At 46.8% G+C, this 127,703-nt stretch overlaps 2 protein-coding genes, 1 long non-coding RNA gene and 2 pseudogenes across 3 annotated transcripts; all 5 read right to left on the minus strand.

The window, feature by feature from the left end:
- Nucleotides 1-4,994: 4,994 nt before the first annotated feature.
- LOC149329289 (uncharacterized) lies at nt 4,995-23,955 on the minus strand. Its single transcript, XM_089559221.1, has 5 exons — nt 20,450-23,955; nt 19,007-19,781; nt 14,999-15,075; nt 6,576-6,683; nt 4,995-5,886 (listed from the first exon to the last, which is right to left on the minus strand). Exons 1-5 carry the CDS (start codon nt 20,529-20,531, stop codon nt 5,330-5,332), a joined length of 1,599 nt encoding a protein of 532 aa, XP_089415347.1. The 5' UTR covers nt 20,532-23,955; the 3' UTR covers nt 4,995-5,329.
- A 6,756-nt stretch (nt 23,956-30,711) lies between these two features.
- On the minus strand, nt 30,712-33,706 carry LOC149329290 (uncharacterized). The gene is made up of 3 exons (XM_089561959.1): nt 32,608-33,706; nt 32,314-32,367; nt 30,712-31,645 (listed from the first exon to the last, which is right to left on the minus strand). The coding sequence occupies exon 3, from the start codon at nt 31,563-31,565 to the stop codon at nt 31,005-31,007; it is 561 nt and encodes a 186-aa protein (XP_089418085.1). The 5' UTR covers nt 31,566-31,645; nt 32,314-32,367; nt 32,608-33,706; the 3' UTR covers nt 30,712-31,004.
- An 8,198-nt stretch (nt 33,707-41,904) lies between these two features.
- Nucleotides 41,905-50,255, minus strand: LOC149329291 (uncharacterized; annotated as a pseudogene).
- On the minus strand, nt 45,659-46,270 carry LOC149329292 (uncharacterized). Its single transcript, XR_016285854.1, has 2 exons — nt 46,186-46,270; nt 45,659-45,788 (listed from the first exon to the last, which is right to left on the minus strand). It is a non-coding gene; the product is annotated as an uncharacterized LOC149329292 (long non-coding RNA).
- Nucleotides 50,256-97,544: 47,289 nt separating the features above from the next.
- LOC149329293 (uncharacterized) lies at nt 97,545-103,345 on the minus strand (annotated as a pseudogene).
- Nucleotides 103,346-127,703: the final 24,358 nt, after the last annotated feature.

Here is a 127,703-nt window from a genome sequence, read left to right on the forward strand (position 1 = left end):
TATCAATGAGGTATCACTAAATAATTTTAAAGCTTTAATTCAACAAGCGGATTGGTCACCCGTGTACCAAGAGCATGAAGCAAACATAGCGTATGAAACATTTTTACACATATTCAAAAACTGCTATGATTCTGCATTTCCCCTTCAGAAATCAAAGAAACGTAGCAGGAAAATAAGGAAACCGTGGATTAATAATGCACTATACAAAAGAATAATTACTAAAAACAAAATGTTTCACAGATATCTTGCCAGTAAAGACAGAAACCTTTTTGCTGAATTCAAAAAATTTCGAAACCAATTAAATGCTGATATAAAGAAGTCCAAGTTACAGTATTATGAAACCATGTTTTCAAAAATAAGAAGCAATCCTGCGAAAATATGGAAACAAGTCAACACACTAACGGGAAAAAGCCTAAAATCCACTTCAGTAGAACAGATAACAGTAAACGACCATATTCTCAGTGGAAGAGAGTTAGCTGATAAAATCAACAAGTATTTTATTAGTACAGCAATGTACCTTCAAACCCCAGCCGAACCCAGAACCCAGGCAGCATCACAAACAAACTCTATAGTGCTAAGTGCCGTTACACCGTCGGAAATCGACAAACTGATAAAGCAATTAAAGCCAAACGCGGCCTGTGGTTACGATGACATCCAGGCCTCAACTGTTATGTAGCTCCTGAAATAAGTCATCTATTATCACATTTAATTAACATATCTCTGTTGAGTGGAACCTTTCCCAACCTGCTTAAAATAGCTAAAGTGATACCTGTACACAAGGGAGGTACGCGAAATGATTTTGGTAATTATAGACCAATTTCATTCTTACCAGTTTTTTTGAAGGTGTATGAAAAGGCTATAAATAATCGCTTGACCATGTTCATGCTAAAGTACAATATAATCTCACCATCTCAATTCGGGTTTCAAAAAAACAAGACACCCGAAAAGGCCTTGCTCAAAGTAAAAACATTAATTATAAAAAATTTTGAAGCAAAACTATATACGCTTGGAATTCTTCTTGATCTACAAAAGGCCTTTGATTCTGTTAACCATGAAATATTGCTCTACAAGCTTCATGTATGTGGAATTAGAGGCGTTGCTTCAGACCTCATTAAAAGCTATTTATCATTAAGATACCAGTTTATAAACTTGAAAGGAGAGCACTCTCAAAACCTAGAAATAAAGCTACGGGTACCCCAAGGTTCCATATTAGGTCCCACACTTTTCTTGTTATAGATAAATGATATTACGGAAGTTAAGTATACACCTGACATAACTCTCTTTGCTGACGACACTAGTTTATTTTTCACAGGTAAATGTACAAAGGATGTAGAAAAAGCGGCTAATCTTTATCTCTCAGCTGTATACTTGGCTACAGGACAACTGGCTGCAACTGAATACGCACAAAACGAAGTTTATACTTTTCAAGCCCGTTAACAAACCTACTAACGAAAGCATTACTCTTAATTTCAGACTGGAACGCATTGATCAGGTACCAACACGGGAATTTTTAGGTGTCTGGTTTAGTGAGGATTTATCTTGGACCCCACATATTAATCACCTATTAACAGATCTCTCTCGCGCTGTGGGCTGTATGAGCCGTATAGCTTCACTTATTCCTCTTTGGCTGAAAAAAACTCTATACTACACTTTATTTTACTCACGTCTACTCTATGCAATATTAGTGTGGGGCACTACGACGAAAGGGAATTATGATAGGTTGCTCGTGCTGCAAAAACGCGTTCTAAGTCTCTTTGAAAATTATAAAGGCAGAATAAGTGACTTACCAACCCAGCCACTATTCTTAAGACACGACATGCTACCGGCCAATAAAGTATATTACTCTAAACTGATGCAATTAATCCACAAAGAAAAGCTTTACACTACACTTTCAGGTAGGTCGCCACACTACAGCTTCCGAACTCATACACATAAAACTAAAAGAATTAGAACTAATTATGGTAAATAGGATTTTGATTATCAAGTAATAAAGATACTTAACCGCCATGGACGCTACATTGATTTTACTCTAGCATTTAAGTCATTCAAATCAACTTATAAAGAATTTTTACAGATCACTGAAGATAATTTATACATATAGGTACCCGTAAGCCATATGCAAAACTTTCGTTTTTGTAAATTTTTCCCGGTTTTCTGTCAGTGTCATCCATCACTAACGCTAATTCATGTCTTCACTAAAATGTGTTGTCGCGAAACCTAAGTTTTTGTGTTGCTTTACCGCGGAAGTTTGTTTAATCTATAGCCATCATTCTGTGTTTATATGTATTTTATATTTCTTCTGTCATTATGCATATCGTTTCAACAGGAGGAAAACCTGTATATGTGTTGAAGCTGCCCACTGCTAATTTCAGACGGGAGATGAGGCCTTGTCAGGCTCCATGCCTTTTGCCTTGTCTTCCACTTTCACTTGAAAGAAAATAAAATGTTTCTCTCTCTCTCTCTCTCCTGGCACAGCCACCCAAGTTGCTCTTCCCGAGCAACCCTGCGACCAACCGTTAATGAAAGTGCCAACTGCAACGTCTGGCAGATTGTGATGAAGTCACAAGGACAAGTGACCTACGTGGCTCACCTAGGTTGCTTTCCTACAGGTTTTCTGCGAATTTTTTCGCTCACGGCCAATGACACCCGACTTTTCTGCAACACCGGAGAATGAACGCTATAGCGTTGAAAATGCACGCAGTGTATCTCTTGGCAATCTATCATAGCTCTAAGCAATAATAGCATAAGTGTCCACCCCTAATTAGTCGCACAGCGTTGACAAGACTGATAATAATGAAGTTATCAGCAGAGCACATCCCCATGCACACTGCATCAAGTACGATACTTTTAGGCTGAACAGTTGACTATGGCCGTAAGTGATTGCATCAACAAAGCAAGCGGCCTTACAACAGCCTCAGAAATACCTTGAAGAAGCTAGTTACTCAACACACCTCGGTCTCAAAACGGTCAAGACTACCTAAGTTGACATTGTTGAAAGTTAGTATTACCATGTTGAGTTGCAATCAATATATCATTCATGACACGTACACATGTAATTTTGCCATCAAAAAAAGGCAAGGATGGCATTTATCTGCATTAAACTTAAAAATGTGGCTCATGCAGCTGGGAACATGCAATGAAAACATAACGGTAGAAACCTAATCCAAAGAGTATCATGGCAAGAACATGCATTCGTGACCCCTAATTTGGATCACTGCAGCCACACACACACACACACACACACACACACACACACACACACACACACACACATATATATATATATATATATATATATATATATATATATATATATATATATGTGGCAGAAAAGTATGGGCAGATTACCAACCATGGAGGAGATACGAAGCTGTGAAATAAACTTTGAATACTGATACATTGTCGCTGCTGGCATGGCAGAAATATTAAATGCTATCTCACAGTTTCACTTATCATGAGTGATCAGAAGCTGGCCCTGCTTTCTGGCCACGTATGCTGCTACAGGGATTTCAGGGGATAACTGGGGCTTCCAACATTAAGGTTTTGAAACCATGCCACTGGAAGACTGGCAACCTACAATGCGACCCTGTGCTTTTCCAGAGAAAAATTTTGACTTCTGACGCCACATGACATCTCTCGCTGTGGCCTATAGTCGCCATCGTGACATATGCCAACACAGTATGTCGGTCAGGAAGAGATGTTCTCCATTGTCACTTTTGAAGGTATAACTAAACATAAAATATGGCAATACGGACTGACAGCCACCAACCAATCAAACCAAATTCAGTAGAGTATTTTGGTTTGGTTTTAAGGGGCTTAACGTCCCAGCATGATTCAGGTTATGAGAGGCACCACAATGGAGGGCTCTGGATAATTTTGGCCACCTGGAGTTCTTTAACATGCACTGACATTGCACACTACGCAGGCCTCTTGCATTTTGCCTCCATCGAAATGCGACTGCCGCAGCCAGAATTGAACCCCATTTTTCAGATCAGCAGCTGAGTATCATAACCAATGCACCACTGTGATGGCTAATACAGTATTTTCAATCTAGAAAGAAACGTGCATGAAAAACTATAAGATTTGCTCAACCAAGATAACAATGCTATAGTTGTGATTTCAAGCTGAATATCTATAGTTGTGAATATAAGTTGTGAATATAATATCTATAGTTGTGAATATAAGTTGTGAATATATAGTTGTGAATATAAAATGACCCAAGATAACAATGTTTGTCTTAACCACTAATCACCGTAATTTTTGTTTCAGCAGCCATGACCCCTGCAGCTTATCAAGAACACCTCATGTAAAAAAATAAGGCTTCTTCAAGTAACACCAACACAACAAAGAAGCTAGCACAATGTGAAATGATCACAAACAGCTGATATTCTGACAACCACCACAGGTTAAAAAAGGTCTGGGCATAATGCTCCACAAATATAACGCCATTTATATCCAGCAAAGTTAGTGCTCTGAGAAATGGTGATGTAGATATTTGTGAACTCTTTTTGTTGGCTTTCATACCGAAGTACAGAGAACTGTTATAAAACCGGCAGACTAACAAAAGACACATCAATACGAGGTTGGACACCTGAATTTCCCCACTCTTTCCTGCCACTAGCACTGCTGGATTAAACACAAAAAGATTAACACAACAGCAAAAATTGTGTTGTCATACAAACAGAAATAGGTTCAATGATATTAATGAGTGAATTTATAATGACCACAAAAATACGCCCACTCCGACTGCACGAATAAAAAGAATAGTTGTGCATGTTTTACCCCCTTGAATCTTTTCACTGAAGCAGGCAGACAAATGGCCTTAGCAACAGAAATTTAGCGCAGTGGAGAAGTAGTAGCGTAGATGTAGACTAGTTTACTGAACGCCGGCTCCGAATGCGCAGTGACCCTGCCACTACGCGTGCGTAGTCAATTTGCGGTAAACTGGCATACGTCTATGCTATTACGTCTCTGGTATGCTACATCTCTTTGTAATATTGGGACCAATGTTTTTAAAATCTCCCTCCAACGAGAAGTGATGCCATCCACGTATGACCATGATTTTATTATCATTCATGCGAGTTGCCAAGCATAGCAGGCTCACTCTCCGTGTTCAGGAAATACTTCGAGCGAGTGTGTGTGTAGCCTAAGGGAACAACAAATTTATTTTCCTGAAAACTCTGTAAAAGTGAACAAAACTGACAAATGTAAACAAAGATGAAGGTTAGCTACCACCACCTTTCATAAGGAATTCAGCTAGAATCTCGTTAGATCACATATATAAAGGTAGCTAGAAAAACATATTGACTAAGGGCATCAGAAACTGCTGCTATTCTTTGTGGATCGCCTTTTTGTGGAATTTTAAGTTTTTTCCCCGAGTGAAAGTCTTATGGCACAAATAACACTGGAAGGGCTTTTCGCCCTTATGGGATCTCACATGCCTCGCAAGACTTGAACGTACCGCAAAGGCCATGGGGCACAGCTCGCACTGAAACGGCTTTTCACCCGTGTGGGTACGGATGTGTGTCACAAGGCTGCTCTTCATTGTAAAGCTGCTGCCACAGTGGTCACAACGGTAAGGACGTTCACCAGTGTGAGTGCGCTGGTGTGACTCCAGGTGGGCCTTTTGTGCAAAACTGTTTCCACAGTCATCACAGTGGTATGGGCGGTCACCAGTATGGACTCGGAGATGTACATTGAGATTGCATCTCCATTCGAATTTCTTGCTGCAGTGGCAGCATTTGTACAGCTTCTTTTCTGCAGGTTTATTCCTATGGTTACCACTGCCAGAAGGAGTGGATTCCATGCAGTGGCTCACTAGGTGCCTTTGACCAGTTGAATTTTGCACAGTAGGTGCACCATGGTCGCTCTCTGGGACGACTGAACCTGTGTTATAAAGGAAGAATACTTTCAATGAAATGCAGGAACCAACATTGTACAGCTCACCTGGAGCTACAGAAAAAAAAAATGAATGTGGAGGAGATAACTGTCAACAGCTGTGGATGATTATAAAAAGTTTTATTCAATAGGTCGGCCTTAAGGAGAATTCAGGCCTGAAGAAAGATATCCCTAGAATGAATTCTCCAAGCAGCTGAAAAGATTTCAGCTGGAAAAAATGTCATCCTCGCCAAAAAATTAAGGTAGCCTTTGAAATCTATTTAAAGCACTTGCATTACTGCCATCATGACCGGCACTGTCCTAAGCCCACCAAAGTGGGCCTAATAACTAAACAAATGGCAGTTAGCTAACTTTAGCACACACCACACTGCCACTTTTGTTTTCTTTATTTGCTCCTCAGACAGGGTATAAGAGGAAGCAAAAGGCCTTGAGGCCTTGAACCCTGATGAGGCCTTGAACCCCTGCACAAGTCCTTGCATCAATGCCTAGAACTCACAGGGTCATGAGAGCCTGGTCATAGTTCATATATTATGGAAAGCAGCGTTCCAGAATATCAAAGGAAAATATCATCGTAATTCAGTACAGTTCTATGAACTGAAGCTTCTGTATCCTTCATACTGTTCTTTGAAAGACAACCTTCAGGAACGCATTAATGGAGAAAAAGTGAAGATGCTAACCTGATGAGTTTTGTCCAGAAAATACACCGTATTTGCGGCCTCTGGTGGTCAAACCTGCATGTGAAAGACAGGTTGCATCCATAAGACACAGGATTACATGTGCAACCACTCACATGGTGTCATGTGGATGAGACGGTGAAAATGGCATACCATCACATGCAAGCGATGTTTTAGGTTGGGTAAATTCAGTAGGACAAGCTTAAAAACAATCAAGTTCCAATGCAGACATTCCAAACTTTCAATTCTACATGCAGACGAGAACTATAATTATGCTCATAAAAGAATCACAGTTACCTAAAAAATCAGAAAGCTGTTGCAAGCAAACCAACAGCCACTTCATAGACCTGTTCGCTTGCACAGTAACTGGCTTCACGGGAAGGACTGTACATGTCTGCCTACGCAGGCTTAAAAACTAACGAGTGTGAGTTATGCTTAGAGACAAAAAACATTGGGACAGGATTCCTCCCCTTTTTTTTAAGACCTCTTACACCCTTTGTACAGCACATAGGAAAAAAAACTTTCAGATCATGACAATTGGTACAAAATTGTCAGGAGGCTTGCTTGCAGCCAAGATTACAGCCGCCCACGAGTGTGGCCAACATGTCCAACACGGTGTTTCCCCTGCCGCAGCTCCAAGAGTGCCATCAACCAAATGAGTAGAAGCACATTTGAAACTGCACACAACTGTGTGTCGAGTGCAGTTAGAGCATAACATATTTACTCATGCAAGGCCCACAACTAAAATGTGGGATGAAAAATTGTAATGAGAGTGTAAGCTGATGACGACAATAAGTGAGATGGTGAAAGGGCAGCTTTGGCTAAAGAAGGCCACGGCTCAAGGCACTTTCTTTGACACAGGTTGGTGTTAAAGACCCATTTCCAAGCACTGCACCCAGCACAAGCTATGGGGAAAACTTGCTTATTGCATCACTGCTGGGCACCCAGTGCTAGTACAGAGATTCCAACCCTGTACATCCTACATACGTGGTGCATGCTCCAATGACTATGCCACTGATGCAGGGAGAGTGAATGCAGCAAGAAAAAAAGAATAAAAGTACAACTTGTCATCACTTATCAGAATCGCAGAATCGCAGCAACAGTAAATTAGTTTTACAGGCATTTTGTGAGGCATCAAGGACCTGACACGTATCAGGAGATCACTCCGGTAAGATCAAAAAAGAAAAGAAACAGTGTGGTTCTTAGACGAGTAATTCTGGTAAAGCTTGCATTGCCTTGGGCAACACGGTAAAGAGCACTGCGTCAATAGGTCAGCACAGCACAAGGTAAACAGGGTCAACAGAGCACAGAGCTATACAGAAACACTGGGCAGGCGAATTTTTTCCAATGGCTTCACATCATAGTAAAAGAATTTCCTCCTCAAAGATAATTCAAGGCACATGCAATCGTCATGAATTGAAGTCCCCACTTGATGAATTACAAATGTGCACAAAAGCAGTAAGCATTAGAAAACTAAAAAGAACATTGTCCTCCCATACAGCCAAATGTTGCCTGCTCTTGAAAGAGCCTCAGAACAGAACGGAAGACGTCAGAATGCAGGCTAAATGCACACAGCAACAAACATAGCTTGGACAGAGTCGGGAATGCTTCACACATGACAAAGTAAGGTCAGTCACGTGCGACCAACCACCAGGAATCATAGCATACTCATCAGCAACGCCATAAAAATGCCTATAAGCCAGTGAACAGCGGCAAATACGATACCATGTAGAATTCGTCACACAATACTGACAGCAGGGGTTTTACAGAGCCCCAATGTTCATAAAGCCCCACCTAGCGGACAGAGCAAGACTACAACATCGAGGAGTCACACTGAATGACTACAGCAAGCATTTGAAAATGTGTGGCTATACAGCAGAAGAATCAATATAAAGATTGATGTGTCAGACACACGCATCAAAAGGCAAATTATTTCAATGCATGCAATATTCACCCCTGATGTTTCTCCTTTAAGAAAAAAAACAAAAGAATTTCGCATAAATAAAATAATCAATTTGCACACTTATCAGAGCAACCACACAATGTCCAGCATAAGTACATTTTGTTCTCTTTCGTGTGATCTCGCACAGCCTCTTTCGCGATGACCATCTCTTCAGTTCCAGAGATCCTGCTTTGATCTCTGAATAATAGAATGGAGTCAGATTCACCCCACTTTGCACCAAAAATAAAGGCGTCATTTTCTGCCGTTTGTATTTTTAACCGAGCATAATGGTTTGGAACCAATGCCTTTCTTTTATTTAAGATGAGCACCAGCTGCTAATTTTTTTACTATTCTCCATGTCACAAAAGTCAATTAAGAAATTGACATGCAACACCCTACAGACACCGGCACAGGCCACCTTCCAAAAATATGCGAAATCTCCTGAATGTAATAACTGCCCTGAAACATATGCCAGTTTCATTCACTGTGTTGTGGAATGCAGAACGACCACTCAGTATCCTCCCATCCTCTGTGCAACCCTTTTTATGTGGAGTGCCTGGCTTGTTAAGATAGCTGCAAGACTACTGGCCCTTGCATGACAGGCATAATCCTCTCTTGGTGCTTGGTTCTGAGTGACCAAATACCGTGATTCTAATACATCTACTACTTAGTGCACACCGCAAGAGAACATAGGTCATAGGCTCCGTTCGACTGCTGTAAAAAGATAGGCATTCAGTTAATACCGTGACAGATATGAGAATCTCACCGAGAGCTTAATTTAAACTGGTCAACCATTGCGCACCAATGGTTTCTGCTCAACCACTATCGAATCAAAACGAACAAAAAGAACCGAGTGCCTCCTCAACAAAGCAACAACTGTTAGCGACAACTATGCTGCCACCTGTTATTCCCTCCTTGCTTCTCCTTTAAGCGAGCCTGTTGTCATTTCAGGGGAAAGAACTATATTGCTTACGAAACAAGCTCACCTAACAAAATTTTTGTTTTCACGGTAATGACCACTTTCCTCGTTATCAAGATCCCTGTAATTGAAGCAATTGCATCAAAACTATTTTTATCCCACTTTGTGAATAGACACAATGCACTGAGCTGACTGCACATGCAATTTTCCAAGTTATGAGCATGAAGCGATGGAGTCATCAAAGGTTTGCTGGCATGGGATTGAAGGTTTCTTCCTATCGAACCTTGTACGCATTGGCTTATCAAAGATGGCCTGCAAAAAAACAGAGAGCAAAGGAGTGTCACTTTGGAATGAACACAAATGCCAGAAGCACTGGCACTTGGGTAGACGGCAATGCACAAATCAGTAGCGAGAATGCACAAAAACCACATCCGAGAGCACCTTCTGCAGTCTTTCTACTCTAGGCACAAAATGCGAAAGGATACGGATAGGAAAAAAGGGCAACTGGCATTGTATAAAAATTTGAAACTGATCTTTTCCATCAGCTAAAATGCAATGTCAGCTGCTGTATCTTTAACAATGCTTGTCACTTTGGCCCAGCTGGTCGAACTAGTTCTCTTGGCAGAGCCAGGTGGATTCTCATGAACCTAAGTTTGCAGATGCAAATTAGTGAAAGTAAGGTTCTGCCCGTGTTCGCAGCAGTACATTGCTTCCGAAAGTTGTTCCTCACGCACGTTTTACCTCGTCCTCGTAACACTGGTCTTCATGTCTGAAAATCGAAACAGAGCACAGTAGACTAAGCAGGAGTCTCCAAAGCCACAACAGCATTGTTGATATGCTTTGTATATAGAGCACGTATCATGCAGCAGGCCCCAGCCTGTTTTAAAAGCATCTGCTTGTGTCTGTGGCTTTATGCACGTGCAATACAGTAGAGCTCACTTATAACTGCCACAGATACAACATACACCTGCTTAGAATGAACAAGTGCGGTGCCATTGTCAAAGTATGCCTTGGGCAATGGCAAAATGTTTCAGATACAACAAACACGTTTGTTCGCATCACTCGGTTATAGCAAACAAGGAGGTGCCGTTAATCCTCCTGAATATGAAAGGGTTGCGCTTCCACTTAGCGCGGAGATCGAAGAGCATCTCAGCCCTCGCGAGACCGCCCAGGAAAGAGCAAGTCGACCTTACAGAGAAATAAAAAGGCAGCTTTGAAACCATAAGTAGACGGCCTACAAGGGCCTAGGCGCTCGCCAAATGCGCAGCATCCAAAGTTGAAAAAGAAGCGAGAGAAAAAGAAATTGTTGAAGGCGAACCGTCTCCCCATGGCTAAAGCCTCTGTGAGCCGATGCTTCCTAAGGAAGGTAGGCCTGCGTTGGGACTTTGCAGGCGACTATCGCAAGTGGACACACGATAATCACTTTATCGAGAACTTTTGCCACCTCTTAAGTGAGGCTTGTTTACACTCTTAACTTTCTCCCCCTTTCTCATTGTGCCTAATGGCAAACATCATGAAACAAAACAAAAAAAAAGAGCAGTGATTTGAGAAGTTTGAATGCCTTGCTGTTCATGTTGGTCACGTGAAACGCTTTGCCTGCCCAGTCCACCGGTCCATTTTTTGTGCTGCTACCACACACAGGCAGCGTCACAGAGCGGACAGTGCAGATGATACATTCTGTGACACGTGTGCTGCGCTACTTTAGTCGTTGCATGGGCACACGGACAACAGATGAAGTTCTTGGAAACACACGCGATGAGACGCATGGAGATTTGTGGCAACGCGTCATTGATGCATTGCTGGCCAGATGTTTCCTCGGAGGACTACATTCAGGCGGACCGCAACATAGCCTAGCTGTGTGCACTGACGAAACTGTTGAACGCCAAGTAAAAGAATTGCCCTACCGCTAGCAATCTGATTAATGTGGTCAGTCCATCACCACATGGTGTGGATGCTTGAACTGTGATTTGTTAATGCGATCCTGTTAAGGAGCCAGTGTCGCAGAAAAACCAGCACTGTTGGTGGCCATGAGTGAAAAATCCACGAATAATCCCCAGAGAAGCAACGCAGGTGGCAGATGAGCCAGCTGAGTCACGTGACCTTGCGATGTTATCACAACCTGCCCACCAGATTGTGATCAAACTGCCCACTGTGGCAGCAGGCATTTCAGTAAATGCTTGCTCATGAGAGGTTACTGGTCATGGGAGGTTACGCACACACATATATATGGGAGAAAAGTATGAGCAGATTACCAACCATGGAGGAGATATGAGGCTGTGAAGTAAACTTTGAATACTGATACATTGTTGCTGCTGGCTTTGCAGAAATATTAAATGCTATTTCACAGTTCCACTTATCATGAGCAATCAGAAGGTGATCATGCTTTCTGGCCACGTATGCGGCTGCAGGGATTTCAGGGGATAACTGGGGCTTACAACATTAAGGTTTTGAACCATGTCACTGCCAGCCTGGTAGCTTATAATGCGACCCTGTATTTAACGACAAAAACATTTTGACTTTTTATGCCACAAAGAAGTCTCGCTGTGGCCTATAGTCAGCATCATGACATATGACAACAAATTACATATAGGTCAGGAAGAGAAGTTCTCCATAGTTACTTATGGCAATATGGCAATACAGACTAACGACCACCAACCAACCAAACCAAATTCAAAAAAGTACTTTGGTTTGGTTTTAAAGGGTTTAACGTCCCTAAAACGACTCAGGCTATGAGGGACATCGCAGAGGAGGGCTCTGGATAATTCTGACCACCTGGAGTTCTCTAATGTGCACTGACATTGCACAGTGCACAGGCCTCTAGCATTTCTCCGCCATAGAAATGCGATAGCCGCGGCTGGGATTGAACCCGTGTTTTTCGGGTCAGCAGCTGAGCGCCATAACCACTGCGCCACTGTGGTGGCTAATAGATTATTTTCAATCTAGGAGGTAAGAAACGTGCACAAAAAACCATAAGATTTGTTCAACAAGAAAAAGATTGCTTCAGTTGCAATATCAAGCTGAATATCCAACTGCACTGCAAAGACAACTTACTTTTATACAATCTTTTCATTTGAGACTTCCAAGCACAAATATTATGCCAAAAAACTGACAAAAAAGCAGATATGAAATAAATAAAATGATGGTTAGAATTAGAACAGGCATAATGACTAACAAGGAAGGCAGGACATTTTGAGAACCTGGAGGAGCCAGTGCGTAACTTGCAAGGAACTCTTACAAAACACACAATGGCTAATGAGCCATGAGACTCCACCAAAGATAAGATTAAAAAAACTGCACAGCACATCACAGAAATAGGAGGAATATAGGGCAGAATACAAAAATAGTCTTGAATGGGGGAAAAAAAAAACAGATGCGGATTCAAAGCTTACAAATAACAGGATTCAAAACTTATAAATAGGAAGGGGCAGGTGAAAAATAAAACAATGAACCACTTTAACTTACTAGGCTTAATGGCACACCCCACAGGCCTGATACAAAGGGGATACCAACAGTTATCTATTTATCAAGGGGAGATATCTCAGTGCATGGTACAATGACATTTCCCACAATACAACAGAAATAAAACCATTCACCACTACTATCTACTAGGCAACGTGGACCTTGACACTGCCCAGACAGAAATAGGGAATTTCTTAGTGCATTGTACGAAGATATGTCCCGCAATACATTGTTTTACAGGACAGGAGCGTCGACATATGTGCCGGAGTAAGTTGGCAGCAGTTCAGCTAGGATCTTCATCCCCTGGCTACTGGTGTTCCTCCAATGCCTGCAAAACGAGAACACACAAAAAGGGCCAGCACAAAAAAAAAAAAAAAACGACACACAATACCAGCACTGTTCAATAATACAGGCAGTCCTGTATTTTAAAGCAGGCCATTTAGTGCAATGCTAGGGTAGCATGAACTTTTCATTCCTAGGTGGCAGCTATTAGGAACTGGAAAAAGGATTGAATACTTGCATGCCATGACAGCATGCAGAGAGGGACGACTTGTATATACAAAATAAAAGCCTAGTGCGATGAGTAACCAGTGGTTGTTTACCAGTTGTCAGCGTAAACTGCCGGCTACAGGTACTGCCATTGGGATAAGGTCTGCAGGCTTGCACAAGTCACCACAGTGCACCGTGAACGCTAATCATACATACCACAGAAAGAAATGACCGCAGCATTTTCCACGTGATTATGGAGAAAGAAGAACGCATACATCTCCACGAACGTACTGTCTCTGCTAAAGCCCGCTACAAGAGAAATTAAGCGTGGAAAGCTCACTGGCGACCGAGTGAGGACACGGTCACGGAAGAAGGCACACACGTAATGAATTTAGATGGGAGTTACAACCCTGCAGCCTGTTGCGTTTACTTGCCCACAGATGCAAGTGTTGAAATAGCAGGTTTATAGGAATAACTCAGGCACGTTTCACTGAAGCAAATTTGTCTGGTATTGCAGTTATACACTCCTGAGCCTTTCATGTTACGTAACGCGTTAACAAGCAATCCCGAATCTTTCGTGACTGCGCGGTGACATCTAGGATCGCGCACACAAAGACGGGCCATGTCTACACTAGCGCACGCTGCAAAAGTGACGTTCACCGGGTTGCACCAAGTTATCCTTGTTCTGTAGGCACATAGATTTCCTTCTACAAAGCTTCTTCTGATCACAGACTGACAACACACGAACACGAATATGTAAAGCAACAGATTACGGAACGGCCACAACTGGCAACACACGAAAAGTGTGCGATTGTTGATGCCGGCCGCGATGCAGCTTTCGCCATCATATATTTTACACTGCATCTTACCTGCATTGTTGGCAAGGGCGCATTTCAGATACAAATAAACATTATGAGGACCATGAACACAACCTAAATTAACTGCATCTTATCACGCTGCAAAGTTGTGACTTCCCAGCGCAAGCGAAAAAAAAAAACGAAACTGGACTGTGCTGTTCGCTCTTGGTTTCGATATCGCACTCGGTGGATTGCAATCCTTGCAGGATTTAAACTTTATATCCGGCTGAACTTGTATGTACGGCGGTTTATTAGTGCTATTAATGCGTAAGGCCTTATCCCATGGGTACCAACACCGAGCAAAATCGTCCCTTGTCAGCCTTCATGGAGGAAAAAAAAACTTCCTTTTTCCTTCCTCCATGTCAGCTCTCAGTCCTGTGGCACTGCCCACTCCTCGTCGTCTTTCCCTCTTGACAGTGCAACGCCGAAAAAAGCGTTCTAACTCAACAAGCCTATTTTTAAAAACTATGCAAAGTCTTAGGTGGCAGACCTTGTATATTTCATTTACTTGAACCTGAATGAATAGCTTAATTGACGGCTTATGAGGGTTTAACATCCCAAACCAGCAAGTCTATGAGGGACGCCGTAGTGAAGGGCTCCGGAAATATCGACCACATGGGGTTCTTTAACGTGCACTGACATCGCGCAGTACACGGGACTCTAGAATTTAACCTCTATCGAAATTCGACCTTAGCTTTTGACATAGCAGTCAGGCAGAACGCTACTCCTCAGGCAATTAAAAATAGTAGCATGAGCATACGTTTTATAGTCTTTGAATGAAATGAATCAGACTGGCACCTGAGTCTATGCCTAGTGGTGCTCCCCACAAAGAAGTAGCTGCAAAGAGCAGGCAGCACACGAAGTGTAACTGCGCTTGAATTTCACACAATAAGTGCAAGGCATGGGGAGGACTGCACAATGTCCAACTTAGAAAACCGGAGCTGATTTAATTTGAATTCACCAAGTAAGTTCTTCAACGTTCTTTTTTAGAACGGATGTATGCAATGGCATGTAAATGCAAGGTGGTTGAGAAACTGATAGGCTCAAACTTTGCTCCAAAGTAGCCATTAAATCCTACCACAAATTGTGCCACTGGTAATGCTGCCATCAGAAAATAGGCTTGTTCTTGGGAACAGCACTAAGTGCTAAAGAGTGTGAGGATAAAAATTCTTTGCTGGATGCAAGACATAACGATGTCTATGGATGCTCGAAGAAAAATTACAGTAAAAAAAATTACCGACGATTACGTTACTTCCTAATGCGAAATTTGAGCGCAGCAAATAAGCTGTTTCACCTTTTCGATAGATTGAGGCAAAGAAATCGAGCAACACATGTATGCGCAATCACAGAATTTTTTTTTATTTTTCGCAGGAAGAGGGGGGAGGGGGCGGCGTGTACACCCAGCGGCAAACGATGGGGGCAGAGTTTTTAGAGGGTGTTGGCAGAAGCGCGCGCAGCAAGCGGACAACACGATAAAGGGAGGAGGGAAGAGATAGCAGCGACTGAATGATGCCGCTGACGCCGATAGTGAGTCAACCCCAGCTGCGGAGTTGGTTTCAGGGACAACGCCGCCGATGCCGACACAAACAATATGATACCCTCGCTTCCGCAGCGCTAAGAACCAGGTCTAGCCGTGGGAAGGTGGTCACGTATTCGTCGACGTGCCGGGGCCTACGTGAAATAACCGGCGCGTCGGCAACTGAAGAGCACCCCATCCGCCACACAAGAACAGGGGGGGGGGGACCCTTTCCTCCTCTTTCTGCATGGCGGCGACGGTGTTCTATGCAGTCACGTTATCTTGACTCTCTAGCGGCGTCAGCGGCATCCAGCGGTATCAGTCGGTCGCTGCTAGCGCTGGGGGGATGAAAGGGGGGCGGAGCTGGTTACGAGGCCGACGACAACGCCGCCGACGACGCAAAACCCAGGAACGGACGCCAAAGAGCTGCGCTCTAAAAGGAACAGCAGCTTTTTGAAGAACTGCACTGCTTTTCAGTTTCAATGCACAACATGTCAAGGAAGTGAGTCTTACAACCGCTCGGGAAGTCCACTATACAGAGCAATGCCAGATGCAACCGAGCAATGGCGATGCACCAACGCACGTTGTCACGCTGCTGTGTCTTCAACATACCAGAATGCACATCCACTCCAAAACTGTGCCCGTACTTATGTCTCATCTACTAGTTGACTTCACACCAATGATAAATAAAACCTGCCCCGTAACTGGTGTCGGGCACAAGTTGATGGCCCTAGACAGCAAGATTTGTGCACTTTTACACTGCAGTATACCACAGCACGCAACTACCATGGTGGTCCGAGGCCATTAGTGAGATCCCTCTCCTTTGCCTCTGTAGTACAAGAAATGTGCTTGTATGTGTGCGAGCACTCACTTAACACCAACGGTGATCACAAAACATTTCAAGGTTGTGGAGTGTACACTGAAAATACTCAGTCCAGCATTGCGCAGAGTCTTAAGTGATTCTTCCTTTGTCCATTCAATTTTAAAACAGCTGCTGGAATCCCCGTGAGAAGTATGACCCGGCTTACTAGCCCTTTTTTTTAATCTATAAATCATGAGCCAGAACTAAAAAACATGCGAATTGCTTTTTTTGCAGTCACACAGAGGGCATGCTTTGTATCAACAAAGTTGGGCTTGCAGCCGTTATATGCTCTGTAATCATTCCTCGAGTACACAAGATACAGTCTTTGTCAAACACATACAGCCCAAAGGGTTTGCTTCCAAGCCACCTAGCGGGGCTTTTTAGCATATCTGACAGTCCTAAGCTTGGGAGGGTTAAGGACATAAATTCCACCTGCCTTCGTAACATTACAGTCCCTGAGTATGCAAGACGAGCTGCACTGTAGTGCTCAGAAGCAGACCCCTTGGGCTGTATACTTTTGACAAAGACTATACACATTCTCCGAATACACAGCTTAACCCCAATGTACCGAAATTTCAGAAATATGAAAAAAGTTGAAATAATTTCATTTTCGATATAAAATGTTTATTACACTTTACAATTCAGAACCGTTTTTTTATTGGCGGCAATATTTTTTAAAGTTTAAAGGTTTAAAGTTTTCTCCAAAGCAACTGAAAAAAACTAGATCAAATTATTGTGCCACAGAAAATGCAATCCCATCAGACTGGATAGCCTTGCTGTGGGGACCAGAACCAAGTGCTGAAACAAGTGACAATAAAAATTCGTTCCTGCATGCAAGGCACAATGATGTCTGTGGATACTTGAGGCAGAACACCAAAAAAGGAAACATCAGCTATTTCAAGAAGCAGGCTAACAAAAGAACTGCACTGCTTTTGAATTTAATGCACAATATGTCAAGTAAGTTTTTACAAACAGCCAGAAGGTATTCAACATTTTGTAATGGCAACTGTAATAAAATACTCATGTGCAGTTTCACACAACAAACCCAAATTACGAACTTTACCGTACACTACAAAATAACAATGCTTTTCATAGGCACCGATCAAAGCACTTTTTGTTTAAGCAGCTATGACCCTTGCAACTAGTTATCATGAACACCTTACAAACAGCCAGAATGTATTCAACAATGTGTAATTGAAACTGGAATAAAATACTTATGTGCACTAAGCAATTTAACAAAAAAGACCCAAATTACGAGCGTAACAATATGTTACAAGATTACAATGTTTCTCGTAGGCACTAACCACAGTATTTTTTTGTTTCAACAGCCAAGACACTTGCAGCTTATCATGAACACCTTTTGTAAAAAAATAAGGCTTTTTCATGTAACACCAACACAACAAAGAAGCTAGCACAATATGAAATGGTCACACACAGCAGATATTCCTACCATAAAAACAGAATAAAAATGGGACGGACATAATGCTCCACAAATATTACGTCATTTATATCCAGCTGAGAGAGCGCTCTGAGAAATGTTGATGTCAATGTTTCTGAACTCTCTTTGTTGGCTTTCATACCGAAGAACAGGGAACTGTTATAAAACCTGCAGACTAACACAAGACACAACAATATGAGGTCAGACACCTGAATTTCCCCACTCTTTCCTGCCACTAGCACTGCTGGAATAAACACGCAAATATTAACACAAGAGCAGGTTTTCCTGTGTTGTCATACAAACAGAAATAGGTTGTGATAGTAATGAGTGAATTTATAATGAATGTCACACAAATACGCCCAATCAGACTGCATGAAATAAAAAAAAATAGTTGTGCAGGTTTTACTCCCCGAACCACTTCACTGAGGCAGGCTCACAAATGTCACCAGCAATAGTGAGATTTAGCGTAGACGTAGACTGGTTAACTGAACGCCGGCTCCGAATGCGCAGTGACCCCGCCTGGCTGCACCCATGCCACTGCGCGTGCGTAGTCAATTTGTGGTAAGCCGGTATACGTCTATGCTATTTCATCTCTGGAATGTTAAGTCTCTCCCTAATATTGGGTACAAAGTATTTGAAAGTCGCTCTCCAACGAGAAGTGATGTCATCCCCGTATGACTGTGATTTTATTTCTACTCATGAAAGTTTACGAACATAGCAGGCTCAGTCTTCATGCTCAGGAGACTTAAAGGAGAAAGACTGTGTAGTCTAACGGAGCAACAAAGGATGTTTTCTGAAAACGCTGAGAAAATGAACAAAACTTACAAATGTAATTATTGATGCAGGTTAGCTACCAACACCCTTCATAGGGCATTCAGCTACAATGTCGTTAGCGTGCATATAAACAGGTATCTAGGAAAACTTGTTGACTAAGGGCATCAGAAATCACTGCTATTCTTTGTGAATCGCGTTTTTATGAAGTTTTAACTTTTGCATCTCAGGGAATCTCTTTGGGCACAAGTCACATTGGTAGGGCTTTTCACCCTTATGCGATCTAACATGCCTCGCAAGACTCGAATGTACCGCAAAAGCCATGGGGCACAGCTGGCACTGATACGGCTTTTCACCCGTGTGGGTACGGATGTGTTTCACCAGGCTGCTCTTCATTGTAAAGCTGCTACCACAGTAGTCGCAATGGTAAGGACGTTCCCCAGTGTGAGTGCGCTGGTGTGCCTCTAGATTGCTCTTTTGTGTAAAGCTGCTACCACATTGGTCACAACGGTAAGGTTGCTCGTTTGTGTGAGTGCGCTGGTGTCTCTTTAGGGTGACAGCTTGTGCAAAGCTGTCACCACAATAACCACAACGGTAAGGACGCTCGCCTGTGTGGGTGCGACGGTGTGCCTCTAGACTGCTCTTGTGTGCAAAGCTGCTACTACAATGGTCACAATGATAAGGACGCTCGCCCGTGTGTATGCGCTGGTGTACGTTTAGGTGGTCCTTTTGTGAAAAGCTCTTTCTACAGTCGTTACAATGGTATGGACGCTCGCCGGTATGGACTCGGAGATGTGCCACTAGCTGAGATCTTATTTTGAATCCCTTGCTGCAGTGGGTGCATTTGTGGAGCTTCTTTACTGCAGGTTTACCCCGGTGGTTGTGGCTCATAAGGCGACTTTGACCAGTTGAATCTTGCACAAGAGGCGCACCATGGTCGCTCTGTGTGACTGAACCTGTGTTATAAAGGCAGAATACTTTCAATCAAATGCAGGAATTAACATTGCACAGCTCACCTGGAGCTATAGAAATAAAGATCAATGTGGAGGACATATTCGTCGAAAGCTGTGGATGTTTATGAAAAGTTTTATTCAACAGGTCAGCTTTAAGGAGAATTTCAGGCCTGCAGAAAGATATCCCCAGAATGAATTCTCCACGCAGCTGAAAAAATTTCAGCTGCAAAAAATGTCATCCTTGCCAATAAAATAGGGTAGCCTTTGAAATCCATTCAAAGCACTTGCATTACTGCCATCATGATAGACGCTGTCCTAAGCCCACCCAAGTGGACCTAATACCTAACAAATGGCAATTAGCTATGTTTAGCACACTGCCACTTTTGTTTTCTTTATTTGCCCCTTAAACAGGATTTAAGAAGCAAAAGGCTAAAAATCTGACGAGGCCTTGGACCCCTGTATAAGTCCTAACATCAATCCGCAGAACCCACAGGGGTGATAGTTTGGTCAACAGTTCACATATTATGGAAAACAACTTTCCAGAATATTAAAGGCAAATATCATCATAATTCACCAGAGCTCTATGTACTGAAGATCCTGTATCCTTCATACTGTTCTTTGAAAGACAACCTTCAGGAACGCATTAATGGAGAAAAAGTGAAGATTCTAACCTGATGAGTTTTGTCCAGAAACTACACCGTATCTGCAGCCTCTGGTGGTCAAGCCTGCAAGTGAAAGATAGTTTACATCCATAAGACACAGGATTACATGTGCAACAACTCACATGGTGTTATGTGGATGAGACGGTGAAAATGGAATACCATCTCATACAAGCGTTGTGCTAGGTCGGGTAAATTCAGTAGGACAAGCTTAAAAACAATCAAGTTCCAAAGCAAATATTCCAAATTTTCAATTCTGCATGCAGACGAGAACTATAATTATGCTCATGAAAGAATCACAGTTACCTAAAAAATCAGAAAGCTGTTGCAAGCAAACCAACAGCCACTTTATAGACCTGTTCGCTTGCACAGTAACTGGTTTCATGGGAAGGACTGTACATGTCTGCCTATGCAGGCTTAAAAAAAAACGAGTGTGAGTTATGCTTAGAGACAAAACACATTGGGACAGGATTCCTTCCCCTTTTTTAAGACCTCTTACGCCCTTTGTACCGCACATAGGAAAAAAATTTTCAGAGCATGACAACTGGTAAAAAATTGCCAGGAGGCTTGCTTGCAGCCAAGATTACAGCTGCCCACGAGTGTGGCCAACATGTCCAACACGGTGTTTCCCCTGCCGCAGCTCCAAGAGTGACATTAACCAAATCTGTAGAATCACATCTGAAACTGCACACTACTGTGGGTCGAGTGAAGTTAGAGCATACCATATTTACTCGTGCAAGGCCCACAACTAAAATGTGGGATGAAAAATTGTAATGAGAGTGAAAGCTGATGACAACAATAAGTGAGATGGTGAAGGGCAGCTTTGGCTAAAGAGGGCCATGTCTCAAGGCACTTTGTTCGACACAGGTTGGGGTTAAAGGCCCATTTCCAAGCAGTGCACCCAGCAAAAGCCAGGGGGACAAACCTGCTTATTGCATCACTGGTGGGTACCCAGTGCTAGTACAGAGATTCCAACACTGCACACCCTACATGCGTGGTGCATGCTCCAATGACTATGCCACTGATGCAGGAAAAGTGAATGCAGCAAGAAATAAAGAATAAAAGTATAACTTGTCATCACTTATCAGAATCGCAGAATCACAGCAACAGTAAATCAGTTTTACAGACATGTGAGGCATGAAGACCTGCCACATTTCAGGACCTCACTCCGGTAAAACCAAAAAAGAAAAGAAAAGAAACAGTGTGGTTCTTAGACGAGTAATTCTGGTAAAGCTTGCATTGCCTTGGGCAACACGGTAAAGAGCATTGCGTCAATAGGTCAGCACAGCACAAGGTAAACAGGGTCAACAGAGCACAGAGCTATACAGAAACACTGGGCAGGCAAATTTTTTGAAATGGATTCACATCATAGTAAAAGAATTTCTTCCCCAAAGATAATTCAAGGCACATGCAATCATCATGAATTGAAGTCCACACTTGATGAATTACAAATGTGCACAAGAGCAGTAAGCATTATAAAACTAAAAAGAACATTGTCCTCCCATACAGCCAAATGTTGCCTGCTCTTGAAAGAGTTTGGTTTGGTTTATGGGGTTTAACGTCCCAAAGCGACTAAGGCTATTATGAGAGACGCCGTAGTGGAGGGCTCCAGAAATTTCGACCACCTGGGGTTCTTTAACGTGCACTTACATCGCACAGTACACGGGCCTCTAGAATTTCTCCTCCAAAGAAATTCCAGCCGCCGCGGCCGGGATCGAACCCACGTCTTTTGGGTCAGCAGCCGAGCACCATAGCCACTGAGCCACCGCGGCGGCTGCTCTTGAAAGAGCCTCAGAACAGAACGGAAGACGTCAGAATGCAGGCTAAATGCACACAGCAACAAACATAGCTTGGACAGTCAGGAATGCTTCACACATGACAAAGTAAGGTCAGTCACGTGCGACCAACCACCAGGAATCATAGCATACTCATCCGCAAAGCCATAAAAATGCCTATAAGCCAGTGAACGGCGGCAAATACAATACCATGTAGAATTCGTCACACAATACCGACAGAACAGGTTTTGCAGAGCCCCAATGTTCATAAAGTCCCTCCTAGCGGACAGAGCAAGAGTACAACCTCGTGGAGTCACACTGAATGACTACAGCAAGCATTTGAAAATATGTGTGGCTATACAGCACAAGAATCAATATAAAGATTGATGTGTCAGTCACACACGCATCAAAAGGCAAATTATTTCAATGCATGCAATAATCCCCCTTGATGTTTCTCTTTTAAGAGAAAAACAAAAGAATATCGTATAAATAAAATAATCAATTTGCACACTTTATCAGAGCAACCACACAATGTCCAGCATAAGTACATTTTGTTCCCTTTCATGTGATCTCGCACAGCAGCTTTCACAATGACCATCTCTTCAGTTCCAGAGATCCTGCTTTGATCTCTGAATAATAGAATGGAGTCAGATTCACCCCACTTTGCACCAAAAATAAAGGCGTCATTTTCTTCCGTTTGTATTTTTAACTGAGCATAATGGTTTGGAACCAATGCCTCTCTTTTATTTAAGATGAGCACCAGCTGCAAATTTTTTTTCTATTCTCCACGCCACAAAGTCAATTAAGAAATTGACATGCAACAGCCTACAGACACCGGCACAGGCTATCTTTGAAAAATATGCGAAATCACCTGAAAGTAATAACTGCCCTGAAACATACGCCAGTTTCATTCACTGTGTTGTGGAATGCAGGACGACCACTCAGTATCCTCCCATCCCCTGGACAACCCTTTTTATGTGGAGTGCCTGGCTTGTCTAAGATAGCTGCAAGACTACTGGCCCTTGCATGACAGGCATAATCCTCTCTTGGTGCTTGGTTCTGAGTGACCAAATACCGTGATTCTAATACGTCTACTACTGAGAGCACACCGCAAGAGAACACAAGTCATAGGCTCCGTTCGACTGCTGTATGAAGTCAGGTGTTCTGTTAATACCACGACTGAAATGGGAATCTCACCGAGAGGTTAATTTAAAGTGGTCAACCATTGCGCACCAATGGTTTCTGCTCAACCACTATCGAGTCAAAACGAACAAAAAGAACCCAGTGCCTCCTCAACAACAGCGACAACTGCTAGAGACAACTATGCTGCCACCTGTTATTTCCTCCTTGGTTCTCCTTTAAGCGAGCCTGTTGTCATTTCAGGGGAAAGAACTATATTGCTTACGAAACAAGCTCACCTAACAAAATTTTTGTTTTCACGGTAATGCCCACTTTCCTCATTATTAAGAACCCTGTAATTGAAGCAATTACATCAAAACTATTTCCATCTCACTTTGTGAATAGACACAATGCACTGAGATCACTGCACATGGAATTTTCCAGGTTATGAACATGAAGCAATGGAGTCACGAAAGGGTGGCAGGCGTGGTATTGAAGGTTTCTTCCTCTGGAAACTTGCACACATCGGGTTATCAGTAATGACCTGCAAAATAACAGAGAACAAATGATCGTCACTGCGAGTGAAAAAATTTGAAACTGATGTTTCTACCAGCTAAAATGCAACGTCAGTTGTGGTATCTTTAACAATGCCTGACATGTCAGCCCGGCTCGTCGGGCTAGTTCTCTTGGCAGATCCAGGTGGATTCTCATAAACCTAACTTTGCAGATGCAAATAAGTGAAAGTAAGGTTCTGCCCGTGTTCGCAGGAGTACATTGCTTTCGAAGGTTGTTCCTCAGGCACGTTTTACCTTGTCCTCGTAATACTGGTCTTCATGTCTGAAAATCGAAACAGAGCACAGTAGACTAAGCAGGAGTCTCCAAAGGCACAACAGCATTGTTGATATGCTTTGTATATAGAGCACATATCATGCAGCAACAACCTGCCTGTTTTAAAAGCATCTGGTTGTGTTTGTGGCTAGATGCACGTGCAATACAGTAGAGCTCACTTATAACTGCCAAAGATACAACACTTTCCTAGTATGAACAAGTGCGGTGCCATCGTCAAAGTATGCCTTGGGCAATGGCAATATGTTTCAGATACAACTTTGGCCGCATCACTCGGTTGTAGCAAACAAGGAGGTGCCGTTAATCCCCGCGAATATGAAGAGGTAACGCTTCCAGTTAGCGCGGATATCGAAGAGCGTCTCAGCCCTCGCGAGATCGCCCCAGGAAGAGCATGTGGCCCTTACAAAGAAATAAAAAGGCAGCTTTGAAACCATAAGTGAACGGCCTACAAGGGCCTGTGAGCTCATTGAGTGGGCAGCATCCAAAGTCGAAAATGAAGCGCGAGAAAGCGAAACTGTTGAAAGCGAATCTACTCCCGATGGCTACACCCTCCGTGAGGCGACGCTTCCTAAGGCAGGTAGGCCTGCGATGGGACGTTGCAGGCAACTATCACAAGTAGACACATGATCATTGCTTTATTGAGAACTTATGCAACTTCTTAAACGAGGCTTGTTTACACTCTTTCTTCTAACTTTCTCTACCTTTCTCATTATTCCTAATGGCAAACAACTAGAAATAAAATTAAAACAAAAAGCAAAGAGCAGTGATTTGAGAAGTTTGAACACCTCGTTGGCCACGTTGGTCACGTGATACGGTTCGCCTGCCCAGTCCGCCGTCCCATTTTTTGTGCTCCTACCATACGCAGGCCGCGTCGAGAGCGGACAGTGCAGCTGATACATTCTGTGCCACGTGTGCTGCGCTACTTTAGTCGCTGCATGGGCACACAGAATACAGCTGAAGCTTTCGAAAACACAAGTGATCGGACGCATGGAGATTTGTGGCAGCGTGTCATTGATGCATTGCTGGACAGATGTTTTCTTGGAGGACTACATTCCGGCGGACAACAGCATCACACAGCTATGTGCACTAACGAAGCTGTTGAACACCAAGTAAAAGCATTTATCTACTGTTAGGAATCTGATTAATGTGGCCAATCCATCACGACATGGTGTGGATGATTGAACTTTGATTTGTTAATGCGATATCATTAAATAGCCAGTGTCGCAGTAAAACCAGCATTGTTGTTGGCCATGAGTGAAAAATCCATGAATAATCTCCAGAGAAGCAACGTAGGTGGCAGATGAGCCAGCTGAGTCACGTGACCTTGCAGTGTTATCCCAACCAGCCCACCAGATTGTGATTACACTGCCCGCCGTGGCAGGAGGCACTTATGTAAGTGCTTGCTCGTGAGAGGTTACTGGTCATGGGAGGTTACGCACGCATATATATAGAAAAGTGTGAGCAGATTACCAACCATGGAGGAGATATGAAGCTGTGAAATAAACTTTGAATACTGATACATTGTCGCTGCCGGCTTTCCAGAAATATTTAATGCTATCTCACAGTTTCACTTATCATGAGTGATCAGAAGCTGATCATGCTTTCTGGCCATGTATGCGGCTGCAAGGACTACAGAGGAGAACTGGGGCTTGAAACATTAAGATTTTGAACCATGTCACTGGAAGACTGGCAGCTTACATGCGACCCTGTGCTTTTTCACAGAAAAATTTTGACTTCTGACGCCACATGACGCCTTTCATGTTGGCATAAAGTCGCCATTGTGACATATGACAACACAGTACGTAGGTCAGGAAGATGTACTCCATTGCCACTTTGGAGGTATGACACAACATAAAAGTGTGGAAGTACTGATGGATGACAACCAACCAACCAAACCAAATTCAAAACAGTACTTTGGTTTGGTTTTAAAGGGTTTAACGTCCCTAAAACGACTCAGGCTACGAGGGACACCGCAGAGGAGGGCTCTGGATAATTCTGACCACCTGGAGTTCTCTAACATGCACTGACATTGCACAGTACACAGGCCTCTAGCACTTCACCGCCATAGAAATGCGATAGCCGCGGCTGGGATTTAATCCGTGTTTTTCGGGTCACCAGCTGAGCGCCATAACCACTGCGCCACTGTGGTGACTAATAGATTATTTTCAATCTGGGAAGTAAGAAATGTGCATGACAAACCATAAGATTTGCTCAACCATAAGAAGATTGCCTCAGCTGCAATTTCGAGCTGAATATCCAACTGCACTGCAAAGACAACTACTGTCTTACATTTATACAATCTTTTCATCTGAGACTTCCAAGCACAACTATTATGCCAAATAACTGACAAAAAAACAGATATGGAATAAATAAAATGATGGTTAGAATTAGAACAGGCATAATGACAAACAAGGAAGGCAGGACATTTTGAGAACCTGGAGGAGCCAGTGCGTAACTTGAAAGGAACTCTTACAAAATACACAATGGCTAAGACTCCACCAAACCTAAGAATAAAAAAAACTGCACAGCACATCACAGAAATAGGAGGAATATAGGGCAGAATACAAAAATAGTCTTGAATGGGGGGGAAAAAAAAACAGACACCTATTCAAAGCTTACAAATAAAAGGATTCAAAACATAAATAGGAAGGGGAAGGTGAAAAATAAAACAATGAACCACTTTAACTTACTAGGCTTAATGGCATACCCCACAGGCCTGATACAAAGGGGATACCAACAGTTATCTATTTAACAAGGGGAGATACCTCGGTGCATGGTACAATGACAAGTCCCACAATACAACAGAAATAAAACCATTAACCACTACAATCTACTAGGCAACGTGGACCTTGACACAGCCCAGACAGAAATCGGGAATTTCTTAGTGCACTGTACAAAGACACGTCCCTCAATACATTGTTTTACAGGACGGGCGCATCAACCCATGGGTTGACATCAGTTGGCAGGTTCGCCTGGAATCTTCTTTCCCTGGCTACTGGTGTTCCTCCAATGCCTGAAAAACGAGAACACACAAAAAGGGCCAGCACAGAAAAAAAAAACGACACCAGCACTGTTCAATAATACAGGCAGTCCTGTATTTTAAAGCCGACCATTTATTGCATTGCTAGGGTAGCATGCACTTTACATTCCTGGGTGGCAGCTATTAGGAACTGGAAAAAGGATTCAATACTTGCATGCCATGACAGCATGCAGAGGGGGACCACCTGTATATACAAAATAAAAGCCTAGTGAGATGCAGTAACTAGTGGTTGTTTAGCAGTTTTCAGCGTAAACTGCCGGCTACAGGTACTGCCATTGGGATAAGGTCTGCAGGCTTGCACAAGTCACCATAGTGCACCGTGAACGCTATTCATAGATACCACAGAAAGAACTAACCGCAGCATTTTCCACGTGATTATGGAGAAGGAAGAACGCATACATCGATCTCCACGAACGTACTGTCTTTGCTAAGGCCCGCTACAAGAAAAATTGCGCGTGGAAAGCTCACTGGCGACCGAGTGAGGACACGGTCACGGAAGAAGGCACACACGTAATGAATTTAGATAGGAGTTACAACCCTGCAGCCTGTTGCGTTTACTTGCCCACAGATGCAAGTGTTGAAATAGCAGGTTTATAGGAATAACTCAGGCACGTTTCACTGAAGCAAATTTGTCTGGTATTGCAGTTATACACTTCTGAGGCTTTCATTTTACGTAACGCGTTAACAAGCAATCCCGAATCTTTCGTGACTGCGCGGTGACATCTAGGATCGCGCGCACAAAGACGGGCCATGTCTTCACAAGCGCACGCTGCAAAAGTGACGCTCACCGGGTTGCACCAAGTTATCCTTGTTCTGTAGGCACATAGATTTCCTTCTACAAAGTTTCTTCTTCTTACAGACTGACAACACACGAATATGTAAAGCAACAGAGTACGGAACGGGCACAACTGGCAACACACAAAAAGTGTGTGATTGTTGATGCCTGCCGCGATGCAGCTTTCGCCATCATATATTTTACACTACATCTTACCCAACGATTTTAGATCTTACCTGCATTGTTGGCAAGGGCGCATTTCAAATACAAATAAACATTATGGGGACCATGTAGACAACCTAAATTAACTGCAGCTTATCACGCAGCAAAGTTGTGACTTTCCAGCGCAAGCGAAAAAAAGAAACCGAAACTGGACACTGTCCACTCTTGGTTTCGATATCGCACTCGGCCGATTGCAACCCTTGCAGGCTTTAAACTTTATATCCGGCTGGACTTGTACGTATGACGGTTTATTAGTGCTATTAGTGGGTAAGGCCTTATCCGATGGGTACAAACTCCGAGCAATATGGTCCCTTGTCAGCCTTCATGGAGGAAAAAAAACTTCCTTTTTCCTTCCTCCATGTCAGCCTTCGCAACTGGCCTGGCGCGAGCGCTCCGTCCTCCTGCGGCACTGTCCGCTCCTCGTCGTCTTTCCCTCTTGACAGTGCAACGCCGAAAAAAAGCGTTATAACTCAAAAGGCCTATTTTTAAAAACTGTGCAATGTCTTAGGTGGAACACCCTGCATATGCCATTTACTTGAACCTGAATGAATAGCTTGGCGCGGCTTATGGGGGTTTAACATCCCAAAGCAGCAAGTCTATGAGGGACGCCGTAGTGAAGGGCTCCGGAAATATCGACCACATGGGGTTCTTTAACGTGCTCTGACATCGCGCAGTGCATGGGCCTCAAGAATTTAACCTCCATCGTAATTCGACCTTAGCTTTTGACATGCAGAACGCTACTCCTCAGGCAAATAAGAATAGTAGCATGAGCATACATTTTATAATCTTTGAATGAAATGAATCAGACTGGCACCTGAGTCTATGCCTCGCGGTGCTCCCCACAAAGAAGTAGCTGCAAAGGAGCAGGCAGCACATGCAGTGTAACTGCGCTTGAGTTTCACACAATAAGTGCAAGGCGTGGGGAGGACTGCACAATGTCCAACATAGAAAAGCGGAGGTTATTTAATTTGGATTCACCAAGTAAGTTCTTCAACGTTATTTTTTAGAACGGATGTATGCAATGACATGTAAATGCAAGGTGGTTGAGAAAATGATAGGCTCAAACTTTGCTCCAAAGTAGACATTAAAACTACCACAAATTGTGCCACTGGTAATGCTGCCATCAGAAAATAGGCTTGTTCTTGGGAACAGCACTAAGTGCTAAAGAGTGTGAGGATAAAAATTCTTTGCTGGATGCAAGGCATAACGATGTCTATGGATGCTCGAAGAAAAATTACGGTAAAAAAAGGAACAGCAGCTTTTTGAAGAACTGCACTGCTTTTCAATTTTAATGCACAACATGTCAAGGAAGTGAGTCTTACAAACAGCCAGAATGCATTCAACATTTTGCAAGGGCAACTGTAATAAAACACTCATGTGCAGGAATTTCACACAGTTAACCAAATAGCATTACAAAAGTACACCACAAGATTACAATGTTTTTGCAGGCACCAATCACAGTATTTCTTGTTTCAGTATTCATGAACCTCGCAACTTATGAGCACTCTTAAAGCCTGCAAACGAATACAAGACATATCATTTAGATGCTGAACACCTTTTTATCCACACTCACTCCTGCCACTAACACTCATGGAATAAACACACAAAGGTAATCACAGGAGCACATTTTTTCCATCATGTTATCAATTATAGGGGCAGTGATATGAATTTGTTAATTTATAATGAACGTGGCAGTAGATATATTTCAGAGCAACTGGCGCTCTTATTATTTGTTTCTTTTTGTATTTTCCTGTGTGTCCCCTTTTTTGTGCTGTTAAAAATATGCTAGCACAATGTGAAATGATCACAAACAGCTGATATTAATCAGAACAGGTTAGAAATGGTCTGGGTATAATGCTCCACAAATATTACGCCATTTATATCCAGCAAAGGTAGTGCTCTGAGAAATGGTGATGTAGATATTTGTGAACTCTTTTTGTTGGCTTTCATACCAAAGAACAGAGAACTGTTATTAAGCCTGCAGACTAACACAAGACACATCAATACGAGGTCGGACGCCTCCCTTTCCCCACTCATTCCTGCCACTAGCACTGCTGGAATAAACACAAAAAGATTAACACAAGAGCAGGTTTTCCTGTGTTGTCATACAAACAGAAATTGGTTCAATGATATTAATCAGTGAATTTATAATGACCGTCACAAAAGTACGCCCACTCAGACTACATGAATAAAAAGAATAGTTGTGCATGTTTAACCCCCCCGAGTCTCTTCACTGAGACAGGCTGACAAATGGCACCAGCAATAGAAATTTAGTGCAGTGGAGATGTAGTAGCGTAGACTGGTTTATTGAAGCATTCAGACTGGTTTACTGAATGCTGGCTCTGAATGCGCAGTGACCCTGCCTGATTGTAACCATGCCACTACGCGTGCGTAGTCAATTTGCGGTAAACTGGCATACGTCTATGCTATTACGTCACTGGTATGCTACATCTCTTTCTAATATTGGGAACAATGCTTTTAAAGTCTCTCTCCAACAAGAAGCAATGCCATCCACGTATGAACATGATTTTATTGTCATTCATGCGAGTTGACAAGCATAGCAGGCTTACTCTCCGTGTTCAGGAAATACTTAGAGCGAGTGTGTCAGTAGCCTAAGGGAACAAATGTATTTTCCTGAAAACTGTAAAAGTGAACAAAACTTACAAATGGAAAGAAAGATGAGGGTTAGCTACCACCACCCTTCATAGGACATTCAGCTAGAATCTCGTTAGATCGCATATAAAAAGGTAGCTAGGAAAACATATTGACAAAGGGCATCAGAAACTGCTGCTATTCTTTGTGAATCGCCTTTTTGTGGAGTTCTAAGTTTTTTCCCCTAGTGAATGTCTTATGGCACAAATCACACTGGAAGGGCTTTTCGCCCTTATGGGATCTCACATGCCTCGCAAGACTTGAACGTACTGCAAAGGCCATGGGGCACAGCTCGCACTGATACGGCTTTTCACCCGTGTGGGTACGGATGTGTTTCACCAGGTTGTTCTTCTGTGCAAAGCTGCTGCCACAGTGGTCACAATGGTAAGGACGCTCGCCTGTGTGAATGCGCAGGTGTTTCACTAAGGTGCTCTGGTGTGCAAAGCTACTATCACAATAGTCACAACGGTAAGGACGCTCGCCTGTGTGGGTGCGAAGGTGTGTCTCTAATTGGTTCTTTAGTGCAAAGCTGCTACCACAGTCATCACAATGGTATGGGCGGTCACCAGTATGGACTCGGAGATGCACCACTAGCTGAGATCTGTTTTGGAATCCCTTGCTGCAGTAGGTGCATTTGTGCAGCTTCTTTCCTGTGTGTTTACCCCGGTGGTTACCACTGCCAGAAGGAGCAGACTTCATGCAGTGGCTCACTATGTCGTTTTGACTGGTTGAATTTTGCACAGGCGTTGCGCCATGTCCGGTCTCTCTGAAGATTGAACCTGTGTTATAAAGGCAGAATAGTTCCAATCAAATGCAGGAACCAACATAGCACAGCTCACTTGGAGCTAGGGAAAAAAAAAGTGAAGGTGGAGGACATATTCGTCAACAGCTGTGGATGTTTATGAAAAGTTTTATTCATTAAGGAGAATTCAGGCCTGAAGAATGATATCCCTAGAATGAATTTTGCAAGCAGCTGAAAACATTTCAGCTGCAAAAAATGTCATCCTTGCAAACAAAATAGGGTAGCCTTTGAAATACATCCAAAGCACTTGCATTACTGGCATCATGACAGACACTGTCCAAAGGCCACCCAAGTGAGCCTAATACCTAACAAATGGCAATTAGCTATGTTTAGCACACACCACACTGCCACTTTTGTTTTCTTTATTTGCTCCTTAGACAGGGTATAAGAGGAAGCCTAAGGCTAAAAACCTGATGAGGCCTTGGAGCCCTGTACAAGTCCTTGCATTAATGCATAGAACTCACAGGGGTGACAGCTTTGGTCAATAGTTCACAAATTACAGAAAACAACTTTCCAGAATATTAAAGGCAAATATCATCATAATTCACCACAGCTCTATGAACAGAAGCTTCAGTATCCTTCATACTGGTCTTTGAAAGAGAACCTTCAGGAATGCATTTATGGAGAAAAACTGCAGATTCTAACCTGATGAGTTTTGTCCAGAAAATGCACTGTATCTGCGGCTTCTGGTGGTCAAGCCTGCATGTGAAAGACAGGTTACATCCATAAGACACAGGATTACATGTGCAACAACTCACATGGTGTTATGTGGATGAGACGGTGAAAATAGCATACCATCTCATACAAGCATTATGCTAGGTCGGGTAAATTCAGTAGGACAGGCTTAAAAACAATCAAGTTCCAAAGCAAACATTCCAAACTTTCAATTCTGCATGCAAACGAGAACTATAATTATGCTCATGAAAGAATCACAGTTACCTAAAAAAATCAGAAAGCTGTCGCAAGCAAACCAACAGCCACTTCATAGACCTGTTCACTTGCACAGTAACTGGCTTCATGGGAAGGACTGCACATGTCCGCCTGCGTAGGCTCAAAAACTAACGAGTGCCAGTTAAGCTTACAGATGCAACACACTCTTATAACCTTATGACCTCTTATAACCTTTGTACTCCCCGCATGAAAAAAGCTTTTAGAGCAGAACTGGTAAAAAATTGTCAGGAGGCTTGCTTGCAGCCAAGATTACAGCAGTCCACGAATGTGGCCAACATGTCCAACACGATGTTTCCCTTGCAGCACCTCCAAGAGTGCCATTAACCAAATCAGTAGAAGCACATCTGAAACTGCACACTACTGTGTGTCGAGTGCAGTTAGAGCATAACATATTTACTCGTGCAAGGCCCACAACTAAATTGTGGGATGAAAAATTGTAATGAGAGTGAAAGCTGATGACAACTATAAGTGAGATGGTGAAGGGCAGCTTTGGCTGAAGAGGGCCATGGCTCAAGGCACTTTTTTCGACACAGGTTGGGGTTAAAGGCCCATTTCCAAGCACTGCACCCAGCACAAGCTAGGGGGAAAACTTGCGTATTGCATCACTGGTGGGTACCCAGTGCTAGTACAGAGATTCCAACCCTGTACATCCTACATACGTGGTGCATGCTCCAATGACTATGCCACTGATGCGGGGAGAGTGAATGCAGCAAGAAATAAAGAATAAAAGTATAACTGGTCATCACTTATCGGAATCGCAGAATCACAGCAACAGTAAATTAGTTTTACAGGCATTTTGTGAGGCATGAAGACCTGCCACGTGTCAGGAACTCACTCCGGCAAAGCCAGAAAAGAAAAGAAAGAAACAGTGTGGTTCTTAGACGCGTAAGTCTGGTAAAGCTTGCATTGCCTTGGGCAACACGGTAAAGAGCACTGCGTCAATAGGTCAGCACAGCACAAGGTAAACAGGGTCAACAGAGCACAGAGCTATACAGAAACACTGGGCAGGCAAATTTTTTCAGATGGCTTCACATCATAATAAAAGAATTTCTTCCTCAAAGATAATTCAAGGTACATACAATCATCACAAATTGAAGTCCACACTTGATGAAGTATAAATGTGCACAAAAGCATTAGAAAACTAAAAAAAACATTGTCACCCCATACAGCGAAATGTTGCCTGCTCTTAAAAGATCCTCAGAACAGAACGGAAGATGTCAGAATGCAGGCTAAATGCACACAGCAACAAACATAGCTTGGACAGAGTCAGGAATGCTTCACACATGACAAAGTGAGGTCAGTTAGGTGTGACCAACCACAAGGAATCATAGCGTACTCTTTAGCAAAGCCATAAAAATGCCCATATACCAGTGAACAGCGGCAAATACGATACCGTGTAGAATTCGTCACACAATACTGACAGCAGGTGTTTTGCAGAGCCCCGATGTTCATAAAACCCCAACTAGCAGACAAAGCAAGAGTGCAATGTGGTGGAATCACACTGAATGACGTAAGCAAGCATTTGAAAATATGAGTGGCTGTATAGCAAAAGAATCAATATAAAGATTCATGTGTCAAACACACATGCGTAAAAAGGCAAATTATTTCAATGCATGCAATATTCACCCATGATGTTCCTGTTTTAAATGAAAAGCACAAAAGGATATCGTGTAAATGAAATAATTTGCACACATATCAGACCAGCCATACAATGGCCAGCATAATACATTTTGTTCTCTTTCGTATGATTTCGTTTATCTCTCACATCAATCATCTTTCACAATGATAGTCTCTTCAGTTCCAGAGATCCTGCTTTGATCTCTGAATAATAGAATGGAGTCAGATTCACCCCACTTTGCATCAAAAATAAATGCGTCATTTTCTGCTGTCTGTATATTGAACCGAGCATGATTGGGAGCCAATGCATCTCCTTTATTTAAGATGAGCACCAGCTGCTTATTTTTTTTCAATTCTCCAAATCACAAAGTTAATTGACAAACTGACATGCAACGTCCTACAGATACCGGCACAGGCTCTCTTCCAAAAATATGCAAAATCACCTGAATGTAATAACTGCCCTGAAACATATGCCAGTTTCATTCACTGCCTTGTGGAATGCAGGATGACCACTCAGTATCCTCCCATCCCCTATCCAACCCTTTTTACGTGGAGTGCCTGGCTTGTCTAAGATAGCTGCAAGACTACTGGCCCTTGCACGACAGGCATAATCCTCTCTTGGTGCTTGGTTCTGAGTGACCAAATATCGTGATTCTAATACGTCTACTCCTGAGTGCACACCGCAAGAGTGCATAGGTAATAGGCTGCGTTCGACTTCAGGTGTTCTCCTGATACCACGACAGAAATGGGAATCTCACCGAGAGGTTAACTTAAACTGGTCAACCATTGCACACCAATGGTTTCTGCTCAACCACTATCGAGTCAAAACGAACAAAAAGAAACCCAGTGCCTCCTCAACATGAGTAACAAATGGACAGATTAGTATGCAGCCACCTGTTATTCCCTCTTTACTTCTCCTTTAAGTGAGCCTGTTGTCATTTCAGGAGAAATAACTATATTGCTTACAAAACAAGTTCACTAAAAATTTTTGTTTTCACGGTAATGCCCACTTTCCTCATTATTAAGATCTCTGTAATTGAAGCAACTGCATCAAAACCATGTCCAATCCACTTTGTGAACAGACACAATGCACTGAGATCACTGCACATGGAATTTTCCAGGTTATGAACATGAAGCAATGGAGTCCTGAAAGGCTGGCAGGCGTGGTATTGAAGGTTTCTTCCTCTCGAACCTTGCACGCATTGGCTTTTTGGAAATGGCCTGCAAAATAACAGAGAACAAAGGAGTGTCACTTTGGAATGAACACAAATGCCACAGGCATCGGAATATGTGCGCTTTTGTGTAGACGGCAATGCACAAAAAGCACATTTAACAACACTTTCTGTAGCCTCTCTTCTCTAGACACAAAATGTGAAACGATATGGATAGGAAAAAAGAAGAGCAACTTGCAATGTGCTGTGAACTGCGAGTAAAAAAAGTTGAAACTGATGTTTTCCACCAGCTAAAATGCAATCACAGTTGTGGTATCTTTTACAATGCTTGTCATTTCGGCCCAGCTGGTCGGGCTAGTTCTCTTTGCAGAGCCAGATGGATTCTTGTGAACTCAACTTTGCAGATTTAAATAAGTGAAAGTAAGGTTCTGCCCGTGCTCGCAGCAGTACATTGCTTTCGAAGGTTGTTCCTCAGGCACGTTTTACCTTGACCTCGTAATACTGGCCTTCATGTCTGATGATCGAAACAGAGCACAGTAAACTAAGCAAGAATCTCCAAAGCCACAAAGGATTGTTGATATGCTTTGTATATAGAGCACATATTATGCAGCAACAATTTGCCTGTTTTATAAGCACCTGCTTGTGTCTGTGGCTTGATGCACGTGCAATACAGTAGAGCTCACTTATAACTGCCACAGATACAACAAACACTAGCTTGGTATGAACAAGTGCAGTACAACCGTCAAAGTATGCCATGGGCAATGGCAATATGTTTCAGATACAACAAACACCGTTGGGCGCATCACTCAGTAATAGCAAACAAGGAGGTGCTATCATTCCCCCCGGATATTAAGGGGTTGCGCTTCCAGTAAGCACGGAGATCGAAGAGCATCTCAGCCCTCGTGACACTGCCCCGGAAACATTATGTCGACCTTAGAAAGAAATAAAAAGGCAGCTTTGAAACCGTAAGTGGACGGCCTACAAGGGCCTGTGCGCTCGCCGAGTGGGCAGCATCCAGTCAAAAAAGAAGCACGAGAAAGGGAAATTGTTGAAAGTGAACCTAATCCCCATGGCTACAGCCTCCGTGAGGCGACGCTTCCTAAGGAAGGTAGGCCTGCGATGGGACATTGCAGGCGACTATCGCAAGTGGACACACGATAATCACTTTATCGAGAACTTTTGCCACTTCTTAAGTGAGGCTTGTTTACACTCTTTCTTCTAACTTTCTTGTCCTGTCTCATTATGCCTAATGGCAACATCATGAAACAAAATAATAAAAAAGAGCAGTGATTTGAGAAGTTTGAACGCCTTGCTGTTCATGTTGGTCACGTGATACGCTTCGCATTCCCAGTCCACCGCTCCATTTTTTGTTCTGCTACCACACGCAGGCAGCGTCAGAGAGCGGACAGTGCAGCTGGTACATTCTGTGCCACGTGTGATCCGCTACTTTAGTCGTTGCATGGGCACACGGACAACAGATGAAGTTCTTGGAAACACACGCGATGAGACGCATGGAGATATGTGGCAACGCCTCATTGATGCATTGCTGGCCAGATGTTTCCTCGGAGGACTACATTCCGGCGAACTACAACATAGCGCAGCTGTGTGCACTGACGGAACTGTTGAACGCCAAGTAAAAGAATTCCCTTACTGCTAGCGATCTGATTAATGTGGTCAGTCCGCCACCACATGCCGTGGTTGCTTGAACTATGATTTTTTAATGTGATCCCGTTAAGGAGCCAGTGCCGCAGAAAAACCAGCACTGTTATTGGCGTCATTGGCCATGAGTGAAAAATCTATGAATAACCCCCAGAGAAGCAACGCAGGTGGCAGATGAGCCAGCCGAGTCACGTGATCTTGCGATGTTATCACAACCTGCCCACCAGATTGTGAGCAAACTGGCCACCGTGGCAGGAGGCATTTAAGTAAATGCTTGCTCGTGAGAGGTTACTGGTCATGGGAGGTTACACACACATATATATATACATGGCAGAAAAGTGTGAGCAGATTACCAACCATGGAGGAGATATGAAGCTGTGAAATAAACTTTGAATACTGATACATTGGCGCTGCTGGCTTTGTAGAAATATTAAATGCTATCTCAGAATTTCATTTATGGTGAGTGATTAGAAGCTGATCATGCTCTCTGGCCATGTATGCAGCTGCAGGGACTACAGAGGAGAACTGGGGCTTGAAACATTAAGATTTTGAACCATGTCACTGCCATACTGGCAGCTTACAAGGTGACCCTGTGCTTTTCCACAGAAAAATTGACTTCTGACGCCACAAGACATCTCTCGCTATGGCTTAAAGTCGCCATCGTGACATATGCGAACACAGTATGTCGGTCAGGAAGAGATGTTCTAAACTGTCACTTTTGGAGGTATGATTAAACATAAAAATATGGCAACACTGATAGATGACAACCAACCAACCAAACCAAATTCAATAGAGTATTTTGGTTTGGTTTTACGGGGCTTAATGTCACAGCATGATTCAGGTTATGAGGGGCACCGCAGTGCAGGGCTCTGGATAATTTTGGCCGCCTGGAGTTTTTTAACATGCAATGACATTGCACAGTACACAGGCCTCTAGCATTTCGCCGCCATAGAAATGCGAGCCGCGGCCGGGATTGAACCCGTGTTTTTCGGGTCACCAGCTGAGCGCCATAACCACTGCGCCACTGTGGTGACTAATAGATTATTTTCAATCTGGGAAGTAAGAAATGTGCATGACAAACCATAAGATTTGCTCAACCAGAAAAAGATTGCCTCAGCTGCAATTTCGAGCTGAATATCCAACTGCACTGCAAAGACAGCTACTGTCTTACATTTATACAATCTTTTCATCTGAGACTTCCAAGCACAACTATTATGCCAAATAACTGACAAAAAAGCAGATATGGAATAAATAAAATGATGGTTAGAACAGGCATAATGACAAACAAGGAAGGCAGGACATTTTGAGAACCTGGAGGAGCCAGTGCGTAAGTTGCAAGGAACTCTTACAAAGCACACAATGGCTAATGAGCCAGCAGACTCCAACAAACATAAGAATCAAAAAACTGCACAGCACATTACAGAAATAGGAGGAATATAGGGCGGAATACAAAAATGGCCTTGAATGGGGAAAAAAAACACGCGGATTAAAAGCTTACAAATAGGAAGGGGCAGTTGAAAAATAAAACAATGAACCACTTTAACTTACTAGGCTTAATGGCACACCCCACAGGCCTGATACAAAGGGGATGCCAGCAGTTATCTATTTATCAAGGGGAGATACCTCGGTGCATGGTACAATGACAAGTCCCACAATACAACAGAAATAAAACCATTAACCACTGCAATCTACTAGGCAACGTGGACCTTGACACTGCCCAGAGAGAAATGGGGAATTTCTTAGTGCATTCAAAGCACGTCCCTCAATACATTGTTTTACAGGACAGGCGCATCAACCTATGGGTTGACATCAGTTGGCAGCAGTTCCCCTGGAATCTTCTTCCGCTGGCTACTGGTGTTCCTCCAACGCCTGAAAAACGGGAACACACAAAAAACGGCCAGAACACACATACACACACAAAAAAAAAATACAAACGACTTCAGCATAGTTCAATAATGCAGGCAGTGCAATTTTTTAAAGCAGACCATTTAGTGCAATGCTAGGGTAGCATGCACTTTCCATTCCTGTGTAGCGGCTATTGGGACACAGAAAAAGGGTTTTAAACTTGCATGCCATGCCAGCATGCAGAGGGGGACGACCTCCATACACAAAAACAAAAAAAAGCCTGGTGCGACGCAGTAACTAGCGGCTGTTCGTGCCAGTTTTCGGCGTAAACTGCTGGCTACAGGAACCGTCTTTGGAGTACGGTCCGCCAGCTTGCACAAACCACCACAGTGCACTGTGAACGCTTTTCATGCATACCACCGAAAGAACTAACCGTAGCATTTTCCATGTGATTACGGACACAGAGGAACGCATATATCGAACGCCACGAACGTGCTGTCCTACAAGAGAAATTAAGCGTGGAAAGCTCACTGGCGACCGAGTAAGTGACACGGTCAAGGCAGAAGACACACACGTAATGAATTTAGATAGGTTAACGTCAGTTACAACCCTGCCGCATGTTGGGTTTACAAGCCCGCAGATGCAAGTATTAACAGGTTTATAGGAATAACTCCGGCAGGTTTCACTGGAGCAAATTTGTCAAGTACTGCGGTTATACACTTATGCGGCTTTCATGTTACGTAAGGCGTTAACAAGTAATCCCGAATATTTTGTGACTGCGCGGTGACATTTCGGCATGCGCGCACAAAGACGGACCACGTTTTCACACGCGCACGCTGCAAAAGTGACGTTCAGAGAGTCGCAATGAAGTTATCCTTGCTCTGTATGCGCACAGATTTCCTTCTGCAAAGCTTTTTCTTCTCACAGACTGACAGCACGCAAACACGAATATGTAAAGCAAGAGATTAAGGAACTGGTTCAACTGGCAACACACGAAATTTGTGGAATTGTTGATGCCGGCCGCGATGCAGCTTACGCCTTCACACATCTTACCTGCATGGTTGGCGTGGGCACAAATAAATACGAATAAGCATTATGCAGACCATGTAGACAACCTAAACTAACTATATCTTATGACGCCGCAAAGTTTCATTCGCGCACAAGGAACAGTAGCTTGGGAACTGGCCGTCAGTTGTAACAGTTCTCACTTTCCAGCGCACAAGAAAGAAAAACCGAAACTGGGCACTGTCGGCTCTTGCGGCGGTTGCTAGGCAACGGCTCAAGGTTGGTCTCTGACCCCTCGGAGAACAGCTACAGCTAAATCGCAAGTTCGTGGCCAGTGTAGCTTTCGCTACGAAACTGCGACGTCTAGTAAGTACTGACGCTGTAAGCACGTTCTTGAGAGGCCCCAAAGGGAAGAAGGCACAGGAAACTAGCACGTACCATTCAGGAACCAGTGCGTCGAACCGTTACTTATGTTGTCATCGCGAAGGCTGAATCAGCGGAAGTGCGCGTTGCACCTCGCATAGATTTCTTCCGCCTGAACGGCGATTGACGCCTGGTGATGTTGAAGGAATCATGCAGAGACTTCCGTAAGGTGATTTGGGCTTGTGGCGCAAACACAAATACGAAGGTTGGGTGCCAAAAGCTGCTCTATTATGATGTCGACTGTGAACCTGTGTTGTCATCAGGAGAACAGTTTCAGTTAATTAAAATATAGCAGTGAATCTCAAGTGCAACCTGCGATCGTGAAGCGATACAGTATGTTGAGCAGTACCTGTGAGCAGTACCTGTGAAAAAAAGCCTTGAAATCCAGCCCGAGTAATAGTTATTGCTGGATTATGGGTGAGCTTCATCGAGATGCTCCGACGCGCGTTGGCCTCAGCATGCGGAAGATCACGAGTACCGACTGTTGCGCAAATCAGAGAAAATCGAAGAAAAATTCTCTCGGCTTAACCGCGCGTTTGTTCGGGCTCAAATTTCGCACAGAGGTTGCATTTAGTGGTCAGTTTTGTTTTATACTACATTTAGGTGGGGTACTTGCCTGATTCGGGCAGAATTATTTGGAAATCCCCATCGTCTGTGGCGACGGAGAACCAAAATCGAAAGACTTCGCAGCAATGGTACGCGTAGCGCCATCTCGCAGCCATCGGAGAAACGAGCTCTCCACTTAGCACAGCTGGGTTTCTCCGGTGGGTGCGAGATGGCGCTACGGGTACCATTGCTGCGAAGTCTTTCGATTTTGGTTCTCCGTCGCCACAGACGATGGGGATTTCCAAATAATTCTGACTGAATCAGGCAAGTACCCCACCTAAATGTAGTATAAAACAAAACTGACCACCAAATGCAACCTCTGTGCGAAATTTGAGCCCAAACAAACGCGCGGTTAAGCCGAGAGAATTTTTTTTCGATTTTCTCTGATTTACGCAACACGCAATAGAATAACAACACATGGAGATTCCAGGCATGGTAATTTTAATTTGACTTATTTAAATCCCCATAAGAAATCAGATCTCTAATGCTTGCTCCTCAGAACATTTGTAATGGTATAAAATTACATGTTTTAAGTTTCGATAAATGCGTTATTTTCACGCTCATAAATGGTCAAAATTGCATGGAGGGATATTTGATCACTTGATGGTTGGTGACGAAATCAGGTAAGTTTTTCAAACAATCTCAGGCGGCGGGAGAGCTCGTGACGTGAAATATATCTTTGTCTGAAGAAACCTTCGTAGATATAACAAATTAGAGATGTCTCGAAAGTGCAAAAAGCTAAATCAGCCTAAGATGCATACATGAACAGAAAAGAGCAATTAGATAATCACCCGATTTCAGAAATCTACAGTCCTGTGGCCGCACATCTGCAAAGTAACCTGGTGTAAGAGCCTCTGCGAAAAAAATAAAAAAACGATATACAAGGTGGGTACTGAAAAAGATCCAGCAATATAACCAGGCGGGTATGTCCTTCACAACATATTCAGATAATTCTATGTCAATCATTCGGCCTAGTAATGTTCACGCAGTCACCGTAATCAATCACGGGGCACTGAAACGCTGTGGCAAAGTCAGCGTTGCCCCTGACAAGTTCGTTCACTACGGCTCTAGCCTGCGAAGCGATGCTGCAGCGGTAGTAGGCGAAGCGGGCGTAGAAGAACTGGGCTTCGGACATCCGGTAGAGGCTCCAGACGTCCTGCACTGTGTACCAGCTAGCTCTTGCATCCGCTGGTGTGACGGCCTCACCACGGGCTGTGCCCGCAGCCCCGACAATGGCGGTGATTTGTAGCCCCATCTTCAGCTTTACCACACGTACGGTGCATACTGTCGAGGTACTTGGCGCGTGAGGCGCTCAGCACGCATTCCCTGCATGAAAAGTATTGCCAGAAATAACCTTAAAATAGGAATTACGAGATTTTTAATCGTTAGCCATCGTTAGATGGCTCACTTTCAAGGTCATGTCCTCAAGAAACGGTACCATGTGACGTCACGAGCTGAGGAGTCTGAAGATGACGTCACACCTAACTAAACAATACTAATTAGGTAACGCCGAGACTAATTATTATGGTTAGTGATGACATCACATAAGTGTGTCGTCATGACAGGTCATGTGACAACGGCGTAATGTGACGTCACACCAGATCACGGGACAGTGGCGTAATGTAACCACATACCTAGACACGTGACAACTCTGTAATGTGACTTCAAACCAGGTCCCCACTCACCCCCCTCGCCACCCCCTAATTCATGAAGGTCTAGATGAAATCCCAGCGATGATCCGCCACGGTGGCTCAGTTGTAAGGCGCTCACGTACCGAGCCGGAGTACCCGGGTTCGAACCCGACCACGGCGGCCGCGTTTCGATGGAGGAGGAACGCAAGAGGTGCCCGTGTGCTGTGCGATGTCAGTGCACGTTAAACATACCCAGGTGGTCGAAATCATTCAGAAGACCTCCACTACGGCATCTCTTTCTCTCTTCCTTCTTTCACTCTCACCACCCTCCCTTTCCTTACGGCGCGGTTCAGGTGTCCATCGAGATATGTGCAACAGATACTGCGCATTTTTAACTTCAAACAGCGCAGAAAGCAGTATTTCAAAAAACTACACAGAATGTTCACTGCACTCGCATCAGTGAGGAAGCATCGATTTGTGCTACGTAGAAGATGACGATGAACGGGCAGTGCCGCGGGATGGAGCGCTCACGCTAGGCAAGCTGCGAACGAACAAGGGAACAGACAACGAACTATTTTGCTCGGGGTTGGTACTAATCGGATAAGTGCTTACGCACTAAAAGTTTCTTTGGAAGAATTTCGCTTATTATGACGATAAAATTTTTTGCAATTATGCAAAAAGTCTGAAATTATCGTCCCCACAAAGCTGAGCGAAAGCTACAGCGCGGTAAAACAAATCTAAATTCTAGAAACTGAGATCTATCTTTGTTAAATGCTTTAAGTTCAGCGCTGCCAACACGTACTCGTTATGTGGTAATAAGAACGGGAGTGTCGCGTTTTCTTCCTGTGTTCTGGCAGAGGCTCTTTGACGAAACCAGAATTGCTTTAATATTGCGGTATGTACCACAGCCGTTGTGAGTGAACTGTTAGCACTATCTTTTGCAATCAGTGCGTCCCTGCGTGTAGTTACCCCTTCCTAAGCGCATGTCTCGTGTGTAGCTGTGTGCCACGCAATACAACGGACAGTTTTCTGTTGTACGCAGTGTCTGGTCCTTCGACCAAGGTGCAAAGCATTGCTGGCGGTTTAGCATTCCTAAGTATAAAAAAAAATTCAAGGGCACTTTGACTGTCTAAAGTACGTAGAGACGAAAGCGTTTCCCGCACCACTTTGCCTATGTGACACTGGTGACGTCACCACTGGATGACGTCACACATAATTGATGACGAAGTAATGACAAATTGCTAATCAATTACTAATTATTTATTTAATGACTAAGTACTTTTTGACCGCTAATTAATGACGCTTAAGCTTCGCCTTTAGGAGTGGAACGCGACAGCGTGTTTTAGTGCTGCCAAGGAGTCCATGGAATGCCACCACCCGTTCGGCGCCATGCCTTTACCTTTGAACGCAACGCTTTTTGAGGAAAGGAAATGGCGCAGTAACTCTCTGTCATCTCGGTGGACACCTTAACCGCACCGTACAGGAAGAGAGGAAGTGTTATTGAAAGAAGAAAGAGAAAGAAGGGCCGTAATGAAGAAATTGAAAATTGTATTTGAGGAAAGGAAATTACGCACTAACTGTCTCGCATATCTCGGTCGACACCCGTCAAAACGCTGACACATCTGTCGACACGGCTGCCGACACGGCTGCTAACGACCGTATGAGGCATTAAAGGTCTTTGCCTTAATATTTTGCGAAAGCAGGTTTTTTCTGGTGGAAACCAACGCCCGTATACCTGAGAGCATGATTGAATCCGCCTTTCTTTTCCTTTCGTGACGCGTACAGATGGAAGCTGGTGGGATAAAAAGAGCGCTGAGACGAGGGACAAAGAAAGAAGAAAACAGGACCGGCGCTGTTTTCTTGTTTTTTTGTCCGTCGCCTCGACACTTTTTTCTTCCCAGCAGTATGTACCAACTATCTCAACTCTCCGTTTTATGGAAGCTGATGATGACGACGGCGTGCAATCCACAACGCGAGAGTGTGTTGCAGTTTAACTCGAGGCGTGATCGGCTGCAGTGACAGCCTCGTGCTCTCGTGCACTGGCCAGCGAAGCTGATCTCTTCGCATGTCGGCTGTTTCGAAAACAACTCGCGGCAATATTTCATTTCTCCGGGTTGGCCCAGGTCACCCTCTTTCAAATTCGCGTTTATTTCCCGCAGTTTTCCGCATCACGTGGCTATAATTGCAGAGCCTACATCAGAAAACTGCATTTTCCTGTTTAGAAGGCCAGTATTGCTTTCGCACCAAATGAAACTTTGCACTATGGTCGACACTGACGAATTGCAGACGCGAGAAAAGAAAACACTGTAAAGATGAACGGGCTCGTTTTACTGTCACAATTTATGAGTTGAAGTGTTTTTTTTGGTTTCACGGCGCATAAGCAACGGAGGCTATCCTAAGCGATTAAGGCTTAGCTGTTACCAAAGAAATGATAATCACGGGCTTCATGTCAGGCATCTATAATCCACCAAAAGCAGTGCACGAGAGACGTCTGAAAATACGTTCGCAGCGAAGGCACCTGCCCCCGACGCTACTTACTCTGTAAGCATCTTCATGCAGGTAACGCGCAAGGAACCCAGTAAACCATAAAACGTACCATAGACATCAGCAAGATATTTACGCTGGACATTAGACACCTCCATTAGACATCCATATTAGTACCGTTTACGAAAAATCTACGTACCTACAACATGAAAATTGGGGTCCAGTTCACGTTGTAGGTACGTACTGCAGACATCACGCTCTACATTTATCAGATATTTGTGAACATGTAAGTACGCCCAGTCTACGTAGCCTAGACGTCTATATAAAGAGAATATGACTATACATAGATCAATATCCAGGTGAAAATTTCTAACTGGTTCCAGTCCTACTGTTTAAGAGACACATTTCCAGACTGGAACCAGCTGCAATACGAGATGCAGCTGACACCTGTTACAATTCCAGATGGAACGGAGACCTACTGCATCCCAGCCACAGACTTCCCTATGGAGTCGTCGGGACGTCCAAGCACTCCAGATAGCTCAAATACAGTTGAGTAAGCGAGTACATGGCCATCATGGGAGCCCAAAACACTGCAGATGACTTCCTAGTGCGTCAGTATTTTATTGCGCTCGGCGCTTTCACTGAATCTTCTCGTTGAGCATAATCGTCAGGTTAACAGCTGCGGTGGCATCAATACTCTTCTGCCGAGCCCAATAAGCCAGGGTTGCTGCAAAAGAAAGCATAATTGTTCACTTCTACAGGTGACAAGAGAATGGCACAGCAACCACAACAAACAAACCCAGTAATTTACGCCACTTTTACCCACGCAAGTCTATGAAGCGTGAGAGGTTGCCCTTGCAGCACTAAAAGGCAGTCGTGCTGAGCGGAGTGTGCTTGCACACGCACTTCGGCACACCATCCGAACGCATGCCCACATTTCGGTAGTAGAGGCCAGTTGCATACATCACCAGCCTTTGTTTCAATACACAGCGAGTTTGGCAAAACAGCCAAACGAGTGAGCGTAAAAATATAACGTGTCGATAAATGCGTTAGAATTTTTTCATTACGAACGCAAAAATAGCATAAAATACACTTCAATGAGTAAACTGAGACTGAGTACGCACCAAGAAAGGTCACGATCCCAGCCGGTGAAGATTTGTAGTCCTAATTCGTACTGACGGGTCCACTTCGCCGAGTAGTAAAAGCAAGCAAACTGTCTTCCTTCAGCTCCATCAAGGAAAGAACGGTTGAACAATCTCGCCAGCAATAATAAGGGAATAACTAATTCTGTGTCGAGGTTCTTCAAACACAATGTTGAACACGATAGAAATCGCACACGCCCTGCGCTCTACCACTGCCGCCATGGCTGAACCTAGTCTCGTGCGGATGTGCGAAACTGTCACATATTTTGTATCGTCTCTTTTTTTGTACTTAGTAGCAGGCTTGATGTGGCACGAAAAATAAGTTAATTATTTTTAAATTGTAGCATATTACTTTTTTCACAGCTGCAATCGCCATGCGCAGTTTGCGCTATTATTGATAAAATACGATACGAACTACAACGCGATGGCGGCTTAAACAATTCACCGCACTTTCCCCGCCGCCGCCTGTCCGCAGCATAGAACAGGCATATGGGCAGCGCATGTAGCATGAAGGCAAGATGACCAATTATCATTAGGGTAACGGGCTGGATTCAGAGAGAATGCAAGCACAGCAGAGAGGTTTGGTTTTGGTTTTGTGGGGTTTAACGTCCCAAAGCGACTAAGGCTATGAGAGACGCCGTAGTGAAGGGCTCCGGAAATTTCGACCACCTGGGGTTCTTTAACGTGCACTGACATCGCACAGCACACGGGCCTCTAGAATTTCTCCTCCAAAGAAATTCCAGCCGCCGCGGCCGGGATCGAACCCGCGTCTTTTGGGCCAGCAGCCGAGCACCATAGCCGCTGAGCCACCGCGGCGGCCACAGCAGAGAGGATCAGGGCAGGTGGGCAGATGAGGTTCGGAAGTTTGCTGGGATAAGGGGGCCGCCACTGGCACAGGGTTAACTGGAGAAATTTTTGGTCTGCACTGGACATGATTACAGTGTTGACATGATGATAAAAAGCGGGACTCAAGAAGTTTATTCTCAAGAAATATGAGGTCACACATTCAGCAACACAAATGCCTAAGCTTTCCTCAGCTCAACATTCCAATAGTTATCATTGCTAGCGCGATTAGCAGATTTAAGACATTTTTGAAAAAAAAAAATAAAAATAAAAAATAACTCCCAAAAATTGAACTGAACCAATTCTTGTATTTTAAATAGTTGGATAAGTTGAATAAAACATGCTTAATCAGAAAAAATGGTTATTATATAGTCCTGGCCGCTAAATAACAAACAAGTTTTTTAGTGTGTCCTCACTTTTCAGTGTGGTTGAGATAGCTTGCAGGCTGTAGCACAAGGTATAAATTGAATGTAAGAATAGTAATGAAATAACAATGCGAATCCTGACCAAAGTGACTGGCATTTCAAACCAACTGCGTACAGTTGAGTCAGAAACCTGATGCGTATGCATTCAGATTTGTCTTTACTACTTCCCGTATTTTTCTTCTTTCTAGGCAGGATAATGTTGCCGTGAAGCGAGCACGAAAAAACACAAAAACACAGGCAGCGCTCATGCCTCCAATTTGTAGTCAACAGCGATTTCAAACTTTAAATGCAGTAAGGCAACACGAAATATCGAACGATTGAAAAATATGGAATTCTTAAATTATATATCTCGCTTACATACCCAGGACGTGACAAGTAATATCTACGAGAAGTCTAGGTTAAGGCAGATATGATGTCGTGGGTACGTCTGCAGCTTTTCCACGAAAAAAGGTTGGTAGATAAGACGTCTGAGAGATTTTGGTTTGGTACATAGACGTTCAGACTTAATCTGGACATCTATGGGAGGTTTGTGGTTTGCTGGGAATAGAATAAATTTCATCTCGAACGTGAGGGGAGCCGCAACAAAAACAGTCTACTGCATGCAAGAACGCGTTCTTTCAGGAGCGATCGCTTCCTTTGCTTATTAGCGTCACCTGTGTGATTGTAGAGCTGTCTTCTTTTCTCGTGACCAGTCCTTCCAGCTGACCAGTTTGAGCGACATCAAGGCGGCCATGCGACTCGCAATGACCACAGCGTCGGCGAGCAGTGGGTCAGTGGTACCGGAACTCAGCCACCCGTAGCTCAGTGACGACACGTACAGACTAGTCTCATTCGCAAAGAACATGCGGTCCGCCGTTCTGCTGTCGGGGTTGTCTCGAAACAAGGGCATGCCTCGGCGAACTGTCTCCTTTTTAGCGTCGAACTCGAAGTTCAAAGCCAAGAACAAGTTCCGGAGGAAGCCCTGGGAGGTCAGGTGCGGCACGGCTGGCTCTCTGAAGACCAGGTCTCCAGGTAGCATGAGCGATACGTTGGCGACTACGGCCCGGAAGTGGTCAGTGTCGTTTCCGGCTGCCATCAGCCGCCGAAGTGGGTCATAGTCGACGAACCGTCGCCGTGTGGCTTCGAAAATTTTGTGCAGCTGGCGGTCTTTAGCGGGAGTCGCGAGTGCCGCGACGTACGTTACGCGCCATAGGTGGTAGCTCTGGCGTACGTGTCTTGAGCAGACGTCCTCGCTACGCATATTAGGTGAACTTAGCGCGCTTCCCTGTGTAATGTAGCGCATTGCTTGCAGAGTGACAAGAAGCAACAGGTAGAACGACGCCAATGGCTGATGGTCTGCGTCTATCAGAAGCCGAACGTCCGCAAAGAGGCCCGCTTTAGCTATGGCAGAAATTATTTTCGCACGGTCGACATTTATAAGGAACTCGAGCAATATGGTCTTGAATTGGGACGCTTCCAGATGTCCGAAAGCATCTCTAATCTCCTTCAAAGACACGGATGATTGTTTTGGCGAGGCAGCCGGAAATTTCTGTTCCCACTTCGAGACGTCCTCATTGGTATAATTAGTGCCAAAGTGGGAGTTAAGGATAGAGAGAGTGACAGCGTAGCAGGAAGCATCGCAATTATGTTTGTAGTCGCCGACTCGAGGTGTCCATCTAACGAACATGAGCCGTGGTGTTCGATACAAATACCCCCCACCACACAAAGAGCTAAGCAAGGAAGAAGCCGCAAAATGGCGGAAGCTACAGACAGGCTCCTTCCCCAACTTATATATACTAAGCAAGATGTTCCCGACACAATACCGCGCCACATGCCCTTGGTGCGAAGCGAGGCCAACACTATACCACATAACATGGGAATGCGACAGAAACATATCGTTCCACAAAAACGACACACCAAGTGCGGAGCAATGGGAGAGCCGGCTCACCAGCTGCGAGCTAGAGGCCCAAAGGGCACTCATAGCACACGCAAGCGAGGTGGCCAGACTCAGTGGAGCCCTGGACTAGGGGACCACCCAAGGCTAAGGAGGCAACCTCAAGACTTGAAGAGAAGACTTGAAGAAGACCTCCACCGCAGGCTAAATCTTAGAAATCAATAAAGTTTCTACTCACTCGCCTGCTGAGCTCAATACTTCGAAGATGAAGGGCAGGCCGTACCGCTTATTCACCACAAGGCCCAAACGAAGTAAGCTTGCGCCACTTGTTCCCGTGGTGGTGTTGGCGATTTCTAGCACGGCCGCCGCAACATCCCTGACCAGCTGATCCTCCTGCCATATCTCTTTGATGCACGATGTGTAAAGGGTGTGAAGTTCGGCTGCAGCCTCACTGCCGTAATCCTGGGTGCCCTTGATGAAGTCAGAGGCGACATCCAACTGCAAAAAAAAATGGCTGGGGTTCAATGTAGCTTGAAGCTAGTTATACGAGCGGAAGCTCTTTTAAGCATGGTCTCCACTGCACTGCCTCAAATCAAATGTCAAGGGTCAACGTCAATGGTCAAGGTCAGGTACCCACTAGTCATAGCCACATGATCACTTGGTCATACTACCATAGCTTGTGCCATTCCACCACGCAGTTCAGTTCCGTTTGACTTTGTGAGGTACTGAAGGTCTTTGTCGATGTGGTGCCCACTGTCTCAAATGAAAGTTCAAGTCCAAGGTTAAGGGTAAAGGTCAACGTCGGTACCCACTGGTCGTAGCCATATGATCACGTGGTCTTTCTACCATGGCTTGCGCCATACTAAGACCCAGTTAAGTTCTGTTTCACCTTGTGAGCCATTGAAGGTCATTGTCGATGCGGCGCCCACTGTCTTATATCAAAGGTCAATTCCAAGGTCAAATGTAAAGGTTAAGGTCCGGTACCCAAATTTCATAGTCATGTGATCACGTGATCGTTTACTACCATAGCTTGGGCCATAAAACACGCACTTCGGCATGACCTTGTGAGGCACTGAAGGTCACTGTCTCATTCACATCGAAATGAGAACTTTGTACCACGAGGAGTAGGGTTGTCGCTCTATAACCCGATAGTGGCATAGAGCTAAGCGCCTCATTAAAGATCTGTTAGGAAGCTTACAAAGATACCCTGAAGAAACCGAAATCTCCCGAAACGCGGCCACTCTAGGACACTCGCGTTACACCCTCCAGTCATTCACTCTAGTAAAGGACATCTAGTGGAAATCAAGAACAGAGTTGTCGATAGCCATCTTTTGTGTGTGTTTTGTAGGTAGCACAGTACTAACGATATGACAAGCTCAAGAAGTGCTAAACCGAAGATAATGTTATCGTCAAACACATGTCTTAATGTGCCATCACTCATACTACTTGTAAACTCATTTAGTCTTCTTTTAATATGTTGTGTTATCCTTGCTGACATGTTTCCCAATATCTTCTTTGCATGTGTTTTCGTGTATAGTAATATCCCCCTACAATAATGCCTCATGGGAGCTGTAGGTACTTTCAATAAATAACTAAATAAATAAATATTGGAGGGACACTTAAGCTCCGTCTGACGGGTATATGAAGCGATAGCTTGTAGCGCCCGGCGACGCTATAAAGCGCCGGCGCTGAGATCGGCGTTCTAGCGCGCGCTAGAAGAAAATAAAGATGAATAGCGCGGGCTCGGAGCGCACGCCCGGCACAAGCAGTTCGGAACTAGAAGCCTGCCACGCTGGTCATCTCTCTCTAGTGCTCCGCTGCGACCCCGAAAATCCTCAACAGTGGTGACCCGGCGAACCGTGCCTTCTATCCCAGCGGCGTCCTAGCATGGCGTACTGGCAGCACCCAAGTTTCGACCCGCCGCTCCCGGCGTTCCGGCCTGCAGGCGTCGGCGGGTGGTTCGCCCAACTGGAGGCTGCGATGTACCAGAACGGCATCACCATCCAGCCGTTCAAACACGAAGTCCTTTGCGACATCGTCCCGCCCGACCTCCTGCGTCAGCTCACCTACTCTGCTTTCGGCGGCCGGCCATACGATGAGCTGCGTGCGGCCGTCTTGGCGGACTTCGGCGCCTACTACGTTCCGCCGCCGCTTTACGACGCAGCGGACCCGTTTTCGCCGCCGCCAGCCTCTGGCCCTGCACCGGCCTCGCTAGCGCCCACGCAGCCTTCATCAGAACCCGGACCACCTCAGCAACCCCTCGCCGCCCCGCCGCTACTCCACTCCAGCGTTTCCGGCCCGGCTTCTTTAGCACCGACCGCACAAGACGCTACCGCATCGATTCCGGCAGCACATCCTGCTACCCCGGTTACACTAGCAGCACTGTGCGACGACTCCACGGCCCCAAGTCTGCAGTCATTCCCTCAGCAGCTCGTTGAGGTGCCTGGCCCACCGCGGTTTGCCACGTCAGCGAACTCAGCGACAAATGCACCTCGCGCCACCTTGTTCAACGCCTCCGGCCATACCGCCTCCCATAAGGACGATACAGCGTCTACGGCACAGCCCGGTGAGCACCTTCTCTCATCTGCAATAGTGCCGCCGTCAGTCGATCCCTTCCTCGACGCGTGCCTCATTGCGCCAACTTCTGTAACCTACTGCGTAGCATCGCTGCCAGCCGAAAGCTCACCATCCGCCTCCTCGCTCTTTCCGCCAAAGCCGTCAGTCACAGACCTGAGTGAGCGCGCTAAGGGCGAAGTGAGATTGCCGCCACCGCAGCATATGCCACATACCAGTTCCACTACCCCGGCGGCCACACCACCTGCCCAAGGAGCCCCACCCCAAGCCCCCAGTACTGTCAACTGCTTCTCGGAGTCTGACCCTGGCAGCCCGACACTGTCGCAGCAAGCGTCTCCTTTGGTGCCTGACTTGAGCCACCTTCAGCAACGAATGGTCGAGCTACTCACACCGAGTAATGCAGCAACTGTCCATCCCCCAGCTGTGTTTGTTGCTGTCAGCCAGCCGTCTGATGTAGCAGTCTCAGCTCCACGGCCTGTCACTGCCACAACCTTCTTGCAGCCACCCACAGCCGACCATGCCCACACGCGCATCAGCACTGGCCAGTTGCTCTGGACTGCCACTCTCGCTTCACCCAATCACCTGGCATTGAGCCCAGCAACTTTCTCCGGCATCGTCACAGCTGTCACCGTTTTGTCGACGGTCCCACCACAGCTGCTGTCAGTCCATGGAGCCGTTTCGGCCGTTCCAGTGCTTGTGACGACGTACTCGGCGCGCCAGACTCCCACCGACACCGGCTCCAACGTTCCAACGCCGACGACACTTGTGTCCGCGGGCAGCACTACAGTCGGTGACGGCCCAACCATGGCCTTCCCTGCCCCCATGTCCTTCGTCAACTCGGCACCCAGCATCATTCGCCCGTTGCGAAGCAGCCAGGCTCGTCAACCTGAGCCCGCGCACTCCACCCGACGGCTCTTCCCGGCACCTGACATGAACTTACCGGACTCTCCATTTCTGGCTACTCCATCTCTGCCCCGTCGGCGCGCAAATTTCGCCGTTCCGTCTAGGCGGGGGGCCCTGTAGCGCCCGGCGACGCTATAAAGCGCCGGCGCTGAGATCGGCGTTCTAGCGCGCGCTAGAAGAAAATAAAGATGAACAGCGCGTGCTCGGAGCGCACGCCCGGCACAAGCAGTTCGGAACTAGAAGCCTGCCACGCTGGTCGTCTCTTTCTGGTGCTCCGCTGCGACCCCGAAAATCCTCAACAAGCTAATGGGTTACTGCACATGTATGTACAAGCGGGCATTCGCTGCTAAATATTCATAGCTCCCCGAGAGTGCTCGTACCTCTGTTGGCGCAGTGCTGCAGGAGTCGAACGGAGTGCCACTGCCCTGCGATGGCAGGTGCTGCCACCAGCAGGACTTGTGGGATCCAGGTTGCTCTTCCCAGCAGCCTCTTGCGACCAATCATTATTTCAACTGCCACCTGCCAGGGTGCGCAGTTTGCTCATAGTCTGGTGGGCAGGATGTGATAACGCCACAAGGTCACGTGACTTAGCTGACCCACCTACCTCCTAGGTTGCATCTCTGGTGATTTCCCGTGAATTTCTCGCCTGTGCTCTACGACGCCGGCGACGACTCGCCTGTCATCGCAGGCGCCTGCCAACCATTCGCCTGCCATCGCAGAGCAGGGGCGCAGGGTAGGGCCGCTTAACCGCTGCACCACTGTGTCAGGAAAGGGAGAGGACTCCCAAGGATCTATGAATGTAGAGTGGTGAATTGCGAATTCCGCAGACGTGGACATTAATACACTAACCCTGCCTCGTTATACCATCAAGGCGCGGAGCTTGTGTTCCCTTCAAATTCCTACCGCCGCTGTGGCTCAGTGGTTACGGCGCTCGGCTGCTGGCCGGAAAGACGCGGGTTCGATCCCGGCCGCGGCGGCTGTTTTTCGATGGAGGCGAATTCCTAGGGGCCCGTGTACTGTGCGATTTCAGTGCACGTTAAAGAACCCCAGGCGGTCGAAATTTCCGGATCCGTTCACTACGGCGTCCCTCAGCCTGAGTCGCTTTGGGACGTTACACCCCCATAAACCAAACCAAACCTTCAAGTTTCTTTTTTATTGTCCCTGTGCGCATGGCGTCCTTTCGCTTGGCTTTCCGACCGCAGGCTATTAGATAGCGACGATATTAGTAAATGATGGATACTGCGCTATTATATTTTGATGTTGAGCGCACAGTCAGCGTACTGTAAAATACGAAAAGAAAGGTAACGAGAGATAAAGCTATAAGTGCAGCGTTTTGTATTGAAGTTAGGCTCAGAACTCATGGTATCTGCTTGATAGCACAGAAGAAGGCTACCTGTTTGATAAGCCAGATCCGCACACTTCGTACATCGCGTGCTTCTTACGCCTACTTTAATGCTTCGTGGTGAAGAATAACGTTGATAGATGATTTTGCGTTCATATCGTTGTCTAGTGTTTGAAATGCAGATGATTTCTAGTTAGATATATGAGGAACGTCTTGCTGCTCTTTGTGATGTCATGGTGAGCATGATATTTGGTATTCAATGCCAGCCATTGACTCCGATTTTGTGACGTGGCCGATGCCCTAAAAACGTGACGAAACGTCAGAAACATGCTCAAGCGTAGAAAAAAAATTTAGACGTCTTTCGCTGGTGCTTCTGACGTTCACAGTGAGCGTGCGCGCATTGCTTTCTACTACCAGTGAAGCCGGCTTTTAGGCCTACGTTTTGGCGGCTTCGTATGCAGCAGTGGTGAGCGAACAGAGCTGCCAGAGCCTCTACCGTCGAACGTTATTAACCGTTCTATCGTCATGACATCCAGGGACCTCGAGACACTACGCGACCATCTCTGCCGTTTGAACCCAAGCGAGCAGCAACTTTACCAAGCGCTCCATTTGCCACGACAGGCGAGCTCAGGCGGCACAGTGCCCTCGGGTGTGGCATGGAGCGAGGTATACAATTCCCTTCTGGGCTTCATTGCGAAGGAAGAGCGTTTACTTCGTATGGCCAGACTTTACGTTTGGCTGATGCCACGTAACCAACTAGGCCCATGGCAGGTGTATCGCCTGAATCGCGACGCGTCCCTGTTCTTTGACTGCCCAACACTGTTCCATCACGTCGCAGCCGCGCTGCGCCTTCCTCACTATGACGTGGCAATGGCGGGCAGCTTTCTGCACGGTGTGTTCTATGCGTGCCTGCTCACCACGGACGAAGAGACTGGACACTCCGAACACAAGGTGGTGTGCGTCGCCCTTTGGTCCGGACTTCCGTTGCTAGCGGTCAGAGTTGAAGGAGCCAGCATTGGACATCGCTTTACGGCCGCTCTGACAGCGGCGCTATACGGCGACACCTTCTCTCCCATGTGCGAGAATCAGGAAAACCTGAACAGCGCGTTCTCCGCGGCACGCCATATTTTAGGCCAGCTTCCTAGCCTTCAAAGCGGACACCAGCCGTAAGGTGCAGCTTTACGGAAAGCGCCGGCTCATCAAGATCAGTTTTCCGCCAAAGATGTTTGCACAGACCGCGGTAAGCACTTCTTTTTTTTCCTTGTGATAAACATTTCTTGCCTGGGTGGTCACTATACCCGAAGTGCAAATACATTGCTTCGTAACTACATTTCGTTTCGTGGGTTCCTTTCGTTTAGTTTTAGTTCGAGGGAATGTTGCGTACTTTTCGTCCGATGTCGATGAGATAATGCATTTGTTTTGAGGCGCTCGAGTTGCGTGAGGACTAAGAATTCAAAACCACATTTAACGCTTGGAAACACGAGGGTGTTACATAAAATGTATGTACAGCATCGATTACGTGTTCACATATAAATTCGCCAATAAATGAAGTGAAGCAGTCAGAGTTCACGCGGCCGTAATTGTATTTAGCTGCGGGTTAAGGACACTTAAATTTAGTAATGCCATAGTCAGTGCGCGGGTGCATTGAAGGGATGCAGGACAATTTCTTGGGCATGCGCGGCTGTGCAACGCATGAACACTGAGGAAACGACGAGCTTTTATTAATGCGCTTATTTTGCTGGGACTGGGTACACAGTATAAAGAGCCTATTTTCAAAAACTGCCAACCTTAGTTTCTCCACCTAAAAGTACGATCCCTCTAGCCTCCAATCACTCTAGGAACTGTTAAAGGGAGTTGTCAATTTTAGAATCGTCCTTGACCTTTCTTCTAGTAAAAAAGCGTTCAGAATGACAAAGAGTTTCTTAAATATAGCTGGTATTGATATTGCACAAAATAAACGGCGTATTTTTATAACGCGAAAGAAAAGACATACTTTATTAATCTTTACCGTGAGAGTGTTAAAGGCCCCAATGCCCAGAAAATCCGGCGTCGTTGTTCTCAGCGTTATGAGCAAAAATCACGAGCATGGCTTTGACAGGTGGTGCCCAGGGAACAACCGAGGCAGGTGGCACACCTCGGTCACGTGACCTTGAGGACTAATGACAACCTGCCCACCGGATAGTGCGCAAACTGCCCACCGTGGCAGGTGGCATTTAAATTCATTGGTCCCCAGGGAAGAGCACCTGCCATCGGAGGGCGTGGCGCATCACTTAACCGCGGCACCACCGCACCAGGAGGGGTATGAGGACCCCCGAGATCTAGCAATGGAAAGTAGAGATTGAACTTTGGCATATATGGGAATTAACTCATTGCGCTGTTGCTTCACACCCTAAAGGCATAAAGAACCCCGGGCGGTCGAAATTTCCGGAGCCCTTCACTACGGCGTTCCTCATAGCCTGAGTTGCTTTGGAACGTTAAACCCCAATAAACCAGTAAAGCGAAACCCTAATGGCGGAACTTAAGTGTAGCCTCCAATTTTAGAGCGCAGCCATTTGGCGTCCGTTCCTGGGTTTCGCGTCGGCGTCGTCGTCGGCGTTGTCGTCGGCGTTGTCGTCGGCGTCGGCCTCGTAACCAGCTCCGCCCCCCTTTCATCCGCAGCTGGGGTTGACTCACTATCGGCGTCAGCGGCATCAGTCAGTCGCTGCTATCTCTTCCCTCCTCCCTTTATCGTGTTGTCCGCTTGCTGCGCGCGCTTCTGCCCCCATCGTTTGCCGCTGGGTGTACACGCCGCCTCCCTCCCCGCTCTTCCTGCGAGTCTCCGGTTGTCAAACCGCCGGCTCGAACTTAATTCCTTTCTTCGCTCCTCCTCCAATGCAACCCCTGTGCGGTGGCAATCAGAGAGCCAGATCGGTGGCGGCGGATCTGTATATGTGCACCGCCCGAGCCGAAATTGCCGCTGCCGTTCGCCACTGCGAAATTATCTGCCAGTTCTTTCTGAGCCATGAGCGAGACGACCGATGGAAGTCCTCCGTCTGCTAAAAAAAAAAATTCTGTGATAGCGCATACATGTGTTGCTCGATTTCTTTGCCTCAATCTATCGAAAAGGTGAAACAGCTTATTTGCTGCGCTCAAATTTCGCATTAGGAAGTAACGTAATCGTCGGTAATTTTTTTTAATGCACTCAATTAAGCCACCCCTAGACTGTGTATTTGTTTTTAGGTACATCCGGCGGCAAAATAAGTCGGGGAACGCGAGAGGCGGCCAGAATCAGATAAAACCATAGAGTAACATAAAAGTAAAGAGCGGACACTCGGGCCCTTTCGCGGCCGAGTTCGGCGCTTCCCCGTTTCCGCCAGATGGCACTGAACGTGCAAATAAAAAAAGAAAAAGAGTATGGTCTTGGCATATCTTGGCTTGCAGTGACGTGCGCTGCGCGCCTACGGTCGCAGTTGCGTCAGCAGCAGCGGCGTCTTTTAAGTGCGTCAAGCCAACGGGCAAGCACGCCCAGGCGGCAGTGTGCGACGGACCGACGGTGTGAGCGGCTGTATTTTTTTGCGGCGTCTGCAAGCTTCGTGGGCACGTCCGTTTTGTGTACTGCTGTGGTGCTGCGACGGTTGTTTCTTCCACCCCGTGAACTGTCCAACAAGAAGCTGCAGCTGTCGGCCTTAAAGGCGGCGGCGGCGGCTCTTCCTAAGCACTTCCAAAGAGGCAACAAAGCTGCGTCAAGGGCAGATGCCCACCACTAGGTTTTGACAGTAAACCCTCCAAGATTCCTGTTTACGCCTATCATCTCTGAGGCCAGTGCATTTCCCCGGGTCCGCTAGGTGCGCTGTGCACAAAAGTCGGCCGCTGGGGCCTACGGGAGTGTCCGCTCTTTACTTCTATATTACTCTATGATAAAACTGCATCGCCGCGCCGTCTGACGTTGCGCTTCTGGTGTCGAGACATCGCAGTGCGCGTGCGCGTCCTTTCATGCTTGCAGCCGTGTCTTTTTTCTCGCTTGCGCCGTACTAGCTGATAACTTGCGACGTTTGGCAGTAGGGGCCACTTTCTCTATTTGCTACGTCAGGCGCGCAGTTCTGGGTGGGGGGTAGGAGGGGGTGCACGGCGAGGGTGAAGCGTGCGCTGCTCGCTTTGCCGGGGCTGGACAGATAACGAAAAAAGACAGGACCCGTGCCAGCAGCGATGAGTGATAGCTTGTTCAAAAAACAGAAATCTTGCAACTGTGCGTTATCTCTTCCGCCGGGGCAAAGCGAGCAGCGCACGCTTCACCCTCGCCGTGCACCCCCTCCTACCCCCCACCCAGAACTGCGCGCCTGACGTAGCAAATAGAGAAAGTGGCCCCTACTGCCAAACGTCGCAAGTAATCAGCTAGTACGGCGCAAGCGAGAAAAAAGACACGGCTGCAAGCATGAAAGGACGCGCCCGCGCACTGCGATGTCTCGACACCAGAAGCGCAACGTCAGACGGCGCGGCGATGCAGTTTTATCTGATTCTGGCCGCCTCTCGCGTGCCCCGACTTATTTTGCCGCCGGGTGTACGCCTGCCTTAATCGGCATTTTAGGCACTTGTTTCAATATTTTTGATGGTTTGGGAAAAAAAACTGCTCTGACAAAGTCACTCTATTTAAGACGCAATGGAAGCGGAAGAATGCTCTGCGTAATCACGTTTTCCGTCAGTTCCACTCAATAGGTGAATGAACTGCACCTTTCTTATAGCAGGCGCAATTAATGAACTCGCCTTACTGCGCATGCCGGCAGTCAGCAGCTGTGCGCTCATGCACGCATTCAGGCTAAGGAGTGAGGTGTGGAAGCTTGAAGGAAGCTGTGCGCCTGCCTTCACAGATAGGCGCTCTAAAGGAAGCCTGACAAGGGATTCTTTTATTAACCGCGTGTAGAAATTGAGCGATACAAGGTGAGCCGCTGTTAAGGCATGTTCACTTAGATATGAAGCGTTCTGAGAAGTGGCCCTAAGGAAAGCCTGTCGTGAACATAAAAGCGTCTTTACGCGGTTACATCGCTGGTGCGCCGCGACATCCCGGACAATGCGCAACCTTGCTGGCGCATTTGTTTCGCCCCGTCATTGCTTGCCTGAGGACACAAAATTTGCACAAGTGTCGAATGTTTTGCTGCCAAGCCAAGAGGGAATGTGCGCCCCCCTCCCCCCCCCAAAAAAATTAGGAAAGATAAACTTAATTGATGCATCGAAGTGCGAAAACATGCGCTTAGCTGCTCGAGCGTTCATTGTTGGATGCGACCCTGCTGTGGTATTTCAAATCTCCCGCTGTTCCGTCATTTTCACGTCAGATGAAGCTTCATTACGCCTTTTTTTTGCACTTTGCGTTTGGTTTACGATTTTCGATGTCCTGAAGAGAGTCAGGCTAAGAGGGACACCGTAGTGAAGGGCTCCGAATAATTTAGACCACAGGGGGGTCTTCGAAGGGAAACTGCATAGGCTTTAGAATTTCACGAGTTTAAATGGACCGAATGTGTGAAATTGGCAGGTAATGCATGCGAAGTTCTTTCGGGCTATCATTTGATATAGTAACGTAATCGCCGATTGAAATCGAGAAGACCATCAAGCTTCTCCGCAGCGCACAGCTCCAAGTTGGGGGCGCATCATGCCATCATCAATGGTACCAGTGCATTTCCAACTCATAAACTCTTGTTTTCAAGGAAAAAGAAGAAACAACGCCACCGATGGCAAAGTCCTCCAAGCGTTGCTTGTTAGCATCCAACTAGGCACAGCAAGGAGTGGTTGGCGGGAGCGGAAGTTTGAAATCTTACCTTTCGTGACGTCACGCCGAGCTTCTCCGCACACCTCCGGCGCTATGAGAAAAAGCCCCCGTCAAGCCCCCGACGCGACCTCCTTAACGCTATCGGGTTAAGACGCGTGCGCTTTACTACCACACACCAAGAGAGTGTACTGAGTCTGGCTACTGAAGCGCCGTCAACGCCGCGGCCCCACACCGCTCCTCACACTCCACCTCATTGCGCCTGTCACGTCGGGCGCTCGTTTTATATGAATGCGTACTGTGCTCGCCTATCGGTGCTACACACAATCCACGGGCATGCATTGCGCCCGCCTAACCTACCGCCCTATTCCTACACACCACACCCTGATTTGGTGTACACTCCGAAAGGCATCAGCATGTCACATCACCCCACATGCGGCTCTAACACTACCACGACCGTAAACGAGTGGCGATTTTAATTTAACAGTTTGTTGAAACGTTCTCGACGTTCAACAACGTTCGTTCTGAATAAATAACCACTGGCAACATTTTCATCAAACAATTGGTAAGTGTTTAAGGGTATGACGTGATAGCTGTAGTGGGTTAATGTCCATAAATGCAGAACTGCTCATTCTATACTTAACATTCGTAGATGGCGGCGAGTCCTCATACCACTACCATCCCAGTGGCGCAGCGGTTAAATGATGCACCACTGCACTGGCCGGTGGCTGTTTCTATCCCAGCCAACGGTAGAGAATGTGCCACCCATGTCGGCCAATTCGTTTTTGAAAGCAGAGGGGGGGGGGGGGGGGGCGTGGACTCGATGTCTACGGGCCACGCGACGAGTGGTTAGACCTGGCCTAGTGTTGCTTTCGCAATAAAAGAGGAAGTAACCAGGCTTGCATTGTGTCCGGGGCGCTTTTTCAAGCTGTATTCCCTGTGCTGCTACATTTTATTTCTGGTTGTTTGGCTTTATTTCTGTTTTATCTTTCTCTTTGTGAGTGAACATTGCCTTGAGTCTCTTTTCTTTTGGTTTTCAGCTGCAGTGTTGTCACATGACCCGAATAAGTGGGGACCGTATTAAAACCGTAGACATACCAAGCTGGCAGGAGGGACAGTAGCGACGCATCGTCCCCGAGCGCTGGCTCCAGAGCTTCTGCACGACGGCATCCCAACAGAACGGCCCCTTGGCTGCCGTGTCAAGCAATCCTTTCGCAACCCGTGCACTTCAGGAGTTGCTGAGCGCTGCTGGCTTGTAATCAAGGCCATGAACCTGTTATGCCGCGTGGCCTTTGTCTAAAGGAATTTGTAGTCGCTATGTCCCAGCAAAGGACGTGGCGCAGCTGGACTCGTTTTTGTCCATGAGCTTTTGTCCACCTGTCCATCAGTATTTTAATTAAAACGTTTGGCAAGGTGCACCTGCATTACTGCGCTCACCGAACACCTTTTTCTTTTTACAAACTTTTATATAAGGTTACGCCAGGGCTCTTTTTATTGACTTATGTTATACTTGTTTTTGATCAATCTTGGGCGTCATTTTGTTTCTTGTTTTCGTGGCGCGAGACTTGCGCCAAAGCATGTATATTCAGTTTTGTTTTTATGTGTTTAGACAATCGTATGTTATTGTTATTTGTACAATCATTTTTAACTTGATGTATTAGATCTAGTATGACTTTCATGAATAAAAATGTTTTTACGTTCCGGAAGTGCATCATGGAGGCGCAACAAAACGGTAATGACTCTACAAACAGTCCAACAAAAAAACTCAGCGGGCGGTTACCAGTTCGAACGCATTTTTCGGCATCAGGTGCTGCAACACCCAGTGCTGAGTATTCGCAAGTATATTTTTTTTTGCCTCGACGTCGGGGAACGTAGATTTCTAGGGTGAGATCTGCGAAATCTCTAAAAGCGGATCACTTGTGGGCAGAGCTCAAAACGCATCGACTTCCTATTCCACACACAACTCGTTTTCGGGTTCTGGCCATCCTCTTACATGCAGCGTCCCGAGCACGGAGTCTCCTCTCGGCGGTCGTGGTGAAAAACTTTGAAGGGAAGGGCAACATCCACTAAATCTTGGTAGGGAATGCCTGCAGTACACACTTCCATCTCTTCTAAATAGGTATATCCAGATTAACCTCGATTTGTTTTCTTTCTCACGTCGTGAACTACATAATTTGTTTTTGAATAACATGGTTTAAGTTTCATTATGTATACATATTGCTGTTTCGTGTATTCTCGGGTGCTTCCTTGATGTGCTTGTTTTTTAAAAATTGTATGAACACTTGTGTTGCCTCCCCTGTCAATAATTAGGATTGTAGACTCGTCAAGCTGCCCAAGGGCAGCTTTTTACTACGATTCCTCCATCTGTAGTGTTAGATGGGAAATAAACTTTGATTTGATTTGATTTGGAATCGGTCATCGTCGGTCTGTCTACAGTGCAGTACCGCAGCTGCTCCTGGTATCCAGCACTCCCGCATGATACGCCACTGCTAGGTAGAATAGGCTGCTGTGAAAAGGGAGTGGGGTGGGGTAATAGTGGATGCCGTGGGAATTTGGGCACCACTACGTGCAGTGATAGCGAGTTGGCCGGACGCTGCTGGATGGCGGGCAGCGCGACGGGAAAACATGCTCGAGGTAGATGTCCCGGAAGCAGTTTGTATGGTGCTCTCGACAGCTCTCGGGAGTGATGAGTGCGGTGGTGGTAGATTACTTTATTTGCATTCGTTATATTCGAAGATGTGCTAAAGTGCGTGTGTTTCCAACGGTGGTGCGCCGTCGTTGAGGTGTCTTGAAGGGCGGCATAAATCAAACTATCGGTTCATTTGTCAGCGAAAATCACTGGCCTACAAATCTATACGCTTACCAATGCAGTTAACTGTGGGAAGCGACCGGTTTTATAGATTTCGGGACAGATTGTACGCGACGTCACGGGCGACATTGTGGCCTTCAATGCATGAATTCAGCCGATAATATTGGGGTAGGTGGCATCAAGACGCTTAAAAAAGCTCGCAAGATTTAACCTTGGTTTCGTTTAAGCAATCTGGATACTGCTAAAATGTCGATGCAGGACTTCTAAAAACGGAAGTCAGCTAAAACACAAGGAACTGGATACAAAGCAGAGCGCAGCGTTGGCCATAATGTCCGCGATTAGAAATCAAATTGGTAATTCAACTGGAGGCTTTTTTCAATAGGCTTCACTTTGGGAAAAGGGGATGCGAACAATGTAGTAAGCTGTTCATAAAAGCGATGCGACTCCCTAAAACAAATTTCACCATTGCAGGAGCCAGAGTCAAGAAAGATTAGCGGTGCGATTCTGTAGCTGGCACAGAAAGCCTGTCTACTTAGATTGTGCTCGGGACATGCAAAGCCACATGTCGGAGAACAACGTTTTATTATGAGTGTGCTGTTGGCTTCGAGCAAAGTACTCGACATGACGGTGATTCATGCGGTGCTAGTTGTCACTGATTGCTAAGGAATATTTTGTTGAAAGTAGGGCTACTGGGCCTGTTATGTCAATCTGGTCAATCAGGAGTGGTCAGTCCTTTGATGTGTTTTGCAGCAGGTGCCACGTGCAAGTAGTCGTCTGCTGTACATTAGATGCCAATGGTAGCCATTACTCGTAGCCATGACTTGTTCCGATTGACTCTTTCCTCAGTGTGTTCGCCTGATGGGCAGGGTACCGCCCTTGTATCGTTTAAATGGACAGTCGTACTTGCGACATCTGAAGAGCGGTTCATTTGCTTAACCACAGGAATAAGTTCGTACAGTGTACATGCAATGCAATTTATCAGATTCCCCTGAGTGGTGGTAGGTTCTACATAGGGCAAACTGGCCGCTGCGTCAACATTAGATTATTAGAGCATGCAAATTCCTTAGATGATTCAAGGGGGCAGCATCTGCCTAAGCATTGTCACCCTTGCAAGCATGATGACAAAAATTGTAATCCGCTTTTCGATAGGACTAAAATTATCGGATGCTCGAGGGATAAGAAAACGGGAAATTTTCGAGGCCTTGGAAATCGCGAGATTAGGGTTTGAGAAGTGTGTTAGCGATGCTTCCGTACACCTGTACCGCAAGGAGTTCGAGTTCCTTGATTCCTCGAGATGAGCGTGGCTTTTGTTTTTGTTTTTGGGGTTGGTGCGCATGCGCTTTGCTGCTGAAGGAAAGAGGAGTTGGTGGAATAAATCAGTTGTCAGTCTGCGTTTGTGCAGTGTGGTTCTCTTTCTCTTGTCCCGTCCTTTTGCGCAGTTATTTTTTGTTCTCCTAATTTCGCCTTAAAACTTCATCAGGGTGGTCCATGATTGCATCATAGACTACGCTATCGTTTTTTTGTTACCATTCAGGTGCGAGCGCAATGCAAAGAAGCTAAATAAATATTGGAGGGACACTTAAGCTCCGTCCTACGGGTATATGAAGCGATAGCTACTGGGTTAGTACACATGTATGCAGAAATGGGCATTCGCTGCTAAATATTCACAGCTCCCTGAGAGTGCTCGTACCCTTGTTGGCGCAGTGGTGCAGGAGTCGAACGGAGTGCCACTGCCCTGCGATGGCAGGTGCTGCCACCAGCGGGACTTGTGGGATCCAGTTTGCTCTTCCCAGCAGCCTCCTGCGACCAATCATTAAGTCAACTACCACCTGCCAGGGTGCGCAGTTTTCTCACAGTCCGGTGAGCAGGTTGTGATAATGCCACAAGGTCACGTGACTTAGCTGGCCCACTTACCTCCTAGGTTGCATCTCTGGTGATTTCCAGGGAATTTCTCGCCCGTGCTCTACGACGCCGGCGACGACTTGCCTGTCATCGCAGGCGTCTGCCAGCCATTCGCCTGCCATCGCAGGGCCGGGGCGCTTAACCGCAGCACCACTGTGTCAGGAGTGGTATGAGGACTCCGAATGATCTATGAATCTAGAGTGGTGAATTGTCCATTCCGCAGATGTGGACATTAACCCACTAACCCTGTTTCGTTATACCATTAAGGCGCGGAGCTTGTGTCCCCTTCAAATTTCTGCCGCCGCTGTGGCTCAGTGCTTACGGCGCTCGGCTGCTGGCCCGAAATACGCGGGTTCGATCCCGGCCGCGGCGGCTGATTTTAGATGGAGGCGAATTTCTAGAGGCGCGTGTACTGTGCGGTGTCAGTGCACTTTAAAGAACCCCAGGTGGTCGAAATTTCCGGAGCCCTCCACTGAGGCGTCCCTCATAGCCTGAGTCGCTTTGGGACGTTAAGCCCCCATAAACCAAACCAAACCTCCAAGTTTCTTTTTATCGTCCCTGTGCGCATGACGTCCTTTCGCTTGGCTTTCCAACCGCAGGATATTAGATAGCGACAACATTAGTAAATGCTGACTACTGGGCTATTATATTTTGACATCGACCGCACAGTCAGCGTACTGTAAAATACGAAAAGAAAGGGAACGAGAGATAAAGCTATAAGTGCCGCGTTTTGTATTGAAGTTAGGCTCAGAACTCATGGTATCTGCTTGATAGCACAGAAGAAGGCTACATATTTGATAAGCCATATCCGCACACTTCGTACGTCGCGTGCTTCTTACGTCTAGTTTAATGCTTCGTGGTGAAAAATAACGTTGATAGAAGATTCTGCGTTCATATCTTTGTTTAGTGATTCAAATGCAGAAGATTTCTAGATATACATGCGGAGCTTCTTCATGCTCCTTGTGGTTCCTTGGTCAGCAAGATATTTGGAATTCAATGCCCGCCATTGATTCCGATTTTGTGCCGTGACCGATGCAAACACGTGATAAAACGTCAGAAACAAGCTCAAGCTTTGAAAAAAAATTAGACGCCTTTTGCCAGTGCTTCTTGACGTTTGCAGTGAGCTTGCGCACTTTGCTTTCTACTGCCAGTCTACTCGGCTTTTAGGCCCCCGTTTTGGCGGCTTCGCATGCATCACTGGTGAGCGAACAGAGCTGCCAGAGCCTCTACCGTCGAACGTTATTAACCGTTCTATTGTCATGACATACAGGGACCTCGAGACACTACGCGGCCACCTCTGCCGTTTGAACCCAAGCGAGGAGCAACTTTACCAAGCGCTCCATTTGCCACGACAGGCGAGCTCAGGCGGCACAGTGCCCTCGGGTGTGGCTTGGAGCGAGGTATACTATTCCCTTCTGGGAGGCGTGTCGATAGAAGAGCGTTTACGTCGCATGGCCCGACTTTACCTTTGGCTGATGCCACGTAACCAACTAGGCCCGTGGAAGGTGTATCGCCTGAAGCGCAACGCGTCCCTCTTCTACGACTGCCGAACACTGCTCGATGACGTCGCAGTCGCGCTGCGCCTTCCTCACTATCACGTGACAATGTCGGGCAACTCTCTGCACGGTGTGTTCTATGCGTGCCTGCTCACCGCCGACGAAGAGACTGGGAGATCCGAACACAAGGTGGTGTGCGTCGCCCTTTGGTCCGGACTGCCGTTGCTAGCGGTCCGAGTAGAAGGAGACAGCATTGGACATCGCTTTACGGCCGCTCTGACAGCGGCGCTGTACGGCGACACCTTCTGTCTCATGTGCGACAACCAGGAAAACCTGAACAGCGCGTTCTCCGCGGCACGCCATATTTTAGGCCAGCCTCCTAGCCTTCAAAGCGGACACCAGCCGTAAGGTGCAGCTTTACGGATAGCGCCGGCTCATCAAGATCAATTTTCCGGTGATGAAGTTGGCACAAACCGCGGTAAGCACTTCTTTTTTTCCCTTGTGATAAACATTTCTTTTCTGGGTTGTCACTATACCCGAAGTGCAAATACATCGCTTCGTAAGTACATTTCGTTTCGTGGGTTCCTTTCGTTTAGTTTCAGTTCGAGGGAATGTTGGGTACTTTTCGTTCGATGCCGATGAGATAATGCAGTTACGTAGAGGCTCTCTAGTTGCGTGGGGACTAAGAATTCAAAACCACATTTAACGCTTGGAAACACGAGGGTGTTAGATAAAATTGGAGGTAGATCGCCGATTACGTGTTCACATATAAATTCGCCAATAAATGAAGTGAAGCAGTCAGAGTTCACGCGGCCGTAATTGTATTTAGCTGCGGGTTAAGGACACTTAAATTTAGTAATGCGATAGTCAGTGTGCGGGTGCATTGAAGGGATGCAGGACAATTTCTTTGGCATGCGCGGCTGTGCAACGCATGAACTCTGAGGAAAAGACGAGCTTTTATTAATGCGTTATTTCTCTGGGACTGGGTACACAGTATAAAGAGCATATTTTCAAAAACTGCCAACCTTAGTTTCTCCACCTAAATGTACGATCCCTCTAGCCTCCAATCACTCTAGGAACTGTTAAAGGGAGTTGTCAATTTTAGAATCGTCCTTGACCTTTCTTCTAGTAAAAAAAGCGTTCAGAATGACAAAGAGTTTCTTAAATATAGCTGGTATTGATATTGCACAAAATAAACGGCGTATTTTTATAACGCGAAAGAAAAGACATACTTTATTAGTCTTTACCGTGAGAGTGTTAAAGGCCCCATTGCCCAGAAAATCCGGCGTCGTTGTTCTCAGCGTTATGAGCAAAAATCACGAGCATGGCTTTGACAGGTGGTGCCCAGGGAACAACCGAGGCAGGTGGCACACCTCGGTCACGTGACCTTGAGGACTAATGACAACCTGCCCACCGGATAGTGCGCAAACTGCCCACCGTGGCAGGTGGCATTTAAATTGATTGGTCCCCAGGGAAGAGCACCTGCCATCGGAGGGCGTGGCGCATCACTTAACCGCGGCACCACCGCACCAGGAGGGGTATGAGGACCCCCGAGATCTAGCAATGTAAAGTAGAGATTGAACTTTGGCATATATGGGAATTAACTCATTGCGCTGTTGCTTCACACCCTAAAGGCATAAAGAACCCCGGGCGGTCGAAATTTCCGGAGCCCTTCACTACGGCGTTCCTCATAGCCTGAGTTGCTTTGGAACGTTAAACCCCAATAAACCAGTAAACCAAAACTCTAATGGCGGAACTTAAGTGTTGCCCAAAATATTTTAATGCACTTAATTAAGCCACCCCTAGGCTGTGTATTTGTTTCTGGGTACGCCTGCCTTAATTGGCATTTTAAGCACTTGTTTCAATGTTTTTGATGGTATGTGGGAAAAAAAGAACTGTTCTGACGAAGTCGCTCTACTTAAGGTGCAGTGGAAGCGGAAGAATGCTCTGCGTAATCACGTTCCTGTTAGTTCCACTCAATAGGTGAATGAACTGCACCTTTCTTAAAGCAGGCGCAATTAAAGAACTCTAATTACTGCGCATGCCGGCAGTCAGCAGCTGTGCGCTCATGCACGCATTCAGGCTATGGAGCGAGGTGTGGAAGCTTGAAGGAAGCTGTGCGCGTGTCATCACAGATGGCGCTCTAAAGGAAGCCTGACAAGGGATTCTTTTATTAACCGCGTGTAGAAATTGAGCGATACAAGGTGAGCCGCTGTTAAGGCATGTTCACTTAGATATGAAACGTTCTGAGAAGTGGCCCTAAGGAAAGCCTGTCGTGAACATAAAAGCGTCTTTACGCGGTGATATCGCTGGTGCGCCGCGACATCCCGGACAATGCGCAACCTTGCTGGCGCATTTGTTTTGCCCCGTCATTGCTTGCCTGAGGACACAAAATTTGCACAAGTGTCGAATGTTTTGCTGCCAAGCCAAGAGGGAATGTGCGCCCCCCCTCCCCCCCCCCCCCCCCAAAAAAAAAAGTTAGGAAAGATAAACTTAATTGATGCATCGAAGTGCGAAAACATGCGCTTAGTTGCTCGAGCGTTCATTGTTGGATGCGACCCTGCTGTGGTATTTCAAATCTCCCGCTGTTCCGTCATTTTCACGTCAGATGAAGCTTCATTACGCCTTTTTTTTTTGCACTTTGCGTTTGGTTTACGATTTTCGATGTCCTGAAGAGAGTCAGGCTAAGAGGGACACCGTAGTGAAGGGCTCCGAATAATTTCGACCACAGGGGGGTCTTCGAAGGGAAACTGCATAGGTTTTAGAAATTCACGAGTTTAAATGGACCGAATGTGTGAAATTGGCAGGTAATGCATGCGAAGTTCTTTCGGGCTATCATTTGAAACGGTAACGTAATCGCCGAATGAAATCGAGAAGACCATCAAGCTTCTCCGCAGCGCACAGCTCCAAGTTGGGGGCGCATCATGACATCATCAATGGTACCAGTGCATTTCCAACGCATAAACTCTTTTTTTAAAGGAAGAAGAAGAATCAACGCCACCGACCGCACCTTGGCCAATCCCCCCGCGTGGGTATGTGCCATTTTCTTATGGTGAAGAAGAAGAAGAAGAAGATGGCAAAGCCCTCCAAGCGTTGCTTGTTAGCATCCAACTAGGCACAGCAAGGTGTGGTTGGCGGGAGCGGAAGTTTGAAATCTTACCTTTCGTGACGTCACCCCGAGCTTCTCCGCACACCTCCGTCGCTATGAGAAAAAGCCCCCGTCAAGCCCCCGACGCGACCTCCTTAACGCTATCGTGGCGTGGACTCGATGTCTACGGGCCATGCGACGAGTGGTTAGACCTGGCCTAGTGTTGCTTTCGCAATAAAAGAGGAAGTAACCAGGCTTGCATTGTGTCCGGGGCGCTTTTTCAAGCTGTATTCCCTGTGCTGCTACATTTTCTTTCTGGTTGTTTGGCTTTATTTCTGTTGTATCTTTCTCTTTTTGAGTGAACATTGCCTTGAGTCTCTTTTCTTTTGGTTTTCAGCTGCAGTGTTGTCACATGACCCGAATAAGTGGGGATCGCATTAAAACCGTCGACATACCAAGCTGGCAGGAGGGACAGTAGCGACGCATCGTCCCCGAGCGCTGCTCCAGAGCTCTCTGCACGACGGCATCCCAACAGAACGGCCCCTTGGCTGCCGTGTCAAGCAATCCTTTCGCAACCTGTGCACTTCAGGAGTTGCTGAGCGCTGCTGGCTTGTAATCAAGGCCATGAACCTGTTATGCCGCGTGGCCTTCGTCTAAAGGAATTTGTAGTCGCTATGTCCCAGCAAAGGACATGGCACAGCTGGACTCGTTTTTGTCCATGAGCTTTTGTCCACCTGTCCATCAGTATTTTAATTAAAACGTTTGGCAAGGTGCACCTGCATTACTGCGTTCACCGAACACATTTTTCTTTTTACAAACTTTTATATAAGGTTACGCCAGGGCTCTTTTTATTGACTTGTTGCGTTACACTTGTTTTTGATCAATCTTGGGCGTCATTTTGTTTCTTGTTTTCGTGGCGCGAGACTTGCGCCAAAGCATGTATATTCAGTTTTGTTTTTATGTGTTTAGACAATCGTATGTTATTTGTACAATCATTTTTAACTTGATGTATTAGATCTAGTATGAATTTCATGAATAAAAATGTTTTTACGTTCCGGAAGTGCATCATGGAGGCGCAACAAAATGGTAATGACTCTACAAACAGTCCAACAAAAAAACTCAGCGGGCGGTTACCAGTTCGAACGCATTTTTCGGCATCAGGTGCTGCAACACCCAGTGGTGAGTATTCGCAAGTATATTTTTTTTTGCCTCGACGTCGTGGAACGTAGATTTCTAGGGTGAGATCTGCGGAATCTCTAAAAGCGGATCACTTGTGGGCAGAGCTCAAAACGCATCGACTTCCTATTCCACACACAACTCGTTTTCGGGTTCTGGCCATCCTCTTACATGCAGCGTCCCGAGCACGGAGTCTCCTCTCGGCGGTCGTGGTGAAAAACTTTGAAGGGAAGGGCAACATCCACTAAATCTTGGTAGGGAATGCCTTCAGTACACACTTCCATCTCTTCTAAATAGGTATATCCAGATTAACCTCGATTTGTTTTCTTTCTCACGTCGTGAACTACATAATTTGTTTTTGAATAACATGGTTTAAGTTTCATTATGTATACATATTGCTGTTTCGTGTATTCTCGGGTGCTTCCTTGATGTGCTTGTTTTTTAAAAATTGTATGAACACTTGTGTTGCCTCCCCTGTCAATAATTAGGATTGTAGACTCGTCAAGCTGCCCAAGGGCAGCTTTTTACTACGATTCCTCCATCTGTAGTGTTAGATGGGAAATAAACTTTGATTTGATTTGATTTGGAATCGGTCATCGTCGGCCTGTCTACAGTGCAGTACCGCAGCTGCTCCTGGTATCCTGCACTCCCGCATGATACGCCACTGCTAGGTAGAATAGGCTGCTGTGAAAAGGGAGTGGGGTGGGGTAATAGTGGATGCCGTGGGAATTTGGGCACCACTACGTGCAGTGATAGCGAGTTGGCCGGACGCTGCTGGATGGCGGGCAGCGCGACGGGAAAACATGCTCGAGATAGATGTCCCGGAAGCAGTTTGTATGGTGCTCTCGACAGCTCTCGGGAGTGATGAGTGCGGTGGTGGTAGATTACTTTATTTGCATTCGTTATATTCGAAGATGTGCTAAAGTGCGTGTGTTTCCAACGGTGGTGCGCCGTCGTTGAGGTGTCTTGAAGGGCGGCATAAATCAAACTATCGGTTCATTTGTCAGCGAAAATCACTGGCCTACAAATCTATACGCTTACCAATGCAGTTAACTGTGGGAAGCGACCGGTCTTATAGATTTCGGGACAGATTGTACGCGACGTCACGGGCGACATTGTGGCCTTCAATGCATGAATTCAGCCGATAATATTGGGGTAGGTGGCATCAAGACGTTTAAAAAAGCTCGCAAGATTTAACCTTGATATGATTGAAACAGCGCAAGGCCGAAAGCCAAAAAAAGAGAGAAGAACGAAAGAGCGCTCTTTCTGTCTCCTTGGCTTTTTCCTGTGGCTGTCTTTTTTTTTGCGCAACGTGGTTCTTCAAAGCAATGCACCAACTCGCCCAACAAGAAGTTCTTCTAAAGTACCTGATGAGCACCGTGGGCCCTTTCATGAATGTTCCTCCTTCTTGCGCTCTTTCTGTCTCCTTGGCTTTTTCCTGTGGCTGTCTTTTTTATAGCGCAACGTGGTTCTTCAAAGCGATGCACCAACTCGCCCAACAAGAAGTTCTTCTAAACTACCTGATGAGCACCGTGGGCCCTTTCATGAATGTTCCTCCTTCTTGCGCTCTTTCTGTCTCCTTGGCTTTTTCCTGTGGCTGTCTTTTTTATAGCGCAACGTGGTTCTTCAAAGCAATGCACCAACTCGCCCAACAAGAAGTTCTTCTAAAGTACCTGATGAGCACCGTGGGCCCTTTCATGAATGTTCCTCCTTCTTGCGCTCTTTCTGTCTCCTTGGCTTTTTCCTGTGGCTGTCTTTTTTATAGCGCAACGTGGTTCTTTAAAACTGATAGCCTGAGTTGCTTTGGGACGTTAAACCCCAATAAACCAGTAAACCAAAACTCTAATGGCGGAAGTGTTGCCTCAAATATTTTAATGCAGTTAAGCCACCCCTAGGCTGTGTATTTGTTTTTATGTACGCCTGCCTTAATTGGCGTTTTAGGCACTTGTTTCAATGTTTTTGATGGTTTTGGGAAAACAAAAGAACTGTTCTGACGAAGTCGCTCCACTTAAGGTGCAGTGGAAGCGGAATAATGCTCTGCGTAATCACGTTCCTGTTCGTTCCACTCAATAGTGAATGAACTGCACCTTTCTTATAGCAGGCGCAATTAATGAACTCGCCTTACTGCGCATTCCGGCAGTCAGCAGCTGTGCGCTCATGCACGCATTCAGGCTATGGAGCGAGGTGTGGAAGCTCGAAGGAAGCTGTGCGCCTGCCTTCACAGATAGGCGCTCTAAAGGAAGCCTGACAAGGGATTGTTTTATTAACCACGTGTAGAAATATAGCGATACAAGGTGAGCTGCTGTCAAAGCATGCTTACTTAGATATGGAGCGTTCTGAAACGTGGCCCTATCCTGCACTCCTGTCGTTACTATGAAACTGTTGTCACACAGTGACATCGCTGGTGCGCCGCGACATCCCGGACAATGCGCAACCTTGCTGGCGCATTTGTTTCGCCCCGTCATTGCTTGCTTGAGGACTCAAAATTTCCACAAGTGTCGAATGTTTTGCTACCAAGCCAAGAGGGAATGTGTGCCCCCCCCCCTTCCCCCCCCCCAAAAAAAATTAGGAAAGATAAACTTAACTGATGCATCGAGGTGCGAAAACATGCGCTCAGTTGCTCGAGTGTTGCGTGTTGGATGCGACCCCGCTGTGGTATTTCAAATCTCCCGCTGTTCCGGTCTTTTCATGTCAGATGAAGCATGATTACGCCTTTTTTTTTGCACTTAGCGTTTGGTTTGGTTTATGGGCTTCAATGTCCTGAAGCGAGTCAGGCTAAGAGGGACACCGTAGTGAAGGGCTCCGGATAATCTCGACCACAAATGGGTCTTTAACAGGCAATACATAGGTTTTAAATATTGACAAGTTTAAAGAGGTCGAATTTGTAAAGCATGCAGGTGAAGCATGTGAATTTCTTTCGGGCTAGCTTTTGAAATGGTGACGCAATCGTGATTGAAATCGAGACGGTCATCAAGCTTCTCCGCAGCGTGCAGCTCCAAGCGGGGGCGCATCAGGACTAATATTGTTCAGCGCAGCATCTCCTGATAACTCTGCTACTATAACACTTTTATGACTCGAAAGATCCCAGTGAAACCTTTCCGGAAAAGTATGCTATCTCTCATTTCCCCTCTTTCATTATGCACAATGCTAGCGAAATCCTAACCGCTCGGAAAATCTTGTCAAGGCTTTAGTGCTTCGCTTTGTATCCGTCACAGATTGCATACCGAGTGTCTGGCACAGCGTGCAAATTATGGGCTGTGTACATCGGTTTTTCAGTATTTTGGCTGCTAGTATGTATCAATATACAAGTGAGCCTTAGCGCCAGCCCGAACTATGTCACTTAACGCGGGCATCGAATATTTTGTTTTTGCTTGCTGTAGGTTAGGTATCCACTTTCTTATAGTGGCGAGTATCTCCACAAATTCTGCAGTTTCATAGTTCGTTTTCATACGTCGGCCAGCCTTAACACACGTGGGCATTTTAAGTTCCAGGACGCGCAGTCTTGCTTTGGTAGCACGGTTGGCTCTTCTTCCTCGCAGGCGGGTGACACGTATGTTACAGGCTCTATCTTTTAGACCGTAGCTGTGCTCGCCGTGGTACAACTTCAGAAAACGCCTCATGCCAGTACTTTCACCTTCGAGGTCAGCGAACATCAAAGCGAGACTGTCAGCTGTGTGTCTAAGCATAGCACACGTGAAGTGATCAACCGTGGATTTGGACCACTGGTTACCTATGCAGTTATGTCGACTAATTACTGCACCAAATTAATTAGCGTTAATTATTTTTTTGCAAAGTCAAAACCAATCATAACCACAGAGATAACGCTCTACTAACTAGCTGTATTAGAGTTTAATCGTTGCCAATTTTTTTGTCACCGAGATCGCTTTCACGATACACCCTTCAAGAAGAGATACTAGACGTTCTATGCTTTGTTTACTTAAGACGAAATCAAAATGAACATCCAAATTTAGGATGTAGGAACAGGGATCTTATGGTTCTTGCTCCCTGAGTTCACCTCAATCGATGAGAGACTACATGTAGCAAAGGAAGCAGTACCCTTTTCTGTTAATAGGACGATGAAGAATTACGCGTACTCATGTAACAAGGCAAACTACCGCGTAACATGCGCGCGAGGGGAACGCAAGTCTCGTGCCAGTCAGGCTCGGGCTCAGGCAATCTCAATTTAGCCGGCGGCCGCAAAACGCTCGTTGCCCGAAATGCACAAAACGCATGAACGCGACCCGCATCTGCTCCAAGCGCAGACTTAACTCCCTTGTCTGCGCCGAGCATCCCGTTATCTTGGCTCCACCATCACGTCATCTGCCGATGTGCTTTGCAAGGCCATCCATCTTCCAGATAAGCAATAGTTCCGACAGTCGAAAATGAGAATCTTTGTATGCCATGGGAAATTTCGCGGTAATAGTGTAACGTGGCGGCCAGCCGAAGAATGAGACGTGGTGAACTATGAAAAAGAGATGATTTTAATGGCCGCTGGCCTAGCGCGAGCGCTCCGTCCCGCGCCACTGCCAGCTTCGTCTTCGTCACACTACCCGGGGCCTCCGAGCGATCGTCCCGATCGGTGACGAACAGACGCGTGAAATGGCGATGGACTTGAGTGGAGGGTTGAACAGTATGTAGAAGATGGTGCAGTGCTGGCCGCCACGTTGAGAAAGATGAGAGAATGAGTCCCGGTCCACGAAGCATCCGGGCCGTAGGGTGCCAGGAGCTGACGGCCGAGGTCTCTGGACGCACCGAACGTCAGGGGCAGGGGGGCGGTGTCTCCACGTTTGGGTCTTGGGTCGGTGGGGTCTTGGGTCGGTGGGGTCTTGGGTCCGTCGGGTCTTGGGTCGGTGGGGTCTTGGGTCCGTCGGGTCTTGGGTCGTCGTGTCGTGTGGTCCGGGCGGGGGACGGGGCTGGGGTGAGCGTCGAGGTCGGTTCAGGTTGGGCGGGCTGGGGCGCGGCCGTGCGGCGCTGACCAGGTACTCACGGCCGACGTCCACGGCAGGCCCAGGACGCCGAAGCTCCGTGACCAGGATGGCGATGAAGAGACCCCAGCACCTCACACCAAATGTAACGTGGCGGCCAGCCGAAGAATGAGACGTGGTGAACTATGAAAAAGAGATGATTTTAATGGCCGCTGGCCTAGCGCGAGCGCTCCGTCCCGCGCCACTGCCAGCTTCGTCTTCGTCACAATAGTGGTCATATCCGTGCCACTTTTGGTGCAAAGGCCATAAGGTCTGAGGCAATTTTTCCCACCGTGTAAGCCGCTCTGAAATAAACGTTATTAGTTTGAAATGGGAAAATGCAAAGCGGGCATCTGGACACGCAAAGGGCGTATCCGTACTTTTGCTGTGGTGGTGATAAATATGATCAGATTCGAACTTTTCGCAATCAGTGCGGGTTAGCGCTAAGTAATCACCAGCCGCAGAAATTCATCGGTGCCACTGGGGCCGATGCAATTAATCCGATGAAAACATGCGATTAATCGCATGTTTTTGCAGCACTAGAGGCTACGGCCACATTCTCTGCCTTGGAGTCGAGGGTTCTCTTTACACGACCAAAAATATCTCGCCCCCCTCTGCACACACGCACACACGTCCACTACAAAACAGGCGTCGAAACACTAAGAAAAAAGTACATTAGTCAGTTTTATAATGAATGCATTCCGTTTCATCCAACACTGCTTTTAGGTGATTATGCCATTGTTAACATACTTTATATTTTTAGCTTTTTAAAAGAAGCAGGCGTAATTGAAAAAACTGCAAATGTTGAACAACTGGCCCTCTTTATTGCATGTCACACCCCAGCCGCTTTCTCATTCCTGAGAAGAAGGCTGAGGTTTTTTCGATTTTTTTTGGGGAGCCTCAGGACCCTTGCCCAGCCAAGGATAGCCGCTGAGGCTACCTGACCTTTTTGATGCTTTTACAATTAGCCAGTTTCAAATTTCTTCTCCTCTGTTATTACTAGACAGTGCAATATTGTAGTCCATCAACACCATCGATAATATTTCAAATTTGTAAACATTCTACAGGAAACTTATTCTATACCTTGAGCTTGGCGCATGCTAGCCTTAGCTGCCTATGTGCCATTAAACCCAACATAACACAACTACCAAACAGACGAGCAAAATGAGAAACAGTTAAATACATTTATTTAAAGGTGCCTGCTCTGGGGGGCGGCAACTGCACCACGGCAGGCCAACCTCCGAGGTAGGCCAACTTCGGCTACCTATTTCGAACCTGTGGCCATAATACCTGAGCACGATGCATATTACACTACCTCTCATCAGCGCATGCGTCTAATAATTCATGAATTTAAACTCCTAGTTTTCAGCGCAATGGCACACGGCCAAAGAAAAGAAACAGGAAGAGAAGAAAGACGAACACAGCGCTGACTGTCAACTGTTTATTTAGGGACGCACACACAGCTTAAATACAATAGGCGCGCACCGTGCAAGGTAAACAGGTAAAAAAACAAAACAAAAAACTCGTTTCACATCCTTATCGCAAAGACTTTGATAAGAACATCTTTTCTGCAGCATACAGATGAACTGATGTATCGCTGACACATTCTGATCCTGCTCTCTGAATATAATATGCCTCTATCGTTTCACGCGTTGTTTTTGATTTACTTGTGCTCAGAATCCGTACTCCCGAAAACACCGGTGTACAATCCTTGCAAGTAGCTCAGTGCTCGACAAGGTTAGCACCTTCTCCATTCCTTAGGTTTCTTGCGTGCTCCCTGAGCCGGTCGTTGACGCAGCGCCCAGTTTGCCCGATTTACAATCTGCCACACGTCAAGGGGCAGATCGTCAAGGGGCAGAAAAAAACTATGAGTTTAAATCAAGTATACCAACTAGCCCAAGAACTAACTCTACTGAAATAATTCATAGGTTTCTGGGCTGCTTACCTGAAAGACGCGGGTTCGATGCCGGCCGCTGTGGTCAAATTTTGATGGAGGCAAAATTCTGGAGGCTCGTGCACCCATGATTCTAGAGGCCTGTTAAAGAACCCCAGGTGGTCAAAATTTCCGGAGCCCTCCACTACGGCGTCCCTCATAGCCTGAGTCGCTTTGGGACTTTAAACTTTTGTAAACTATAAACCATAAACCATTCGTAGTATAATGCGGTACTTGTATTTGTATTTCATCTTTTACAGCCAGAGCCATGTAAAGCCACGTGTCCTGCTACGCTTTGTATTCGCTGCAAAAGGCAGTGCGAGGAGAGCAGAGAGCAGGAGACGAAAATAGTTGTGGCGTGCTGACTGGTCAAAGCATCGCCGACGTAACAAGTGACGCCAAAAGAATGTGCATCTGAACGAGAAAAATTGGAGAGGACACTTAGGTCCCGCCTTGAGGTTATGAATCGATATCATTAGGGAGGTAATGCACGTGTATGCAGAATTCCTCATTCTCTTCTTAACGTTCATAGATCTTGTGAGTCCTCATATCACTCCTGCCCTGCGATGGCAGGTGGTGCCATCGGTGTGGCTTGTCCGACCCAGGTGGCTCTTCCCTAGCAAACATCTCGAAGCGAATCATTTTTTCAGCTGCCATCTGCAATGATGGTTGGTTTGCTCACAATCCGACGGGGAGATTGTGATGAACACGTGCGCTCTACTACCAAACACCATGAGGGTTTACTGAGCCTGGCTACTGAAGCGCCGTCAACGCCGCGGCCCCACACCGCTCCTCACACTCCACCTCATTGCACGTGTCACGTCGGGCGCTCGTTTTATATGGATGCATACTGCACTCGCCTATCGGTGCTACACACAATCCACGGGCATGCATTGCGTACGAATAACCTACCGCCCTATCCCTACATACCACACCCTGATTTGGTGTACACTCCGAAAGGCATCATCATGTCCCATCACCCTACATGCGGCTTTAATTAACACAACCACGACCGTAAACGTGTGGCGATTTTAATTTAACAGTTTGTTGAAACGTTCTCGAAGTTCAACAACATTTGTTCTGAATAAATAACCATTTGATTTGTAAAGTGCACCACTGGCAACATTTTCATAAAACAATTGGTAGGGGTTTAACGTTGATGTAAACGAGTAGATGTGCGAAAGCAGGTGTTAATTCTTCAGTTGGAGCGGACACTTATGTTTCACCTTAAGGGTACGACGCGAGAGCTGTAGTGGATTAATGTCCATAAATGCAGAAGTGCTCATTCTCTACTTAACATTCATAGATGCGGCGAGTCCTCATACCATTACCATCCCAGTGGCGCAGCGGTTAAATGATGCGCCACTGCACTGGCCGGTGGCTGTTTCTATCCCATCCAACGGTAGAGAATATGCCACCCATGTTGGCCAATTCGTTTTTGAAAGCAGGGGAGTCCACGGGCCACGCGACGAGCGGTTAGGCCTGGCCTAGTATTGCTTTCGCAATAAAAGAGGAAGTAACCAGGCTGGCATTGTGTCCGTGGCGCTTTTTCAAGCTGTATTCCCTGTGCTGTTAGATTTTCTTTCTGGTTGACTGGCTTTCTTTCAGTTGTCTCTTTCTCTTTGTGAGTGAACATTGCTTTGAGTCTCTTTTCTTTTTGTTTTGAGCTGCAGTGTTGTCACATGACCCGAATAGTGGGGACCGTTTCAGAACCGTCGACATACCAAGCTGGCAGGAGGGACAGCAGCGATGCATCGTCCCCGAGCGCTGGCTCCGCAACTCTCTGCACGACGGCATCCCAACATAGCGGTCCCTTGGCTGCCTTGGCAAGCAGTCCTTTCGCAACCCGTGGACTTCAGGAGTTGTTCAGCGCTGCTGCCTGGTATTCAAGGCCCTGAACCTATTAAGCCGCGTGGCCTTTTTCTAAAGGAAATTCTAGTCGCTGTGTCCCAGCAAAGGACGAGGCGCAGCTGGACTCGTTTTTCTCCATTAGCTTTTGTCCACCTGTCCATTAGTATTTTAATTAAAACGTTTGACAAGGTGCACCTGCATTACTGCACTCGCCGAACACCTTTTCCTTTCTACAAACTTTTATAGCAGGTTACGCCAGTGCTTTTTTTATTGGCTTGTTGCGTTACATTTGTTCTTTTTCAATATTCGGGCGTCATTTTGTTGCTTGTTTTCATGGCGCGAGACTTGCGCCAAAGCATGTATATTCTGTTTTGTTTTCATGTGTTTAGACAATCGTGTATTATTTGTACAAGCATTTTTAACTTGATGTGTTAGGAGATCTATTTTGAATTTCATAAATAAAATGTTGTTTACGTTCCGGAAGCGCACCATGGAGGCGGAACAAAACGATAATGACTATACAAATAGTCCAACAAAAAAACTCAGCGGACGGTTATCAGCTCTAACGCATTTTTCTGCGACAGGTGCTGCAACACCCAGTGCTGGTTATTCGCACGTACAGTCGGGGACAACTCTGCTATTAGTCGGCGGCTGGAGGCCACGCTTGTGGAGGTAAAAGTTAATTTTTGGTTCTTTCATCTCCACAAGTTAGGTCTCCAGCCGCTGCCTGATAGTAGTTATAAACTTCCTTTGAGGAACACGTGGTCCGGAGACTTTTGTCCCCGACTGTACGTTTTTGTGCCTCGACGTCGGCGTACGCACATTTCTAGGGTGAGATCTGCGGAATCTCTAAAGGCGGAGCCTTGTGGACTGAGCTCAAAACTCATCGACTTCCTATTCCACACACAACCCGTTTTCGGGTTCTGGCCATCCTCTTGCATGCAGCGTCCCGAACACGGAGTCTCCTCTCGGCAGTCGTGGTGGAGAAACTTTGAAAGGAAGGGCAACAGGGCATCGGTCATCGTGGGCCGGTCCTCAGTGCAGTACCGCAATTGCTCCTGGTATCCTGCACTCCCGCATGATACGCCACTGCTAGGTAGAGTAGGTTGCTGTGAGAAGGGAGTGGGGTGGGGTAATAGTGGACGTGGTTGGAATTTGGGCACCACTACGTGCGGTGGTGGAGAGTTGGTCGCACGTTGCTGGATGGCGGGCAGCGCGACGGGAAAATTTGTTCGTGGTAGATGTCCCGGGAGCAGTTTGTATGGTGCTCTCTGCAGCTCTCGGGAGTGATGAGTGCGGTGGTGGTAGTTTACTTTGTTTCGATCCGTTATATTCGAAGATGTGCTGGAGTGTGAGTGTTTCCAACGGTGATGCGTCGCCGTTGAGGTGTCTTCACGGGCGGCATAAATCAAACTATTCGTTCATTTCTCAGCGAGCCTCTGGCCTACAAGAATGATTGGGTAAAATCTAGATACACACCAATGCAGTTAAGTGTGGGGAGTGCCCGGTTTTATGGATTCCTCGATGGCTTGTACGTGACGTCACGGGAGGCACTGTGGTCTTCAATGCACGATTTCAGCCGATAACATTGGGGTAGGCGGCATCAAAAGATTTAAAAAAGCTCGCAAGATTTAACCTCGGTTTCGTTTAATCAATCTGGCTGCTGCTAAATTATCGGTGCAGGAGCTCTAAAAACGTAATTCGGCAATAAAATAAGGAACCAGATGCAAAGAGCGCAAGGGAGGCCACAATGTCCTCGATTAGAATGCAAATTGGTAATTCAACTGGAGGTCGTTTTCAATAGGCTTCACTTTGGAAAAGCAAGATGTGAACAATGTAGTGAGCTGTTTATACAAGTGATGCGACTCCCTAGAATAAATTTCGCCATTGCAGGAGCATGAGTCAAGAAAAATTAGCGGTGCGATTCTGGCCCAGAAGGCCTGTCTACTTGAATTCTGCTCGGTACATGCAATGCCACATGCCAGAAAAAGGCATCTTGTTATGAGTGTGCTGTTGGCTTTGAGCAGGTACTCGATATGACGATGAAGCTTGCGGTGCTAGTTGTCACTAAGTTCTGTCAAGGAATATTTTGTTGATATCATGGCTATCGGGCCTGTTACGTCGCTCTGGTCATTCAAGTGTGATCAATCCACTGATGTGTTTCGAAGCAGGCGGAGCACGCAGGTACCGTCGGCCGCGCATTAGATGCTACTGGTAGCCATTACTCGTAGCCATGACTTGTAGCGATCGTAGCGGCGACTCCTTCCTCATTGTACTGTATTCCTCATTGTATTGATGCGCACGCAAGCTACCACCCTTGCCAACGTTACTAGATTACCTGGTCAGTTTGCAAACTCCGCTGCAGTTCGGCGGCCAAACGTGGCCCCATTCGGCTCCCTCTCGTGAGGTGGCGCTTTCGACGCTGTTGGCCCGCTCCGTCCGGTCTCTCGTCACACGAACTATCGCTATAAGACGAGCGCGCCGTGTTGCACGCCACTTTACGCCGGTAATTCCTGTTTAATGAAGATATTTCCAAGATAGGGCACAAATATTATCCTGAATGTGCAACTACATTAGCATTAAGGCTGCGCGAACGGTCCGGGGCGGCAGAGGTACGATCGGGATGTCTGAATTATTAGCTATTTCGATGAGACATCTGGTTCTTGGTCGGGTATAGTTTTTTGTTTCATTTACTTCCCTACAAACTAAATGACTCTTTGCTTACGGCGAACCACGACACGGAAAATCAGTCGCATGTAGCCGAAAATATCGAAACCTAAGGCCAAGTACCATCGGTTTGTATTTAGGCAGTCAGCGATGCATACGCGCTTTTTAAAGGGAGAAGCAGGACGACAACTGTGAAACTTCGACGTTATCAAAGTCATAAAACGCGAAAAATGACGGTAATAGTACAGGTCAGATTGAAAGCAGTTTATTCAATTCATATAGGAAAAAAAACACATACTTCTTAATGGGAGCCACTTTTAATATGCCAAACAGGTACAAGAGACGTGCTTTTACTAGAGATAAGAGACGTGCTAGAGAAAAAGTGCATTCTTGTAGCAAGAATAAAATTCAGTATCTGACAAGTGAATGCCGACATGTGCGCAGCACAACCAAAGCGAGCAAGGCTGCACTTCCCTAGCTCTTCCAGCACTTTCCAGAAAATGTTTGCAGCCTTGGCGATGGTCCGTGTGAATTGCGGTCGCACATTACGCAGAACGCTTATCTTGCCTTGGTTTGTGAGCAGACAGGGCGACAGCTCGGCCGCACCGACTCACGGACGCATAGCTCGGGTGCACTTCTGTGTTGAGTTGGAGCCGGAGCCAACGCCGCGCGAGCTGCGTCGCTCGAAACGCACTCATATAAATCTGGCAAGGACACAGTGGAGCAGCGATCAACTTGCAGCGCAGTTTAGCCCAACAAAGAAACGCCCGGCACAAAAACGCTTCGCTGTAGTCTTCGCTGACGTGGTCAGCGCGGCTACCGTATCGAGAAGCCCGTCAAACAGCGACGAGGGCGCCCCCGCTCGGCGGTACAGGTGAGGGCGACCTCCGCGGAGTCGGAGTTTGCAAACTGAAAAAGTAATCTAGTAACGTTGGCCCTTGTATCGTTTGAATAGACGTTGCGTTCCCAAGCAGCATAGGTGATTGGCGCCATATTGGAAACTTACTGGCAAAAGCCGGTACTACAAAGGACCAGAGTGAAATCATTCATTTGCAATGTTGGGCAGATTACCTGTGCTGCTTGGGTGCGTGCCACCGACATCTGAAGAGCGGCTCATCTGCCCCCGGGGTGTCTACGTATCCCTCGCTCGAACGCTGAGATCAAAGGTGGTCCCTTGTGCCAGTGGTCGACATGCTCTGCTGTATAAAGAGTGGAGTGCACAACAGCCCGGGTACAGCAGCGTGACAGCCTGGCTCCTCGGGTGGATGCAAGACTTCGGCTTTTCAGGTGTCGAGTCTCTTCCCTGGTCGCCGTGAGGTACCGTGTTGGGTTTTAAGGGTGTTTACATTTGCCCGGACGGTCTGCTATTGTTATTGTTGTTGGGCTTACAGTAGATGGCACATGCCCCCACTGGACCATCGGCAAGAATTAGGAGGCGTAGATTGTTATTCACCTGCATTTTTACGTGGCCTCGCTTATTACGAATGAGGGCGATGTGACCATTAAAATGTGTATTAGGGCTACGACATTGCCTCTCAGATACAACGAACAAGTGTGGCTGCATAGCTCGGTAATGCGACCGAAAAGGTGCCCGAAAATCAGCCCCGCCGCCGAAAACCTCACACTTCCTGTAGGGCCAGTGCGCGAAGAGCGCCTCCCAATCCCCGTGACGGAATCTCCCCTCTCGTTTGGAAAGAACATGGCGTCCGGATAAAGTAATGATTAAGGCATGATGTGTACAATGAAAACGAAACTGCTTATCAGACGTGGCCGTCGAAATGCATGCCCGGAAAGGCAGCTTTTTGTACAAGTGTACGGACGTAGCGACCAGCGGCTGCCGTTTGTCACCGGCAAGTCTATCAGGCCAAGCTGCTTTGTGAGCTACGCAGGCGTACAATACAAGCACAGCACAAAGGCCTGGATCACAAACGACTTGTTTTTTCGACGAGTATGCCCCTAGGCATTAGTTTAGCAGAGGGGGGGTGTATACGAATGACGCATGATTTCATTTGATTTTATTTCCTTAAAGGCCCCATGACTGCGTTATTACATAAGGGGTGGGAACTAATAAAGAAAACATTCTTAATAATCATAACATTTTGCCTTTTCATTGAACTTGGATGAGCAGGTGATGGTGGCAGTGTCGCTTGGTTCTAGTTTGTAGCTACGCGGGGAAAAAAAGGAATTGGCAAAGGTGACAGTGCACAAGAGTGGACGGGCCACATGAAAATGACGAATTTCGAGCACAACATGGCGAACAAATTAAAGTTCATGCTCCGGCTTGACAACTGTGCGGAGCACCGTGTGCTGTCTTCTCGGAATGCGGTGACCAAGTTCTCCTGCCTGCCACCGAATGCGACGCGAAAGACCAGTCACTCGACATTGGCGCATCAACCACACGTTCAAGGTGCCCTACAGGCGGCGCGTCACTGCGTATATGTGCCGGTAGCTGCTTCGAGACTAGCTGCCGATGTCCGGTTACGATCTGTTTGTTCGCAGCCATGAAAATTTAAACCGCTTAGATAGAAATGAGTGCATATGAGCGAGTCACGAATTGCTTCAATGGGGTAGGATTTACGCACCCGAGAACGACGGAGTACGCAGTCGAACACCCAAGAGTTCAGAACAACTTGAACTGGTGGCAATGTTTCATTCAAAGTTGGCCGGATGATGAATTTGTACAGAATGACTTGGTTTGAGCGGGTGATGACGGTGACATATAGCAGCGCCATACATCGATTTGGTTTAAGTACTCGAGCTTAAGCAATCCCAAGCTATCAAGAAAAAGAATCTGATGAAGACGATGCCGATGCCGAGGAGGCCGATGTAGCATCAGCTACAGTGAACGCTTCAACCGCGATTAATCTCATCCCTACAGCAACATGTTAGCAGAAAGTGTCCCGGCGAGAACCACATGACGTTAATGGTGAGTTCGGAAAGCGCTCCAACATGGTCTACCTTTAAGAAGCGAACACGCATATGGAGCTTCATTAAAAGATAAATGGCACTTGCGTCTGGCTTTGTACTTCTCGCGGTAACGTGGGATGCTCATTTATACGAATCCCGGATAAAGTGAACGCCATCTGCGTGACCGTCAGGTTCGTTATAAGTGGGCTCGACTGCATTAAACAAGTGAAAGAGAAAATAGAGGCTATAGGAAATGAAGGGAGGTTAACCAGAAGGATGTTCCGATTGGCTACCTTGCAAGGGGGAAAGAGAAGATGGGCGTATAAGGAAAAGAGAGAAAAGATTAACGAGGTCTGGAGCAAGCACACCAAACCGAGATATCAGCGCTTAAAGTAAGGCCAACGCCATGGAGGCCTGCACGCTTTCAAAGCTGCCGAGCGCTGCGGCATCAGCACAACACAACGTCCGCCCTTCGCCGCCAAACACAAGACACTCACGCCGAGCAGACTGTCCGCCATGAAGCAAGGTTGCTTTCCGTTGTGGTGTGATGTGATGATGTCAATGATGAAGTGAGACATCGCGGCTTCTCCTTGGAATGATGCTGATAAATGAACGCAGATAAAATGCAAACGGGAGTGCAAAACCGGTGGGTTCAAAGTACAGCATGGACTGAAAAAAAAACGTTTCAACCAAAATGATGAATTAAATAATTCAAACTGAAATCGTGCAAAGAAAAGAAAATAATGTAATATTTGGCAAGCTTGCTCTGCGTCGGAGAAGGCGCATGTTTTTATTTTTTTGTCTTTGCATGAAAAGTTTTCATTCAATGCTGGAAATTAGACGAGAAGAAATGCACCCAACTACTCGTCATCCATTACGAAGCGGGCAGAAGCCTAGAAGAAGAAAGAAAAAAAACAGGAAGAAAAAAGAACATAGGAAAAGAAAACATAGGAAAAACATAGGAATGCTCAACTTAACCAAAAACTCTTAACCCACGAAGATATCCGCTTCACCTTCTACGCGGACGACATCACCACATGGGCTAAACAGGGATTCTTGGCGCAGAAGGGAGAAGCTCTGAGAGCAGCTATAGGTATGGCGAAAGAATTTCCAGAAGAGAGCGGTCATCAATGCTTCCCCGAAGAAATCCGGACTTATCAGGTTACACCGGAAAAATTAGAAGCCCCCGGGAGAAATTGAACTCTATATAGGAGACCAAAAAAATCAAGAAATAGAGAACGGAACGTCTTTGGGCACTCGGAGTACACAACACCTTTGATGAGCTCAAGGAGGTGGTTCTAGGGGGTAAAAAGAGCCTAACTACAACTCAAGCGGGTAGGGATATCCTGACCAGATGGGCTATGGCAGACACACGAACTAGTGAGAGGAAGTCCCAAATTCCGACGCCTTCAGGAGAGATCTAAGAAAACCAGATACCCAGGCACATGCACCAGCAACGGCAGAGAATAGAAGGAGAGCCAGAGTCAATGCACTGGCAAAAAATATAAAAAGAACCGGAAGCGGTATACATGGACATCGGGGCCTACGCATAGCCAGGCAGGTTCGCGATTGCTGGAGTCGACAACCACCAGAGGCCAATCATTAGGGCTTCCATCTATGCCAAAGATCCTGCGGAAGCAGAATGAATGGACACAGCCATCACCATCAAAACTCAAGTTCAACAGGGGGGAAGCTTGCAGGGACTACCTTGCTTGAAAACCCCACGGAAGGATGAGCGCACTATTATGCACACTCTCACACTCACACAGAATAACCTAGAAACCTGGTCACGAAGGCGTAGCTGGAAACGAAGGAGCGAATGATCTAGCCCGAGCTCTCACAAACCGGGCAAATCCCCCCCCCCCCCCCCCCCCCCTAGTGGAGATCTCCATCCCCACTCCACCCCGCTCCTAGTACCGCATGTTGACAGGCTTGAACACCTTAGGCTAGACAGAAGACAATTCTCACCGCCTCACAAACAACTGTCCTCCTCGGATGCTATTGACTGGAGGAGAATGCAAACAAGCACATATCCAAGTCCACATTTTGCACAAGATCAGACCCACACAATGCCCAAGTTACTATCCCTGGTGCGGAGCAAACCACACGCTCTGCCATACCTCTTGGGAATGCCAGAAGTCGGACAAAAAGTTAATAGTGCCACACCCGACACACGAGCAGTGGGAGGAGGCCCTGACCAGCGACAACCTGGACCAGCAAGCCTGGATCATCTAACTAGTCCGCAAGACAGCTGCAGCCAGCGGAGCCCTGGATTAGGGGCCCCGGCCACCCGGCTCCTGAGAATTAATCTATGCTAATTAAAAGTTTACAGTAAGGTAGAGAGCAGGGCCAATTGGTGCTTGGTTCTAAAGAAAAAAAAAATGGCTGTGGCTTAGCTTGGTTAAGCCCGGTAATTGCGAAAGCAATATCCGTAGCTGCGCCATGGGGCAGAAACGTGGAGGCTAACAGAGAGGGTTCAGCTTAAGTTAAGAACAACGCAGCGAGCTATGGAAAGGAAAATGATAGGTGTAACGTTAAGAGATCGGAAGAGGGTGGAGTGGGTGAGGGAACAAACGCGGGTTAATGACATCTTAGTTGAAATCAAGAGGAAGAAATGGGCTTGGGCAGGGCATGTAATGCGAAGGCAAGATAATCGCTGGTCCTTATTGGTAACGGAGTGGATTCCAAGAGAAAGCAAACGTAGCAGGGGACGGCAGAAAGTTAGGTGAGCGGATGAAATTAACAAGTTTGCGGGGATACAGTGGCGGTGACTGACAAAGGACAGGGTTAATTAGAGAGCCATGGGAGAGGCCTTTGCCCTGCAGTGGGTGTAGTCAGGCTGATGATGATGACGCCATTGTTCAGCTGGTAGTGTAGCTGATGTTGGAGCTTGTGGTTAGACTTGTGGTGATGTATCGGTTGTACAATCCAATCCAATCCCCAATCCAATCCAAAGTTGGGCCCCTGGTTTTTGCAGCAGATGGTATGACGTCATAGCAGAGGTCAAGCTAAAGGTCAATGGTAGCTACCGCGGCCTCGCCACGCGAGGAGTAGAAAGTGAAAGTAGTAAGGACGCAGACACAGGACGACACTGAACCGGCGTTTTCCTGTGCCCCTGTCTGTGTTTGCGTCCTTCCGCTGATTTTTTCTTTAGAATTAAAAGTTTTCTCTATCTCTTCAACAGGAGCACGAGCACTTTACCGGGCATTTCCAGTACAAGAAGGCGCTGACCACACGCAGTTGCACGCGCTCCTCGAGGGCATTTTCCAGAAGAAGAGAAAGACAGACACGATGGAGCTATGCACCCTGGCCAATCCCCCGCCGTGGGTATGTGCCATTCAGCCCGAGGACATCATCATCATCATCATCATCATCCTCAGCCTACGGACGAAGACCTACTTTCGCCCCTTGGCGGCGGTCCCCCAGCGTCCCGGACTTCACCATCGCGGAGCAAAGCGCTACTCTCAGCCGGCACCTGCCTTGGCTGCTTCTGCGGAGCCTCTCTGGCAGCGGCCACCGCCGCGCTCCTCTTGTTCACCATCCGCGGAGCTGCCACGCGGGACGAGAGGAACGGAACTAGACCTCGGTTCTGCTGCTCCAGCGAGGCAGGCAGGCTGTTCGCCGTCATCGAAAAACACGAGCCGCCCTGCAGAGACTTCTCCGCGTACATCTGCAAAAACGCCATCAGCCACGGCTTCGTGCAGCAAGACGTGGCCAACGACATGCTGGTGAGCTTTCGTGCGGGCACCCTGCAAATTTTAATGCCGAAAATCTGCTAACCTGCATTTGCATTTTGCTGGTTTCGTCTGCCGGCTAGTCTGAAACTGTTTTAAACGGCGGATTTCGCTTTTAACTTTTGAATGCAACCTAAATGGTCACTCAAGTCGAGAGAATTGAAACGATGTAATCATCATCATCATCAGCCTGACTACGTCGACTTCAGGGCAAAGGCCTCTCCCATGTCTCTCCAATTAACTTTGTCTTTTGTCATTTGCGGCCCCCCTATCTCCGCAGACTTGTGTGTTGACCCTTTCCGGCTGAAATTAAACCTGTTCAATATATACAATCGATATCCTGAGCCCAGTATGTGTCGGAGAAGGATAATTAATCAGAAAATTAAAATTCTGTCGATTCTCTATCAGTTTTTTGCATCATTATAAATGGAACCAGAGGAACTTAACGCGTTCAAATAGCTTAGTCGAGTGATTCCTAGGAAGATGTAATAACTAACTAACTAACTAACTAACTAACTAACTAACTAACTAACTAACTAACTAACTAACTAACTAACTAACTAACTAACTAACTGACTAACTGACTAACTGACTGACTGACTGACTAACTAACATAGTCAGCTAGTTCAACTAGCTAACTAACTAACTAGCTGACTGGCTAAGTTATATAGTCAGCTAGTTTAACTAGCTAACTAAATAACTAGCTGACTGACTAAGTTATATAGTCAGCTAGTTTAACTAGCTAACTAAATAACTAGCTGACTGACTAAGTTATATAGTCAGCTAGTTTAACTAGCTAACTAAATAACTAGCTGACTGACTAACTAAATAAAGAAATTATCCAGGTTACATGCACACCCCAAAGAAATACTTAAAACACATTGTTTCGGCTCTAATAAAGTCTGTTTGGAATCATTATTTATTGCTTTAAACATAAATGTGAAGCACGTAGATTTATAAGCAGGAAGCTCGACTATTATATTGCAACGGATATTCACAGAAGACGATGAGAAGGAAGTGCCTGACTGGTGTGCGCGCGCTAGTGTTCGGTGTCTCCTGTGTTGTTCGCTCTGCGCTCCGGTCGCCCTTGCTTGTGACTAGCCTTTCGGGCAACGTAACATCTTTGGTGGAGCGTGTCGGGTATCGTTCCCAGTACCACGGAGCTCCGAAGCGGTCGTCAAACCGGCGCTACTACCATCATGGCCCCACCCAGCGAGTCGCCGACCACTTCTGCTGCTCCTTTCGTGGTCATGGCTTCGTCCCGTGACCCCGGTACTTTTTCGGGAAACGACGGCACCGATGTCGATGACTGGTTAAGCCTTTACGAAAGAGTAAGCGCATATAACCGGTGGGATCAAACGTTAATGCTTGCTAACGTCATTTTCTATCTGAATGGAACGGCGAGGGTGTGGTTTGAAACCAACGAAGAAGAACTTACCAGTTGGGATATATTCAAAGAGAAATTGCGAGCACTCTTCGGAAGACCTGACGATAGGCAGACCACTGCGAAAAAACAGCTTGCTTCTCGTGCGCAGTCGTCGACGGAAAGTTATGTGGCCTATATACAGGACGTATTGGCACTTTGCCACAAAGTCGATGCCACCATGACCGAGTCCGACAAGGTGGGCCACGTGCTGAAAGGCATTGCTGACGATGCCTTTCATCTGCTCGTTTGCAAAGACTGCACAACTGTTGACAGCATTATCAAGGAGTGCCGTCGATTCGAACAAGTCAAAAGCCGTCGCATTTCTCAACAGTTTTCCCGACTTCCAAACACAGCCGCTACATCTTCTTGCCAGGACCAACGACTTCAAACTCAAGTGCCCTCAGAGTCTCCTCCTGTCACCGACACAGTGACAAGAATTGTTCGCCGTGAACTCGAAGCCCTAGCCCCTGTGGTAACATCATCGACCACACCACCTAATGACCCACTGCCTTGCGTGTCGCTTATTCAGGCTGTCGTGCGGCAAGAACTCGCCCACCTCAACCTCCCTCCGGCTTTGTGCGCCATCGGAAACTCGTCCCCACAGCCACCACCTCCAGTCCCTTTCCGACCCACCTATTATTCACCACGGCGTTACCGCGATCCGAATGAGTGGCGCACGCCAGACGACCGCCCAATCTGTTTTCAATGCTCTCGGGTCGGCCACATTGCCCGCCACTGCCGCAGCCCCTGGACGTCACCCCCGCGAGACGCCTCCTACTACCGTCCAAACTACACTCGCCGCTTTTCACCCCGCCGCCCATCCGAGACGTCTGAGGCCGCCGATCAACTTCCACGACAGTCCTCCCGTTCGCCTTCGCCGCTAGCCCGCCGCTCACGCTCACCGCAGTCGCCTCGTGTTTCGACTGCTGCGTCCTACCGCCCCTCTCATCGGGAAAACTAAGTGATGCAGCTCCCGGAGGTGACGCTGCATCAACGACCCGGACCTCAAACCCTCTACTGACGACTCGACCCAATCTGCTAGACGTTACAGTTGACGGTGTTCCTGTGCGCGCCCTTATTGACACCGGTGCCCATATTTCCGTGATGAGTGCTGACCTCCGCCGTCGCCTACGCAAAGTCCTTACGCCTGCAACGTCCCGTGTGCGCGTCGCGGATGGTGCCATGCCTGCTGTCGAGGGACTGTGCACCGCTCGCGTGACAATCGGAGACCACAGTACGCCGGTTCAGTTCACCGTCCTTACCACATGCGCCCATGACCTCATTCTCGGTTTAGACTTTTTGTCGGATCATTCTGCCCTGATTGACTGCTCGCAGGGTGTCCTTCACCTCGAGCTTCCCCAACTCGATCCTGACCCCATCGACTCGTCGCTCCGGTTGACCTGCCCCGACTATGCCCACCTGCCCCCTCAAGCCTTATCTTTCGTTTCCCTCACACCTTCTCGCCCTGTTCCCGATGGTGACTACATCGTTGCGCCAGTCCTTGACCTCGCACTGACCCGCAGTGTTGTCCTGCCCCATACCATCGCCACCGTCACAGCCAACAACCTGTCTCTACCTTTCTTGAACTTCGGCTTCTCCTCACAGCTGCTTCCAGCCGGCATGTGCGTCGCTACGTTGTCCCCACTCGCCCAGTGCCCTGTGGCTCCATTAGATGCCTCTCCTAATCGCAACCCCCCAGACCCACCGCGGTCCACTCCGCTGACCTCGTACGCATTCACGACCATGATGCCCACCGATCTCCGCCCCGACCAAACTTCTCAGCTTCGTGACCTTCTCCAGTCGTTCTCCGACATTTTTGACCTCTACAACACCTCTCTGGTCCAAACTCTCGCTGTGACGCACCGCATTGACACCGGCGATGCCCCTCCCATTCGCCGCAGGCCCTACCGTGTCTCCCACGCCGAGCGCAAGGTCATAAACAACGAGGTCACAAAAATGCTTGCCAAGAACATAATCGAACCATCCCACAGTCCCTGGGCCTCTCCAGTGGTACTAGTGAAGAAAAAGGACGGCTCCTGGCGGTTTTGCATTGATTATCGACACCTCAATAAGATAACTAAAAAAGACGTCTATCCTCTGCCGCGTATTGACGACGCCCTTGACTGCCTACACGGAGCCAAATTCTTCTCCTCCATAGATCTTCGTTCCGGCTACTGGCAAATTGCCGTCGATGAGAAGGACCGTGAGAAAACCGCTTTTGTGACCCCTGATGGCCTATATCAGTTCAAAGTAATGCCTTTTGGCCTATGCAACGCGCCAGCCACATTTGAGCGCATGATGGACGCCCTTTTGCAGGGATTTAAGTGGACCACGTGCCTGTGTTATCTGGACGACGTCGTTGTATTTTCGCCTACATTTTCATCCCACCTCGAAGACCTTTCCCAGATTCTTTCCCTCTTTCGTCGTGCCGGCCTGCAGCTTAACTCCTCGAAGTGCCGTTTCGCGAGACGTCAGATCACTATATTGGGCCATATCGTTGATTTCCAGGGGGTTCACCCTGATCCCGATAATATCCGGGCCGTGAAAGACTTTCCCCTTCCCCGATCTTGCCACGACGTCCGAAGCTTCTTGGGGCTCTGCTCGTACTTCCGTCGATTCATTCAGGGCTTCGCCGACCTCGCCCGTCCCCTCACCGACCTATTGAAGAAAGGCGCCACCTTCGTCTGGGGACCTGACCAAGAACGAGCCTTCTCCACTTTGATCGCCAAGCTGACCACCACACCAGTTTTGGCGCACTTTGATGTTGCGGCCCCCACCGAAGTCCGTACTGACGCCAGTGGCTACGGCATCGGCGCTGTGCTGTCTCAGCGACAATCCGGTCTGGACCGTGTCATCGCCTATGCCAGCCGCCTTCTTTCTGCGCCCGAGCGCAATTACTCCATAACAGAACGTGAGTGCTTAGCCCTTGTCTGGGCAGTTGGCAAATTCCGTCCTTATTTATACGGCCGCCCTTTTACGGTTAAAACCGACCACCATGCACTATGTTGGCTCTCCTCTCTGAAGGACCCTGCAGGGCGGCTTGGGAGATGGCCATTGCGTCTGCAAGAGTATGATTACACAGTGACTTACAAGTCTGGCAGGTTACACCAAGATGCCGACTGCCTCTCCCGTTACCCCATTGGCCAGTGTGACTTGTTTGGCCCTGCCACCGAAGCCGACCTGTTTTCTATCTCTGTCCTTGCCAACATGGGCGAAGAACAGCGCCGCGATGACGATTTGCGCTCAATTATCGACCGCCTCAATTTCACTCCGTCTGATCCCTTGATGCGGCGCTTTGTGCTCTCTGACGGAATCTTGTATCGCCGCAGCCTCAATCCGGATGGCCCCAACCTTCTACTAGTTGTCCCCAAGCACCTTCGTCCTGCTATCCTTCATGAACTCCATGATCTCCCCACTGCTGGCCACTTGGGTGTATCGCGTACATACGACCGTGCGCGACGTCGCTTCTTTTGGCCCGGCCTGTTCCGCTCCGTACGCCGCTATGTTGCAGCCTGTGATGAGTGTCAGCGCCGGAAACGCCCTGCTACTCTCCCAGCTGGCACACTTCAACCTATTGACGTGCCCCGAGAACCTTTCCATCGCGTCGGCTTGGATCTTCTGGGTCCGTTTCCAGAGTCCACCTCCGGCAACAGATGGGTTGCAGTTGCCACGGACTACGCCACCCGTTATGCGATCACGCGGGCACTGCCAACCAGTACAGCTACCGATGTTGCGGACTTTTTGCTATACGACCTCATATTGCACCATGGTGCTCCCCGCCAACTTCTTACAGACCGCGGCCGCTGCTTTCTGTCCAAGGTTGTCTACGACATTCTTCAATCCTGCTCTACTAAGCACAAGCTCACCACCGCCTATCACCCGCAGACAAACGGACTTACTGAGCGTCTCAACCGCACTCTGACCGATATGCTCGCTATGTACGTTTCCCCCGATCACCGCGACTGGGACCTCGCTCTCCCGTATGTTATCTTCGCATACAACTCCTCCCGCCATGATACTGCCGGTTACTCCCCTTTTTACCTTTTATACGGCCGCGAGCCCCAATTGCCTTTGGACACGCTACTGCCTACTCCTGCTGCTCCGTCCTCTGAATACGCCCAAGACGCCATTGCCCGTGCTGACTACGCCCGTCAACTTGCACGCTCCCGACTTCTCGCCTCGCAGGCCTCCCAGCAGGAGTTCTACAACCGCCGTCACCGCACAGACTCTTTCTCTCCTGGCTCCCTCGTCTTGCTTTGGTCCCCATCTCGCCTCGTCGGCCTCTCCGAAAAACTTCTGTCCCGTTATGTTGGCCCGTACCGTGTCCTGCGCCAGGTAACCGCTGTCACTTACGAGATCGCTCCGGCCTTCCAGCACGCTTCCTCCCGCCACCTTCAACGTGATATCGTCCACGTCTCTCGCCTGAAACCCTACCTCTCTCCATGCCCCTCAACGTTATCCAGTACACCGTGACGGTGTGTTTCCGGACGGGGGGCCATGCAACGGATATTCACAGAAGACGATGAGAAGGAAGTGCCTGACTGGTGTGCGCGCGCTAGTGTTCGGTGTCTCCTGTGTTGTTCGCTCTGCGCTCCGGTCGCCCTTGCTTGTGACTAGCCTTTCGGGCAACGTAACAATATACTAAATGCGGGACCAGTTAACCGAAAGAATGTACAAAAATTACAAAAATGCACCGAAAAAAAGAATTCACTACTTTATGACTTGGATATACCCATTCTTCTCCGCGCAAATAGATTAGACAGGCCCTTATATCAAAACCTTTGGCTGCGGCTACTTAAATGCAGGCAGTGCGAGGCGCGCTCATCACCCGCAATGGACCCCAAAGGCGCGGTCGGAATGGAGGCGTTGAAGATGGGTCTGCGCATCGCCGCCGCGGTCGGGTCAGCGCCAGCTGAGCCTGCAAGAGGCGTCGCACCTGCGTCGCCAAGACCCAGCTGGTACACAATGCGACCTGCCTTCAGTGTCCGCCGGATGTCCGAGACAGAGTTCTTCTACGCGCGCTACGCCTATTACAGCTGCAGTGGCACATTTGACGCCACGCTTTTGGTGAATGAACCACTCAGGCGAAACGCGGACTTTGCCACGGCGTACCACTGCCCGCCTAGCACGGAGGCCGGTGAACCCAATTACTGCGAGAACGTTACGCTACCTCACGGCTGATGCAGCGATGTGTATTTGTTTGTGAGCGGAGACGGCTGTCTGGTGATATGTTTTTGTATGATTTTTGCTGTTTTATTTGTGTGTCCCCTTTTGCGATACCTGTCGACCACTTACTTGGCTTCGCGGCTATGCGGCGTTGCTCTCAATATTCCACACCAGCCGATCACCTAAGCATTCTTTTTATATTATGTATGACTCTTGCTTACCCTTATCTGGTATAAACATTTGTGTGTAAACTCATGTCTATTATCTTCACAAAGAACTGTGAGAACAGCGCGGTACTTTTTCGGCGTGTCTTCTGAGCTATTCGCGAGAACTGACGGGTCTGGGCGATAAAACCCTGCCACTATTGGCCCAGCATAAGACAGCTCTGCGAATGATCTAACTATAAAAAATTACACAACGCAACAAAGGTAAACTTTGATGCGTCATAATTTTTTCTGCTGTGAATTCTATGGAGTATACTTTGAAAATCTTATTTAAGGGTATGCAAATAGTACTCTTAGAAATCTAACAGTGTCGTTTTTACTCCATTTCGAATGAAAGAGTTCAGGAATAAATGGAAACGAATCGCGTTGTATTAAATCGAAATCGTATAAAAATCAAATTTTTTTCGAGGGTATTCGCTAATTGAGTGATATTCGTGCAAAACGAATATCTCGCGAAAGAAAACGGAAGTAGGGGCGGCGTTGTTCAACAGTTCTGTATCTTAAGAACTTTTCGTTATCGCTGTCAGAAGACTCAACAATGATCACTACTTTACTCGATGATAGCTTTATCTTTGCTACAAAGAGGAGGCTGCGCGGGCGTAGTGGTCGCAAGTCTGCCCTTCCTCCAAACAGAACGCACGGTGATGCTCCTTGACGGCTACCGTGTTATTCAGAGTTCTAGCAGCTTCTGTGTCTTTGGTGTAGCTGGTGTCTCGAAGGTTCTGGTAACAAGGCGAACGAAGCAAATCCATTGTAACCTAGAAATTTTTTTTTGCTTTTTAACCGTTGAAAATCGGGAGTTGCCCAAAAAAGATGCCCTCAGTTACAAATATTTACTCTATATGTTTCTATGTTTTAGCTTTTTTACCCAATTTTCATAGGAATTCATCTGAGTGTTAGAGACGGTGCCGAACTCCTCTATTTACTGCGCGATGTCAGTGCAGTTCAATGAACTACAAGCGGTTAAAATTATCCGGAGCCCCCCGCTACGGCGTTCCTCATAGCCTGAGTTGCTTTTGGACGTTAAACCCCATAAACTTAAACCAAAACAAGCCAAACTCCTCTATCTTGGCTGAAGGGGTGTTTAAGCTTGTACTCATCAGTGGAAAAACTGTGATCATCAGCATAGACAACTGTTGATTTTAATGCCCAAGACAGTAATAACCTGGATATTAATTTTAGAGAGAACAATCAAACGAAGCGGCTACAGACAATTGCAAATAGGGTGAAAAAGGACAGTCTTGGAGGGATGGCCGTTAATAAGCTGAGCGAGTGAAACATTTGCAAATGAGTTGCATTCCTTTAGTAACCTGATTTTCAAAATTAGACCACTTCAAATGAGCAACAAGGAATGAATGGCGGACACGATAACTGGCTTCGAAAGGACGATTTGGAGGAAAGCAAGCTGTTCATGAGGTGAGAAGCAAGGTGAAAAAATGATCCAGTAACGTGTGCATTACTTTTAATGAAACGGCCTATGAGACCGCACGTTTAGCGGGGCGAATGAGAACTGACATTCTGTTTTGGGGAACATTTAATGAAACTTTAGTGGAAAGTTTGCAGTCCACATTTGCCAACGTGATGGGCCTGTTGCATTCCACAGCGCGCACTTTTTCTTCGAGACAGTTCTTCAGGATTAAGAATTCGGTTTTTAGCAAAAGTGTAACGAAGCGCACCATCTTGCATTCATCTTGCAAAAGAAATAGCCTATTTTATTGTTTGATTTGCTGTGCGATACGGCCAGCAATGATTTTATTCTCTTGGCGTCTATGTTGTTTTATCTTGTCGTGTTTTTATTCTCTTCCCTTCTTCTCTATGTCTTCGCAGCTGGAGAAATAAGACAATAAGTTGTTGGCTTGGTGTCTTGTGTACATTTTCTGGCCCTCTTTATAACATTCTGTTTGCATGCTTGAAAATACAGTGAGCAGAGAGGACACAATCAACGATAAGAAGCCTTGTGCTGAAAGAAGGAGTTTCAGCAGAAGGACTTTTCGAAGGTAGTCTTCTCCGCTTAGAAGAGAACGTACGGCGCGTTAGAGCTGCGACAAGTTTGAAGACTTCTTCAATCTGCAGCACGAAGACATCCAAGAGGAAAGACCATTATTGGAAAGTTGATTCACACGCTGCTACATGACCTCCAGAATAAGCTTCAGCTGGTCGCGCTGAATGAACCCAGCGACCTCAACGTCTCTCATCGTGAAAGATGCGTAGGAGACATAACTGCACGCGTCGCTACAAGTTTCTGGCGTCGATGGAAGCATCGTTTTGCCCTCATGTCCACCTCTTGCCACAATCATGCTATCTTCATCTTTTTTTGGGTGAATTATGCGAAGCCTGATTCCTTGTTGGAATGGCCACGAGGGACGGTTAGAAGTCCAGCTGCCTTGCAACTCAATGAACAAGTGTAGACTCACTAAGTAGCCTCTTTTTCTGATGAATGCTCCGGGAGTGAAGGAATGGCCTGCGATACTTATGTACTCTGCCTTGCACAGAGCCCATCCACGAGCCATTGCGGCGCACTTCAGTGCCGAGTACTTTTTCACGTACCACGTGCACGCCCTATAACCTATTGGCACACATTTTGCAAGGCTTGAAGGTTGAGCTTGTTCTTTTTCAGTGTGTTCTTTCGTTCCGCTACTCCCACTCTTAACCTCGGCAGCACACTGTACCGAAATCTGCTTGCCCTTATTCGAAGCTTTCTTATTAACATTCTCGTCTTTCATGTGAGATGTTTTCGCTTCTTCGGGGTCTTCTCGTGAAGAAGGAAATACCTTTGTCACGTGCACCTTCTCACCGTCTTCTTGCTTTTTTTGTTGATTAGACCTTGCCTTGGTAGCTTGCAGCTCTCTTCTAATGTCATGCAATGCAATACGCAAGTTCGCGAACCTTTTGTCGACGGCAGCCATGAAAAGTGCTCCGCGCTCATCATCCGCTCTTATCTCGATCAAATGTGCTCGAATAGCAAGTGCAGTATTTCGCAGGCTATCTTCCCAGTTCGTTTTCAGTGTCTGCAAATCAACCTTTTGCGTTTCATATTTCTTCTGGATGAATGATGTCAGCGTCTGTATTCTTTCAGTCATATTCTCTATCGTCTTGGACTGTGCGCATACTGAGGACACAGACAGTTGTCTATCCCCATGCAGTGCAGAGAAGTGTGTAACTGTTTCTCTAAAAGCTGCTGTTTGAGCGGTAATATTGGCCAAGGCTTCCTTGACAGTAAAAAGCTCGCTTTTAACAGCTTCGATATCCAACTTCATGCATTCCTTAGGGGACACACCTGATGGTGTCGATAGAGCAAATGCACAACAGTTTGACTCTCTATGTGCAATGATGTTTCTGTGAAGGACTCTCGCTCCGCAGCTTCGACAGCTTGCTACCTGGTAAGCGCAGTTTGTGTGGAAGTGCTTCATCATGCTCGGAGCATCCGTGACAACGTCACAGCCATTTGGATGGTTCCAGCAGCGCACCTGCACAGAAAAGATATCGATGGTTTTTTGCTACACACGTCTAAGTACCTTTCACCGACCTTGATGCGCCCCGCAGCACATTTGCCAGCTTATGCGTTGTTATTTGAGTAGCGGACAAGTCATGGTATTGCGACTATCGTAGTGACCAAAGCGAACCGTTCACTTTCTCAACTAGCCCAAATCCTACCAATATGTGCACATAGCAAAACGTGCACATTGAAAGCATGGAGGTTACTGTATTGATGTTCCAAGTGTGAAGCACCATATCGAGTGGGAGCAATCCTTCAGGACTAGCTGGAGACAGCTAGGCCTCATGTTCCGCTGCTTTGGAAACTTTCCTTCGTGGCTGTTTTCTCCTCACAGAGGAATCGCTTCTTCGGGAAGCGTAGTGCAAGTCAAGTCTCTACCGCGAGACATTATCACTTCTCAGAAGACACGGTGTGCAGGCACCTCCGATAAGTACAGCCCGGCCGATAACCACTTATTTCATTGGAGTGACGCCAACCACCGCGACTAGGCTTTCGTGAAGTCGTGCAATGCCTAGATCTCCCTGCTGTTGCTCAGTGTCCGGCACTACAGCCATCGTATTTTCCTCCTTGGAATCTCTAGCTCATCCAAATGTAACACGTTACACATTCGTCTTCTTAGGGTCTTGTTGTGTTCCCACTTCAGCTCCATACCGTGCAAGTGCAGTTTTCATCAAAAAGAACAATTTACACCTGGTATGAGTGCCATAAAGCGCATTTCACTGAAGGCGATAGTTATGGAACTCTAACACTCAGAGTTCCATAGCTGCAATATACAAGAGACCCAAACAATCGCTGACGGCTCATCTAAGGAAGCTTCCTCCTGTGGTTTCAATGTGCCCTTACGAGGGCAAATTATGTAAGCTAAAGATGTACTACACATCGGCAGAAATACACAGCATAAAAGAAACTATCCTTTATACCCTGTGCGGAATTGGTAAGCGAAGTGAGACTTTAAAGCCCTTACGAGGACAAATTATGTGATCGAAAGGCGTACTTTACATCGGCAGCAATACACAACATACAAGAAACTATCCTTTATACCCTGTGCGGAATTGGTGAGCGAAGTGAGACTTTAAAGCTGATTTATAAAATATGTCATGCATAATAAGGAGTAATTGATAGACAGGCAGTCTCCCCGAATGCGCGATACGTACATCACCCTTTCAGCGTCGTAGGCTCTTTTATACTAGAAACGATTCCAGCACATAGAGAGATTTCGGGCAACGGAAAAAGAAGCGAAGCAGGCTGCAAACGACTCCAGCGCCGGAACTTAAGTGCTGTTTACAAACTCCTATGTTCTCTAACCCCAAAATTATACCCTTATCAACAAAGGGGTGTGTCTCAACAATGTGGCAAGAGTTGAGTGCTCGCACTGTGCTCCAGTATAGTTTTTCTGCATGGAAAAAATTACATGACACCGTGTCCAACATTTTCGAGAAAAATTTTGAAAATTGGAAAATTGTTGGACACTATATCGAAATCATGATAGAAATATTGAAGGTAATTATCCATTCTTCCGATGTAACCAATGGGGAGCACTTCTGACCGTAGCAAAAACGTTAATAAATAGAATACAAGACTGCCGTCGGGTGATCCGCGGGTATATTGATTTTTGTAGTGAAATTTTACATTATATGAAAAATAGCGTTCATAAACTGTTTCGTGCTCACAAATTCTTTTGTCCAGAACTGTTGGGTATGTATATACAATAAACAGGTATTTCATGCTCGTAGTTCTTTGAAAAATATCGCTTTCTGTACTTCTGCGATAGAGAAAAGGCTGTGAATATCGCCGTGTTAAATTTAGCGCTGAGTTGAAAGTGCCTGCACAGACCCAAGCAGCACACGTAATTGGCCCAATATTGGAAACGTATTGGCAATGGCAGGTACTACGAAGGACCAGAGTGAGAACATCCGTTTCCAATATCGGGAAGGTTACCTGTGTTGCTTGGGGACCGGCTTTAAGCGACCCGAAAAGTGCTGCCATCCGAAAGTGTCCTAGCCCCAGAGGTGCGGTATGGTCCACTGTTAAAGGGAACCTCGCGAAGCGTGGCCGCCGCGCTCCGCGAAGCGCCCCTTTTGAGAAGCGGCGAGAATCGACGACACCAGGCGCATGCGCAGTAACCGCGGAAGGTGGATCCAGCCCCGCGTCGTCTGCTACGGCGCTCTTTTGGCGCTTGGCTTGCTGAGGTAGAAACTCGGGAACGCGACGGGTGAACTAAACATAAAAACCAGTTTCCTCGCAGCTACGTAATGAACGTGCGTTTCAGCAATATATTTTTTTCATTTCCGATTCTTCTTAGGCAATTTTTCCGCGATGCAACAGTGGTGCAAGAGAGACATCTCTAGTTCTCGTCCACTTCCTGTTCTAAACCCACGAAAGCAACCTCCTGTACCGGCGGCGGGGCTGTTAGTGCATTTAGTCCGTCGCCCAACATCAACTGCCGACATGGTTGTGGTATTGATACTCCAGACTGACAAATGGTGCAGCGTAGGCAACGAGACAGGTTAATGATGCAGAAATACCCACAATTTCATGCAATTTTTTTTTCTGGTTCATTCTGCTTTAACAATGAGGGTACACATTTTCGAAATTGCGAATCGCGCATAATGCAATGTCCGAGTGCACGATCGGCGGCACCAGACGCACGGGCACTGAGCGTGGAAGGAGCAGTCGGCCGCGTGTGGTCTGCAACAGAGCGGCGCAGCCCCGCCGCCACACGCCAAGGACGTCGTTCTTCGAACTACTTTCGCATGAAAGACTAAAATAAGGGCAGGACATACAAACTGAGCTGGAGATAACCAGAAAGCCGTTGATTTCGAAAGCAGCCTGGTCGCAAAAGGGATGATGCGGCATTTCGTATTTCCCAGGGGGCGACGGCGGCGATAAAACGCTGTTCGGTTCCCAACGGTTTCACTTGTCTGGTAGCTGTCAGTTCGAGATGGCGACGGACGAAATGCACTAACAGCCCCGCCGCCGCTACAGGAGGTTGCTTTCGTGGGTTTAGAACAGAAAGTGGACGAGAACTAGAGATGTCTCTCTTGCACCACTGTTGCATCGCGGAAAAATTGCCTAAGAAGAATCGGAAATGAAAAAAGTATATTGCTGAAACGCACGTTCATTACGTAGCTGCGAGGAAAACCTGGTTTTTATGTTTAGTTCACCCGTCGCGTTCCCGAGTTTCTACCTCAGCAAGCCAAGCGCCAAAAGAGCGCCGTAGCAGTCGACGCGGGCCTGGCTCCACCTTCCGCGGTTATTGCGCATGCGCCTGGTGTCGTCGATTCTCGCCGCTTCTCAAAAGGGGCGCTTCGCGGAGCGCGGCGGCCACGCTGCCCGAGGTTCCCTTTAACAGTGGACCATACTGTACTTGCAGTAACTTTAGACGTGTTTCTTAGAAAAGCTTTGCAAGAAACTGCACTCTTACTTGCTCTTAGGTCGAGGCAACAGGCGCTTTCCTAATCGTAAGTATTTTGCAATGCAGACGGGATAACGTGCTGAAAAAAAAATCTCATTATAAAAAATTTCCAACCTTACTCACTACTGTCCAACACGCGCTCATCAATTGTTCTTTTAAGAACAAATAATGCCTGTTCTGGTTTTCACAATAATCGTTGATAAGCTTTTTTCGGAGGTTGATCTTTCACATGGTGTGGGCATGTACTCAGAATCCTCACCTTCCCCCCTCCCCCACCCCCACCCGAGAGGCATGGGAGACTGCCCTCCTCAACTGCTCCACACTGGAGTCCCAAAGGGCTCTGGTCAAGCGGGCGCGAGACGGGGCCTCGTCATGCGGTGTCCCGGACTAAGGATACCGACCATGCAGCAGGGTTATCATTTTTTTTTAACCCTCAAGCTCTCTTTGATTAAAGTTTTTCACCACCACCACCACTATCGCCGTAGTGCTGTGCCACGCGTGAAGGCTGTACGGTTCACTCGGTGGCAAAAAATAACGCTACCAAAACCAGGCTTGCTTGAGGAACATGTGATCATAGGTTAGGCTCGCTTGAGGAAGTGTTATTAACCATATAGCTCACCTACGTCTTAGCTAAAAGGCCTGTGTGGGCAGAAGAATTGTGTTACAGCGAACGTACCAAGTGCTACGAGTGCAACTAAGTTCCCTTAGTAGCTGTCATTGTAATTGTCGCTGCGATACCCTGCCGTAGTGGTATCCTTCTCCAGGAAGGCGGCGGAATGTCTCGGAGTACCGTTACCAGGTAGCATTTAGCTAGAATACGAGAACATGCGCGTAGCAATGATAAAATTGGAATTCACTCTCAGCGGGTATGTAGATATGGAAAAATGCAGCATGTTGCGTACTAAAACTTACCATTCTCTTCATAAGACTCTCCAAAGAGAACTCCCTCCAATGCACTTCTGCCGTAGGGCAGGCTTCTCCGTCCAGCGCACAGTGGCCACCGATCTGCACGCACTGCTCATAGCACGCCTCGCATAGCACGTGACGACAAGGCAGGAATGCGTTCTTCTTCGGGACAACACCGCAGACGCTGCAGATGCTTGCTTCCTGAATGTCCTCAATGAAGCACAGCGGTCTCAAGTCTAAGACCTCACCGAAGCCAATCAGGGTGTAGCGCCCCTTGGTTTGAGCCATTGAGGCTACGGACGCCATGCGCTTGACCGACGAGTTCCGTTAGACCGCTGCTTTAGCTTGCACGGCTTCAATATATTTACACTGCCGATATTGAGCGTTGCCACAGAGACAATCAGTTCAACGCCCTTGAATAGCACCTATCTTTTTGTCGGAGTTACGGACAGCCGAAGTCGTGCTCGGATTCTCTAAGTGCTGAGTTTATCTCGGAGCGGGTAGACAATCTTCCCTCAAGTGCACTAAAACGGTGTTTTTCATATCACTCACTTCATCATGCAGCTGATTCGGATCATGCGAGCTAGTTGAAAGCGACCGCTGGGTGACCAAGGGAGAGAAGTGCAGAGGAGGTGGTGGACGTAGGGTAGACACAGAGGGTTTAAAATTGGGCTAGTTGGTTTTTTTACATGGTCATACATAACTGCGCTTTCGAAATGCCAGGAGCAACACAGGCACAACAAACACTGGTGAGCAAACGGTCAACTGAAGTGTATTGCGTTGTGCACACATACAAACGCTTCGACGAGTCAGAAAACAGACACCCCGAAAAAGAAAACACAGTTATAGCAGCAGCTTTGCTTTCATATCAACAAGCATCAACAATATACTTTGTCCCAGTGCATCAGTTTTTCTTTGTTGTTAGTTTTCTAATAATTGCTTTTTTTTGTTTGGAAACAAAAGCTGTGGGAAGCTTCCTGCATCGATTCGGGAAAAGAAGGAACTTGTGTAAGTGACCCAGCTGTTTTTTGACTTGTAAGAGCGTGTATATATATATATATATATATATATATATATATATATATATATATATATATATATATACACACACACATATATATATATATATATATATATATATATATATATATATATATATATATATATATAGCGATGTATACGCTTCGTATTTGTACGACTCGACGTTTCGATCGGAAGGGAGATCTTCTTGGAGAAGATCTGTCTTCCGATCAAAACGTCGAGTCGTACGAATATGTTTCCTTTAACGAAGCGTATACTTCGCTATATACTCCTGTAAGCGGTCAAGTACTTCATGCTCTCGGAACCTATATATATATATATATATATATATATATATATATATATATATATATATATATATATATATATATATATATATATATAAATATATATATATATATATATATATATGCACAGTGCAAGAAACTTCAGTTGACAGTTTTCGCCCCCGTGTTTGTGTCTATATCTACATGATCATACAAAATTGCCTTATCGTACATATATCGTAGAGACAAAGGAGAGGCTGGTTTGTTGCTACTGTAAGCACATTTTTTGTTTCTCAGGAGTGTGGCAGAAATGGCGCGCCATTGCTCTGCGTTCTTCTGCTAAAAATGAACACAAATCGCATTTAAGGCATGCGTGCAAACAATAGGCAAATCATCTGCACTAAATAGGCAGGCGTTTGCAAGGAAGACGTACTCTACTATTCAGGTAGCGGCCTGTATAGTTCATAGGAAACGTCACGCGATATCTTTAATGTTGCCGCAATCGTACGGGGAAATTCTATAGTTCTAATTTCAGCGACAGTTGAGGAATAAAGTTAACTCAAAATGGTGGGATTTTTTTTTATATGCGGGCATGTTGCCGACCGAATCGCTTTCGAGGAATGGGGGTGAATTATGAACCATTGTGGATCTCAATTTTGTGCTCCCTGTCGTGGCAACATCATATTTAGACCACATACAGGTGCTAATGTGGAAACATCGTGTCTGTACCGAGCACGCATTTTAAAACGACATATTTTCGACAAATCAGTTTTCTTTTCGTCAGGAAAAGGCCGACAAACTTATTAAAATGCATTTAGAAAAACGATGAATTCCGCTTTACTTCTGTGTGAAGGCTGTATTCGCTTTCATTCAATGAATGTTTTCAGCACTGCATATGTTCATGCTTTGTTGAGGACACTTTCTTTTTTTGGAAATCTCTTCTTACGTCTTACGAAATCGCTTAGCAAATTATCTTAGACTATCACGTGTACTTGGCTTTTTCAAAAGGATGTCAGGGTTTAAGATTGCCCACATCTGCTGTCGGTTCTTTCTGACTAATGTCTAGCATTCTTGGACAAAAAATTTGAATGTTGGAATATTGTAAGGGACTGTTATCGAGATATTTAAGGTAATGATCCAGTGTTCCGATGCGTAGCAAAATCTTTATGAGTTTTTTTCATTGCTCGCATCGAGCAGTTACGACTGTCATGGAGTATCAATGACGAACGTTTATAACGGTAGCCAAAACGCTAATAACAATAACATGTAACTACCGAGGGGATATCTGCCGATATATTAATTTTTGTAGTGAAACCTTACAATATATAAAAAGTTGAGTTCATAAAGTCTTTTCCATTGAAAAATTCTTTTGTCCAGAATTGCTGAGTATGGGGTCCGTACTAGTCGACATAATAGTTCGCCATTGTGTAAATGACCTATTGATTGAGGAACCTACCTCTCATCAGCGCTTCTATAACGTGGGGATTGCAACTTGAACTTGAAATCTATATGACGCCATGTTCTCAATAGAAGCGGCTGCCACAAACGAATGCGCTGGCATTGAATTTTCCGAATTGAACAAACACTTGTCTAAGTACCTCCTTTTAGATCTCGGCTGAACTTTGTGAAAAATGCCATTCTATAATCGCTTGCTCTTCTCCTGACCACGCTTTCTAAAGCTTCCTTTTGCCGCAGTCGAATATAAGAAATAAAAAAACTACACCCACAAGCAAGTAAAGTACGGGACTCGTGACCTTCCTGGGGCCAACATTGGCGGCACGTCGACAACCTGAGTCGCCATCTACAATCACACCGGGGACTCAACGTGCCACCTACCAATGGTATAAACCACAAAAATAATTTCTTTACAATCCTCCGAAAAAAGTGAAGCTGCTCTATTTTCTCATTCCACATTGCACAGCGTCACCTTGCAAGTCTCAGATTGTACCGAAACTGTAAGGAAGCTTGGAAAAGACCGAATGTCCTGTCGTGCGTACTTTATTTGAGCAAACAAACTTCGTGTGCAACGTCATGTGCGGTGGTAAATACTTTTTTCCAATACACATGGTACTTTTTTGATCCCAGTGGTACGCGGCTTTATTGATTTGTTATGCGAGAAGTGAGCGGACCGCTCTGGAAAAACCGTGATGACCCGCGGGTGTTTCCACTATGTACAATATCACTAATATTCTTTCATGCGTGTGATATCGAAATTGCGAGGCTGTCGTTATAATTACCGGGGTCGAGCGCGGCTGGCATCTTTCTTATCGCCATTCACACTGCGCACTTTCCATTATAGTGGCCGCCGAATTGTGTTAAATGTTGCCACAGGTTCGCTTCCTGAGTAAAGGTTTCGTTTATGTGCGACGCCGACGTGCTTCTTTTCAAGTTCATTTTCAAGTTCCCAGACCTTGTTCCCGTACTACCACCTTTGCCGCATCATTTTCTTCCCGTACTGCAGCAGGCTGGAACGACCTAAACAACGACATCGCAGCCATCATGTGCTCATCCAACTTTGCCAATAATGTTACCAGTCATGTTTCGCTGTGTTAACACTTGCTCACCAAAATATATGTACCCACCCCTTATGTAATACCCCTCGTGGGTCTTTAAGGTAATAAAATGAAATGAAATAATATAGGATAAGACCAGTAAGTTGAGCGGTATGGCATGGTATGGTTTCGTGTATGAGGTTCAATGTCCCAGAGTGACTGAGGATATGGGGGATGCCATAGTGGGGGTCCCCGGTTCAATTTAGACCACCAGAGGTTCTTTAATTGCGCTGATATTGCTCAACTCACGAGTGTTTTTACATTTCGCCATCGACATGCTGCCGCCGCGGTGGGCTGGAACCCGCTACCTAGTAAGTCGAATGACAGCACGGAGTATCATTCCCATCAGCCTCAGCAATCCCACAGCAAGACAAGGACTTCTCTCATATCTAATTATTCACGTCTTGTCAGAGTTGCGGCCTCCTGGTCACTGTAAACTTCATTATATCATCTGTCCACATAACGTTCAGCCGCTCCCTATAGAACTCAGCAACCATGTCTTTCGCTGTGAAGCTAACAGTGCTGAATAAAGGCAGGCCACGAGAGGTTTCCATCAACACAAGTCGCCACCTACGTCTAGGAAGAGCAGGCCCTGCACCCTAAGAACATTGCCAGCCCCAAGAAAAAAGTTAGTGTGGACAAAGGAGTGTTTATTGGATAGGGAATATTCATTGACAAATCCTTCGGAACTCGCACAGTTTCAAGCCAGCACTGGGGTAATTCTTCTCCATCCGTAATAGAGGAAATAAATAATGCGCACTTCTTAAGCTAAACCTTTTTTTTGCAGAACTTTAAGACCCTATATACAACAGTGACGAGCACACAAATATTTAAAATATTGGTGTTGCGTTGCTTTCTCGTTTTTTCGTGAGCACAAATTTGACTTGCCTCAAATCCAGGCTTTACACAGTATACCTGCAGTCTGTCACTCATGGCCCTCAATGAATTGTCGCTGACAGTGAAGGTGGGAGGAGGCGAGGTTGATTAGCTGAAAATTGGCCAGGACACATTCCTGAGCCTGTCTGAAACACGCACACGACGAGCACCGCAAACAAGTCTTCAGACGCTTTTTCGCGTCATCAGATGACCTCAACGAAGAACTTTATTGTGTCATTACTGACGTACCCACCTTCTTCTATATCCCTCACAGACAAATATCTTTTCGAGATATATGTACACCTATCGATTGGGCCTTCCGGCGCTGACTGGTACAGCATCAGGCTTCCTTCGTATTTTGCTTCAATCGTGCAATAATCTCCTTTGTTGGGATGAACCAGGAGAAGTCTAATACCTTCCTTCAATGGCCACGAGGTGGACTCATGCTTGCTTAGCATTTCAATATGCATATGCAGGCTCAGAGAGCAGCCTCTTTTCTTCATGTATACTCCAACAGTGAGCAGATGTCCTGCAAGAACTAGATTTCCCAACCGGTAGGAAGCCAAGCCGTTGGACAGGGCCCTTTCTTTTAGCATGCTGTATGATTTCACGAACCAGGCGCACGACGGTTGCGCTTCAGATCGTTTCTTGGCAACGCTTTCGGTCGGCATGTGTGCACATTCGCTTCTTTGGTGTCTGTCGTCGGTGCCGTCCATAACCGCGCAGGCAACTTGCATTAAATTCTTTTCTTTTGGGCTTAGTCGTTCCTTCCGGGCGTTTCCGCACTGTTCATCTATAAGTGGCTCATCTGAAAAATTGCGTTGTAGGAGAAGAAACTCTTTTGTGAGCAACTTGTTCTCTTCGACTTGCAGCCGTAGCCGCTTATTGGATTGAGCTCCGTCTTGTTCTTCGCTCACTTGTACCGTTTCTGTCCGCACATCAGTGACCGTTTCACTTAGAGCGCTAGAATTGTGGAATTTCAGCGTATTTTCCTCGTCCGCACTGTTGAAATGCTCTGTGAATCGAAGAGGTGCTTTCTCCAATTGATCTTTCCAGTTTTCTTTAATGGACCTTGAAATCGATCCATGCTCTTTGTACTTTTTTACGGTCTTCTCAAAATCAGTTGATGCATTTTGTAGTTCATTCCACATTTCCTTTAGCTGCGGCTCAGTGTGTAGCGTTAACCATTGACTGTCTCTGAGCTGTAGGTGTACTCCGACCTTCGATTCCAAAGCAGTCATCTGTGCTGAATCAGTCACCGTAGCTGTGCCCACTTCACAAGTGTCAAACTCGTCGGCTTCCACGACAAACACGAAGCTTTCGTCTGATGAGGACGCCATCTTTGCCAGGACAGCGGCTGCGCTGCAGTCTGCTTAAAGGGGCGAAGATATGAACCGCGGCGAAGTCTTCAACACTCTCTTAACAGTAGGCTGAATAGGAGACACTTTCTATGCGGTAGTGGTTGAATATGTTTAATCATTGGTTATCGTCCTGTTGCCGCTTGTTGGGTAGCTGTATATGGTCTGTAACAAAAAGGCATTAATACATCAGCGTAAGCGAATGTACAGAGGAAGCTTATAGGTTATACTCGTTGAATATGCATGGTTCCCGGCTTGCGCACGTTCCCGCCATTGTCTCTGGTTCGTCTTATTGACTAACAAAAGCGTACTGGATACAATAAAAAAATCTCTGCCTCTCCCGTAAACGAGAGTAGAGTAAGCATGAAATGTTTACTGGCCTAATGTCATCTCGGTGGACACCCGAACCGCACCGTACAGGAAGGGAGGAACGCCACCACCCGTTCAGCGCAATGCCTTGCCATTTGAACGCAAGGTTTTTTGAGGAAAGGAAATGGCGCACTAATTCTCTGCCATCTCGGTGGACACCCGAACCGCACCGTAAAGGAAGGGAGGAACGCCACCACCCGTTCGGCGCGATGCCTTGCCCTTTGAACGCAGCGCTTCTCCCCCGGATCACGTATGACAACGAAGTGTAACGTGGCATTTATGTGCTTTTTGCACGCGTTATTAGAAATCGGAAATTATAATTCCGTGCATTATCAAACCCACAGCTCCACTGATATCTTGATAAACATTGAGAAGGCACTGGCAGCAGTTATTTTTTGTCTCATTTGGAGACCAACCGGCGCTTGCATGCCGGTCGCGTAGGAGGGCTTAGAGAGTCTCGTTAAATCTCGTTAAGTCTCGTACGGTGCCCGGATGTTCTCGTTTCAGAGCCCGGATGACTGGAATTCAGTGCCCGGATGAGTGGATTTCAGTGCCCGGATGACTGGAATTCAGTGCCCGGATGAGTGGATTTCAGTGCCCGGATGACTGGAATTCAGTGCCCGGATGAGTGGATTTCAGTGCCCGGATGACTGGAATTCAGTGCCCGGATGAGTGGATTTCAGTGCCCGGATGAGTGGATTTCAGTGCCCGGATGATGGCTCTCGGTCTCGGCGTGACGTCACCACACTGCCGACAACGGGAGCTAAAAGCACTTCATGCTTAAAAATTACTTTATATGGCAGTAGCGAACTCTTTGAGTCGCGTTTGTAATATGTGTCTCTGAGTGCACTTCTCTCCAGGCAAGGATTCGAGTGCGGTGTCCAGCGTGACTGCGACACTGTGCTTCAGTTATGCGCGACGCAACGGGTTTTATTTCTTGTACTGGAATCGCAGACTTGCGTGCTTGAAGTGGTAACACAGCTCACACTTTTCAAAATTAACCACGTTCCGATTATATTTTTGGACGACCGTCGGGTGGTCATTTAGAGTCGCTGCGAAAACATTACATTACAAAAACCTTCACGGTGCTAATTCCGGAACCCTCCCGCCGCGGTTGGCCGCTGCCTTGCGCAGCCCCAGCCTCGGGGACCAACTCTGGGCCGTCCAGCAGGCCCGCGAGGCGACGGCGAGGCAGCGCCTCGACGTCCCCACGTGGGAGACCTAAGGCCCCGTCGGCGAAAGCTCTGCAGGACTATGAATAAAGTTGTTACCAACCAAATCCAGGGAAGAGACCAATCATTGTTAAGCAAGCCTGGACCCAGTGCGCAAATATATTGACCTCGCCATGGAGCTATTGTAAAGAAAGCTCGATGAGCAAACCACCAGATTAATAGTTTATGTCCTGATTGGTTATTAACGTACCGCTATGGCCGTCAATTGACTCGGTTACAAGAGCAGAGAGAAAAAGAATTGGGCAACCAATAGAAGACAAGCAAAAGTTAAGGGAGAGTTTGCGATTAGTAATTAGGTACTAGGCAAGATGAGCAAAATATCTTAAAAATCGAATAACAAGGCATGGTCAGCAGTCATAGGAAAACAATTGTCGCCGTTCAAATTCCATTCAAATATAATGTCCCGATTAAAATCACAGAAGGCGCTCAGAAAACGAAGAACAGCCACAAAAACAAATGAGGGCTAAAAGAAGAACTTTCGGAGAAAACTAGCGTCAACACTAAGAAAGGACATAGCACTCTAGCATCCTTCGATTACAGAAAGATCTCTAAAGCCAGACTTCCGGTCGGATCACTGCTATGTCCAGTAACGAGACCAATACCCAAAATGTTCTGTCGGCTTGCTCTACGAGATGACGCTGTTAAAGGTGGGAATATGTCTGTTGAGTCGGTAAAATGACAAGAGTCCAAGAACAAGTTAACTCCATGCCCGGCTTGCAGTCGCGATCGGTGGTTAAACCAGATTTTCGTTGTCGACAACAGTAGGGATGCTGACGGCGGATTACTGCTGAAAGCCTTCTTAACTAAAGTAAAAAACAATGCGGTAGCTCGGAGAGTTAACCATTGCAACTAAGTCGGCAAGCGTAACAGGGGCGGCAGAAAGTTAGGTCGGCGGATGAGATATTAACAAGTTTGGGCGTATAGAGTAGCCACAGGTGTCCCACGAAAGTATTAATTTCAGATACATGGAAGAGGGCTTTGCCCTGCCGTGGGCGTAGTGGGACTTCTACTTCTGCTGATGATGATGTGTGTCGTCTCAGATTTCTTCGTTATCGTCTGTCAAAAACAACGCATCAACCTACATTCCACTCCCCTTTTCTCAACTTATGCCTCAAGGCAGACTTCACGAATAAAAAAAAAATAGCTCTACATCACGGCCCGATATGTTTCTTTACTGGTAGTACAGCGAAGAACAACTGTGGCGTGAACAGAATGATTGCGGTTGATTTCAGTAAGTATTATCAGCTGATAGCGCATAAACACGCCAGTATTCGGAAACATTACGTTCAGAGGTTGCCGATCCATATATTTCTGGGGCTTCAAAGGGTAAAAAGCGATCACCGGGAGATGGAAACCTCGTATGACTTGCAAACTGTATAGACTGAAATAACCACCTCTTCGCGCCCTTACAGAACAGCAGTGATAATTTTAAGCAGTATCTTACTCCTCTTTGCTTGAAGCTGTTGCAGTCAAAGAATTCCTTTTTGCGGTCAGCTGTTCGGGTAGACACTGTCATTGGCGTGGGCAGTCATAGCAAGAGCGGAAACAAATCCCTTGTTAAGGGTTAAGTATCGACAATATCTGCAGTAATCATACCAATGGAATGCGCTCTTTAACAGTGAAAACCCACAGAGAAGAGATTAATGGCGATGCCACTGGAGTTTGTGCTTTGGCTACCTGAGCCTGCGCACTATGGTTTTAGAGCCTTTATAAACTCGTGCCTTTCCAAAAGAAGAGTTGTCAATCCACGCTTCTTGCTTTCGTAAGAATGTTTCGTAAGAATGTTTCGTAAGTTTTCGTAAGAATGTTTTGAATTCCGACCGATAGTGCAAGGACAAACTGTAATGGTTTTGTAGACTCCAGAAAAGAGAGAGTGAAATAATAAGCTATTCGATCACACATAGTGAAATTTCAAGAGACAAATAAAAAAGAGAAATCTTGGTTTTCATCACACTCTCACAATTGCACAGAGGAATTTGGTTGTGAAAATGCTGCACGCACGCAACCGCCAAGAAGGTTGTTAAAAGTTTTGTAGATCATACAACACTTTCAGTTTGTTACCTAGTGACGCAGTTTCAGTATAAAAGCGAGGGATTTGCACATTTTTCTTGCGTGTTTTTTAAAAGAATGTTATTAAAAAAATTACCGCCTGTTACCGACAACAGGAAATTGGCATGCGCCAGGTAAATAAATTTCGATAGAAACTCTCCTATAGATTTACGTTTTTTCAAATCCAGACCCGAAAATATTTAGTCATGAGCGTACCTACAGCGACAATCTTGAAAAATAAAGGCAATTGATACTGGCCAATGAAACTTACCTGAGTACTTATAGCTCATGCCTGTATGCACGAAAATCACACCAACCAGAGCACTTCCGTTTGCCTTTGGGCTTCACCTTCTTGCGCAAAGTGGCTACGAAGACAACACACAGTGCTTGTAGCGCGTCCCGTATAAGTCGTGCCCATGTAGCGGTAACCTCTCCACTTGGATACCACGGGAGAAACGCTGAACGTGAACGCTTGAGGCGGGGGCAGAACGTTGACAAAGCACAGAAGATTTCAATTGTGATTTTCGCTGAAAATGAGGAGTACGTGAAAGCTGGTGTCGGCAGCCGCTTGAGCATGAAACGCGCACAGTTGTATGCAAGGTTGCTCTAGATATCTCATTCGCTACATGTAGGCCAGTTCCATGCATGTGTACGCCTTCTACGTGGCTTTGACAAATAACTGCGTGCCACACATCTACAGGCGTTATCTTCTCTGCAGCAGCCTCAAATAGGGAAGTTATTGCCTGACAACTAGCGATATGATCAAATGATAAAATGGTCTAAACAACAAAACTTCAAGATAAAATAGGGAATTCGCCCATGCGTCATTCACGTTGGGGCCATTCCAGCCGCTCGTTTAATTGGGACTGACACGTGCGATGGAATTCCTCACTAGGTAAGGGCGACTGAGCGTACGTCACGCAATCCGTAGGAAGCCTGGTGACGCCGGTTCCAGTTGTGGTTCAGCTGCGTAGACAGCGATTGTTTGCTTGGCTGGCACGAATGGCCCTCTCCCTGTGGCCTTTTCTTTCGTTTTTTAAGCGCAGCCTGAGCAGCACTTGCCTGTATATCTAAAGTAAGAAGTGTCTAAAGTACCTAAAGCGATCTAGAGCTGGGACAGCGCTCGCGTGTGATGTACACTTCTTTTTACTTTGCCATCTGCGCATTTTTTGGATGTTTACACTCTAGTTAAAGCAGGTATTTTCACTATTTTCACGTATTTTCGAAGTCATGATGCATCAGTCACTTCGTAGATACATGTGCTCAGGACCAGAGACCACTTTTGCGGTCCAGACTACAGCTCAAGTTACAGATACAGGTCATCTTGGGGAAAGAAGTGGCGTAAGGCGTAAAGGTATTGGTTTTTGTCGGGAGACTTTGGCTGCACGGATAATTAGCACTTTGCATGTACTGCGCAATCATTAAACAGGATTAGCTGTTAGTGCCATGGAAGTGCACGTAGTTGTGACTTTGTCTGCAGCTGCGGCCAAAAGAATACGGACCACTGCTACAAAGGTAAGCGTTTATTTCAAAGACGAGAAGGCAAGGTTCGTCACTCAGAAAAACGTTACTGAAAAGGAAGACACCGCTCAAACCATAACAAAGAATATATGAAAACAGAAAGAGGAATTGTGTGCAATTTATGAATAAAGTTCCTTTATTACTTCTATTAGCATGAAAAATGCCGAGACTTATGCATACAATCGAAGAAACCACCGCCAAAAGCTGCGGCAGCTGTTGAGTTCCAGTTCCTGGGTTTCGCGTCATCGTCGCCGTAGTGAAGTGAAGTGAAGTTTATTTTGACATCGATTTGTCAGAGATGACGGGACAAAAGGCAATTCATTTTTTGCCTGACGTGGCCACGTCACCCGTTACATTGCTCAGGGGGGTGGCAAATTACACAGTAAAGTACACAAAGGAAAAACAAGAAAAGTAACAACATCGCATACGTACTACATGAATAAATATGTAAAGATCAATGAGTTACACATAATTAACACAGATGCATAATTAACAGTAGTTGTAGTAGTAGTGATAGTAATAGTAGTAGTGTGCCGTTGTCGTCGTCGGCGTAACCGGTGGGAGCGTTGCCACGGAAACCTCCTGGAGGGCGGTTACCCGGGGAGGAGCAGGACAGTTACCACTGGAGGAGCGTATGACGAAGGCATAGGAAGACGTAACCAGAGAGTGGTTACCACGGGAACCATTCGCAAGGTGGGTACCGTGAAAGGGGGACAAACATCAACTAGAAGATGGTTATTGGGGAAGAGGGAGGGTTGGCGACAGCATAAGATGCAAGAGGAGGACGGTTTCCACGGGAACCGCGCGGGGGGTGAAAAGTGAGCACTTTGTGCCGGTAGTATTGCGGGAAGAGGCAAAATAGCACAGATATCAAGAACAAAGAAATATTACAGTTATGGATTTCCTTAACCAACACCGGTCACCTCTCATACGCAACGAGAGCCCCTGCTCTTCGGCCTTAGTTTTTCGATTGGTCAGCAATGATTAAGAAAGTTTTTGATTACAGCATACACGTAGCAAGCCGGTGGCATATATTTCCTTGTATTTCGTAGCTGCCCATAAAACTGTTGACGGAAAGAGCGCTGCGAAATCGTTCTCTATACCAGTGTGAACCATAGGCCACCATATCTATAACGCGCCACTTTCCTCACCCCCCCCCCCCTCCCTCCCCCGCTACCCTCACACTTTTCCTTTAATGTAGTCATCAACAGTTCGTCCCTGACAAAGTCCTGTACAAGAAAAACAAAAGCTTACATATCTATGACGTCTTGTACCACACTTGTCTTCTTAACCAAACGTTGTGCGCTCAGATTCCTTTCCACAGGGAAAGTCTTTGTCGAACGATGTCCCCACAAAGGCATTGCCACAGACGTTGAAAACTGTGCATGGTGAAACCTTCTCGAAAGCGGACAGATGCTTTCACTCCGGGTCATCACTGAATCGCAAGACGCACAGGGGAGTCGGTCTCAGCAGACTCCTCCATATGCAAACATGTCCGACGCACGTACTGTATTTCAGGTTTCACAAACACATAGTGGTCGGGGCGACCGTGTGCTCCAAGATCATGCGGGTTATCAGTGCCCACATGCGTAACCATCTCAAACAAAGAACCCGCTACGCATGATAAGCAGCGGAAAGCATTGCAAATGAAAGAACAAACGAAAAAGTGGTGGCGTTTTAATACTTTTAAATTGATGAGACGTGAACCGTGTGTTTAGCCTGGTTGGCTCATGGTTTTGCTTTGCTGGGTCGACGGCACGTCTGACGACGATATTAGTTCGATGGCAATCTTATTTCATGAAGAAAACGATGCGCAATGCACGGCGTGAGAGAGTGTTGCAGTTTAACAAGAGGCGTGATCGGCTGCGGTGATAGCATGATCATCTCTCGTAATGGCCAGGTAAGCAGATGTGTTCGCGCCGCCGCGGGTTCGAATGCCAGTCGTGGCAATACTGATTTTATGTTTGGCCAAGGTCAAGGGTATGCGCCATTTCAAGAGAAGTGAAAAAGGACAACAAGAATTCATAGCCTGTCACAATGCCTGTGACTCGCTTATTACGCGGCAGTTTGGAACGTTACTGGCGGTACAACACGTGCGAACCTCGAATAACGCAATATATCATTCTTGCCACGCCATCTAGTCGGAACTGGTGAGGTAATGGGACGGTGCAATAAGTAGTACGACTTTAGGTAGTGGTGATATTGTTACGTCGGTGTTCACGCAGTGATTCTGCGGAGGTTATGGAGGTTTCCTCAGAACGGGCGCAGAGCACCGATACGTTGGTGCGCTCGTACTGCCGTGCCCGCATGTCGAGTGATTTCTCAATGGATGTTGCTTCCTTGAAGAAATCACTTACTGTTGCGGGTGGACTCCGAACCAGGCCTGCGAAAAGGTGCTCCTTTACACCCTTCATCAACAACCACACCTTCTTTTCCTCCGGCATGCTTGGGTTTGCGCGACGGAAGAGGCGTGCCATCTCTTCCACGTACACCATCACACTCTCGTTCGGAAGTTGGATGCGATTATGCAGAAGAAGGTCGCCCTTCTCCTTGCGCAACGTACTGGTGAACGCCTTGAGAAATTCTGTTTTGAATGTCTCTCATGTTCGGAGGACAGATTCATGGTTTACGTACCATGTCCTTGAAGAGTCCTTGAGAGAAAAATAGACATGGCGCATCTTTGAGTCCCCGTCCCAAGAATTGAATGTGGCCACCCGGTCGAACTGGTCCAGCCAGTCCACGGCGTCCTCATGAGGTAGGCCGTGGAAACGCGCCGGATCCCGTTGGTGGTGGAGAAGGACTGGCGTCGTTGATTCTGAATGATTCATTGCAGCAGCGCCGGCACTCCTTGTTGACTTGGGGTCGGGGAGCAGCCCGAACCGAACTCAGGAGATAGGCCTTGTAGTAGGCGGCTGCCCTGGTGAACAGGCGTGTATACCTGGGGTGGTCGACCTCTGCTTGAATCGTGGCTTGATGCGGGCGTCCGGTACATGAAAGTCTGTACCCAGCACCTCCACCAGATGTCACGTCGGTGGAAAGACGCGCTAACGCACTATGCAGTTGGGAAGGCTTCCAAGAACGTCCGGGGCCGACACCGACGGAGGAGAACTTCGTTGTCCTCTCTCTTACCGTCCTCACGTCGTCGTCTTCTGTAGCGCTAGCGTCAATATCTCACTCTATGGAGGTATGAAATACGAGCTCTTAGGAACATTTCTACTAATATGTACATATTTACCGTACCACACATGTGTTCCGCGCAACACATATGCCAAGACGTGTAGTTGGTTCAAGCGGGTTAGAGGGCACCTAGAGAAAGCTTTTTGGTGCGTATGACTTAGTAACGTGTGACAAGGGAGCGAAATGCGTCGTCAATAAATAAAAGCTACCAAACTTCCTAGATCCTTCTAAGCTGTTCTTGCCAATTATTTCTTGCTACCAACTTCAACCGGCGAAGAATATGCAGAAATGCTTGTATGGTGCGTTTGTCCGCTCATAACGTATTTTTATCAGGCCAGAGGGCAGGCAGAAATCAATATGCGGCATATGGCTGGCTATCAACTTTATCTTTGTTCCGCGAAAATACTTATCCGGGAACTGCCCAGCATTAGGCTGTGGAGATATCTTCTGCACCGTCCACATCAAAGAATACTGTCAGCTAATCTATCGACTAATCTAATCTAAGCTAATCTACTCCTCCTCTGTAATTGCGATAATATTATCTCCCAACGCTGCCATAGTATAAGCAGGACCCAATACTGCCTGTCCCTTCGTTTTGCGCTGTTCCATCACAAAAAGGTATAATGCTGAATCGTCATTTGTCCAGAGGAAGCTTAACGTTTTTTCCAGCCATAGGGCCGAATAAAGAACATTAGAATAAATAAGTTTTTGATCTCTTGCGTTCGGTTATTATTGGTTGCCACAAAGCGAGAAATAAGAGAGAAATTACATTCAGAGAAGTAAATATTCTATTGAGAAAAACATGCACGTACCAGACAAAGCCATGGAAAAGAATGTTGAGTGCTGGTATCTGATCCCAATGCCAGATACGCATCTGTCGCGGGCGCAAGGATTTCCTCTAATACTTTTACGAGTGATGCACAGCTGTTAATAAGTTTAAGAGTGCAGCTCTCAGACGCCCCTTCCTGGCTTCCGCGTCGTAGTCGGTGTTGACGTTGTCGGCGTAACCCGCTGTCTAAGTAGATGAACGAAATGCCACCCGAAAGGTGGCTGCCACGAAAATATTCTGGAGGATGTCGAGTAGCGTAACACTCCACCTGGTAGCGCTGGCAGCCGATGACATGTTAAGAGCGGCGCTCAAATCTCGCATTACCGGTTATCGGAATTTTCTGTTAGTTTTATTCTTTCATCTCTAAACTGGTAGCAATTTGCAGAGCTATGAACTCCCATTAATCTGTTACAACACTATGGCCAGCAAATAGGTTGACACGCAGAATGTGCAAGTCACGAAGGGTAGCCATTTTGCTATTGATATTACACTGATGTTAACGAATATGCTGCTCGTCTTTGTGCCGGCATGCACGGTGTCGCCCTCTTTGCTCTTACCAAGACACCCCTAAAGCCGTTAGAGTAGCGCCATCTGTTATGAGTACGCCTAACTTTCCTCTTGTCATTGGAGCTGGAGCGTGCCTTCGAACCTGTCGGTGTGCGGGAGAGGTATATGTTTAAACACAAGGCGCCGTAACTGTCTCTTTCAAGATGAACAACTGAATCGTTATAAAAATTGCGATGAGTCAAATCAAGCAGGGAAAGGGAAGAATGTACAGCACATGCCGGCCTTTATCTAGGCTTTCAGTAGGTGAACACGATCATCTCTTAGGTAAAAGGTGTCAAACTAGCATTCCTCTATGCGCCACTACTGTTGGCTGTAATAGAGCTTTGCAATGAGGATTTTTTTCCCCGGTATTTGAACGCGTTTGTAACTCCGCACATGTAATTCCTAGACACAAGTTCGGAATGAAACTTGCGGCGGATTCTACTAGATGTCAGGGAGAGAAATTTGATTATGGGAACTAAAATATTCACGCACTGAATGCTCATGAACCCCAGCTGCTAAACAGGAGCATGCCAGACTGGATTCCAAAGCTTATTCCTCCTCGCATGTCCCGTCTTTTGTCTTCATTAGCGCATTTGTTATGGAAACGGAATTGGTCTCAGGCTTGAATTTTCTCTACTTCAAAGTCTGCTGCTAAAGCCTCACGCATCGGCGTCGGAACTGGGTGAAGTTCAGGAGGCTAGAAAGGGGCCTCATGAAGAACCCGCTGCGATCACAAGAGGGCTTGTGATCATCTGATGAGGGGTTTTTCCTGCGACCCTCTGCCCCCCCCCCCCCCCCCCCCCTCGCGCGAGTGCCGCCTAGGATAACGCAGTGGTTGAAGGCCTTAAAAATTTCAATCTAATCTTTTGTGGCTTGTAAGGAAACAACAGAAAATCTAAAAGCTAAAACACATAAAAAAAGTATTCTGCAATCTAGGCGGCCAAAACACTGCGATAAAAAAGACAGAGATATGTTCATTACGTAATAGGAATACTTATCATATGCTCAGCTGAATATTCTTTCGCCAACGTCACTGAATTGATTGTAAAACATTTTATTCGCCGGGAAGAGCTTGGCAAGAGGTCGCGTTAAGTGGTCGAGAGTACATAGCCCCCGACGACTTTGTCAGCCCACTCCACCGCCAAAACTTGCGTTCAGGGGTCAGAGCTAGCCAGCACGGTCTCCCACCGCTCGAGAGAAGGAGCTGTAACTAGATCACCCGGAGGTGGCTCTATTTTGCAGTCCCACAGGATGTGATCGTAGGTAGCACGTTGGCCACAGTGTTTGCAGTTTGGGTTGTAAAGATCTGGATAAATGTGCCCGAGGAGTGATGGGATGCGTATCAATCTAGTCTGTAGACGACGCCACGTAACCTCTTGTTCTTTAGTAAGTCTTTTGTCTGGAGGGGGGAAAATTCTCCTCTCTAATTTAAAATGATTGGTGAGATCATGATATGTGATCATTGAGTCCTTCGTGAAATTCAGGGAGCCAGACTCATCTACTGCCCGGTCGACGAAACCTCGGGCTTTATTGTGGCCTGCCTCGTTCCCCGGATTCCCCGAATGGGCTGGGACCCATATCAATTCGGAATAATTTGGTGAGAATTTGGTTGCGTTAAGGATTCTAAGGGAGGTGTTTGTAATTCGCCCTTTAGCGAAATTATTGATACCCATTTTGGAATCGCTGAGGATGATGCTCCCTTGGGTATGTGCTAGGGCGAGGGCTATAGCCGACTCTTCTGCCGTTTCAGAGGATTTCGTTTTGATTGTCGCCGAGACGATGTGGTCACCATTCTCGTTCACAACCACAATTGCAAAGGCATTGGTATTTTTGTATTCTGCCGCATCTACATAAAGTGTTGCAGCGCACTGTCTGTATTTCTTATGTAAGGCTTTGGCTCGTGCTTGTCTTCTGCCCTCATGGTGTAAGGGGTGCATGTTTTTGGGGAGTGGTTTGATTAGTAGGGTCGTCCTATAGTCGCGGGGTAAGTCTACTTTAGCATCGTTATTCGTAGGTTGAAAGTTAATTCCGAGCCTGGTAAGAATACTCCTGCCAGTTCTGGAATTGGCTAATCGCGCTGTTTGAGCCATTAAATGGGCTTCTTTCAGTTCATTGTAGGTGTTATGTATTCCTAACCTCATAAGCCTTTCGGTTGAGGCATTTAGCGGGAGTCCCAACGCAGCCTTATAGGCCTGCCGTATCATACTATCCAATTTGTCCTTTTCTGCTTTCGAAAATTTGAGATAAGGGGTGGCATAGAGTATCCTGCTTAGCGCAAAGGCCTGCACTAGGCGGCATAAATCTCTTTCCCTCACCCCTTGTCTGCGGTTAGCTATGCGGCGGATTAATCGCGCCGTCGCTTCTACCGTGCGTTTTAGCTTAGTGAGTGTGTCAGTATTCTTTCCATTTGTTTGTAAATACAACCCCAGTATTCTCATGGTTTGTACCTCTTTGACAGATCGTCCATTAACATAGACGTTTATTTGCGGGGGGGATGTCTTGGTACGCCTACCTGTTTGTTTACGACGGATCACGAAGGGTTCAGATTTTTGCTCAGAACAAGTGAGGCCGGATTCCCATGCGCATGCCTCAATGATGTCCACTGCTGCTTGGAGTGTGTCTTCTATGCAGCCTTCGCATCCTTTGGTTACCCAAAGTGTGATGTCATCTGCATAGAACGTGTGATGTAGGTCTGGTATTTGTGCCAGTTTGGGGGGAATTTTGATGAGGGAGAGGTTAAAAAGGAAAGGGGATAGGACGGAGCCCTGTGGCGTTCCTTTACTTCCTAGTGTGATTGGGGCAGACTCTATTGTTCCGACCGTTATCACTCCTGTTCTGTTAGTGAGGAAGGATCGGATGTAGTTGTACGTCCTTTCTCCGGGGTTGATTTCTGATAAGTTTGTCAAAATGGCTTTGTGGGTGACGTTGTCGAAAGCTTTAACAAGGTCTAAACCCAATATTGCTTTCGTTCCTGTTCCCTCGTCAGCTTCAATTATGTCCTTGTTAAGCTGCAAGAGTATGTCCTGGGTAGATAGTTGGGCCCTGAATCCTAACATTGTTTCAGGTAGGAGGTTCATGTCCTCCGCATAGTTTTGGAGCCTATTGAGGATGACATGCTCCATGAGTTTGCCTAGGCATGATGTTAATGAAATTGGGCGTAGATTCTCAGTGCTGAGTTTCTTACCCGCTTTAGGAATAAAAGTGATTTTCGCGTGTTTCCACTCTGGTGGTATGTTGCCTGCATGCCAGTATTTGTTCATAAGGTCTGTAACCGCCGCGATCGACGTTGCGTCTAAGTTCCTCAGTCTTATTTGTTACTTTGTCTGGTCCTGCCGCAGATGTCCGCAGTTTTCCAATTGCGTAACAGACCTCTGCGTCTGTGATGCCTGCGTCTAAATTTGGATTAGGAGTCCCCCGGTAGTCTGGTTGTGCGGTACCATCATCCGTGTTTAGATAACGTTCTGCTCGCTCATTGATTAGGTCTTCAGTTGTACCCTCATATTTATGTATGAGTCTGTACAGTTGACTTTGGTGCACGGGACGTGTTTGTTCTGGGTCGAGCAGGTGTCTTATGTCTTCTTATTTCCGAGCTGTCCATTGACGCTTTCACATATTTGGTTCCATTGTTGTTTTTGGAGAGTAAGTGTATGTTCCTCGATTCGCCTCTCGATTTCAGCGATCTTTTTGCGTAGTCGCTTGTTGTGTTTTTGCTTCTTCCAGCGTTTTTGGAGGCCTTTTTGTGCCTGCCACAGGTGTAACAGCTTTGAGTCTGCAATCTGCTCCTCCTTCTCAACTGGCACCACAACGCTAGTGGAGCTGACATCCTCATTCAGGGAGATAACCCAGTCGCTAAGGTTAGAGATCTCCTTTGGAGCTGTTTTGTCGCGAAGTTGCCTGAACTTGTCCCAATCCGTGGTTCCTATTTCTTTTGCTTTGTTTTTAAGTTTTGTCGTGGGGAAGGTGATGCTAAGGATGAAGTGATCACTACCAAGGTTTTGCCCGGTGTTGACCCACTTTGCGTCCTTGACGTTTCTAGAGAGGGATAAGTCTGGAGATGTGTCTACACATACACTGTTACCCATGCGTGTGTGGTCGCTCGTGTTGTTTAGCGTTGTGAGCCCTAGTGACTGTATGATTTGCCAGAGAAGGTTCCCTTTCGGAGTTGCTTTGGTATATCCCCATGCTGGGTGTTGAGCGTTGAAGTCTCCCACAAATATTAGTTGAGCCCTAGCAGCCAGCTTTACTGTGTTTATCAACAAGTGTGGGAGTCCATTGCCTTTGTTTCTGGGCGGGTTGTATACATTAAGGATGAAGAGATTTGAGTCTCCTTTTTGCCTTGGTACTATTTCAAGTAAGGTGTAATCTTCTTCCGAATCATTTATAAAATGTTGAATTGCGGTGATATTTCTATGCACCAGAGTGGCTGTGAAGGAGCCGGCTGCGTTACTAGTATCATAATGAGGTGGCAGATATGCTTTATAGCCTGGCAGTGTAGCCCTGCCGCTAGCTTCTTGCAATGCAATCACGTCTGGGGTTGGAACAGACGGTGCTTGTTGGATGTGGAGCTGCAAGTGGGCCCGCTTGCGGCGGAAGCCTCTGCAGTTCCATTGCCAAATTTAAAATTTTTGGCGTGGTGCCATGTTGGGTTATAGATGGTTGTGGCGTCGTGGACAGATCCAGAGAGAGAGAGAGAGAGAGAACAACTTTTATTTAGAAAGCCTGCAGAGTCGGTTAGGCTCCCTCCAAGCAGGGAGGACAAGCTTTTACCGCGACGCGGCGACTACGTCAATCTCGTGCGTTGTGCTCCTTGAGGTCTTCCTCGCTACTTTCGCGGGTTCGAGAGGGCCGCCGCCCCCTTCCTGGGGGTGCCGCCCCCCTCTCCTCGGTTTCGCTCGGTCGCTGCCTCTCGAGAGCTGCCGAGACCTGCTGGACGGCCTTGAGTTGTGTCTTTTGATCACAGCTCCTCGTTGCAGCCTCTAGCTGCGGCGGGATCGTCGTCTTCTCGCTGGCTTCGCGCGGATTTACGCTACAGTCCCAAAGGATGTGAGCCGCGGTGGCTGTCTCCTTCGCGCACAGTCTGCATATGTCGCTCGCGTACACACTCGGACACACGTTCTTAGCTAGCACCGGGGTGAGCAGGGACCCCATCTGTAACTGTCTATATAACACTGCCGTGGACAGATCCAAGATGGGGGGTAGCCGGGCCTCGATAGCTGTAAGCCTATCCATTATTTGCTGCATGCAGGTGGCTATTTGGGATACCTGTCCCTCTAGTGTTGCAAAGCGAATATCTATCTCTGCAAATTTGGTAGTAACGAGGTCTTGGAAGGTTGCTTGTTCTGTTGATATAGCGCTAGTTCTCTCTGACAGAGTATTGATGTCTGCCCTGAGTTTGGTAGGCGCTTTCGACGGATGCGGGGTGTCGGCTTCCGAAGCCTCGGCCTTTCTTTTGGATTCCTCGCCTTCTTTTGTAGGAAGCGGTCTTTTAGTTGCGTCTGGGTCCGTCGCGTTATGGGCTGAAGACTGGGACGCGGTGGAGGGAGTGTGGCAAGTGGCGTCTGTTTCCATCGCATTATTGGTCGAAGCCTGGGACGCGGTGGGTGGCATTCTAGTCGCAGTGGCATTCTGTACCTGATGCGCTCGTAACAGGCGTTTAATGTCAGCCAACTCTTTTTTAAGGCTGGCAATTTCTCTGTCTCGGGATTGTAGTTGGATCTGAAACTCCTTCTCTCGAGCGTCAATAGATTGGGAGGCCTCTGCTGGCCAGCTCACCTTTTTATTGGAGCGGCTATCGCTGCGTCCGAGGCTCGAGCTTCTCTTGTCGTTCCCTGCAGGGTTCCCCAGGGGCGGGAAGGAGCTGGAGTTGTTCCGGCTGTGGCTTCCTCCTTTTCCGGTAGCACCCTGTTCCTTCTTCCTGGGCCTAGACTGGTGTCCGTGTAGTGATGAGTCGTTCTCCCCTTGCTTGGGTGCCTGGTTGCCATGGGGCGTTCCTTGTTTGTTCTTGTTGATCAGCCGGAATTTGCAGTTCCGGCTGCCTGTGTTGTGGCCCCCGTTGCAGACGATGCATACGGGTTGGCAGGTTGGCTGTTCTCCCTCAGGTGGAGGCGAGTGATTTTCTCCGCAGCGGCGGCAAAGGTTCGTTGTAGGTTTGTAGCAGACATCGGCCCGGTGTCCTACCCTCCTGCAGTTGTAGCATACTTCATGTTGCTCCCAGAAGGGGTGGACCCGAAAGACGCCGCACTGATAGATTACTTGGCTGGGTAGCTTCTTTCCAAAAAAGGTGATTTGCATTGTTCTGGATTGCCCGATCCTTCGGGCATCCACAACTTCCATTCCTTCGTTTCTATTTCCGAAGCCTTGGCGAACCGCTTCGGGCGAGTCTCCCGCGTAGGCGTTGTAAATGACCCCTTTTACCGAGTCTTCGGGCGCCGCCACGTACGACGTTACGTTGTAGGTTTGACCTTGGAGGTTCAGTTTTTCAATCTTGGCGTATGCAGTTGCCCATTGACGATGGGGCGTGCATAGCGTGAAGGTGTTGTTGGCCGTATTGACTCTGATAATGTCTTCATTCTTCATCGTATCATACGGCAGCCTGGCCACCTCGCAGGCGCAGAAGAGTAGCAGTCCGGGCGCAAAGTCCCTCAGATTCCAACCTTGTGGTCGGCAGACGATTTTGTAGTCATCGGTCGGTAAGTGCGGGAGAAGGGCTTTCTTGCTGAGTGCAAGTAGCTTTTTCCCGTTCTTTCGCGATGGAAAATTGGAATTAGACTTGCCTTGACCGTGCCCCTGCGCAGGCTCGTCGTCGGTTGATGCGGGCCCTTTATTCTTCAGGCCTCGTTGTCGGTCGCGGTACCGAAGAATGGTTTCCCATTTTCCGTCCTCGAGCTCCGACGCTGATATTGTCTCGCCTTCCACGGCGTACTCCATCTGTGCGGGTCCCTGGGCGCTCAGTTCCCGGCGGAGAGGTGGCGAGCTAGGTCGAGCTCGATGGCTAGGCCGGCAGTCAGCCGGCAATATGCCTAGGTGTCCGTAGATTGGCAAAATCCGGCTTCAGCAGGCACTGGAGAATGGCCCGGATGTCGTCCAAAATATTCGAGCCCGAAGGCTGACTCTTTCTGCCGAAAAGTGGCTTCGAGGCGGGAGCCCATGCGAGACACGTCAGCACCGAGCGTTTCACCTACCAACGTCACTGAATTTTTCTCGGCCAATTTCCTTTCAAACAAACCGCTTTTCTCGTTGCCACCCGCGTCCGCTACTTCGTCTTCCACAGCATCACGACAACCGCTTGGCGTGTTGAAAATGCAGTTTTTGTTGCAGCGCAGTTGAAAGCTGCGGTCGTCTTTATGGACGTACAGAGGGCAAAACACATGTCTAGAACGACCTAACTGTGTATTCCGCAGCTCTCAAAGCCGCTGCGAGTAGGAAGGCAAAAAATAATGATGAAATCCTATGAGTTTAACTGCACATGCTTGCATCCAGACAATCTTTAACCAAGTGTTATTGCTAGATGTCGCGTGTTCGGCCCGAAACACGCCCAGAACGTGTTCTAGACAAGCGTTTTGCCCTCTGTATATACTATCGCAGACATAAATGTCCAGGATTCACGAGCAAATACGTATCGCTTCGCCACTTGATGCCTCGCATTGTGCTATCGAGGCTGCGTCCATTCCGTTCACGCTCCGTGGGACGGTCGGCGTTCCGGAAGGATCGAAACACCGCTCTGATCCTTTGAATTGACTCGTGACGCAATGTTTTTAAAGCCGGCATCCACTTGTGCTAGCAAAACCAGAAGTAATAAAGGTGGCTTATCTAGTGGGACTCTCTTGGCGACGCGTTATCAGGATAGCTCCTACGCCGGGAGGCTCGAGAGCTTTTGAGCTGATTGTCAGCGTGCATTATCGTGCCGAATTCTAGGAAACGAAGCACAGCACTCGCTTCCAAACAAGCGCTCCTAGACGCGCGAAACGCACCATTCGCAGTCTCGGAGAACAGTACCGAGTGGCAGGGTGACATCGCGACACTTTTTTGCACCCGATAGCATGTCCAGGGCATTTGTGTGCACACTGCATTTAACAACAGAACCTGGTGGCCTTCACATTCTTAATGAAAATGCGGTAGCACTTGAATTTAGCCCACCCTTCAAAAGTCTAAAAGCACCCGAAAAATGTTGAATATAGGCCCACCCCAGGAAATGGATGGAGCAAAATTAGTCCATGAATTAAGGTCGATTTTTCAGGAATTAGGGGGACTAAGGTGGAAAATTGCAGCGCAGCAGTAACAAGGACGAGACGAGAAGGACGCAAACACAAGCGCTGACTAACACAAATGTCCTGGGTTTGCGTCCTTCTCGCCTCGTCCTTGTGACTGCTGCGCTGCTATTTTCCAGTATGCAGAACCAACTAGCCAGTCACTATGTTTTGAGCGGATTAAGGTGGATTAGTGCCGAATAGTTGGTGGATTGAGGCAGATTTGTATGTCTGATTAGTATACTTCCATATGATGATCCGATGGAAGGTACGCGAAAGTCGTAGTCCTCATATTTCCAGATTTAGCGGTGCTGATGACGCCACGAACCTCTCAACAAGTCTGGGAATTTCGTTACGGAGAAACCTGAAATTTTTTGATGACTTGGAGGACACAACCTCCGCCTTTAAGGAAATGGCGCGAAAGCTTTAACGGGTCCCAGCAGCGGCTCCTCTTGTCGTCGCAAACACGGACACTGCTTCTATGTGCGTTAAAGGCCACACGACACACATACAAATCCCTGATTTTTAACCAAGCTGTAAAAATGTGCCTCCGTAGCCCATAGGTGGCGTGTCTGATTCAC

This window comes from Amblyomma mixtum, chromosome 9 (assembly GCF_055824585.1).
Source record: "Amblyomma mixtum isolate Tamu chromosome 9, ASM5582458v1, whole genome shotgun sequence".
Classification (NCBI taxonomy): domain Eukaryota; kingdom Metazoa; phylum Arthropoda; class Arachnida; order Ixodida; family Ixodidae; genus Amblyomma; species Amblyomma mixtum.

Excerpts from the sequence above, each read along its gene's own strand:
- LOC149329289 (XM_089559221.1), bottom strand. The coding sequence starts at position 20,531 with ATGGATGTAAACTATCTTTCACTTGCAGGCTTGACCACCAGAGGCTGC. Across the intron at positions 6,684-14,998 it reads TCATTCAAAGACTATAAAAC|TGGTTGCACATGTAATCCTG; the intron begins GTATGCTCATGC and ends ACACCATGTGAG. Across the intron at positions 5,887-6,575 it reads TTCTGGACAAAACTCATCAG|GTTCAGTCGTCCCAGAGAGC; the intron begins GTTAGCATCTTC and ends TTTATAACACAG.
- LOC149329290 (XM_089561959.1), bottom strand. The coding sequence starts at position 31,565 with ATGAAGTCTGCTCCTTCTGGCAGTGGTAACCACCGGGGTAAACACACA.